The 133,175-nt window shown below is 40.6% G+C and overlaps 10 protein-coding genes across 19 annotated transcripts; 3 read left to right on the top strand and 7 right to left on the bottom strand.

The window, feature by feature from the left end:
- Nucleotides 1-6,098: 6,098 nt before the first annotated feature.
- Nucleotides 6,099-11,424, top strand: LOC113577390 (interleukin-5 receptor subunit alpha-like). Its single transcript, XM_027010013.2, has 11 exons — nucleotides 6,099-6,194; nucleotides 6,763-6,824; nucleotides 6,937-6,986; nucleotides 7,077-7,143; nucleotides 7,332-7,449; nucleotides 7,613-7,785; nucleotides 8,014-8,147; nucleotides 8,243-8,381; nucleotides 8,472-8,583; nucleotides 9,873-9,954; nucleotides 10,091-11,424. Exons 2-11 carry the CDS (start codon nucleotides 6,770-6,772, stop codon nucleotides 10,151-10,153), a joined length of 993 nt encoding a protein of 330 aa, XP_026865814.2. The 5' UTR covers nucleotides 6,099-6,194; nucleotides 6,763-6,769; the 3' UTR covers nucleotides 10,154-11,424.
- A 7,343-nt stretch (nucleotides 11,425-18,767) lies between these two features.
- LOC113578522 (SH2 domain-containing protein 1A-like) lies at nucleotides 18,768-22,941 on the bottom strand. 2 transcript variants are annotated; one of them, XM_027011820.2, is made up of 4 exons: nucleotides 22,808-22,941; nucleotides 21,927-21,987; nucleotides 20,321-20,465; nucleotides 18,768-19,089 (listed from the first exon to the last, which is right to left on the bottom strand). In XM_027011820.2, exons 1-4 carry the CDS (start codon nucleotides 22,939-22,941, stop codon nucleotides 19,061-19,063), a joined length of 369 nt encoding a protein of 122 aa, XP_026867621.2. In that variant the 3' UTR covers nucleotides 18,768-19,060. The 2 variants fall into 2 exon arrangements, with proteins under 2 accessions (XP_026867621.2, XP_026867622.2); XM_027011821.2 differs by having other exon boundaries at nucleotides 21,927-21,960.
- A 7,433-nt stretch (nucleotides 22,942-30,374) lies between these two features.
- On the bottom strand, nucleotides 30,375-41,526 carry si:ch211-91p5.3. Of its 5 annotated transcripts, none has more exons than XM_035534866.1 (21): nucleotides 41,212-41,526; nucleotides 40,893-41,021; nucleotides 40,638-40,763; nucleotides 40,232-40,384; nucleotides 39,885-40,046; nucleotides 39,361-39,526; nucleotides 38,980-39,087; nucleotides 38,622-38,837; nucleotides 38,187-38,327; nucleotides 37,936-38,076; nucleotides 37,459-37,692; nucleotides 37,113-37,295; nucleotides 36,575-36,715; nucleotides 36,325-36,465; nucleotides 35,853-36,083; nucleotides 35,627-35,707; nucleotides 34,988-35,200; nucleotides 34,699-34,833; nucleotides 32,860-33,165; nucleotides 32,487-32,627; nucleotides 30,375-32,395 (listed from the first exon to the last, which is right to left on the bottom strand). In XM_035534866.1, the coding sequence occupies exons 1-21, from the start codon at nucleotides 41,407-41,409 to the stop codon at nucleotides 32,304-32,306; spliced, it is 3,438 nt and encodes a 1,145-aa protein (XP_035390759.1). In that variant the 5' UTR covers nucleotides 41,410-41,526; the 3' UTR covers nucleotides 30,375-32,303. The 5 variants fall into 5 exon arrangements, with proteins under 5 accessions (XP_035390759.1, XP_035390760.1, XP_026867614.2 ...); XM_035534867.1 differs by having other exon boundaries at nucleotides 36,325-36,462; XM_027011813.2 differs by having other exon boundaries at nucleotides 37,936-38,073.
- A 4,255-nt stretch (nucleotides 41,527-45,781) lies between these two features.
- LOC113578510 (uncharacterized protein CXorf38 homolog) lies at nucleotides 45,782-49,592 on the bottom strand. The gene is made up of 6 exons (XM_027011803.2): nucleotides 49,248-49,592; nucleotides 48,973-49,107; nucleotides 47,580-47,702; nucleotides 47,187-47,336; nucleotides 46,594-46,758; nucleotides 45,782-46,063 (listed from the first exon to the last, which is right to left on the bottom strand). Exons 1-6 carry the CDS (start codon nucleotides 49,455-49,457, stop codon nucleotides 45,923-45,925), a joined length of 924 nt encoding a protein of 307 aa, XP_026867604.2. The 5' UTR covers nucleotides 49,458-49,592; the 3' UTR covers nucleotides 45,782-45,922.
- A 468-nt stretch (nucleotides 49,593-50,060) lies between these two features.
- Nucleotides 50,061-53,778, bottom strand: pcdh8 (protocadherin 8). Its single transcript, XM_027011818.2, has 4 exons — nucleotides 51,412-53,778; nucleotides 51,230-51,309; nucleotides 50,886-51,019; nucleotides 50,061-50,614 (listed from the first exon to the last, which is right to left on the bottom strand). Exons 1-4 carry the CDS (start codon nucleotides 53,776-53,778, stop codon nucleotides 50,265-50,267), a joined length of 2,931 nt encoding a protein of 976 aa, XP_026867619.2. The 3' UTR covers nucleotides 50,061-50,264.
- A 28,879-nt stretch (nucleotides 53,779-82,657) lies between these two features.
- On the top strand, nucleotides 82,658-86,634 carry LOC113578493 (protocadherin-8). Its single transcript, XM_027011770.2, has 3 exons — nucleotides 82,658-85,279; nucleotides 85,403-85,610; nucleotides 85,733-86,634. The coding sequence occupies exons 1-3, from the start codon at nucleotides 82,832-82,834 to the stop codon at nucleotides 86,074-86,076; spliced, it is 3,000 nt and encodes a 999-aa protein (XP_026867571.2). The 5' UTR covers nucleotides 82,658-82,831; the 3' UTR covers nucleotides 86,077-86,634.
- A 653-nt stretch (nucleotides 86,635-87,287) lies between these two features.
- Nucleotides 87,288-94,514, top strand: cnmd (chondromodulin). Its single transcript, XM_027011802.2, has 8 exons — nucleotides 87,288-87,366; nucleotides 87,701-87,809; nucleotides 88,087-88,227; nucleotides 89,039-89,179; nucleotides 89,438-89,551; nucleotides 90,792-90,945; nucleotides 91,934-92,028; nucleotides 93,722-94,514. Exons 2-8 carry the CDS (start codon nucleotides 87,738-87,740, stop codon nucleotides 93,941-93,943), a joined length of 939 nt encoding a protein of 312 aa, XP_026867603.2. The 5' UTR covers nucleotides 87,288-87,366; nucleotides 87,701-87,737; the 3' UTR covers nucleotides 93,944-94,514.
- A 739-nt stretch (nucleotides 94,515-95,253) lies between these two features.
- Nucleotides 95,254-110,688, bottom strand: sugt1 (SGT1 homolog, MIS12 kinetochore complex assembly cochaperone). The gene is made up of 13 exons (XM_027011786.2): nucleotides 110,553-110,688; nucleotides 110,413-110,461; nucleotides 109,333-109,423; nucleotides 108,948-109,017; nucleotides 108,473-108,543; nucleotides 107,991-108,044; nucleotides 104,977-105,005; nucleotides 104,426-104,448; nucleotides 104,126-104,222; nucleotides 102,681-102,788; nucleotides 96,798-96,894; nucleotides 96,474-96,646; nucleotides 95,254-95,943 (listed from the first exon to the last, which is right to left on the bottom strand). Exons 1-13 carry the CDS (start codon nucleotides 110,564-110,566, stop codon nucleotides 95,842-95,844), a joined length of 978 nt encoding a protein of 325 aa, XP_026867587.2. The 5' UTR covers nucleotides 110,567-110,688; the 3' UTR covers nucleotides 95,254-95,841.
- Nucleotides 110,689-111,375: 687 nt separating this feature from the next.
- LOC113578508 (ETS-related transcription factor Elf-1-like) lies at nucleotides 111,376-121,582 on the bottom strand. Of its 5 annotated transcripts, XM_027011799.2 has the most exons (9): nucleotides 121,463-121,582; nucleotides 121,270-121,358; nucleotides 116,804-117,117; nucleotides 116,314-116,473; nucleotides 115,020-115,130; nucleotides 114,682-114,810; nucleotides 114,501-114,575; nucleotides 114,191-114,383; nucleotides 111,376-114,053 (listed from the first exon to the last, which is right to left on the bottom strand). In XM_027011799.2, exons 3-9 carry the CDS (start codon nucleotides 116,921-116,923, stop codon nucleotides 112,973-112,975), a joined length of 1,869 nt encoding a protein of 622 aa, XP_026867600.2. In that variant the 5' UTR covers nucleotides 116,924-117,117; nucleotides 121,270-121,358; nucleotides 121,463-121,582; the 3' UTR covers nucleotides 111,376-112,972. The 5 variants fall into 5 exon arrangements, with proteins under 5 accessions (XP_026867600.2, XP_026867598.2, XP_026867599.2 ...); XM_027011797.2 differs by lacking the exon at nucleotides 121,270-121,358; XM_027011798.2 differs by lacking the exons at nucleotides 121,270-121,358; nucleotides 121,463-121,582 and adding an exon at nucleotides 117,280-117,439.
- A 4,310-nt stretch (nucleotides 121,583-125,892) lies between these two features.
- On the bottom strand, nucleotides 125,893-131,219 carry ednrba (endothelin receptor Ba). Its single transcript, XM_027011827.2, has 7 exons — nucleotides 130,422-131,219; nucleotides 129,882-129,994; nucleotides 129,384-129,588; nucleotides 128,781-128,930; nucleotides 128,295-128,428; nucleotides 127,910-128,018; nucleotides 125,893-127,584 (listed from the first exon to the last, which is right to left on the bottom strand). Exons 1-7 carry the CDS (start codon nucleotides 130,824-130,826, stop codon nucleotides 127,465-127,467), a joined length of 1,236 nt encoding a protein of 411 aa, XP_026867628.1. The 5' UTR covers nucleotides 130,827-131,219; the 3' UTR covers nucleotides 125,893-127,464.
- Nucleotides 131,220-133,175: the final 1,956 nt, after the last annotated feature.

The following is a 133,175-nucleotide window of genomic DNA, read 5'->3' as shown; positions in this document are numbered from 1 at the left end:
GGTTAAACACAATGACAAACAGGCTACTCTGGTGCAAAAATTCTCAGGGGACATAAAAGAAATAAGATAGATATGAGACAATAACGAACTTCAGGCTTGCACGTCACAGCAGCTACCTAGTTGCTAATATGAGTGTGAGAAAGACAGCAGCGATTCTACAGTCTGTTGGGGCCCTTCGGGAATTCAGGTCTCACACATTGCCACTGCTGTAGTTTCAAGTTTGCCAGCCCTTGGTGGCCACCCAGTGGCTGGGCCCCAAGCAGTTGTCTGCCTTGCCTTAAATTACATTTATAATAGTTTTTAATGTTTTTAAACTATATGTAAATATGACATTTTCTATTTCGGTTTGTCAAATCTCACTTAGTAGTAAATTATATATCTCTAAATAATAGTTTAAGCAACTGAAAAAATCCCAGAGACAACGCCCACGAGACACATTTTCATCTCAGTTTCATTTTGAGTTTGTTCTGCACATAATTTCCAGTAATAATCTGTCCCATTATGCAATAAAACGCTACCTTTAATCAAACTATATAAATACAGTGTAACCAATAGCGGATGAAACTCACGAGTCTGAATTATTCACGCACTGCATGTATTGCCATACGTTTCTTCTCCTTCCACTCCCTTCTGAAATATACTGTCAGCGCTAATTACCTGTGTCTGTAAGAGGTGAATTCTGGTGGATAACAAAATGATTGCATCTCACTGAAAAATCTACTTGGATGTCAGAATGTTTATTACTTACCCTTGTTTTTGTGTGGTCCACTTCCAAATAGAAACCTATTTCAAATATATTCGTATGCAATGTTTAGGAAAAAGCACTACTGTATACCTTGAAGAATACATTGTATAAAATTGTGTTCTGGGGCCCCCTCCTGACTCCCACAATAGGTGAGTGTGGTCCATGTGCGTGAGCAGGGGAGTCGTACGGAAGCACGCAGGGTAACCGGGACTGGTATAACGATTTCCAGTCCTCGGAGTTGGACTCCGTGGACTCCTACTATCCCACAGAGACCTGCCCTAATCCTGGCCTTGCTCCATGGATCCAAAAGGAGGGATGAACCCGCTGGACAATTTTGGGGGGGCTCTGTGTATGGTCCGTTTATGGATACCGGTCGGACTATGAGAACTGGCACTCGGGGGTGGACTCCACTAGATCCTACAACCCCTGCCTGGAAGATTATTTGGACTACGTTGATTAGGGAGAGAAAGGGGAGTGTAGCGACGTCAGTCTGTGGTCAGACATGGGGTCCAATCGTGAGGGGGACACTCTAATGGAGGTGGAAGAGGACCCTCATCGGGATCTTCCCTCTTACAGCGACGCTATAGGCTCCCAGAAGGATGAGCAAGCAAGCTAGCCCGGGTGGCTAGCAGGGAGGCATTGTCGTCAGAGGAGGAAACTCCTCTGCCTAAGGCAAAGGGCCCCAGAGCACATGTGCCTATGCCTAAGCCTCGTGGAGGCAAAAAAGCACCAGTGCCTGCACCTGAACTGGGCAACACAGCTGGTGTGCTTCCCCGTCGTGCACACCGAAGACCAGGACAGCTGCCGCTACCCAAGCCGGCGAAGGACATCCCCCCAGACAGGTCGGCTGGCTGGGGTTCCTTTCCCCTTCTCCGGGCTGTGCCTGTCCCCGTCACCATGCCTGTCCCTATTACACTGAATGTGCCGATCACTTTGTCCCCCTTTCTGTCTGCCCATCCCCGTTAGTGCGTCCCTGTGTCTGTCATCGTCCTGGTCCCTGTCCTGCTTGCGCTGGCTCGTGGCGGGTTATCCGGTCCTTGTTTGGCGTTGCCGCAACCCAATAGGGAGTCACGCCTTTTGGGGGGGCTCTATCATGGTACAGACTCCCCGCCCCCAAACATCTCCGTGTGTGTGTGTGTGTGTGTGTGTGTGTGTGTGTGTGTGTGTGTGTGTGCGTGTATTTTTCTGTATTGCCACACCCCCTTGTGTCGTTCATCTGATCCTTGTTGTGTGTAATTGTCATGCGTGTATATAAGTCTTGTGTTTTATCGTTGAGATTGTCGGTGTTTGAAATTATAGCCTGTGTGCCACATCTGGTTGTTAAGTATGTCAATAAATGTCTGTTTCAACGTGCCTCGTTCCCGCATCCTGCACAAGCCTCCTAACGTCACAGTTCCTTCTTGAAGATATTTAATTTATATGAACTGACATGGAGTCCATCAAAATGTCTATGGAGTTCCAGATTCAGATTAATTTATCTTTATTCACTCTTGTTTGTGGTGCCACATTGGCAGGTACTTTTGAAGTTTTAAAATAATCTAATTACTTTGGGCCAAATTAAAACTACTTTTTTACTCTTGCAGATTTTTCACTTGTCTGGCACAATGTGAATAAGGCTGTGTGGAATTTCTACTTGTTATTAATTTACTTGCATGCAGTATTGTCCAATGTGCTACTGTTGTTCAACGTGCCAGCGTTGATCAATTTGCACACTCTTGCTCAAAATAGCACTATTGTTCAATGTGCCAGTGTTGATGAAAGAGGAAAACAGTGCTAGAATTTATCAATGTTTGCACATTGGACTAAAATGATAAAAATGAAATTTCAGTGGAATATTATAATTTCTTTCTTTTAATCTCATATTTTATATTGATTGTAGAATGAGAAACACTACCAATTTGTAATTTGTTATTACATCTTCATAATTTCGTTATTGAAATCTTGAAATCGTTATTGAAATCTTGTTTTCCATTTAGTAATTTGAAAATGATTAAGGACCGCCATCTAGAGGTGAACTATCATAACTGCAGTATCATTTAAACTGGATTGTAACGTTTGCGCAAGAAAACCGCAAATGAGAATCCAGTTTCAGCCTTGTCAATATTTGAACACTTAGGGGCAGCAGCGAGGTTGTGGAGCTTTCTAGGTACACCATTTTATGTATTCAGGCTTTATATTATGTACTGTTAACACTAGCTTTTTACATTTCAAGTACAAACATTTGCTTTATAAGTCAAAAGAATATATCGCACAGATGCTCTGTCAAACAAGTTATTTGTTAAAGCAGCTATAAATGGCCCCCACTTTTTTAAATGCTCCCCAAAACATTTCTTTGCTGTCTGCTATTTTCCATTAAGATTCCTTAACAGGACACTGCTTCAGTGACAGTGACAGTTCAACGGAACTACAAGGGAAGCAAATACCATACGCTCAAAGAGGGAAAAAAGATCAAGTATTAAAACTATTATTTAATATTAATAATTCTTAAAGTATTAAAAAGTAACAGCTGCTTTTGGAAAGTTTCCTCATGTGAGTTTTAATTGTTATTGTAGTTTTTGTTACTTAGCGCTAGTTGATAAGTGCAAGAAAATGCTATTCTCAAATGAATAGTTATTGGTTATGTAGTTCTGCCATTTGCTGTGTCCAATAAGGGTAGCCTACATACAGATGAAAAGGTTTGATTGTATCTATCCTGGATAAATAAAATAGTGAACATAATAAAACAATAATAGAAATTTTAAAAAAGAAAAGACGAAAATCTGAATCAAACAAAGTTAATCAGGCTTACAGTACTCTACACAGCTCATCAGGTTAATAGTACTGTACATGGTTCATCAGGATTACATTACTCTACACAGCTCATCAGGTTAGTAGTACTGTACATGGTTCATCAGGGTTACATTACTCTACACAGCTCATCAGGGTTAAGAGATGCAATTCAGTGAAAGACTGTTGCTGTTTTTACTGTGTCATAAACAGTTCAAAAACAGTGTGTCCACACCTGTCATTATAAGAACAGAATGTTATATGATCCTGACTGATCTTAGTACAGATTATTTTAATTTTTATCTACTTAATTCCAATTATTTAAAAAATGATTATAAACAGTGTCACTTTTTCCAGTTTACAAAAGGATGTCATCTTTTTATGGCAGCAGTGATTAGTTAATGTGAGATGTACAGAAGTCTAAACAAAAGCATCAATTATTGACTGCACAGTCGTCTGACATTTGAATCTGAAGAAAGTTAGAGAAATGCAATGAAACATGTTCATACACTGACCTACAACATTTACTATACAAAGAGTTAATTACATCATTTGAGATATGACCTAAGCACAAATAATGATATTAAAATAATGATAAAATAATTGGTAATATATTTGTGGCTGGTGATTAGCAGTGGTCTTGACTGAGAAGCATTTAAGTTCATGTCTCCAGGATAAAGGCTTATGGGCTTCCTGTTTGCATTTAAGTTCGTGTCTCCAGGATAAACGTAAGAATGCTGTTCATAGACTTCAGTTCAGCATTCAACACCATTGTTCCTCAGCATCTGATTGGAAAGTTGAGCTTACTGGGCTTGAACACCTCCCTCTGCAAATGGATCCTGGATTTCTTGACTGGTAGACCTCAGTTTGTCTGGATTGGGAGCAGCACTTCCAACACCACTACACTGAGTACTGGTGCTCCCCAGGGCAGCATACTCAGCCCTGTGCTGTTCACACTGCTGACTCATGACTGTGCAGCGAAGCACAGTTCGAATCACATCATCAAGTTCGCTGATGACACGACCGTGGTGGGTCTCATCAACAAAGACAACGAGGAGGTGCAAGAACTGGTTAGCTGGTGTAAGGTCAACAACCTGTATCTGAATGTTGACAAGACAAAAGAAATGGTTGTTGACTTCAGGAGAGCAAGGCGAGATCACTCCCCGCTTGCCATCAACAGCTCCTCAGTGGAGATCGTCAAGAACATCAAGTTCCTTTGGTGTTCACATAGCGGAGAACCTCACCTGGACCCTGAACACCAGTTCCATCACCAAGAGAGCCCAGCACCGTTCTTACTTCCTTCGGAAGCTGAGGGAAGCCCATCTCCCATCACCCATCCTCACTACCTTCTACAGAGGTACTGTAGAGAGCATCCTGAGCAGCTGCATCATTACCTGGTTTGGAAACTGCACCGCTTTTGACCGCAAGACCCTCCAAAGAATAGTGAGAACAGCTGAGAAGATCATTGGGGTCTCTCTTCCCTCCATCACGAACATCTACATAACACGCTGCATTCGGAAAGCCACCAACATTGTGAAAGACCCCACATACCCCTCACATGAACTGTTCACCATTTTGCCATCTGGAAGAAGGTACCGCAGCATCCAGTCCCGCACCTCCAGACTGTGCAACAGCTTCTTCCCAGAAGCCATTAGACTCCTGAACCCTGGCTAACTCCAATTCCAATTCAGATTCCAAAATAGGCACTTCTATACATGCTTATAGACAGTCTCACACACACAAACACACACACACACACACACACACACACACACACACACACACACACACACACACACACACACATACATACGTACATACATCCATACATATATATCTATACACACACTCACACATTGTTTTGCATTGGACTAGTGCTGAAGTCAAACCTCACACAAATAAACTATGCACTCCTGTTGCAGTCTTGCACATTATCCTACTTGCTGCTAGAGTACTGTACTAAACCAGCACTGTACTCTGAACTGTTCTGGCTGCTACCGGTGACTGCTATGTTCAGGGTAGCATGTCACTGATTGCTATGCACAACTCACTTTACATATGCCCAGTACTGTGTACTGTACTAAATTGCACTGTCTACTCATTTTGTATTTTGTATTTGTCCTGTCCTATATTTATTATTGTTTATTTAATGACTTTTTGCACTATATTGGACTGTTTGCACTTGTGTAGCATGTTGTCTGTTGCACTGTTGTTTTTATGTTGCACCATGGTCCTGGAGGAACATTGTCTCGTTTTTGTTGTGTACTTGTATATAGCTGAAATGACAATAAAACCTCTTGAACTTGAACTTGAACTTAAAGGATTATGGGCTTCCTGTTCGCATTTAAGTTCGCGTATCCAGGATAAAGTTCATGTCTCCAGGATAAAAGATAATGGGCTTCTTGCTCGCTTGCTGCTCGTGTTTATTCAGACTATGAGAGTTATTACATGGTGTGCCCACATATACACTGTGATGGTAACTAATGCATTTTCTATTCTATCTTCTGTTTTGAGTAGTGGAGAGCTCACTGGAAACTCCTCCCCGTCATAACTTCCTGTTTTACGCTTTCCAGTAAACGCCGATACATATTTCCCTTTTGTGCAATTAACTTGTGTTTTGTTGTATTCTAAGGCTAGAACTCGTTATATCGCTACGTTGGTGGTCGTAGGGTGTCCCTGAGAGGTAAATGCACTTTTATATACTCTTTTAAATGTCTGCAAAGTTTAGCCATCAAGGTCACTGAATCTCTAGAAGTAGGCATTCTTCTAGAAAATGGACAGCAGTATTGTGAACTTATGAAGCCTCAAATGAGTGGGGAAACAGCTAAATTAGATCACATGTCCCATTGTCTTGTATAATTACTATACCCACACATATATATATATATATATATATAATAAATAATAATTATATATATATATATATATATATATATATATATATATATATATATATATATATATATATAAAATTATTATTTATTTTATTTTTTTCCCCACCGTTTTAATGGTACTCATTCTGGTCTCACATATGGACTTCAGATGCATTTCTGGAGGTTCTTTTAGTAGGTTTACCCCACTAATCTAGTGTTTGGGATAAAAAAATACACATGGTCATATACATGGCAATGTACTGAGTCTTGACATACAAAGCCATAGGTCATGAGCTGTTAAGTGTTCTCTTGTTTCAGCTGTTAAAATCTCCCCCCCCCCCCCCCCCCCACTCCTTCATTGTAAATTCTCACTGCCAGTTACACCATGAAACTGTTTAGGGTGCTTTTATCCCTTTTCCTGGTTCTGGCAGATTATACAGGTTAGTAAACTTTCTCACATCATTTATTGACAAATGGTTCTTTAATTTGTTTGTTGTAAATGACTGGCAGGAATTCACATTATAACTAACATTTTCATTAATTATTTTTTAGACAATGTCTCTGCCGACAAAGATTGTTACTTTGATCATTCAAACTATGAGGTACTACACTGCAATATTCAGATATGCAGTTGCATGTAATTGATTTGTAGTATAAACTGAATTGATTCTAATGTGGATTTCCTCTCCTAGGGTAATTTGATATGTGACGACCAGGAGATTAATTTTAATTCCGAGGACCAAGCCTGTGGATATTTAGGTCTATTAAACAAACCTCTATTTCTACATTGAATCTAGTAATCACTACATCTAGAAGCAATTTAATATTCACAAAATGACAATGTATGCATTTAGCTTTCAACTAACTACTTAGTTTCCATCCATATCTTTGTACAGCAGTATTTTTATTTCCAGTATAACCTTAAAATATGTCTTGTCATTTCTCAGGTCTTCAGAATTTTTCTGTGGATGATATCTCTTGCATGATCTATAAGTCTGAGCACATCAATTGCTCCTGGAGCACACAAACACTTCCTAAGACTGCACAATACTCAGCTTCTTTTCGGCAAGTCTTCGAAATTATGACTTATATGAAATTATATCAAATTATGATTTATTATGAGTGTCATCATTGGATTCCATTATGTTAATTCCTTGGTGAGACATAAGAGCTGTGCGATAGCTCTTTACGCCCATGTGTAACTTGTTTTCTTGTGTTCTTGAATCAGCTTCGAATGCAAAGACGTGGACCATCCTTTACACTGCCTCCAAGATACTGCAAAAGAGAGCATTGAATGCCAAAGCAATTTTTCAATTCATTCAGACATGCTTGTTTTAGTCAACATTTCCATGCCTGGTCATTGGTTTGCCCTTGAAAAAGCATTCTATATAGAATATATTGGTAAGAAATCCTAATAGATGTTTCTGTATCAAAACAAAAATTCCCAAACTTCGGCTATATATTACTTATGTAGCCTTTGTACTCATTCCATAACTTAATGTCTTGGAGGAGAACACAAAAGTAGGTGGTGACATTTGCACAAAAGAATTGTTAACGAAGCTAATGAAGTAACATAAATTATCTGTTTTTAATATTTCAAATTGTGTTGTTACATTTTTTTCCCCCCAGAAAAGCTGGATCCCCCAGAAATAACAACAGCCTTAAACCAGCCAGGATACCTAGAAATAAATTGGTCAATGCCAAAAAATATCAAAAATCTTAATGATTGGTGTTTTACATATGAAATTAAGATCAATAATGAGGTAAGATGTCTTAACATGTGTTGCGACTTTTGATATACCTTTTACTGCCACAGCATGCAGAGACTATTAGCATTTTGTTTGTATTCCTTCTGAAGACTGTACAGTTGACTCACAGGTTGGCATATAATAAAACAAAGATTGACCCGACAAAGTGCTACAGAATTCAAATGAGAACAAAAGTGGGGGATGACTGTGCTGAAGCCAAGTACTGGAGTGAATGGAGTGCAGTTGTTGGTGAGTCATATCATAGCACAAGTTTTAGCATTTTGAGGTTGGCTTTAACTGTGAGTGTATTGATGTATGTTTCTATGCTGTTTGAATTAGAGGTTGGCCCATCTGAGAACCCTCACCAGCTGAACATAGTCATGATCGCTTCCATTGTGTTTGTGCTTCCCATGGTTCTTTTGGCTTTACTGCTGGTGTGCAAGTTCCAAAGGTAACGTGTCTTACTTTGTCTTCTTTCTTATAACTTCTGGGTTTTTGTTTGGTAAAAATATTCTGAGTAGCATAGTAACATTTATGGAACTTATGATTTTCAAATTGGCATCGTTTAAAGGGGGTAAAAAGGAATCATTCACTGGCAAGCATGTGGGCTTAGGTACGAACTGTTGAGTTTGGCCAGAATGTGATCTCCACTCCATCTGTGAATCAATTTGAAATGAAAAAATAGCTCCAAGATTAGCTTTTTTTGAGATTATCTTTTTGGCTCACTTTTTTGGATTAAGATTGACTGACTTCCAGGATTTGCGGACTGCCTTAATTCCGCCTTTATTCCAGTAAAAATAGTGAAAGCAAAGCAGTGAAGTAAATTTGCTGTATAAATTACCCTGACACTTTAAGAATGCCCCAAACCTCTTATGCTTGTCAATTGTAACAGTGAGCAGTAAGGAAGCGGAAGTGTAGAAGAGAGAGCTTTATTAGGGGCAAATCCATATTGAGTCAGTATGACAGTCCAGGGTCATTGAGCCAATATGTAGAGTACTAGGATACATGATAAACAAACAAATGCACATGAAGGCAAACAGGGGAAGCAGGTTAACAGACTAGAAAATGACACACGGACGTAAGGAAAAACCAACGGTTAAGGTAACACAGGCTAACAAACATGCAGACCAGGAGGCACGGAGTACAAACTTACAGGCATACAGATATGGGCCTTCAAAAACATCCAAACATGCACCCATACATTCAATGAACAAACAAGACAGGGTCTAAATACATTAACTAATGAACACTAAACAAGGCACAGGTTCAAATAATGACCGGTGAAATCAAAAACAAGGACTGGAACGGAATGGAGAAACATGTCATGGAAACCATGGAAGCAAGGAGGGACCAACCGTGACATCAATTTAGACAATGTACTGATATTAAGCAAAGGGTGTGATTGTGCAATTGGCTGTGCATTAACACATTTATGCTTTGTCACTTTCTACATTTTCTGGCCTGCATTTTGCTACTAACCCTGCACTACACATTGTAGTTTTCTGCTCTCATCACACTGCGCACTCAGCACACTTATTAGCATTAGTTTGGACAGGGTTTCTTAGACCAGGGAATACAGTAATGAGCAGTGCAGAGGCAGTCTGTGACCTCACCTGGGAAAGACTGTGGTTAACTGACACCTTCTCAAATGTTGAAAAAGATCACATTCACTAGTATGACTGACACATTTGGTCCAATGTGCCAGTCATATTTTGAGACACATTCTCTTTGCTTCTCCAGGCTGTCAGAGAAGTTATTTCCTTCTGTACCAACCCCATCTGGAAATGTTAAAATGCTTCTTGAGAGAGATGATTTCAGTCATGTAAGACAAATTTTTTTGATTCACTTGTCTTTTTATGAATTGGGTTCTTAAAGTAGTTGTTTAAGTTGCTTATTTATGTTCATTGTATATTTGTTATTTATTCAGTTTTCTTACATATTTATATTTTACTTACTAGGTTATGCCACCAAAACATGTTGAGTGGATGTCTGAAGGGGAAATAATTCAAGTGACAAGCTAGAGGTGCATTTAAACACAAATGTCTTTAAGGACAGCATGGTTATCTAAGGTTTGCCCTCAGTGGACAAGCTGGTTATACAGAGGTAGCTAAAGATAACAATAATAGCTTTCCATGTCTCATTGGCCACAGGCCTACGAATGTTGCAATGAAAATTAAGCAAAACAGCTTACAGGCTTGGGTGTGAGGAGGGCTGGACTATGTGGTGCAAGAACATGTATGTACCAGCAGGGAGGGATTGTCAGTCTGTCTTAATTCACTTTCATGTTTGAATGCAACAGGCTATACTGTTCATCACACTGAAAGAACAAAGAATGCAGCATGTATAATGTGGTATATGATTATCATTTATATCAATATTAAAAAGGTCAGGTTACACTGAGTTTCAGAATATCTGCAGTTTCCCTAATTACAACACACTTAAATACTTATAGTTGAAAACATCTTAAATTGCCATGTTTTCATTGCTCATTTAAGCTATTTAGTAGTTTGCTCCAGCTTCTTGTGATGGTTAAAACTTGGTTAGCAATTTAGTGCAAAATTGTAGATTAAATGTCAAAGTAAATAATAAATAGTTTAACTATGTATGCATATGTAACTTGGATTGTTTGCTGTACTTATTTTAGATAAGTATCTGTCATAATTACCAATTAAATAAAAATGATTACTAATTGTACATTATATATAAATATAACACTATTATTGATGCTTTAAAGGCTTTTATGTGCATGAGTGAATTTCAGTTGGCTATCTTTGTGCATGTGAGAAAGAAAGCAGACATCCTTTCCTTTAAGGCAGTAGAGCATTTCACCTGGGTACTTTCCATTCTGGTTGGGTGTCCTGGGACTTGCCTAATTCTAGCTTTGTGTACACCCAGTCCATGTTGCCCATGATCACAACACAAACTGAAATATTTTTGTCTTTTAACTCTGAAATAGACTTTTGAATGGATTGAATCAAGCAAATCACAAGTTTTATTTTGTATTTTTTGACTATTCTTATTTTACTTCGAGTACTACTATTACAGATCCAACTATGCACAGCAGAAGGTGTTTAGTATGACTGCGGATAAACGTGTGTGTAATCTGTATAGCACATGTTGGATTTGGCCACTGTCAGGGGCTTTCCAGGGAGCTCTTCTTTGGTGGGTCTACTATCATCTCAAATTGCTCTCCCGGACATAAAGTAGCTTTTACATGGCTGTAGTTCCTGTATGTATATTTCAGTTATTACCAGAGAGAAGCTGGAAAACTTAATTTGGGCACAGGTAACTTTAGTAAAAAATATACTAATAATATAACAATTATCACAGTGCATCAGGCCCCCAGGCTGTGGGACATGCCCACTGCCACACACACTGCACCTTCCCCATTCACAGTCCTGATTACCTGAATCTGTCTCCTGTTTGCCTCGCTGTTGTGTTCCTCGCTGTTGTGTTCACAAAATATGTCTGGAGTGTTACTGCTACTCTGCTGCATCCTAAAATACATCGAAATCTTCAGTGAGCGCTGTTTTCATTTCTGTTTTTGGCTAGCTTTTATTGTTTCATTTTGCAATGGAGAATAAAGACACTCCAATCTTGCACTTGCTCAGCTCAGGACTACATTGCACTGCGTTAGGGACCTGACACACATTATCTCAAATATATGCTACTTTTGCTCACTGTGGAGTTCTTCTAGAGCCCCTTTAACGTGTAACATAGCATCTCTCCTCTGGGGCACTACTCACATTCCCTCAAGCTCCTACATCTGTTGTTCAAAGGACCCAAGGTGTTCACTCACAGCCTTTCAGTAGGTGCTACCCTCATGGGGTACTGGGCCACAGGAGCCTTCTGGTGGTCCTTGTCCAGCAGTTAATATCCAGCAGGCATATGGTGCCTCCATATGGGCATTGTTGTAGAGTTTTATTCACTTTTCCAGTTTAGGTTCAGGACAAGTGAAAAACACAGCCCAACAAGTATTTACAAAATCAAGAAACTTTATTAGAAAGCATCCATTCTCTCCAAAAAAGAGCAGTTCAGTCCTGAGAGGAAAAGCCAACATTCCATTGTTTGTGTTAATCCTAAATATCCAAAATATTTTGCAGAGGTGAAACCTTCACACTATGACTGATTGTCTGCTTGAATTCTCTTGTGATCAGCTTTTCCTCATTGGCTGTCAAGTTCAAGTTCAAGTTCAAGTTCGGTTTATTCGTCACATACAGTCATACACAGTATAACTCGCAGTGAAATGGTGGAGAGTGCTCTGTCCAAACTGAGGAAGAGAAACAGGGGTGCATAGAGAAAAATATATATATGCAGATAAATATATATATTCTATGTATATATGTATATGTACTTCCTCAGTTTGGACAGAGCACTCTCCACCATTTCACTGCGAGTTATACTGTGTATGACTATGTATGTGACGAATAAACCGAACTTGAACTTGAACTTGAACTTGAACTATTCTATGTATGTACAAAATATATTAACAATGTATGTACAATATATGTATATTATGAATATATACACAATGTACAATGTATATGGTTGAGTATATATGTACACAATCTACAGAATGTACAGTGCAGGTGTAATATGGTTGGGTATATATGTACACAATCTACAGAATGTACAGATCCATTTTGTATAATAACATATCTACAGTTGTTGTGTAACAAGGTAATTGAGTATAAATCTATATATACAGATGTACAGATATACAGTCATGTTACATGGTGGTGGTGGTCCCCACAGTTTATCAGTTTCCCTGATTCAGGGCCCGAATGGCCTGTGGGAAGAAGCTCCTCTTCAGCCTGTCTGTCTTGGTCTTCAGGGAGCGGAAGCGCCTCCCTGACCTCAACAGAGAGAAGAGTCTATTGTTGGGATGGGTGGGGTCCTTCACAATGTTCCTGGCCTTGGTCTGGCACCGCTTGTAGTAGATGGTCTGCAGGTCAGGAAGTTCCGTGTGAGTGATACGCTCTGCTGAACGCACTACCCTTTGGAGTGCTTGTCTGTCCTGCTTGGTGCTATTCCCAAACCAGACTGTGATGTTCCCCATGAGGATGCTCTCGATAGTGCAGGTGTAGAAGTTCCACAGTACTTTGGAGGGCAGTCTGAAGTCTCTTAGGCGTCTGAGGTGGTAAAGACGCTGACGAGCCTTCTTTGCCAGGGAGTTGGTATGGCGGGACCAGGACAGGTCCTGCGAGATGTGAACTCCAAGGTACCTGAAACTATCTACTCTCTCCACCGTGGTTCCACTGATCCTCACAGGTTGGTAGTGCCGCTCCTGCTTCTTGCTGCAATCCACGATCAGCTCCTTTGTCTTACTGACGTTTAGGAGGAGATTATTTTCCTGGCACCAGTTTTCCAGGTGTTTAATCTCCTCCAGGTAGGCCCTCTCGTCGTTGTCCGAGATCAGACCCACGACAACGGTGTCGTCAGCAAACTTGACAATGATGTTAGAGCTGGAAGTGGCTATGCAGTCATAGGTGTACAGTGAGTAGAGCAGGGGGCTTAGGACACAACCCTGAGGAGCTCCAGTGCTGAGGGTGAGGGTGGATGAGGCGCAGTTGTCCACCCGTACTGATTGTGGTCTGTCTGTTAGGAAGTTGGAGATCCAGTCGCACAGGGATGTATGCAGTCCTAGATCCCCCAACTTAGTAGTGAGTAGGGAGGGGATGATAGTGTTAAATGCTGAACTATAGTCGACAAATAGCATTTTAACATAATTTCCCCTCCCTTCGTCCAGGTGAGTCAGTGTAGTGTGGAGCAGATGTGCAATTGCATCGTCAGTGGAGCGGTTGTGGCGGTATGCAAACTGCAGTGGGTCCATGGAGGCTGGCAGTGAAGATGTGATGAAGTCTCTGACTAGGTTTTCAAAGCACTTCATCACGACTGATGTGACGGCGACAGGGCGGTAGTCATTGAGGTCGGAGGGTCGAGGTTTCTTCGGGACGGGGACGATGGTGGACCGCTTGAAGCTGGACGGGAAGATACCGAGCGTCAGGGAGAGATTGAAGATGTCGGTGAATACCGGGGCTAGCTGATCTGCGCAGGCTTTGAGGACCCTCCCGCAGATACCGTCTGGTCCCATCGCCTTCCTGGTATTCACCCTTTTAAACACTCTCCTCACGTCGCTCTGCGTGATGATGAGAGGGCGCTGTTCTATGGTGGGCCCCGCGCATGTGCCATTGGCTGCGCCGATAGTACCATTAGCACTAGCGCCGTTAGCATTGGCGCTGTTAGCATTTGCGCTGCTAGCATTAGCGCTGCTAGATGGAACTGCAGACTGTCAGATGGTTGATGTAGCTACAGTAGATATGACTTGAGTATCGGGTCAGACTGACTTCAGTAATGTCCTCAATTATCAGCATTAATGCATGATACGTACTTAGAAATGTACTGTGAGCTTGGCATGAGCTGGATCTATTCATAAGTTTTATTACCTCTTTCTTGTGTTTTGCAGTACGTTTATTGCTCCGTGATAGCCATCGACACATCTTAGCACACTCCCAGTGCCCAAGGCCGCATACAAGTATAAAAAATTATAATCTGATTATTCCACATTATTCTTTTTGTTCAATTTATCAACTATAATAATTTAACCTCAGTACTACCCTGGAAATATTGGGGCAGAGAAAAATCATGGAAAGTACACAAGTAAAGCATGCATTCACCCTTAAGTTCAGCTGGTGTAAACCAATAACAACATATTTTTTTCGATTGTTGTCATTAGCGAAATACTAGTTATTTCCAAGAAGATGTAAAGGTTGCACGGTGTGAGCTGCAGAGGAGAACTGGCGATACTATGGAATCATCAGAATAATCCATCTCTGGATAATAACTGGACATGAAGCATGTGCCATTTGGCTGTATTTTCATATTTCCTTTTTTGTTTGAATGGAAATGGTAACAAATTACTTTCTCAAATTTCAAGTATTTTGATGAATGATAATATTTGTTGTAATATATATTTTATTGAAGGCAACTAATTTATTTGATTTCCATTAACATATATTTCATTAATCATATATATCATATATGTTTTGGCACTGTTTTAGTATCTTATTATCCTGATGTTTTATGAATTTACACTGCAAAAAAAGACTACACATTATGGCCTCATGAGCCAGAATATGGAACAAAACCTTTTTAGACCAAAACAGTACCATCTACATGACATGTCTATATAAGCACTGGACAGCTTGAGTAAACATACCAGAAGATGACCACAGTGCCCCAGAACAGATCTTGAATTAGGGAACAAATGTGACCACACAATGACAACATAGAAATGTGTATGTAGCTACATGGTAAACTGAACTTTCAGTTCACCACTATAAAGGAACAATCTATTTTTTGGAAGGTACACTGTTACGAAGACTGAAAACTTATTGCCTGTTTCTACTCAGACTGAAAAAAGGTTAGAACATGCACTCTGAAGAGAGCCAACTGTGGAGCAAACCGTATCATATCAGATTATATCATCTAATTTTGTCATCTCACATTGCAAGTTTGCTCAACCTATCAACTTACCCTGCTGTGTACTCAGCTGTGATTGCAACACATTAAGAGAAGTTTGGATGCCTCATGAGACATTGAACTGTGTATGAATGCTTTGCTATATATATTCTCTTAATGTGTCATACTCGCAGCTACACAGCAGGGTAGGTTGATTATATATTGCTCCTAGTTATTGGGTCCAGGTGTTTCTGCCACTAGCTAGCAATCTCCACAAACAGTAACAATAGAACCCATCGTAATGAAGGGCTCAGTGACTTTAAACATGGCACTGTCATAGGATGCCACCCTTACATTAAAGGTTTGTGAAATTTCTGCCTTACTAGATCTCAGTCAACTGCAAGTGTTATTATCGTGAGATAGAAGTGTCTAGAAGCAACAGCTGTTCAGGCCTGAAACAATAGACCACACAAAGTCACAGTACTGATGTATGCAGCATGTAAAAATCGCATACAATGTGATTGCATACAATGACATTTTAGACAATTATATATTCCCAGTGTTGTTGCCCTTTCATGTTGTAGCATAACTGTGTCCCTGTGCACAAAGCGAGGTTCATTAAAACATGCTTGATTATGTGACGGGGGCAGCACAGAGGAAGCGAGAAGCAAGGTCGAGCCAAAGTGCTCTTTATTCTCCATTTAAACAATCAGTTTGAAACCAAAACCAACAAATGGGAATACACGTTTCAGTTCCCCGAATAGCGGTGAACAGAGTGGAATCCCGTAGTCCCATAGACCACTAATGTGCAGCGCTATCTCTCGGGACCTGTGGGTTTAAATAAAGAAGGTAAACAAGGAACAGGTGGAGATAATTAAAAGGTAGGTGATTTGGGAGCAGGGCAGGTATGTGATCCCTAGCAGGAGTGACCGTGTCCCTCCCGTGGGATGACCAGCCAACCGTGACAGAACCCCCAGCAGAGTCTGGATAACAGAGTCCCTTGCAGTCTTCAAATGCAGACTGAAGACCCATCTATTTGTAGAATATTTAAATGACCACTGACCCTATACTGACTAACTGAAACTACTTATTGTAGGGTATTGTTTATTACACTGATGTTGACTGCTCCTTTGTTGCACTTATTGTTGTCCAAGATAGAGCTTATGTATTTTGCACTTCTAGGCATTTCAGAATTGATCCCTGTATTTCAATAGTATTCTAGTTCATTGGTATATAGGACTCTAATGTACTAGGATGTATTCTATGAATAAATGGCAAAGCACTTTTGTAAGTATTACAGTGGTGAAGGTACTTCACTAGTAATCAGAAGGTTGCCAATTCAAAACCCACCACAGCCAGGTTGCCACTGTTGGGCCCCTGAGGAAGACCCTTAACCCTCAGTTGTTCAAGTTGTGTTCAGTCATAATTGTAAGTTGCTTTGGATAAAAGCATCAGCTAAATGCTGTAAATGCATAAGAATGTCCGCCAAATGCTGTAAATATATAGCATTTAATAATGCAATATAGGATATACTGGTAAACACACACAGTGGATAACAGTTAATGGTACTTACTTGCTCTGTTAAAAGTCAGACTTGTCAGTAATCAGGGATAAAACTCAGTGAACTATGCTCCACTTGCTTAGCCTGACATTTGTGTTTGAGGTAGTGAGGGAGTTAAGGTTTTTGTCTTACTTTTGTTTTCACCCAGGTTAGCACAAAGTCCAATACGAGAAGTGTTGACAATCCTTAACTTTGATCTTAAATTATCTGGCTGTGACGGTGGCAGAGGGAGGGAGCGAGAGGTGAGGCAAAGTTAAAGAGTCTTTATTTTCCATGATTTGAGCAATGGTACAAAATAAGCGGGCTGCAAGGCAAAAATAAACACCCGTGACAGTTTCAGGTTTCAGGGTTCAGGAAATGTCACCGGGTGAGCCAGCTGCGAATTTCTTCTTGTGAATGATTTTACATGTTTTATGTCAGTGAATCACCATAGACTAGAAACATTGAATTCACCATTGACTAGAAACCTCATTTCACCAGTCTCTCAGTGGTATGCCTCTTTGACTACTTGGAAAACCACATTCACTCCCCCACATCTAGACAGGGTCATAATAACTATAATCAGGTTTTGAGGCCACTGGAAGGGCTCTGAATATGTGGTCAAGGAAAAACACAAGCAAAAATAAAAAAGAAAGACACACCATTGCAACAAACAAAATTGTAGGATAGTCCAAGAAAAGTAATGCATACAATTTCAAGAGAAAAAAAAACTTTTAAAAGTTGCCTTTGCCACTTATGGTTCTGTACAGATGACAAAGGACCTACTTCCATTCTAGGAAGTGATAATGGGAAGCCATCCTTAGAGCATTACAAAAAAGTACTTTCCACTTTGTCTCTCCACTCACTGCCTAGATTTGCTTCCTGACTTAATGGAGTCAAAGTTTCAAAATATTCTATACATATGAAGACTGATATCAAAACTATGTATTTTATGTATTTCCTTTGTGACAAAATATCAGTGATATGGAATGTTGGTAGTATGGAAGAGCTAAAGAATGAAAAATTCCTCAACAAACAGGAGGGGAAGTAAAAGCTTTTTAAAGTATATATAAGCCAAGCTCACAAGAGCACGGAGCTATGTCATTTCTGGTGACTTATGGTCAGTGAAATTCACTGAGTGATTCAGTGATTCACAGAGATAGTACATAGTGAGCCACTGGGGAGTTTAGAAAGTAACTTTATACTGATAGTACATAATCTAAATATTTTTATCTTAGAAACCAGTGAATGACAGAAACAGAAAATTGTGATTTCTTGTCAGTCATTCAAGGAAAGGTTAGGAGTTCTTATTTGTAGTGTGGACAACTTTTAGAGGTCCAGATGACAAGCCCAGTACTCTGATAGCTTGTAGGTCTAACTGTAATCACAAACCTGCTGCTTGGTTGCTCCATTGAACTCAGTTACTTCATTTTAATCATCTGGTGTGTGTGTGTGTGTGTGTGTGTGTGTGTGTGTGTGTGTGTGTGTGTGTGTGTGTGTGTGTGTGTGTGTGTACATTTGTTTTATATTTGATAAGATTTAGGTACAGAAGCAACAAGAAGAGCTACAATGATTAATATTTGAATGTGAAACACTTAATTATTTGCTATGACTTCTCAATGCTTTAAAAAATCATTTACATTCCTATATATACATCTTTAAACACACTTTGTTTTGAATTGCAATAAAAAATGCATATATGCTGCTGAATTAAAATGTTTATACAAATTATAAATTGGTCAAAAAGATTTCATGGCAGCTTTAAATATTTCTACTGCCACTTTGTGGAATTATTCTTAGAAGCATGACTCCTGGAGATATATGAAAAAAATGTATAGCCTCTATCTCTCTCTGTGTATCTCTCTCTTCCTCTCTGTTCCTCTCTCTTCCTTTGTCTCTTCCTCTCTCCGTGGGTCATGTCAGATCATCACATTTCCATGTAAGATAGTTTTGCCACTGAAAGAACACATAACATTAAGACAGCCATAATTTAGAACTGAAACATGGTAATGACAGGACTGCGCACTTGGTTTGACAGGTTTTGTCTTTATTTGGACTTAATGTGTAAGACAGACAATTTCTAAATGACTAAGGAAAGTGAGGGGGCTTCCCTAGCCTAGCAATGCAAATTATTACAAAATAGGTTGATCAACATGTTTTGATCAACAATCATGCATATGCAGAATATAAGAATTTTTTTTTTTTAAGTCAGAGGGTGCAGTGTTGGGTGGGTGTAGTGTGAAATACATGTGTCATTGATGTTCCATTAGCAGGACAGTAAAAGGTCCTGTTGTTATTGCTCAATGTAATCTCCATTGGTGATTAACAGTTAATTACAACAAACAAATACATTTTGATATAATCCCAAAAGAAAGAAAAAAACTATTGATTCAACACATAGAGAATAGGTGCCCAGGGGTAGTTGGTGAATTTCTTTAATAAACATAGAGCCTCTGTGATAAAGATATGTATAATTAATTGTTTTCCAGACTGAAAAATTTGACATGGTACTTTACTGTTACACAACTGCAAGTCATTTAAGGATAAATAAAATTCTGCCTAATTGTGCATGGATACTACAATACCTTAGGGTTAAGTTAATTTTGGTTAAGTAACCAAAATTGCTCTTAACTGTGTTGCTTAAGTGTTTGATAAAACTAAATAAGAAAAGCTTTGGTAAGAAATTTTCTAATGTCTGTCTGGAGCATATGATGCCTATTTTTAGAGTGTAATAGTTGGGGATTTGAACCAACATTATGTGGTCATGTATACCAAACGTTTTTGACAGAATGCAACAACTACCCACCCTGGCTTTCATTATGTGCTTTGTGAGCTAATTGGTTTAAAGTGTTAAAATGTGTTAAAATGATTGTCCATAGTAATTAACCATACAATAAAATTGTGGAAGATATAGATTAGGTTGAAAAACACTGGAATATTTCTTTAAGGATCACACTTTTGTTGATTTAGTGCATAGAAACCCTCAGATGAACCACAATCTGGTCTATTGTAGCTAGTTGATTTCTGGTGTAGTACTGAAGTGTAGATCATTGAGGGGTCCACAAGAACTACTGAACTGAACAATTTAAAAATATTATTGGACCCTTTTTGATGAAACGACTACCCCCGCCCCCCCGCCCCCCCCCCCCCCCCCACACACACACACACACAAATGCACACATCTCACCTGGGTTTGATCTGTCCTCCACACAGAGGTTTGCTTTCTCCAGGGGATACAGAAGAGGAACCATGTGGTCAGGTGTGTGTTTTCTGTAGCACTCAATGAGCTCATCCAGTGATGGGAACCACTGGGGTTTCGCTCTGTTGATGGTCTTTAATGGTCAAAATGAATGATAAGAATGTTTACTCTTTTATGTTGCACACACAATATTAATTGTAAAAGGTTTTAAACCAGATTGTTCAGGGAATTATCATGGTGATGGAAGTTGTGTCTTTGAATTAAACAGTCTCACACATCATGAGACAATTGTAAAGGTTTCCTGGAATGAGCTGACTTTTTGTTGATAACCTTTAAAATCTAATTTGTTTGTGTAAAAAATGCTGCTTTTGAACCTCCTAAGCAGAATCTCTGTCCAAATCTGGGCAGTACACACTACAGAAGGATGTAAAGTGATTAGTTACACACTTCTGAAATAAGACAACAAGAAAGATGCATTAAATTCGCTGACATATTAGTAGATAGTCTGCCACTGTGAACAGTGAACAGTTATTCTAAATGCTTTTGTGAATTTCTATATGTTCCTGATCTATTGTGATGATTATGGCCTTGACTGATAAAAGACAAATATTTTTGGTCTGAGATCTTGGTGCTCAGTTTCCCCATTAGTGTGGACACATATCCTCTTTTAATCTATGCACTCACACAGAATGCTCAGTGCAGTCCTGGTATAGTGGAGACCTGGCAGATCGACCATACTGTGACAAACCACAGACTCAATAATGTAGCATTTATAGCTGCAAACTGTGACCACAAATGTGCCTTGCTCCTTGTCTCTATTGTCTGCATTGCTGCATTGCACGATATATTGTAACAGTGAATCTCTAGCAATGAAAATACTCAAAGCAGCCTGAAAACAATGTATGCTCATTATTGCAATTGTTGGATATATTGTGGGGCTGTGTTGTAGAGTTCTTGGCTAAAATTGTAAAGCTGATTAGGTTATGTATTATAGGAGTGGGGTTACAAAAGGTGCTTTGCGTTATTTCAGTTGCCCTTAATGACCACTAAGTGTATTTAAACAAGAAAATGTGATGTGCATTCCAAAAACAATTATAAAGCTTTTATTTATTTGTCTTTTTTAGGATGTTCTTGTTAAAACTGTTTAAAGTTTGAACATTTAAAATAAATGTTTAATATATAACTGAAGTAATTGAAAATAAATAAACAGAGGGCCTTTATCAGCGGTGCAAGCAAAGTGCTTCTGAATTAGTAGTAGGAAGAGCCTGTTTATATATGGAAAAGTAGATGTTTACATCCTAACATTCACGGGGTGTGTATCTCAATATCCTTTTCAAAGTCTAGGTTCTGTATAATTCAAAATATAGGTGACTAGGCCAAATACTGTAAAGTTTATATACAGCATATGCACTATACAGAGACAGGCTTCAGTCAATTTTTAATGTGAATACAAACCATTTTAAATGTTCCAGAATCTGTACACATAACCACTCTCTACACATAATCAGAATCAGGTAAACAGATAATCAAACTGTATACAATAAATATACTGCATTTGGACATTAGACCACAGTAGAAATCAGAGTCTGCTCACCTCAACAGCCCAGCCTAGAGATGTGTGCTCAATTCTGTAGGTGTGCACAAATGGTGTTTTCCTTAGATAAAAAGATATGTGACTAAAAGTTTTATAAAGTTGTCATAGATCTGATGTGATTTTCAAAAGTTGCATCAAAGGTTGGATGTTCAAATTAGGTGCCACTTTATTCATACCACCACTGTTACTGTGTAACTATACCATTAATTATAATGTAATGTCCTGAGTAAAACAACACATACTGTGTACACACTGATACTCTGTTTCCACTGTGTAACGTACAGAGTATCAATGCATTGTTAAAGACCGTGAGAATATTACACCGTGATTAATGATATATGTTCACTGTGGCAGTTTAATTTGAACCATTACCAAGCATATCCATTCAGATGTTTCAGGGCATTTCAGAAAGTAAATCAATGTGTAGAGAGTTTGAGACTTTTCTGCCACAGTAGCTTATTTTACGCTTTAAACAGATAAAGAGAAAGTCTATTGATTTTTTTGTAAATGTACTATTGCTTCAAGCTAGTATTTACAGTGAAAAGATTCCTAACAGTTAAACAAGACAAATTAACTCACTGAACAATACATTTAGTGCATTTTGAATGCCCAAATAAAGAACATTTGATATGCGATAATAGTTTTCACATCCTTGATTATTAATGATAATAATAATAATAATAATAATAATAATAATAATAATAATAATAATAATAAGATGATGATGATGATGATGATGATGACGACAAAGAGGAAGAGATGGAATTATGACGTCTAAATTTTTCATAAATTGTCAGTGGGGCGACTTTGTTTTTTAAAGGAAGACGGTGAAAAGTTATCTATAGGCAGTTAAAATAAAAGCATGCTTAAATCGTTCTTACCTGACGCAAAGGCAAAAAGCCCCGCGCACGCTTTGGCTGTCCCTTAAAAGGAAGCTCCCATCTTTTCCATGTTTTTCCAGTAGTCTCTCTGCACCCTCTTTGTCAATGTGCCCATAGTACACACAACTGAGCATTTTACCAAGATGAGTGTTTGATGAAAAGCTGTGTGACTGATGTGAAAGGCTTTTTCACGCACGCTAATAAAAGAGGCGTGGCAAAGAATGTCAAGATATTCGCATGTTTTACTTCGCAAGAAAATGCATGTTACATATATGACCCACAAAATTATATAATAGCCTATACATAAAATAAGTTATGGAGTAGACCACGCCGGCAGGGAGTTATCGAGACGAATCAAGTGAGTGAATGGAGTGCTTATTGTAAAAATAACAAAGCACTGCGGTGAACAAAAAAAAAAAAATCAAAGGAAAAAGATTATAGCTCTGGAATTAGTTCTCAAGGCGTAAAAAAGTGCTGTACAGATGAACTATAAACCTTGATATAAGAGTTAGCAGAGTCTGAATACACATATAAATTATAAACATGAGAAGTGCAGCCTTGGAAGTTGTTCAACAGTAATGGTACTAATCATGTGAATTGGAGCAGGGCAGATGTGATGTGCGTGTGGGTATGTGAGTGTGGGTGTGACAGCGTGTGTGTCTCTTGAGCAGGGTGCCTGTCACACCGTGACTGTATCCCCTGAAGATCCCGCCGACCTCCAAGAGCAGGGACTGCCTGGTCGACGAGAGGCTGGTTTGGTTGGCTGCGAATGATGGAAGGAGTGCAGGTCGGGATCCAGGATTTGGGAGACAGGCACACAGCTTCTCTCTTCCAGGCTGTACTCCTCCCATTCCATGAGGTACTGCAGCTTTTTCTGCAAGTCCAACAGGGCAATCATATTATATGCTGGACCCCCCTCAAGCTCCAGCAGTGGCAGCAGCCCTCCTAGGGGCCCCATGACCACAGGCATCAAGTTAGAGATGTGGAAGGCCTACGATGCACGCCTGATCTCCGGCATGCCCACCCTGTACATCTTGTTTATTCAGCGAGGATGGTGTACAGACCTGCATATTTGGCCACCAGCTTCCCAGTGGGTCCCATCCAGCCATCTTTGGTCACTACCCATGCCCAAACTGGGAGAAGAACACAGACCACCAAGCCTGCCTGGAATTTGGCATCTTAGTGGTTTGGAGGTAGTGTGAAGTGGTGCTATGCTCCCTCAAGCCAGTGCCTCCACTCCTCAAAGGCCATCTTCATTGGCAGTAAATTCCAGTCACAGAACCATAATTCTAAGAGGTGACCTCCATTGAAGGGAGTGGCATTTCTCTTCCAAGAGGAGGTTGTAGGTGATTGTGAGGTGGATGACATCATTCAGGGAAGCCATCTCCTGTTTTCAGGCAAGTGCTACCTGCAGTTCCTCTCTTAAACCCTCATTGAAGGTATACATGATTGATGGTTTATTCCACCATAATGGCAGCTAGTGTCTGGAACTCCAAGGTGCAGACTGCATCTACAAACATTTGTGAAAGAATGGGTCACTCTCAGGAGCTCAGTGAATTCCAGTGTGGTACTGTGACAGGATGCCACCTGTTCAACAAGTCCAGTCATGAAATTTCCTCGCCACTAAATATTCCACAGTCAACTGTCAGTGGTATTATAACAAAGTGGAAGTGATTGGGAATGACAGCAACTCAGCCACAAAGTGGTATGCCACGTAAAATGACAGAGCGGGGTCAGCAGATGCTGAGGCGCATAGTGTGCAAAGGTCTGCAACTGGCCTTCAGATTAGCTCAAGAACAGTGCGTAGAGAGCTTCATAGAATGGGTTTCCATGGCCGAGATGCTGCATCCAAGCCTCACATCACCATCGCAATGCAAAGCGTCAGATGCAGTGGTGTAAAGCATGCCAGCACTGGACTCTAGAGCAGTGGAGACGTGTTCTCTGGAGTGACGGATCACGCTTCTCTGTTTGGCAGTCCGATGGATAGGTCTGGGTTTGGCAGTTGCCAGGAGAACAGTACTTGTCTGACTGCATTGTGCCAAGTATAAAGCTTGGTGGAGGGGGGATTATGGTGTGGGGTTGATCTGCAGGAGTTGGGCCTGACTCCTTAGTTGCAGTGAACTGTTAATGACAATTTCATTCTCCCAACTTTGTGGGAACAGTTTGGGGATGGCCCCTTTCTGTTTCAACATGAGTGCGAACCAGTGCACAAAGCAAGGTCCATAAAGACATGGATGAGCGAGTTTGGTGTGGAACAACTTGACTGGCCTGCATAGCGTCCTGACCTCAACCCGTGCTTCTGGAATGAATGGTCAAAAATTCACATAAACACACTCCTAAACCTTGTAGAAAGCCTCCCCAGAAGAGTTGAAACTGTTATAGCTGCAAAGGGTGGGCAAACATATTAATGCGTGTGAAGACAGACGAGTGAATACTTTTGGCAATATAGTGTACACACAAGTAACAAATGATAGGACAAAGGATGCACATATGGTGTCTTTACTGCCTGAGACATAATACCACAAAAGGCACTGAAACACCCCCTCCCCTTCCTTGAAAACCCACATTTGCAAACAAATCAAACAGAAACCTCTCACATGAGGCTTTGCTGAGTTTTTTTTTTTTTTTCTTGAGAGACGCAGGAAACAGAGATAATGACCAAAGTTCATGAGCTCATGGAACATTGACCAAAGGTTGTAGGCCCTTTACCTTTCTTCAACACAAATCATTAATCTATACCTCACGCACCATAAACAGTATGTTAGTTTTTCTCAGTTGCTTTGGGCTAATTCTCAAATGTAAATATTTTCAAAGCAACATGCAAAATCTCCATACCACTGTATGGAAACTCATTCTTTTAAACAAATTTCAAATGTTTTCGCTATCAAATGTTTATCTATACAAATGAGTGAGTATAATTGTCTACCAGTTAGCACACCTATCAGAGGGCATATAGCTCAAGAACATATAGTTCAAGAAAGTACTGTGTCATCTAAGGGACATCAAAACCCCACTGCTGGGCCCCCTGCAATTTGCCCACTGTGCCAACAGGTTGGTGGACAATGTGGTGAACATGGGTCTTCACTTAATCCTTTATCTTCAATTTATGCAAGAATTCTGTTCTTAGATTTAATCTCAGCATTTAACACTATCATCCTGGCATGACTACACAGTAAATTATCAAGCTCAGAGTGCTGGCCTCAACCTGCTTGTGGATCACCAACTTTCTCACTGGTAGAACGTACCTGGTGATATTGGGAAAGTTCAAATCAAGAACCCAGACCGTCAGTACTGGTGCCACACAAGGCTGTGTACTCTCCCCACTTATTTTCTCACTGTAATGACAAATGACTGCACCTCTATGGATCCCTCAGTCAACATCCTGAAATTTGCAGATGATAGCACATCGGTCTCATATGTGACGGTGATTAATCGCCTTACAGACAGGTGGTGGACCAGGTTATCTTGAGGAGCATCCAAAATAACCTGGAGCTGAACACAGTGAAAACATCAGAGATAAGAGTGGACTTCAGGAGAAGTCCTCCAACCCTGTCAACACTGACCATTCTTGACAGAACTGTGTTGGCAGTGGAGTATTTCAAGTTCCTGGGTACTACAATCACCAAGGACCTGAAGTGGGACAGTAACATCACCTCCATCATCAAGAGAGCCCAGCAGAGGATGTACTTCCTGCATCAGCTGAGGAAGTTCACCCTGCCCTAGGAGCTGATGGCCCTGTTCTACACTGTCATCATAGAATCATCACCACATCCATACAGTGTGAGGCAGGTCAGCCACCAAGCATGACATGAGCCAAATGAGCCAAAGCAATTGAGAAAAACTGTAAAGATTATTATGGTATAGAAACATGGTGACAGGACTTCATATGAATATGCATTCAAACCTTTTATCTAATTAATGGAGCCTCAAGCATTAGCTAGATCAGCACATATGGTACATCCATATTGTACATCTTACTTATGGGTCTGTTCACTTATGCTGCCAGCTCTTTGCTCTCCTCACATTTTACAGTGTGAATACAAATGCTGTTTCCTGTGATAGTTCAAGGTTGTTGTTTTTTTTTTTCTTTTTTGGTCTTATTTTCAGGATGTGGTAAAAACTGAACTTTCATTCCAGCTGCATATATGTCTCAGGCAAACATCACTGTATCCTCAACACCAAATCCTTACTCTGAGTTTGCCACTAATGATAGTCCTAATAAATCAATATGGAAACATAGAATACCATGGACTGGAATTATACTTGTGAATATATGATTTTTTTCAGGCATTCACTAGCCTTCCAAAGACCACCCAATACAGAAATGGAACACTGCATTTGTATTTCAAAACCTAAATAGGCTATGTTGTAATATATTTACAATATGACAGCTTTTTGTGTAGGGCACAAGGATAACACACTTGTAAGTAAGAATTCCCCTATTTCATTTTAATTCTTTCATTCATCATTCAATATAAATAATTTCACCTTATCACAACATTACAAATGCAGAGTAATTAAATATAAAATAAAGGAATCATTTTAAAATTGTGTGAGAATAACAAAGAATGTGGCAGATGACACAGGTCCATAATTTTTAAAAATGTGGCATTCATAACATCAACCGTGAAAGGATGCTTATGCATCATGGCCAAGGCATGTTCTCACAGAGCTATTACATGTATTGCATCTTCCAGTGCTATGGAAAAAAGCTTTATTTATTACATTCAGGATTATGTAAAAAGGCTTTGCAGTGTTTTTGTTAAATGATGGGTTGTACAAAGAATAGGACACATAAATATCTTACAATCATTTAGTTACTGGGGTTATTTACTGCTCTGGTGGTTAGTGAATGCAGAAACAAGGTAAGAGCTTCTATTAAAGTGCTCAGCAAATGTAGCTCCACACCTAAAATGATCCATCTTCATGTTTAGACAATAATTAAGAAATTACAGACAGTTAGAATCAGGACTGGTACTGCAAAAAAAAAAAAGTAAACTTGATTTTTTAAACTCCTGGACAATTCATGATTATCATTTATTTTTTTAGTCCTTACATGATAATTAATTTAAAATGATAATTCAAATGAAGATTTTTTTTTAGTAGAATGGAGTTTGAAAGTGAAAAAAACTATTTTGTATATCCTTAACAGACTCAAAATTGTGCAAATACAACAAAATTGTGCAAATATAAAGCAAATATAAAACTTTTTAAAACTTAGTTTTAGCTATATCCATTCAGGAATGCCTTAGTCCGTTTTTCCTGATGTAAAATGGAACTACATCACATGGGAACTTATGTCTGTTATGCTCTTGGAACTTTTTTGAGTTGTTTCTTCATGCTATGGTGTTTTTCAGGTTATCCACACGAGGTCGCAAAAAGAACCAGTTAGCTGTCAAGATGACATCGTCACAACGGATGACCACAACAATGTTGTGTATATATTTTGTATGTTTTGTTCCCGTATATAACAAGAAAACAAACGTCACTGAAAAGCCCATACAGAGCGCATCTCCATGTTTCTATGTTACGCCCTTTTTTTGCTCCTAGATTTTGAGTTCTTGAAAGGTGTAGATTTTGAGTTCTACACCTTTACACCTAGAGTTATAACAATGTCAAATAGAACAGCACCAGACAATGAATTGGCTAACAACTTTTTTAGTAGACGTTTGGGCATTAGATGGTAGCTTGTATTTGTTTTTGTATCGTTTGTCTCCCTTGTGTCGTTTTATATACGCCTGCTCTCATTTTTACCTGCATTTCTTTTCACCATAACGCCTTCCTGTCCTTAACACCTGTCTTCCTGTCTTGAGTTGTCAGATGTAAGCATCTCCATGTTTTACTTTGTTTTACTATGTTTTCTGGCTATGTTTCTTTGTCTAACAGTTATCTTACTATGGACTGTATTAAGATTAATGGGAACAGATTTGCTATAATTAATGTCATTCATCACCACATGTACGTCCTGCCTCAGTTCACTTCATGTTACAATGTCACTAAAGTGACACCTTTTTTTTTCTACGTACTCTTTTCTCTGATAATTGCTACCTGTTTTCATCATTATGTGTTCAATAATCTTGACTATCACATTCTGAAAAGTAAGTTAAAAGATTGATTAAAATGAAATGAATCATGAAAATCACCCACCTATAGCTTAGAAAAGGACACAAGTGTGTTTTGTGTCCATGCACAGGGAGAAGCAAACCTTTCTGGATCACTGCTGGGCAGTTTTAGGAGTTGGTTGCATATGAATATTCCCCAGTATCCAAAACTTCAAACAGAACAGTGAGAATTAAAGCAAGTCCACTGACCACACTGTTTCACTGATCACCGTTTCACTGACTAGAGGGCTTTGCAGTGTCAATCTTGGACAAAACTCCATAATCCTATGTGGTGAGCTGAAGAGGACAGTGCACAAATGAGTGTCAAGGATAAGTTTTGTTTTGGGGGAATGACCTCAGACCATTTTAAGTGTTCTCCTACTTCATCAAATACTATTACAGAAGACTGCACAAAATGCTAAATACAGGGTTGCCAGTAATTATGCCACATGTGTTTAAGCTCAGGAATCATTATCGTTATTACAAGCAGGGGTCAAGAAAACAGACAGGTGCATCAACGGTATTTCTAGACTTAAAAAAACAAACAAACAAAAAACAGGATTCAGGGAGAAAAATAAACAGAAACAGAGCTATGAAATAGGGAAAAGGCTCAGAATTGCACAAGAGGCTAGACTAAACCTGTTGAGTCTTTTAATGAGATGCAGGCGTCTGTCAAGATATCTTTGATATTTACTAATGGTGCTAATATCTTTGTGCACATTGGATTTACAATATACCACCATATCAAAGATTTGCCCCCTTTAATACCTGCAACATGAAATTATGTACCCAGAAAGGGGGGAATAAAGATTGAGCTTCAGCAAGACAGAGCTAGTAGGAAGGACACTCACAAGCCACATTTAGTCGCATTCATGGATGTGATAACTTACTTCAGCAATAGCTTTTACTACATTAGAGCATTACAAGTCTGTTTAAAACCTGTTAATACAAAGAAATAAAACACACATTGATAGGATATTAATAGAATAAATCAGTAGTAAATATAAAAGGCTAACATAATAATTCATATTAAAATGTTAAACCCAGAGCAAAATGTTGATAGACAAAGATCAAAGATTTAAAATACTCCATAATATGCATGAGAATCACTAAATAAGCTCATAAAGCAGGGGGGAAAGGTACTTTTTGAGGCAAGTTTTAAAAACTTTAATAGTTTCAGGTGATTTACATTAAAAGAAAGAAGGTTCCACAACCTAGGAGCAGCAGTAGAGAAAGCATGATCACCCTTATATTTGAAGAAAAAGGCCCCAAGCTATTAGCATTAAGAAATGTTTGCTCAGGCGGCCTGAATAAATTTACCTCAGTTTTACTATCATTCAAATGAAGAACATTACTTTCTATTCATAATTTGACATCTTTAATACAATCAAAGAGAGATTTTATGGGCTGATCATGTAACGTCGGCCCGAGTGCTGCAGGGCATGGAACAGGATGCACAGACTCCCTCAATTTAGTGAGATGTTTAATGAGAGAAGATTGATGAAACTTGTGGCACTCATACATAACGACGAACAGTGTTGACAGGAACTAGGACATATAACGCCAACAATGGCTACACATATACAATAACAGTAATAGAAACAGAACACTGACCAACGAAGAGGCACACACAGGTGGAGATTTAAATAGACAAACACTTAACATCATCCCCCGTACAGGTGTGTGCCCTCACAGAGCTTGTGGCTACAAACAATGGTGAAACCCCTTGCATGCGGCAGACTGTGCCACGTGACTCGTGGGGGGGATGCATTCCCTCCCAAGGGGCACAGCTCCTGAAGCGTCCAAATCTGGGACAGCGAATCCCAGGCTGCCGTACACACACACAGACACAGTACGACCATGCCTGGTGCCCACCCAGCACAGGGCAGGCCAGGTGCCGCTAACAAGGGAGACCTCTCAGTAGGAGGAAGAAAGGCAGCTTCCCTGCCTCTCTCAGGATAGTCCGGTATACTCCACGTGACATGTGAGGGGGAAGCATTCCCTGACGATGACCGCTCCGCAGGGGCGTGGCTCCTGACACCTCCCATTCTGGGACAGCAAACCCCAGGCCGCTGTGCACACGCAGACACTGCACGGCACTGCCCGGTGCCCACCAAACACATGGCGGGCTAGGAGCCACCAACTGGGGAGACCTCCTTACACGAGGGAGAAAGGCAGAGTGCGAGGGAGAAAGGGAGGTACACTCCCCGTGATGTGGTGCTCCAAAAACACACACGGTGCGAACACACATAAACAATAGCACTAATCCACACAAACATAAGGCACTGTGCTGCAGTGCCTGCTAATCCCACAGGAGCTGTAGACATGTCCTTGGCCTCAACAGACACACAAGGGTGCACATCCACCTGTTCTGGCCATGCTCCTCCCCCAAATGGTCCTCCTTTTTCCAGCCACTCTAGAAGTGCCCCAGAGGCAGTTTGCCTCTGAGGCTTTGGGTGGACTCCTCCAGTCTTGCTGCTGAGTCCACAGAAGGAAAGGAACTCAGGCTTCAGCACTGCCTGCCGGAGATCCCGCTAGCTCCACCAAACCGCCCTCTTTACGGTCCTTATGGAGCACATCAGTACTCCTCAGCCCATTTACATTTGATGCTTTTATCCAAAGTGACTTACAATCATGTACAACAATTGTGGGTTAAGGGTCTTGCTCAGGGGCCCAACAGTGGCAACCTGGCAGTGCTGGGGCTTGAACCAGCAACCTTCTGATTACAAGTCAAGTACCTTAACCCCCCGAATCCTTCATTGAGGGGGCTGGCGTACTGTGGTGGTTGGTCATTCTGTAATGTCGGAACAGGATGCAAAGACTCCCTCAATTTAGTGAGACATTTAATTGTAATGAGACAAAACATCAATGACACTTGTGGCACTCACACATAACGATGAACAGTGTTGACAGGAACAATGACATCTAATGCTAACAATGGCTACACATATACAATATCAGAAACAGAAACAGCAACAATGACCAATGAAGAGGCACACACAGGCAGGGGTTTAAAGAGACAGACCAACACTTAACATCAACATTAGCTCTGTGTTTGCTGTTAGTTATTTAGTTATTTATTAGTTCTAATTAATTATTTATACGAATGATGCAAAACTACTTTTTGCATAAAGACGCACTCCTTAGCAATTTTTAAAATAAACTTTGTATTTTTCTGAGCCAAACCAATCTGCGTATAATTAAAGTGCTGCTGAAAACAATACCTTTTAAAACACATACAATTTTAAAAATCAAATTGAATCTTTATATACCTTGGTTAAAATCCAAAGACCCTGAAAATCCCATAATCCCATAATCAGAGTATTACATTTATATGGAAAGCCTCTTGGAAGTACAATCAGGCCTATTCAGTAGTTTTCAAATGATTTGGCAGGCTAATATGTATCCTGCTCAGTCAGATACCTAAACCTCTTGCTGAGCTCCTGGATCAGCTTTTCAATCGCTGCCTCCAAGTTGTCTTCCCAGTCTAACGAAAAAAACAAAACAAAAACATAATGGCACTTACTGTGGGAGAAAGAAAGAAAGAGAAAACATACATGTAAATGTATTTTTGTCACCTGCATGAGAGCATGAGAGTGAGACAGAAAACATAGCCTTGGATCCCTGGGCCTCCTCTGTGTCCTCAAATACAGGTGGCTGCAGACCTCTCTTCATGAACCACTCATCTAAGCAGCTTCTGAAAGATGGACCATTTGATTCTGCAGAGTGTCAAAAGATGGACTGACGTATTACTGACTGAAAATCTGTATGGCCAGTTTACCCATGTTTTATTTCTTGTAAGCTACAAATCTGCTCTGAATGTGCAAGGTGCAACTACACAGTGAGCACCACTTTCACATTCAGCTCAGTTACTAACTTCTAGTCCCCACTTGTCTTGTCAGCTGTAAGCCACTGTATGTGTTCATAACTGGGTTTCAACCACATTCTGACCTGTTTTCTCGCCCAGTAGGCTGAGCATGCATCGACTCAGGTGACTGCGATTTGCCTTCTTGTTTGCCTGCCTCGTACTCTTCATGGTGTAGTCTTTGAACAGCAGCTTGGCTGAGCTCATATATCGGTGCCATTTGAGAGAGTACGTGAGCTTCTTTTGGTTTTTTCTTGTCAGAATGGTGTTAATCTGAGCCTCCATTTCCTCAGCATTACCGGAGCTAGGCAAAGTCTTGTAGCCAAAAATCAAGGGCAGGGCATGCAGAGCTTTCTGTAGGCCATCATGTTTCGCATCTGTCTCTGTGGAACCTGTGGAGAAGATGTAACGTGTGTCTGTAATATGTGTCCCTCAGAAAACTGGGGATATAATACATATAAGGTAAAGGTTGCCAATCCAGTCCTTGAGCAGAACCCAGCCAGTCAGAACTATTGTGTTCCAGCTCCCAACAGACTTTGGTCAAGCAATCAGGAGCACCACAGTGACTGATTATCTTATTCAGGAGTATAGGGAGCTGGAACAGAACAAAAACCTGGATTGGCTGAGGAAGGACTGGACTGGCTTCCCCAAGGACTGGATTGGAAACCACTGGTTTAAGGCATGAAAGGCAGTGGCATAGGTGGCACTTGCATGGCACAAACTGCTAGATATACCCAAGTCTGGGGGTAGCCCCCATGTAGTGGGTAGCTGCCCAAAGTTTGATCCACATCTTTCTTTCTTAAGACTGATTTTGAGTAGCATTCTAAGAAATGCCTCAGTCCTCTCTGGGAACTTCGTGTCATTATTGTAAGAACTTTGTGTCATTATTCTATGTGGCCCAGAAGCAATTTTTAGAACAGTTCGATACCCATCCAGACAAACAGAGTTCTTTACATTTCAAACCAAGAACTGATTGTCCCAGAAGATAGCTGATACCAACTGCTGCCAAAGAAGAACATCAATATCATTTTTATAGCTGGGGTTGTGATTGGTCCATTTCCAGTGAACTCTAAGACACATGATGGCACACTTCATGTTATCTGCTGAGTCACTAGTAGGCATTAGCTGTGATCTACAGAATAATCTTTTGTCCAATTTTACCTCATAGTTACTTTCATATTCAATTGCTCTGAAGGCAAAAATAAACATACTGAAAAAGCTAGATTGAAGGTTTGACCAAGCTCCTGTTCCATAGACAAACATGTTATTTTTAATTCTACTTTAGTTTTGCGGAGCAAATCTATTTTGATAATTGTTTTATTATGCCATGTTTGCTGTTCTTCATCTGTTACCTAATATGGGATTTGGTACTATATTGGGACCACAATGGAAATAAGTTTTTGGACTTTTTGTGTTATCCATGACTGTTTCTGTTTTTTATTATAGGCACCACAATGTGGATATTGTATGCATAAAATATGAAATGGTCAGGTCAGGTCAGGTCAGGTCAGGTCAGGTCAGGTCAAGTCAAGTCAAACATCTGTTAAGGATGCCTGTGCATGGATGTTGCTATAGCTCTTAATGTTTTGGGTTTTTTCTTAGGTGCTGTGGCAAGTGCTGAGAGGTCTTTCTCGAAACTAACCACCCCCCACCCCCTTGCCCTATCCCACCCCTTGAAAGAAAGAAAAAGAAATAGGATCTATAATTATTGTTAAAGAAATAGAGGCCTGTAGTCCATGTAATAATATTCAACTCACTGCATTGAATCACATATACTGGTGTGTTCTTAAAGTAGCTCCCCCTAAACGCCACCATATATCCCCCTCACCTGTGCAGGTGACCTCCTCCCATTTTCCACAATGGCACTTAGTATAGGTATCTATACATTCATTGTGCATATGGCATAGCACAGAAAAATGGCTAACCTTGTCCCTCATAGATGACATTGTATGAGATGTTGTTAAGGGAACAATAGAAAGGCTCTATGTTGCCCTCAATGACTTCCTTGGGAAGGGGGAATGACTTCTGGGAAAAATCTTGTTTCACCAGCATGGTTGCATCTTGGGAGAGAGAGAGTAAATAAGTAAATAAATGAACACAGACAGGTAATAACTCCACTTTCTAACAACAGCAGGTATTGTAGACACTTGTAAACCTTTTGAATATAATTGTACACCACTAGTTAGTTATAACATTGTTGTGACATCACAGTACCTGTGTTTGACTGGCAAATACCCAATGCACAGCCAAGTGAATAATATGCTTTACGAATGGCATCCCTCCTGGAGGTACAGGGATCTTTGTTCTTAAAGGTTAGGTTGTCCAAGATGACTTCCACAGTAATGCCAAATTTTTGTTCATTGCTGACACTCTCTAATGTTACAGATGGAGGTTTCAGATTAAACAGTGCCAGAAGTGTGTGGATCTCTGTAAAATGTGCACACACACACACACACACACACACACACACATACACACACACACACACAAAGAGGCAAGATGTACAAACTACTTTTTAGACTAGCACTTTTGTGTAGGATGTGGACTGGGAGCTTGGTTTGAGCCAACATGTTGACAAACATTGTTTTAGGCCCTTCTTTTAGTAATGTGTTTAAAGGTCATACTGATAAACACAGGACACAGGTTTACTACTTATGAACTTGTGCAAACAGATATATATATATATATATATATATATATATATATATATATATAGATATATATATAGCGAGAGAGAGAGAGAGAGAGAGAGAGAGAGAGAGAGAGAGAGATCACCTACTCTTTGATCATGGTACACTTTACTGTTACTATAGTGGCACATTCCTTTCACATGCAGAGCCTACACTTCTGTACCTTCACATTCCAGCTTGGCCACTTTGCATGGTATGGGGCGAGTCTGGTTGCCCTTAGTGTCTGTCTGGTTGCCCTTAGTGTCTGCCACATTTTTTTAAATGGGAGAAGAAGAAAGAAAATCTTGCATACTTAACATGACAGTTATATGTTTTACTTATTGTTCTTCACAAGGTGTTTGGAATAAATGTCACAAACCTCTATAATATATAAATGAAGTTAAACTTACAGTATGAATTATCTCCACTAGTGTTAGAACCCTCCCCTTCTTCAATGTCCACTTTCTTTCTCTCAGTACTGTACATGGGTTGTTTTAGACCATGGGCATCTAGACATTCCTTCAGAAACCCTTTGTAGTTTCCATCAACAGAATCAAAACTACAGTTAAGGATCCCTGATAGCTGCTGTAGGGCAACCATAGCCACCTGCTGTTCTGCTTGTTTCTTCTTTATGGAACCATCTAAAGAGTTTCATAAACCAAGTAAGGTGTAACAGACAGAGAACAAAGACATGAAGAGATACTTGGATTTAAAAACTCAAAAATGTGACTGGCACTGAATTAAGGGTGGTGGTGTCTGTTGTATAGGATTGTTGTTAACGAGATCACTGTTAAACAATACTTTAAAAGAATATCTAAATCTTACAGGCAAAGTTAAGGAAATTAATATATTTGTTTTATAAAATAAACAGAATCTAAATACCTTTGTCATGAAAGGTAAACGGTCCACAGAGAAGGAGTTTGCAGAAGTTCTTATCATCTTGCTGATCAAAATGTTCTGATGGTGGAGGGTAATGGCAGCTATCAAATTGGGCCAAGACCATTGTCTTAAAACTATTACCTGCTGCACAAGAAAGGGCAATGGATATAATCATGATTAACCAAAACAAATTACTGACCAAACCAATGATCAGATCTGTATAAGAACTAGTCATAAATCAGTTGATGCCTACCTCCTCCATGGGCATTTAGGCGAAACAGACAGGCTAGTTTTTTGTATGCTGATTCAATTGCATGTTCCTGTTGTGCACATCCATCAGAAACAACTTCTTGGTTTTTGAGGACCACAGTTGCACTGGCATAAAAGAGGGCATCTGAAATGGGAAACTCAAAATCAGCTCAAAAGTTGCAAAGTAAACTGAAAAAAAAAGCCATCAAAACAATGTCTAACTCCCTTGACTGCGTGGTAAGACAGACAACGGTTAAAATGTTTATGTTTAGTTGACACTAAGAAAGAACTGCTAGTTTGTAAACTCCACCAAGCCAAAGTTAGTCTAATTTAGCTCAATGCATATTTGTTACTTATTTAAACCAAGGTGACAATGACATTTTAAAAATTAGATTTTTTTTTTTTGTAAGATAGTTCACTATCAAACTTAACTTAAAGCTAGAAAAAAAAACCAAAAAAACATTTTACTTCAGGACGATGTAACACTTTACTGTTACTATAGTGGCACGTTCCTTTCACATGCAGCGCCTACAATTGTGTACCTGCACAGTCCAACTTGGCCACTTGGCATGGTATGGGGGGAGTCTGGGTGCCCTGAATGCCTATCAGATGGACATCATTGTGGTCTGGATGTGTTGTAGGTAGAGGCTGGACCACTGCAGCATTATCCTCTGGCTGAAGACTAGCATCCTTGCTAAACACTCTCGGCGTCCTGGTACAGTATGCTGAGCAGGTTCAATACAAATATAAATTTTTTAAAAAGGGGCAAGAAGAAAGAAAACCCTGCATACTTAACATAAGAGTTGTATGTTTTATTCATTGCTCTTCACAAGGTGTTTGGAATAAATGTCACAAACCTCTATAATATAAAAATGAAGTCAAACATACAGTGAGAATTATCTCCACTAGTGTTAGGACACTCCCCATCTTCAATGTCCACTTCTTTTCTCTCGGTACTGTACTTGGGTTGTTTTAGACCATGGGCATCTAGACATTCCTTCAGAAACCCTTTGTAGTTTCCACCATCAACAGAATCAAAACTACAGTTAAGGATCCCTGATAGCTGCTGTAGGGCAACCATAGCCACCTGCTGTTCTGTTTGTTTCTTCTTTATGGAACCATCTAAAGAGTTTCATAAACCAAGTAAGATGCATCAGACAGAGAACAAAGACATGAAGAGATACTTGGATTTAAAAACTCAAAAATGTGACTGGCACTGAATTAAGGGTGGTGGTGTCAGTTGTATGGGAATGTTGTTAACATGAGATCACTGTTAAACAATACTTTAAAAGAATATCTAAATCTTACAGGCAAAGTTAAGGAAATTCATATATTTGTTTTATAAAGTAGACAGAATCTAAATACCTTTGTCATGAAAGGTAAACGGTCCACAGAGAAGGAGTTTGCAGAAGTTCTTATCGTCTTGCTGATCTAAATGTTCTGATGGTGGAGGGTAATGGCAGCTATCAAAATGGGCCAAGACCATTGTCTTAAAACTATTACCTGCTGCACAAGAAAGGGCAACGGATATAATCATGATTAACCGAAACCAAATTACTGACCAAACCAATGACTAGATCTGTATAAACACTAATCATAAATCGGTTGATGCCTACCACCTCCATGGGCATTTAAGTGAAACAGACAGGCTAGTTTTTTGTATGCTGATTCAATTGCATGTTCCTGTTGTGCACATCCATCAGAAACAACTTCTTGGTTTTTGAGGACCACGGTTGCACTGGCATAAAAGAGGGCATCTGAAATGGGAAACTCCAAATCAGCTCAAAAGTTGCAAAGTAAGCTGAAAAAAAGCCATCAAAACACTGTCTAACTCCCTTGACTGCGTGGTAAAACTTACAATGGTTGAAATGTTCATGTTTAGTTGACACTAAGACAAGACTGCTAGTCTACAAACTCCACCAAGCCAAAGTTAGCCTTACTTAGCTCAATGCATATTTGTTACTATATTTAAACCAAGGTGACAATGACAGCATAAAATTAGACTGTAAGATCAAACGTAACTGCGTTAAAGCTAGGAAAAAACATTTTACTTGAGGCTGATGTAACAGGATTCACTGATGGAGTGGTTGAAGATGTTGATGGCTTGTCTATGCATCCAGGGTGGGAAAACTGTTCAGTACTATAGTAGCAGAATTTTAGGTTCTGCAGGGCCTTCTTAGCCACCTCCTGGTGAGCACTCTTTTTGCTATTACACACATAAGAACCTGTAAAGATGTGCCCATTGACCTCCACCTGACCTCTATAACCTAAATAAACAACAAATGGAATCTAATAAAAACACATTCAACACTTTAAAAAGTTTTAAAATATTTTCTTTAGTAACTACAATATATATTTGTAGAACTCATAACTATATATTAAATACAACAGAAATAATAGACTAGTTACCATTGGCTTCAAGGACCTCTGTAAAAACAGGATCTGACCACTTGCATTTCTTAGCCTCTTCTATCAGATGATTCTTGAACTTAAGGGGATCACCAATGAACACAGGGTCTGTGGATCATAATCAGCTCAAAAGCCAAGCCTGTTCCCACATGGTTATTATTATTTTTTATTATTACCTTTTTTAAAGATACAATAAGAAGTAATCTTCTAAATGAATTTCTGAATTGTTTTTGCATTCACTACTGTACTTTCACCATTAACAGTATAAATGGTCAAGCCACTGACTTTTGCTTAGAATGGGTTTACAGAGAAATTAAAAACTCTGTAAATAAAACTGGTATATCCTCTAGGATTAATGTAATAACGCCTTCTTTTACCCACCTTGTGTCTCCTCCAGTTTGTCCACCCTATTCTTGAGATTATCAATCTGGTGATCGTGCTTGTTCACCTTTTCTTGGATCTCATCCAGCTGGTTAACATAAGGACCCAAGTTCTCCAGGAGGTCTTTGTTCTGCTCCAAAAAGCCTTTCATACCCTGCAGTTCTTTCTAAAGACAATATGCAAATTGATTTTTAGATTTTCAGAACACAGTGTTTAATCATTTTTCCAGATTTGAGTAAGATAAATGTGCATTTTTTTGTCATTAACCTGGCATTTTTGTACAAAGTAATTTTACGTTAGTAACCTAAGAAGGGGCCTCCCAGTAAGGAGTCCTGTGAAATTGGGAAGATTATCAATGTTCCCATTGTGTTTTGTTGTTAACTAATAATTAACTACATGTATCTTATTTGAATATGTTTTTGCCATCAATATTTTATTGTGATACATTTGTTCAATATTTATTTGTAATTTGTAAATAAATAAATTTTAATGTATTTTGCCCTTCTCTGGGCACTGTATCCTACTTTAAGGTCTGCATGTTGTTCTTCCTCATAGTGCTGGGCCAGAAACTCAATCTTCTCCTTCAGGGCCTGGTGTTCTCTATTTATCAGCTTCACATTTTCGTCCTTGCTGTTCTCTGCATTGGGAGAACTTTGACCACAATACTTCTCCAAATTTTCCTTAAACTAAAATAGACCAAAGGTAAATACCTAACCCATTTCTCTTACAAATATTATGAAATACATTCATCTTAAACAGAGCATGAACACCTATAATGCCATGTATAAATGCATGCAATGCAGTCATATCTTTCACAGATTCCAGATCTTTAAAAATGCATATTGATTGTGTATCTTTCATGGTTATATACCTGCTGTATCTCCTCTGATATATCTTTCAGTCCTAGTGCATGAGGCTCAAGGAACTTTGCCAGTTGCACAACATTTGCTATATAATCCTCCATGTCCTTTTTGCTCAGCCTGAGATCAGGGGAATGCATCACGTTGTTCCTGACATTAATTACCTTTAACAATCAGAAAAAAGAACAAAACTACACATGCGAACATAATCAATCAGAATACATACCAGCAACATTTGGAGACAATACCTACAATGCATTTGACTTCATTAACAAAAGCAATGCACAAGTACATAACTGGAAAATGCAAGTACAGGAAACATAAGTTCATAAGTCTTACCAATTACACGAGAATTCAGTGTGTATGTATGTATATATGTATGTATGTATCTATCTATTTACTTATTTATTTATTCACCTTGTTCAGGAAGTCGCTTTTAACAAAGGTTTTGAAATGTTTGCATTGACTCATGAAGTTCAGAATTGCAGAAATGTCGAACTGGTCAAAACTGCGATGTTCCTTTGGTGTACGCGGCATATAAACCTAACGTCACATTTAAAGAAATAATTAGCTACACCAGTTCCACTCCAACGAGTGACCAACAAGCACCTTTGTCAATGACATAAAAAATGACGCAATGATAATAAACGATGCTGGCTACCCTGCACTTACCTTAGCCACTTCCCATTTCTCTGTAGCCCACAGATATGGCTGGCAGTTTTCCCAGTGTATGCCATACTTCGTATGACGGTTTTCTAATATCTTGACTTTCCACTGCTCACACCTGTCACAAAGGGGTGACTGTGGACAAAAGGGTTTATGCCAGAGTCACGTTTATCACATTTGTAAGACGACTGTTACATTTCTGTGTGCTTACGCTAATATTAAGCTATAGTAGCTAACCCTAGCTAACGCTAACTACCTGGTAAGTTAGTAGAACTCTAGACAAACATTATTTAGTGAAATACTCATTTTATCTCGCATAGTTTACCTTTTTTTCTTGTGGCGAATATTTCTTGCAATCCTTTACACAAACCTCCCTTTGTAGACTTTCCCGAAGAGATTTGTGATAAGTTTCGGTTTCGTTTTCCACAAAATCACGAATGTGTCTTCTCAGTATGTAAAGACTCTCGGCAGTTTTCAGCCAATTTTTGTAGCTTTCGTCGGTGAAGCGCTTGTATGACTCCATCCTCTTAGCTAATGAGATTGCACAAGGTACATCTAGTATGACATTTCATAATTTTGTGGTAATCTAGTGTGTTGTGCCCAGACCATTAACAGAGTGAACGCCTTCCAACAAACTGTACGCCTGACGTCCCAGGTTGCCAAATACTCCAACGATTCACCGCGGACAAGCTATCAGCGCTATAGCGATTCACGGTCGTCATCCGCGCTTTAAATTCTACTGCGACTATATGTGCTATTTTATGGTATTTCGCTGCTCACCGCAATCTAACGCTCCTTAAGCAAAGAGAAAGAGACTTGCGTATATTTTGAAGAGCTTTGATGAAGACGCACACGTTTACTACATTTAAAAGTACAAAATACAGTTTACTTATTAGATTAAACATAATTGGTAATATATTTAAACATCTTAATAAGCATTGTTCAAAATGGCTTTTCTATATAATGTTTCTCAGAAGTTTAGAGCTTGACTGTTTAGTATAGAGATTGTGGTGAGCAGCGAAATACCGTAAAATCGCACATTTGAATTTGACTTGACCGTGAATCGCTAAAGCGCGGATAGCTTGACCGATGATTCCACGAACGAGTACATAAAAGGATTTAAACTACTAAAAAAGATTTATACTAATAAATAAAACGCTGGGCTTTTAGCATAATTACAGAGGATAGTAGAGTAACATTAAGCAAAAATATAGTTACTTCAACAACGACTCGCTTTGTAGCTTATCCAAAAACAAGTTAGTTAGCTGCTGTTCTTCTTTGTACATGTTATCAAAAAATTAAAAGTACAACTGATCATAATGATATTACGCACCACAAGAGCCAAATTACTCCAGTCATTCAAAAAGTCCAAGCAAGATCTTCGTCAGAGCCCATCTTATTTGACAAGCGTGAATTTGCTGATTATAAGAAAATTACCCAGCAAAATAGGGTTGCCATTTCAGTAAATGTTTAAAATAACATTTATAAAATGCAATTTCCTATTATTTCCTATATTTAATAGAAAAAATATATCTTAACCAATCTAAATGAATCTAAAAAGTATCTATGCCCCAAAGTCTAAAAAGTACTTTAATTTACATGCAGAGTAGGCATCTGATAACATTCCTATGATGCACATCATCCCCCTATTTTCTAAAGACCTCACTTCTGAGACCAAGGCTGAGTCCCAGTAATAATAATAATAATAATAATAATAATAATAATAATAATAATAATAATAATAGTCCCAATAATAATCATCCCTGACTATATTATGGGGTAAACTCTTTTAGGAAAAATTCTCATGATGCTGTCTCTGTGTTGTAGGTAAAGGAATTGAAAAGTAAGGTAAAGAATGCAAATGAATGACAGGTCCTAACTATTTAACTTGTCTTTTAAAAAGTGCTCTTCAGTGCTCCCATGAGATTTGCCAATCATCTCTTTATTGGGGCCTGTCAACTTCCTCAAGATAGCAGAGAAGGTTTAAATTTTAAAACATTGCTCTTGAAAGTGGGTTAAAGAATACATCTTACCCCTCCAAGTTATTTTGCACAAAAAAGATCACAGCAAACAGGGACCAGAACAAGTTGAGTTTCATAGGTTTGTTAAGTTGCCACTCCCCTTACATCTGGTGGTGCTGCATGTTGTCAGTGTCATCAACATGCATGGTCAAAGAGCCACACAGGCATGCTGAGAGCTGAACACAACTTGGAAAAATACATCTGAGAGTGTTACATGGGGAACTCCACTGGTCCTCCTCTGCTCTCATGCAACTGCACACCCTGCTTTAGAAGATGAAATTGAAAAGGAAAGCAGCCAATAAAATGGTGTGAGAACACTCCTGAGGCTGACATGAGATAACACCTCTGAGGTTTGATGTACAGTTCTAATGTTCCTGTCTTCCATCTTCCCACAGTCTCAGTTATTAATATTTCAGGTTTACACAGAAATTGCTTTGCAGATAGATGATTTTAAAGGAGGAATTTTAAATGTCTTTTCTTATTAAATTCTTGAAATTTCAGATTCCAAACTTTTTTAGGTCAAGTCTACCCAGTTCATAAGAGAGGATATATTGAAAGCATTTCCCCTGCTAACACCTCCAAAATTAAAGAAAATATTCTGCAGAAAAGCATCCGGACTCTGCAGTTTACAGCTAACACTGTTTTACAGTATTTATATATGATGTTTCATTCCTTTGCCTGTTCCACAGTTCCTCAGTTTTCTGCAGCATGGGAACCCCCTTTAGAGACAAGGCAAAAGTAGGGGAAGGTGACAATATAGGTGAAATGTCAGCGCACTCGTGCAAGTAAATAACCAATGTTGTTACCAAAGATATGCAATAACCATTAACAAGGTTACAAATTATGACATTGAGAAATAAAATATATGTTTTTGTCTTCTAGAGTTTTGTACAAAGTTTTGGCCCCCACCTCAATATTCAGACCAAACCCCACAACATGGCCAAAAAAGATGTAGGCTAACGTCTGAGGACAAACGTGACTATCATAGCCACAAATACCAAAGTTTAGGTGTCTGGGAAGTTAATATGTATGCACTGACTGAAACCATAACTTTTGAATTTATTCTAAAGTTTATTTGTGTTGGTCTTCATTATTCATTTAATAACTTATATACAGCCTATTCACAGAAATTGCCTATATAAAAATATAGACAAACACATTCTCAAACAAAAACTGCTACTACTGTGGTAGCTTAATATTTTTTGCTTCTTGATAACAAAATTGTTTCAGGAATTATTTAAACGCTGAAGCAGAATAAAATGTTAAAATAATATAGGTGTATAGGAACATTTCCTCTGTCTTATGCAGACTGCTTAAATGGGGCCATGTTTTTTATGTATGATGTAAGGTTCTAAAACCTAAAATATCTTAACATCACAACTGTGTCAACAGCCATGCAGAAAAGGTTAAATATGAGACACTCTAGGAAACTCCTTTCATGGACCAGCAATTTCATGGATGACTAACATTTATAAATTAATAATTAAATAACAAAATAAGACAATAGACTAAACAAGCCTATAACAGCAGCTACTGATTCTTCCACCACATGTTCACACAATTGGTTGGAGTTATGATTAATAATCTACATTTAAATCTGAAAAAGTCTATAAACCCTGTACATTTTTCATGGCCTAAATATCAACACAAAAGGTATGGAACATAGCCTAGCCGAGGGACAGATAAATACTTCATACAGAAGTCAAAGTGTTTAAGTAGCATTTTATCAGCAAAGCAGGTCATGCATGAGTTGCTTACTTTATGGTTTGAGGCTTTTATGTGTCGCCAGTAAATTCTCACAGCAGATTACTATGATACTTGTATATATATAGCAACTGTCATTCCCCCCAAAGCTTTCCACCAAGAGTATTCTTCTGCTGTGTGGGCTGAAGCCAATCCTGCTCTGTGTTGTCACTTCATACTGTGGGGTGGAATCTGTGACTGGATCTCTCCAAACTACAAGTACTTATGCACTAGCACCACTGAAATAGCCTGCTCTCTCTCCAACAACAAGGACCTGCTTATAGTTTTGTCCCACTTTGTTCATGATGAAGTCTTTCCTGCACCTGTTGCGAATATTTTGATTTGCCTATTCATTCATAAGGTCTTCATAAACATATTCAAATTTTCTTGTTGCCTTGTCTTTAACTAGAATTCCTCGCCTCAATGATTGTTCCTCAAAGTAAAATTGACTGTACTAATTACTGGATAAATTGCACTTGGGATCTGTTTCAAGGCTGGGAAGTATTTTCAACTGAGTAAAGGTGAAGCACCTTGTCAAGACCAGGTGCTCTACACCTGTGAATAACCTTTATATTTCAGGTGAACTGCATCAAAGGGGTCAAACTAGGTTTAGCACAGGCCATGTACATTACTGAGTTGATGCAGGTTTTATTAAACTTTAGGTCAGGAAGTGCTCTGTGCTTGTTATTCTGGAGATTTACCTGGTGAACTCCTCTGAGCCTCCACTGCACTGAAATACTTTGTCCACGTGAACATCACTGTGCAAAGGTCCCGGAGACAGGAAGCAGACAAGAAAATAATTTGATGCACTCTGAGAAAATTAAGAATGCTTGAAAATTATTGTGAATTATTGTACCAAGATAGAGAGATCTGAAAACTACCCTTTAAGCTGTACTACTTCCACTGATCCAAAGTTTGTTCTGACTCACCACTGTGTTTGGGCCAAGCTGTCTTTATAAAGGAGAAGAAATACAATATGGGTTTTTGCTTGCGTTAAACCCACTGGAGTATGTTCTTCGCAATTTAACTTGAATTTTAACAGTTTCAAATATTAGAGATTGAGAGAAGTTTCTACGATCTTAAAGCAGTACTGAATAAGATTAAAACAAAGCTACCCATAAAAGAAGCTCGTGGATGAACCATGCATAATGTTTATTTTAACAGTTTAAAATGTAAACAAAACTGAAGTTTCCAATGTTCATGTGTTTCATATTTCTACTGTCTTGAAAAAAAGACAATGGTCTGTTCTTCCTTGTTCTTTGTGTAGTACAGTCACTGTTGCCCACTGTTGCTGTTTAAGCTCTGCAGTTGATCTTCTAAAACCTGAATGCTATGAAGCTCATTCCCGAACTGTTCTTCAAGGTCCTTATTGCCACTCAGAAATCTGTGGAGCATCTGCAATTTCTGCAAATCCTAGAAGCAAGAACATTTAGCTTACAACATTTATCTTAAAAAAAGTATAGCAATGTATTAAAGAACAAGGTAGATGTTTATAAATGTAGACTTAAATCTATTTGATATTCTAATGCTGTGTTGAACTACAGGAAATGCTCAAGTATGTTTTTTTTTATTTCACATTTCTGAAAATTATTAGGTTTTATAGAGATTGTTACATGAAGGGAGAAAGTATTCAGAACACTAACAGTAGTTAATGGGGTATCTTTAAATGTGCATTCATATGATATGTTGTAACTGAAACTGGAATCCCCCCACCACAACAAACTATTTAAGCTTCAAGTATCAGGCATATATATAAATGTGAAGTCACATCTGTGTGCCTGTATAAATTATTTGACTTTTCCTAATTTCATTTTCATAATGGTAACGCAGAAATGCTTCAATAAGGTCAACACACTCCATATGGTCACTTCATTTACTGATGAATATTTGATACTGTTCAGAAATAGCTACTCCTAATGTAGGCTGCTCTATGTAAATCTTACCGCATATATCGGCGCCCCCTCATGTTCATCGGTGTTTAAAAGGTCTTTCAAACTTTCCCGGAGTAGCTCTGTCTCCCACAGGCTGATGGATTCAATCCCCACCCTGTTGGCTCCATCCACACTGTCCACCCCAGGGACATGCACTGACAGATCCACTGACAGCATCTGATTAGCATGTTTAAAATTTGCAGTTCACACCACAGAGCAGATTTACCACTTTGTGTGTCTCATGGAACATCAGATTACCATTGATACTTATACTAAAAGTTCTAAAACACTGATTGTGGATAACTGTTTTATAATTTGTGATTTATCTGATTAAATTGTGATTAATGAGAAAGTATGAAAAACATATCATAGCGGGCAGTGGTACATCAGAGGTTAAGGTACTTGGCTAATAATCAGAAGGTTGTCAATTCAAACCCCACCACTGTCATGTTGCCACTGTTGGGCCCCTGAGCAAGGCCTCTGACCCCTGTTTTCTTAATAAAGTTAAGTCACTTAACTAAAAGTGTCAGCTAAATTCTCTAAATGTAAATATTATAGGTCTGAGTTTACCATGGTTAAAATCCTCTAATGCTGCTTTTTTATACCTCCTGGATCTGTTGGGCTGCTATGGCCACTTCAGGTACATGGCGTAACTGCAGTAACAGCTGCTCCAGACTCTTCTGAAAGTGTGCCATCCACTGATCGGAGACCCGCATTTCACACGAGTGCATCAGCTCATTCCTGTAGCGGATCACCTGCAGAGCACAGATGGACGAGATATCTGCATTGACAGGATAAAGAGAACATTTTCACATGGTGCTGGAGCCCAGCAAACTAACTTTGATCTGGCCTAGCTATCTGCAAACCAACTGCGCTCACTCTTGTTTTCATGACTGCATGGCTTTGGATACAGTTTGTGCCTTTTTTCCCCAACTGCTATCTGCGATTTACTTATTTAGAATAGTTTTGAGTGAAAATGTGGTTTAGCAGCTGCTCACCTCAGTAACGAGACAGTGGTTGATGAAGCTGAAGTGGTCGCAGAGGTGGAGGAGGTTGAGGAGAGCAGCGGCATCACAGTGCTCTGCTCTGGTGACGCCCGTCTGCCCTCGGGGCATAAAAGCCTACACAACATAATCACACTCTTGAAACACATTCAGCTACAGAGCCTCAACTGCTTAAGAGGAGCTCAAGCAGATAAGCAAAGCCCCCCAAGCCAACACACGAGGGAGATGTAGTTCGTGCTCAACACTGCCAGACTGGGCAATTTCCTGACCAATGGCCTATTTTCATTAAATTGGTGGGGTGGGGTGGGGTGGGGTGGACTTAGGCAGGCTCATAAAATGTACCCTTCTGTTGCCAGTGCTGGGTGATATTTTGAAGGGTAAAGTTGTGCTGACAGGGCAGTCTACCATGTCTGCCTGTTTTCTCAGATACACCAATTTAACAAAATCAATGACTGCAATATTTGCTTATAGGTATATAAATCTTCTGCAACAAATTATGTCAGATAAATTTATTTGACATGTATTATATATAAAAGAACAGCTTTTACTTAATGCTTTAAAGCACTGAACATAAGTATTATAATTATTATTATTATTATTATTATTATTAATAATAATAATAATAATAATAATAATAATAATAATAATAATGTTTATTATTGCATCATAATTCACGATCTGATGCCTCTGCACACTTATTCATAAACATTTTTGAAACACAACACCCTTACCCTTGGGAAGCTCCCCCAGTGTCTAGTATGTATCAGCTTAACCCAGGAACTGTATAGTGTAGTCAATAACCATTTTATTGGAAACACTTTACATTACAAACACCTTGCATGCATACAACTAGACCGTTTTTGCCATGCACAATTTTTGTTAGCCAGCACTTCATCAGAGGTCAGGTTTTTACTACAAGGCCGCTGTTGGCTAGATATTTTTGTATGGTAGACTACCCACAACCTAGCAGTGACAATACCAGTTAAAAACTCTAACAACACTGATACCAAATCACCCACTACCATGATACTCTTGTGCTGAGAATGGTCCATCACCCAAACAATATCCTGTCAGCAGTGGTCCTGTGGCCAGAAACCATCTGGTAATTAATGGGGTAGAGATGGTTCACAGATTGTTTTTGGTAACAGATGGGATACAGTCTGTAATTGCACACCCATAAACTGCACCTAAGAGAGGTGTACTTAATAAAGTAGCCTTTGAGGATATTTGTAAAGTAGGTGTTTCTAATAAAACAGGTGGTGGATTGTAAGCTACCTTTAAGTTTATGTGTAGGGTGTTTCTAATAAAACAGGTGGTGGCGTGTAAGCTACCTTTAAGTTTATGTGTAAGGTGTTTCTAATAAAACGGGTGGTGGGACATAACCTACCTTTGCCAGTTCCCAGGGTTCAGTGGGCCATAGCCAGGGTCTGCAGTTTCCCCAGTTAATAACACTATATGGCTTTGTGTGGTGCTTCACTATTTCCCTCTTCCACTCACTACAAAGGGCACAAACCGACTGGAACTGGAGGACAAGGTAAAGTGTCAGGAGTAGATCATTACACATGTATAGTTTCCTAGGTACAGAAAAGAAAATACATTTATATATTTAGGTTGTTGCCTACAGATGCTCTGAAATACGTGAATTATTTATAGAGAAAGTACCTGGTTATTCTTTGGTCTACAATTGCTTTGACACGTTGTCCCTCTTAGCAAGATCGTGTTGCTATTGATCACAACGTTGTGAAAGTCTCGCATTTCATTGTCCACAAATCCACACAAACCGTCTTTAACTTTCATAAGGCAATAGCCTGCTTTTAACCAGTTTTTGTACCCAACTTCATTAAGACGCGCAAACAGCTCCTCGTGAACCATGTCCGTGATCTAAAACCTTTCAGTGAAACCAAGCGAATTAGCGTACTTCTAACAAGAACACATCTCGGTAATGCCAGAAGGAAATAAGGAAACACTCCTATCGATGGCTGATAGGACCAGTACAGTATACTTTTTGTTTATACAGCAACCCTTCCGTAAAAAATAAGATGCCTTAGAAATGGATTGTGGGTATTGTAGGAACAATGCGGAATTGATAACACTTTCACGCATTTCATTCTGACGTTGGGTGGCGCTGTAGCTCAAGTTGTGCTTTCGAGGAGTCTTGAAAGGAAATACTCTACGGCTAGTGGTTAATTAAATCTGTAAAGTAAATTGCAAGGCAAAACTGTAACAAAAATACAGCTACATAATAGGCTGCCTAAATACACATAGTGTATATATAAATATATAAATCTCCACTTTACAACAGAAATATTTAATTTGTTTCATTTATTCAAAATTAAACCAGAAACATTCACAATATGCAATAAATATAATATACTTTATTTACATATATTTACAGTACCAGATATTTAAATAAAGACTGCAGCATGCCAGGCCGGAAGAGAAGATTCTGGGCTAAGCTTTTACAAATAACTACCCTATGTTACAAACAGAACAAAGCAGAAAGCAGACAAATATCACACAATCAGAATGCTCTCAGTAACAAACAATCGATGAAAAAGCATTACATTCACTCCTGAATGAAAGTTTTCTGGCTTTAAATACTGGTTGAAATGATTGGTTAAATGTAACATTCACATTTGAGCACTGAAAGACAATCATATATATAATCACAGTCTGTCTTCAAAATGACACTACAGGTGTGGTGGCCATGTCTGAGGTTGGCTCCTTGGTAGCTGGGCCTTGTCTGTCCATCTGAGCATGTGCAGGCTGGTTGTAATAAAGCTGTGAAGGCAGCATTCCCATTCTGTGACATCTGGATTCCTGTGTTTGCTCAGAAGCTCGTGGGAGAACTGTATTATAACCATAGTCCCTCCAAGAAGGTCCTTGGACATGAGAAGACAGGCGCTGGCTGCAGACTGGCATCTGATATGCTAAAGTGTATCCACTTTTACCCACGTGAGTGCTGGAAGCGTGTGTTGGGATCTCTCTTGCTGAGCAAGTTCCACTCATTGGTCCAGTGTGGAATGAACCTGAAATTAAACTAAAAGATTAGTTTTCAACAAAAGAGATCTGTAAAATAATTTTCTTAGGCTAACACATATTTCAAAACATAATAACTTTTCAAATGAATTCTGAAAAATTCTCATATTTAAACATATTCATAAAGCCCATATACTTTCTTTTTTGCAATTTATCTTAGGATGGAGGTGAAAAGCATTAGAAAATCATATTACATTTCTATCAGAGAATACACTATAAAAATATGAAGTTTATAAATTGCAAATGCCCTAGAAAACTTACTTCTAGCATGTCGGTGATTAAGGGTGGTCATCTTTTGACCTGCTTCTCCACCAGTGTCAGAGTCACTGTCATTGAAGTCACTGTCTCCTTTCCCGCTGTCCTTCACACTCATCTGATCAGTGGTCTTGAAGACACTGTTAACGGAATAGACAAGTCAGAAAAGGGGCACAGGCATCCAGTAACAGCCATGCCAAAGGAGGAACACAAACAGTCAGCCATAGTTTGCATCTAGAGCAAACCTTAGTTAGCCAGGCAATATGTTTACATGAAATCAAAGCCTTGCATTTGGCAGTTAACACTAAACAGGTTCATTAAAGACCATGAGAAAACTGAATAAAACATACCTTGTTTGAAGTGCATATCTGTCTCCTTGCCAAATGGCCAGAGGTTCAAAATGAGTCTTATTGAAGAGAGGTTGAAACACCTAGAGACAAAAGGATCAACAGTAAGCCCTCACATCTTTTCCTGTAATTATCAGAATAAATTAAGCTTGGTCATAGACTATATTCACTTGTGTGCTATTTACCTTATTGTCAGAGTCCTTGCTCTGTTCCTCTTCATAAGACGAGTCACCCCTTGAGGATGAAATTTGCTCTGTGACAGTGGTACTGCCTCCAGAAAAGCTGTTCGTGTCTGATGAGTCAATACTGTGTGATGGTAGCAGAGTCTTTTTGAAGTGTCCCGCAGAGCCACCCTCCATTTTGCTGATGGACACGTCTCTGTGGATGGTCCTGCGTGAGAGGGCCACTGCAGCAATTGCAACCAGCAACATTACGCACATGGTGCCCAGAAGTACAATGACAATGAGGGAAACGTCTACATCATGGTCGTCCTTTTCATCACTTGACTCAAGAACTACCATTACTTGCTTCTCCAAAGGTTCTGTATCTGAAACCACAAAACGGATTGTGGCGGTGCAAGAGAAAGGCGTCCGACCAAGGTCGCTAACTCTGACTTTGATTTCAATCACATCATCGTACCTGAACATTAGGCGGTGCTTCAGCACAATCTCACCAGATTTTTTGTTAATGGAAAACAGTATTTCTTTGTCCTCCAGAATGGTGTAAGAGAGCTCGGCATTCACCCCATCGTCCATGTCATGGGCCTCAACCCTCAAGGCAATGTAACCAGCTGGAGCATTGTACGGTATAGGCACATCTGTGGAGCCGTTGATGAGAACAGGATAAGTGATAAAAGGCACATTATCATTCTCATCCACAATCCTGACCTTCACCAGAGCAGTACTTGACAATGAAGGAGAACCCCCATCAGTGGCTAGGATGGCAACTTCAATCTGCTTTACATGCTCATGGTCAAGTGAGCTCACTGTGTAAAGAGTCCCTGAAACTGAGTCCACTGAAAGAAAAGAACTCACGAGGACTCCTTCAACTTCGTTTTCCAGAAGTTTATACGTCACTTTGCCGTTTGCAGCCTCGTCAGGATCACGAGCTACTAAAGAAGCAATGTAGGATCCCGGGGCTTTGTTTTCCATCACTGAAATTTCATAGACGGGTTGGCTGAACAATGGGGGGTTGTCGTTCTCATCACCAACTCTTATCGTGTATTGAGTAAACGTTTTAAATGGTGGCGAGCCAAGGTCTTCCGCTATTACAGTTAAGTTATATTCAGGAATCTTTTCTCGGTCCAAAGCAGATGTGGTGACAATCATAAAATTGTCGCCGTACGCCTGCTGAAGTTTAAAGTGCTCGTGTCCGTGCAAACTTACGTGCACATATCCGTTAGCACCCGAGTCTTTGTCTGTGACGCTGATGAGAGCAACGAAGCTCTCCACCGCTGCCACTTCTGTGATGTAGGCCATGCCTTCATTCATCAACGTCATTGGTTTGATCGTGATGTCTGGGGCATTGTCGTTCACATCTACAATTTCAATGATAACTGCGCAAGTTGATGGAATGGAATTCTCACCTAAATCATACGCCTGTATGTTCAGCTCGTATGATTTTCTTACTTCAAAGTCTACCATAGATTTCACGGTCACTGCACCGCTTAAAGGATCAATGTCAAAATTGTTTTTCATGTCGTTGAGAACACCCTCCACAAAATCATAGTGTACGTCACCATTCTGGCCATGGTCGGGGTCGAACGCTTGAACCCTGAGCAAGAGAAAACCAATAGGTGCGTCTTCATTGAGTTCAACTTTAAGACTTTTGTGCTCAAACTGAGGACTGTTATCATTTGAGTCCAAAACCTTAACATGAACTGTCACCGATCCAGACTTTGGAGGACTCCCACCATCACTTGCAGTAACCTGAAGTGTGTACGAATCCTCAATCTCTCTGTCCAGCTCTTTCACTAGCACAAGTTGAGCAAATTTCATGTCATCTTCGGCGGTTCGCACCTCTATATCAAAATAACTATTATGAAACAGCTGATAACTTTGGATGTAGTTGTTTCCAACATCCAGGTCGTTGGCCACCTCTAACGGAAAATGCGTGCCCACAGCCATGCTCTCTAAAATCTCGAGTTGTATTTCGTTATGAGGAAACATCGGAGAATGGTCATTAATGTCTCTCACGTGAATCTCGACATGGATTAGGTGAAACTTTTCCTTGGAGAAAACCACCACGTCAGACGTGATCAGGCATTGTGTGGAACGCTGACATAGCTTCTCTCGGTCAATGCGCTGTCCCACCGTAAGGAGCCCGTCGCACTTTCGCATCTGAATCAGTGATGAATTTCCTTCTTGCATGAAGCGGAAACTTGTGTTCGGGTCTTCGGACGGGTCGATTTTCAGGTCCATTGAAAGATTTCCAATAAACGTTCCTGGCGCATCCTCCTCATAGGTGTAATATTTTGTTGTTATCCCTAACACAACCGTGGTAGCAAAGATCACAACTGAGATCAAACTTACTAGCATTTTTCTAACCTCCATGTCCGTCTGAACTAGTAATCAGTAGATTTCTAAAACTCGTGATAGACCATCTAAAATGGATTCAGTTTGTGCGCATGCAGTATCTTCTTTCCAAATGCTCGTTTGAATTAGCCTGCAGAAGGTCTGTCAATGCGGGATTTAAGCCAGACTTCTATGCAAATAAGGAGTTCCGCTGACCAATGGCCTTGCTCTGATCCGCCAAACGGGACCGCCACAGTGTGTCCAAACTTTTTTCAACTTGGACAAAAGTACATTTATATTTTTACAAATTGGCTCCTTGTGGTGAACCAAAATGGATTTTACGTTTGTTTTAGTAGGCCTCATGTCTCGTTTGTTATATTATACATCAAAACACTGTATTGACGCTTAGTAAATTCAGAGCCAACAGGCTATTACAGTATGACTACAATCATTATCTGCCCGTGGAGCACGGTGTGATCGCCAATTTACATGTTACGTTTAACACTCTCTTATCCAGAGCGACTTACAAAAGTGCTTTGTCATTTACTCATAGAATGTATCCTAGCCAGTACAGTAGGTTAGAGTTCAATATATCAATGAACTAGAATACTGTTGAAATTTACGGGGCTTAATACTGATACATAGAAGTACAAAACACGTATACGCTCTAACTCAGATAACGATAAGTGCAGTAATAAACAATGCGTGTGCTTTCTAGGCACTGATTTACTTTCAGTACCAGACTTGAAACACTATAGACTTTTAGTAGGCTAAATCTCAAGCGTCAGTGCTAAACAGACTGTCACGATCCTAAATCTTATATAAAAACTATATAGACATGGCCCACGTGGTCATTATTTCAAGACGCATGCTGCAGACTTTTAACGATACATAAATGTATTAAATAGAAATGTGTATGTATGTATTGAGGAGACAGAATTGAAGTTTAATCTGTCCTATCCAAACAAACAACAACAACAAACATTTGAGTTGTGCTATATGCGTGCGTAATTAGCCGCACCATTTTTGTAGTGCGTTTTACTCTGATGCAATTTGGTTTGGGTCGACAAACGGATGGGTGACAAATTAAAGTATGTGATTTTGCGGCGACATTTTGGCACTCTGCGAGTCAAGAGGCGTGGCAGGTGTCAGTCTACCATCTGTCACACGCGCGAAGCACAAGGTGTTAAGATGTTGCGCCCAGTTGCTCGTCACACTTTAGACTACTGAACCTCGTCCCACAACAAGATTTCGCAGGCAGGTTACATCGCGAAGGGATGAGGGGGTCTTGGAAACTTACAATCTGCTTTCATAAATGCACCATGCTGAACATAAATGCTGAATTCATAAATATTCACCATTACATTTATAGGTTACCTCAAAATATAACAACTTGCCAGCTTACTCATTTAAATCCTCTCTCTTATGTAGGCCTAATAAACAATAAATAAAAAGCATAGTGACAGTATCTTTTTTTCGACCTCAACATTATCTATCTATCTATCTATCTATCTATCTATCTATCTATCTATCTATCTATCTATCTATCTATCTATCTATCTATCTATCTATCTATCTATTTGGCAGTGAAAACTTGGTGTATAACATTTCTTAACCTTAATGCAACAACATCCCAACTTCTGGAACTCAGATTGCATTTCTGTATCAACCCTTTTAACATGTATAATGCCATGTTTTTCTTTTTTCTTTGCTTATTTGCGTGACGTGTAGTATCGAACACAACATATATTCGTTACAAAATATTTAATCAAATGCATATTTATTTTCATGTCAACCCAATGATTATTCTATTAGAACACAATGAAACAATAGGAGCCTAAAACACAACAACTCTGCATTTGCAGCAGCTGTAGCTATACTCTATAAAAACTAGTCATCACAAAGCTTTAAAAAATACCTCAGGCATGACTAAACCAAAATATTATAACAAAATTATCATGACAGTATCACATTCAACAACCTCCCTAACACTTGAGTATTATTATCACAATGCCTTTGGGAAACTATATTCAGTATATTTATAGTGAGGTCAGGCAAAGCCCTGTGCTACACTTAAAGGTGTAAACCTGGATGAGGACAACATGAAGTGAAGTATGTTTGAAATCATAATCAAAATTATGTTATAATAAATGTTTACATAATTTAGCTTTCATTAATATCAGTGTAGCTCAGTGGTTAAGGTACATGACGTTTAATTGGAAGCTTGCTGGTTCAAGCCCCAGTGCTGCCACTGTTGGGCGCCTGAGCAAGGCCCTCAACCCTCAATTGCAAAAGTTGTACTCAGTCATAATTGTAAATCATTTTTGATAAAAGCATCAGCTAAATGCCATAAATGTAAATCAGTGTCAGGATTTGTTACAGTAGTTTTATTGGACTATATGTTATATATAGAATTCAAATTACATTTTAAACGTTACAATTAATGTTGGCTACTCCAAAGCTAACAGGAGCTAACTGAAACAGCTGTGTCTAATTGCCAATCTAACAGAACATCCTGAATGTAAACCATTTAGAATGAATGATGTTGTCGTCACTGCAAACACTCATTCATCCTGAGTCGTGTCCTTCAATACAAACTCACACTGCATTGTCCTACTAGGGCCCCAGGTTAAGTGGACCATACACTTTTGACATTCCTCTACTTGTCGAGTCTTGAAAGCCCTATTGTTTCAGTTCGTCTCGTCCCCACTGGATGCCGTAATGGGCAATTGGTTCTAAATTGTTCAGGGAACTACTTCGGCGGAGCTGCCTGCAACCTGTTACTCGCTCAGCATATGGTATCCAACTGGAACATAAAAATCCTCTTCTCTTTTTGTTGGCTCAAGCATGGTGTCTTTCTTAAACTGAAATGCTCAGCACACATAATGCAATAGCGAATACCTTTGTTTGCTTTTGCCGAGAGAGAGAGAGAGAGAGAGAGAGAGAGAGACATGTTTGTTATTATGTTACTCCTGAGGCAAAGCTTAGGGTTGTTGTACTACATTTAAAGTTATCCACCCCCCCAAGTCAGTGATTTTCTTGGACAATTTAAATCGCACTGTCCACTTTCTCGGGTTTGCTACGCCGAATTCAACCATCATATGGTAATACTAATAGACCTTCTATTTACTCTACTCCAATTCTGATGAAAAAGACCAGGCATTAACAAACACTTTTTTTTTACTAAAGTTAATTCAGTACAGCTGGTGTTGATGTTGATCCTTAATGCCAAATAATTAAGGCAATGGGGGTGCACACTAAGCTACTCATGTGGCTTTGAGGATAAGCCTGTTGATAAGTAGCCTAGGCTAAAAGCTTTACGTGTCAATTCCCTTCGCCGTTCGACTGAAAATGCAAAATCTTTACAATTACAGCAACGGAAAATAAATTTATTTGAAAATAAAAGCCGTTTTAATAGTTACATTTTCTGTCTCGTGGAGAAACAGCCCGGACCTAGTGTCCTGTGGACGTTTCAAGTGACCTCAAACTGCCTCTAGTTTGACACGTCGGCAGGGCGCTAAAGCCAGATCACAGCTGCGATTATTGCCTTGTGTGGTGGCTGTAAGAGCATTAGCACCAGTCAGGCAGGATGTTAGGTGCGAGCGCGTTCAAACGTGTTATTCAAAGGAATGGAGGCTGTGAAAAGCAGCCTGCAAAAAGGAAACTTGACACACAGTTTGTGAAACGTGAAAAGTGGTTCTTGACAAAACATCGAGATGAAATATTACGAATACAAAAGAGGCTTTAAAATGTGCTTTTAAATGTTCTATATTGGTTCAGTTAATTTAGTGCAAGCATAATGCCTTCTGTTGGGATGAGGTTTTACTTCAGTGTGGGCAGACACCTACATACATCTATAAGCTATGGACTGTAAGCAAACCAACCTGCTCCCTATAGCTGGCTAACTTCATGATTTTATTTGGATTTCACTGTCAAATCTAATATCAAAGTACAATATAAATAAACAGTATCAACTATCCAGGGTACACATCAATGAGAAGTGGGCCCTCCTGACATTTTATCTATTTCAAATGTTGTTAATACCTTTATGACTTGTTATAGGTTTGAACATATTTTAACTAATGTTCAAAATGAAAACTATCGCCAGTCTAAAACTTAAAATGTACATGACTGATGAAAAATATACCTTTCGTTCCAGCCAGTGAATACGCAGATATTTACAAAGGACCCAAAACTGGAAGAAATGGAATACCCTTTAAACATTTTGAAATGACAGAATTCTCTGAAGCTCTTTGAGTATTTGAAGCTTTATCTTACCCCATCTAAAGTGTGACATATTCAAAGTACATTGCTTCCCACAGTGCACAGTACACTTAATGCAAAACATTGCATTCATTTCTAATGCACTTTTTTTTTCTGTTTTAAAGGGCATCATTTCCTCAGAACGTTTAGCCATGCAGGCTGCCTTAAACCCCCTCAGCCTTCATCCTTCCTACACAGCCTCCCAGAAGCATTTTACTCCTGAACTAGTGGCAGCTCTTTAAGCAGATGTATATGTGTCATCTAATGGGTGGCATGAGGAGGGCTGCAGTTTGGAAGAGGTGACGCATAATTTTGGGCCCATTTGGGCTGACCTGAAAAGCCGGATTAGTTTTAGCAGAGGGCTAAAGTGACAAATGGGAGGTGTGAGAGCAAGCGCGCTGAGCAGATGGGTGGATGACATATCAGGGCCACTCCAGCCAGGAGTCCCAGCGACTTAACACCTTCAGCACCTAACGTGTGTGGACGAAAGGGGTGGCAAGAGAGGGAAGCAGCAGCATGACACAGACAGGCTGCAGAGGAAGAGGATTGGGCATATAGGCATACAGACCGCAGGCAGAAAAAGAGAAACACTGTTACTGTGACCATCTTTGTTGAGATTAATAAGATTAGGCAGCCAACTTGTGAGGCACCTCTGCCTGTCTGAACTGACACTGCCTCTAACACATTTCATGGATGACCAGGAATGGATTTGTTTCTGGGCCTTTCCTTTTCTTTGCCCATTGTGTTGGGCGTGGCCCTACAGTATCATTGCAGTTCACTCACCGTAATGTCTTTTGTGTTTTTTTCATGATTATAAGAGCTTCACATTTGCAGTGTAGTCTGCTTAATGTTATACAGTGTGGTATAATGCTGGAAGATTGAGCCTCTACATTTTGAGATTACGGGTGGTTTTACTGGCCACAGTTCTACTGATGGTTTTTATGGCAGCAGAACTCACAGTTGTTCACCTTTCCAACCTAACTGCCAGCCCCTAAGCAGGCCATTGTCATTTCAGATCCTAGTTTTTCCATGCCAAGTTTCTGTGCTGTTATTTCATTTTGACTTCTCTCATCATCTAAAATCAATCCATGTATTTAAAACCTTCACTTTTCATTTCTGCATATCAAATTCACAAACAGAAATGAAGGGCAAGACACTGGTTATGTCAGTCAGTGGTAGGCTCAGAATTTTTATTTTAAGAGGTTTGCAGACATACCTAACTTTGACACTTTATTTTATTAAGTCAGTTTGTTCCAGTAAATTTGACCACTTAAAATCAGACTGAAGACACATAGTACATAATGTCTTTTCACCTTTAAACCAACTTGTTTGAGTATACAATAAAATTCTCTGTTCCAGTATTTCTGCTATGCACTGTATGTTAAGATGTTAATGCTCATAGGTTCAGAAATTGTATCCAGTGCAAACATCATTTTCTAGTGTGTAGAATCTAACCAAAAAAGACATTTATGCAACAAAGGGTGATTACTTAAATTAACACAGGAGGCAATTTATAACTATCAACATTTCTAACATTTACATTGAAAAACACTAATTAATATTTTAGAATGCATATGGCAAAACAGATTAATCTGTAATGGACTCCCCATAGATATAATAAGAGTTAAAATAGACATCCGTGTGTGTGTGTGTGTGTGTGTGTGTGTGTGTGTGTGTGTGTGTGTGTGTGTGTGTGTGTGTGAATTTGGGAGCAGCTCTGCTCAAAATTCTAACTTAACAAAGAATTGAGAGGGACACCACAATCACTTCAGTGTGGAATCACAGCAAGCCTGTTTTTGAAAGTGAGGAAAGCTCAAAAGAGACATTAGCATGCAGAAATGAAACAATCCCATCCCTCCCTCCCTCCCTCTCTCTCTCTCTCTCTCTCTCTCTCTCACACACACACACACACACACACACACACACACACACACACACACACCTCATTTCTTAAGCCAAAACCCCAAATCCTTCCTCTCTTGAGGCTGCACAAACAGTGTATGATGACCTTGCTTTTTCTGTTATTCAAACTATAGTGGTCAAAATAATTTACATTTCTGTTGAAACACACAGGCCACAAACTTGGAAAACAGCATAATGTAAAAGGTTCATATAAGTATTTGTTCAAAAGGGTAACTTATATATGCGAAAATAGGATGGAATCCAGTACAACAATTATCAAAGCAGGCAATGGCAATTAAGGTATTCAATACAAATACGTTTGTGAAAGTTCCAACATTCTAATGTTCCAGTGTTCTTTGAGTGGAAGGGCAGTAACAGTCATTAAGTCAAAAGACAGCGACCTCTTCAGGATTGGATGGGTGGTACACAATCCTTACATTTCACTTACATAAAAAGTACGGACAAACATAATTGTTGGCGCAAATGCAGCATGTTTTAAAAAAGAAAACAAAACGAGTAACAGATAAAGGAATAGGCTTTATTATTAAAAACGTATGCCAAGGGAGACTTAGTCAATGTAATAGATAACTCAACAGTCTAAATTAAGTAAGAATTTATATCAGAAATCTTTCGACTGCGTGAAAACACCATGACACCTCTTCTTCCCTTCAAGTTGCCGTGGAACGGGGGGTGGGGAGGTAAGCAGTAGAGAGTGCCCTTTCCAAGGCCTGTCTTGGCCGTATGAATATGCAAATAGCTTCTTCACACGGCGTATGCGCTCGGAATCAGAGCAGCTCTTCAACTGTTGTGTTGACCCAATTGCACAGCGCATATCGCCTTTCATCACCTGAAGCAAAAGGTGATGAAAGCCCAGCACGACATGCAACGGTGTGTGCATTTTTTTCCCCCAGCCTCGCAATTTACCTTAACACAACACGTCCATTTATTTTGCGACGAGGCAGAAGCGTTTCGTACCTAAGCCTACTCGTGTCAGTATATGATAGTCGCACGTCTGAACAACTCGGGCGCGCGGACGCGCACGAGGTCGGGAACGATTGCATTGTTAAAGGCAATTCCAGTTCTCAAGGTGATAGAGTGAAGGGAGGGTAAGCAAGATAGACGACCTACAGACCCACACACTTAGTCCACAGTGAATAAACATGAAATCTTTAATTATGATGTCGCCATAGTACTCATATGTAATTTAAGGAATTGTATTATTGACCGATTTCTGTTAGCGCTGAAATAGATTTGTATAACACCGTGCATTAAATAAATGACGCCACATGCATCCATTAGATGGCAGAAGCGAGCAAGCTATGGCCAGTGTGAAAGACAAAAGGTTGTCTCAGCTTCAATTCTCGGATTTTTTGTTTTTATGCAGCGGGGTCTTTGTGTATACATAAATCGACTGATACACGTTAAAAAGGGTAGTTGCAACGTTTCACAAATGTTTAAGCCCTATATGATATATTTATGTATTTATATGTTTATATATCAAGTTTAGGATGGGCACAATGACACAAGAATCATTGTGACAGCATTAAAATGATCATATCCAGAGTAGATCAGGCATGGGAGCTTGTGGTATAATAGTTCATCTTGTATTCTCACAGTATGGTCAGTGAGCAGTTCTTTCTATTTTCTAGGACAGCGCAGACAGAGGTGCTGTGTGTAGCATCCATGGGGAGTAACTTGAGGTCAGAAGCCCTTTTCTAAGTGGTCTAAAAAGGACACACCACAGTTTTCCAGTATTAGACCATCATAACTTGTGTCCAGTGTGGGTCCACTAGCAATCCTCCACCTCCATCATGTTCTGGTACCTCTGGTGGGACACCATTCAAACCAACTCCACAGTACTGCTGTTGGTAGAGGCTGCTGCATAGCTTATATGTGCCTGGTGACAGTCTATTATGATCATCATTTGCATGATGTGATTTTAATTGCCACATCTCTAGCACCTAGGGGTCAGTATACGAGAGAGCCTCTCGGGGAAACCAAAATGTTTTCTGTTGTTAATAATAAGCCATATGGCAAAATAAGGACATGTGCTCTTTGTTTCCCTCATCTCTGTCCTTGTGCAGTCTCTTATCCTTACACCATTCCTTACACCATTCTTACTCCTGTCCATGTGCAGTCTCTTATCCTTACACCATTCCGGCCCCTTTGTTTGCTTATCCGGTTCGCCTTCATTTGTGGTGCGGAGACTCCCAGGTGGCGCCCATCCTGTCACGATTATGGATGACCCTTGCTGTAGCCTCTCTCTCGAGGGCAGTCATGGGTAGCAGTGCTTGGATTTCACGACGGGTTGTGGGACAAGGAAGGGTCACTTAGTCGTTAACCCACGCATGGGGGGGGGGGGGGTGTCCTCATCGAAGAAGGTGAGTGTGGCCTTTTTTGCCATTCAGGGGTGGGGGGGGGGGGGGGTGTATCCTCACAGCTGGTGAGAATACACATTGATGGGTGTGACATGGCATGATGAACATAACACCGCATGATGCTTGTCCAACAGCAGAGCTGCAAGTAAACCACCACTTTACCTTATTGGTAATGATGGACTCAGGATGTGTCACGTGGCAAATCTGCTCTGATGCTTTTCACACCTGTACAGAGACACTGGGAGAAAAAAAGGAAAAAAATCCATCCATCAGAGAGCAATAGCCAAACCTGCCCAAATGACTGGAGGTGTTAGAGATGGACCAGAAATGTCAGAGAGAGAGAGAGAGAGAGAGAGAGAGAGAGAGAGAGAGAGAGAGAGAGAGAGAGAGAGAGAGAGAGAGCCTGCGGGTGGTTTCTAATGCCTAGAACAGGCTTCTTTAAGTGGTGAAAGTGGTAACATGGACTGACTGACAGGCTTCATTCTTAATGTCACTGGGCATGTGCAGATGTAGGTATGGAGGTGATGCTTTCTTCAAGCCGTAGCTTTTCATTTAGGATGAGAAAAGGCAGACAGGGCAGACTGGGATTACTAGTTCTGGTAGACACACTGCATCCATTCCTCATATGAAAAACAGTCATGTTTTGTAGACCAAAACACCTCTTTTGATGGTATAGAACCATACAAAACCAATCTCCTCTCAGATGTAAAGTATCAGGGTATAGTATGATACCCTTGTAATAACGCACTGTACCTAGCTGCTATTGAAATTGGCCCATACACTATAGCACTCCTTAATTTTGAGATCCTATTAAAGCTCTACAATGATCTACAGAAACAACATATATTTCCTTAATATATACATATACTGGCTATGTACAGTCAAGTAATTATTCCACTGAATCCAGATTTGGACAACAATACAACAGTAATATGTTTGAGCTAAAATGGTGATGATGGATAAAAATACTGGAATGACAACTGTAGAAAGCAGACTTGGCTACCTAATTCAAGATAATGTGTTGATCAGCTTTAATATTTCTGAAACCTCAGCTGTCCTCCAGATCTTTTGGTATCATAATTATAATTTTTGATAGAAAAAAATCTACAATTCTACTGCACTGATTTTTTAAAAATTAAATCAATTCAACCTTAATGAAATCACCTTATAAAACCTGATATGAAATAATAAAGGTCAGTAATGTATAATCTTCAAATGAGATTAAAAAAAAAAGCCTTGGTAAAAAAACAAAAAAACAACATAGGAATTAATAAGGATTAGCTAGGGTAATAATTACATTGGAAAATTACTGTTGTTCCGACACAAAAAAGGTTCAGGAGATGGTCATGGGTTGTCCTGCACTAAATGGGGTCAGACACAAACATCTGAAGCTTAGTGGAAAGCCTTCGCCATACACATGTTCCAATCCATTATTAGGCAAAGTAAAAGATTGTTTATTGTGGTTAAAGCAGCTGGATTATGGTTAGTTCAATGAGCTTTAGACCCACTGACTCTCTCCACTCTTGTTTCTCTCATTTCCCCTGAATTAAGCAAACTGATGGCAATGCTAAATGAATTTTGCACATGGACATAAATGCAACTTTGAAATGAATTTGAGGACTCATAGGCTCAAGTGTACACTCACCAGAAACACTACTTTTGTGCTGGAAGGATCTATTGCCCATCTCATGGCATGCACAATTTTGGCTATCTATCCTCCAGCCCTTCAGTGATCGGTTTTTGACAACAGAACCACTGTTGGCTGGCTATTTGTGGGTGGTAGACCACTATCAACCCAGAAATGACACTGACATGTGTAAAGATTCCAGCATCACAGCTGTGTCTGGTAAACCCTGCTCAAGGCCCACACCAATTCCACTGTTACGGCACTGTTACATCTGCGTTGAGAACAGAATGCCATCCAAATAATATCCACTCAGCAGTGTTTTTTTGCAGCAGGCAAAATGTACATGCCAACAGGGATACAGTCAGTGCAAAATACACCTCTAAGGTGTACCTAATGCAGTGGCCAAAAAGTGTAAGTGTGATGTAAATGTTTCTAATAAAGTGGCATGTATATTTAATGACATCTTCCTATAAATGACTGTGATGGAATGACTTCAGGACTGCAGGACTGCAGCTAGCTCCACAGCAGGTCTCGTGTATTTAACCCACTATCATGGAAAACACACATCTCTCCAATTCCTCTGTGATCTTGAGGTAAGTCTCTGAAGTAAAGCCGAATAGAGTGACTGGTTAAAGCGATCGCCACTGAGGGTTAGGCTTTGGATCAGGTTGGACGCCCTCAGGCTCTGTTAAGCTGGAGATCAGAAGCTTTGTCCTTGGATCCTTTTTCTTTCCAGTGGCCGAGATTGGGAGTTTTTTTTTTTTTCCGTCTAATTTCTAGAGTTTGGCAGAGGAGTGTTGGGTGGATTGGATATTGGCTACAACCATTCTGAACATGGCTCTTTGCTGTCTTGAATACAGATATGGCAATGAAGGACCCCCCAGACTGACATGCTGAATAGCCTTTATGCAAATAGCTTATAGAATACATCAACCCCTCTTTCAACCATCATTGTGGGTCTCAATATAACAATATAACAATGTGGCAAATTGGACTAGATTCCAGCCATAGGGGTGTTGAATATGACAGACTTGTCATTATGCGGCTTTTAAGGTGTGTGAGGCAGAGAGGTGTTCTCACGGGGCTAGACATGATGTCGTGCTGGTGTGTGGGGGTGTGTGTGTATATGGTGTCTGTGTAAAAGTGTGTGAGTGTGTATGTGTGCGAGTGTGTGTGTGAGGAGCGTGGGCAAGAGAGGGAATGGGAGATTAGTGTAGAGGCGCACTGGCTTGGAAAAGCTTTGTGGCTTCCGTCCACCCCCGCCCCTTATCCTGTCCTTTTGTGTGTGTGTGTGTGTGTGTGTGTGTGTGTGTGTGTGTGTGTGTGTATGTGTATGTTCCACATGAGCCTCTCACACCGCATGGGGCAATTTCAGAGCATGAGTGCAACAGAAAAACCTCTTCATTTTAAACGTTGAGGCACTCAATCTACACTAGCGATTATCCCAGTAACGTAATTAGGTCTTGGTCACGTTGAGAAGGGCGTCCATTCTCTGAAAGAGAGGGCACTCGAGGGGGAATATCTTAAACCCATTCTGAAAATGAATCGCTTTTCACAACACCCTTAGCTGAAGTTTGATCAAATGTCCTTCTTTTTGAAAGCTGGAGAGATTTTTCCCCTACTCTTTCTTTTGAACATCTCCGCTCCGAGAGGCCGTCTTCAAGGGGAAAATCATTAATTAAATGCCTCACCGATGAGAAACTCGCACTCAACTTCGCTACTAAAACTCATTTTGTTGCTGCACCTGAGTGGGTGGCAGAATACAGTGAACTTTGTCCTGTTCTCGCATAGGACCTCGCCTACACCGGAGATATATTCTCTAAATCTCGAGTTGCAGCTGGTGAAATTCATGGTTTTATTCATGAGATGCTGTATACATCGGCAGAGAGAGAATAAACAAGTTTTTAGGCAAGGCCTTCATCGGGACAGCAACTAGACCATCCTGTATATTATTATTTGCATTATTATCTGTTTGTGGATGCAATGTGATTACCAAATTGAGAGATTGTAAAACTACTATGAACCTTATTAAAATCCAAAGGGAGCACAAAAAAGGTCTGAGACATCATTTTGCAATCTTTCAACCAAATGAATTCTACGTGAGTACTGCAGTGGTTATTGAATAACAGTTGTTAAGGAAAGAGCCTGACAGTGTAGGGCTTTCCCACCATGAGGTGTCTAATCTTTAGGTTCAGTTGACATAGCAAATCTAATTTTGATGCAGGGGGCGAAGGGGAGAAAAGAGCAGGGAGAGGGGTTGGAGCAGGGCAGAAGGCAGCGTGGACTCAGCAGAGCTACAGTGGAGTCACTGCACACTGGGGAAGCCGGAGGATCTCTTGCCTTCTGGTCTCACAGGGACACAGGCTGTCATCACATTATACAGCGCGAGGTGGAGGGGTGCGTCTGGGGTGCAGCCTGTATTTTTTGTATGAGCTGTGTGTGTGTGTGTGTGTGTGTGTCTGCATGCATGTGTGCTTGAGAAAGAGAAAAAGATGAAGAGAGAAAGAAAGAGAAAAGGAGCAGATAGACTGACAGGCTGTGTAGTGTGTAGGCAATTAGTTTGTGTTATCTTGCTTGTGTAAGGGTGTGTGGGTGTGTCACATGGGTCTGTGTCTCTGTGCACAATAGTTTGTAGATGTAGGTGTGTGTGTGTGTGTGTGTGTGTGTGTGTGTGTGTGTGTGTGTGTGTGTGTGTCTGTGTGTGTGTGTGTGTGTGTCTGTGACACGTGTGTGAGTGTATTTGTCTCGCTCACACATGCTGGTTGCAAGTGAAAAGTGGAGGCAGGCTTGTTTTTTTTTTATCAGTGGGAGGCTGATGTCGCCCCAAGGTCCTCCTTGGGACTAATTAGTGCATGTGACTTCAGCAGAATAAATAAGGTGAAAAAAACGCAGACACAGGCTCGCGTGCTAATGACTCATAAATACACGAATGCATGTCATTCTGTCCGAGCGAAAGATGGCCTTGTTTTATGCAAAGCACGCGCATTCATTAATGCTTACATTAAAAGGGGCTGAGCAAAGGCTGGATTGCTGATATTGACCTGGAAAATACAGAGCTGGAGACTAAAATAGCGTTGAGAAAAATGTTGAGAAGTTACATATCCCACAATTCAGTAGCGGGTTTATCACCTGTAGAAGCGAAGATTATCAATTTACAATTTAGGCTTATTCCCTCTTAGGAAAATAAAAACAGATGATAAGATATTGGTCTACTGTATTTAAAAATCAACCACATTTCTGTAAAGGCCTATAAATATATTTGACTGTTATGTCTGTCTTAATTGAATATATTTGTGGTTTTGGCAATATGCAGGCTGAGTCTGTCACTGTCCTGTATTTTTAAACACACGGATAATATGTAGTTTGTAGTTGTAGTTTCTCTTCCAGTGTAGTTTGTGAACATGTCTGGTGACTGGATGGAACCAGTCATTAAAATAGGCTAATGGAGTGGTTTTTGCCTGAACATTGTACCTGACCTACCTCATGAATACTGTGAGAATAATCGGAAGAGATGAATCAGGTGTAGGTTTACTGGATTATTAAAATAAAACAATAAAAAATAAGTGATTAAATTAACAAATGGACAGAGCACAGTGTCCCGTAAAACTATGATTGGGAACCACTAATTTAATGGGAAGTGAAAAGGATGAACAGAGTGTTAATTAAAAAGTAATGATCTCATTAAATTTAAGCAACTGTCAACGGTTTCACGGACTTCATAAACACAACATGAGATTGAAGTTTGGTACGGTTCACAGGAGGCAAAATATGTGTTGCCTCTGACTGTGGTCCAACATCATTAAAAGTCTATCCTACATACAGCCATCACTCTCACATTTCAGACCATATGCTTACATTGGAACTCTAATAATAGAGTCCCGAATAAAGATGATCAGCTCGAATTTTCCTTTCGGTTTCTTGTCTGCTTCCAGCATCGGGGCAACCCAGCTCCCTGCGCTCTCTCATATCTATCATCTATAATATGAAACTGCTCAGTGCAGCATGTCATGCGGGCTGAAACACCACCCTCCACTCCTGAGCAAGGACTAGCAGGTCCAGCCAGCTCCGTTCCAAGGCCGCGGTTAGCACGGCTGCTGTCTGAAGCCTAGCACGAGACTGCAGTTTAGGTTTGAATATTTAAAGCTGCCTTCTGCCATGCAGGGTACCTGAGGCAGCCTCCTGTGAAGACCACACACACGGACGCCATGGCGGGCTGTCAGAATTCACACCGCCTGCGTCAAGGACATACTGAGTGCGTGTGAGGGAGGAAGAGTGCGTGTGTGAGAGGTAGAGAGAGACGGAAGGAAAGTGAGGGTGAGTGAGTGAGTGAGTGAGAGAGAGAGAAAGAGAGAGAGAGAGAGAGAAAGCATGCATGAGTCTCTGACAGCCCTTGTCTCTGTGTAGGTGAGCGTGAGATCCTATGTGTGTGTGTGGGGGGGGGGGGGGGGGTGTCAGTAAATGTGTGTGACAGTATATGTGTCCAATCCTATATGTTGGAGTCAGTGTGTGTCTCTGTGTGTTTGTCTGTGTCAGTATTTGTGAGAAAGAAGGAGAGAGAGAGAGAGAGAGAGAGAGAGAGAGGCAGAGGGGGAGAGAGAAGGAGCAAGATATCAGAAAAAAAATCTGTCCATCCACTAAATTCACTCAGCTGAGCTCTCCAATCCATTCAATTCTTTAGCATTTTAATATTTATCCATGAATATGAAATCAGAAACCATGAGCTAGTTACAGCATTGCTTACTATTTCTCTCTCCATTGAAATCCAATGGTTATGTTCCACAAATAAAGCCTTCTTCTCGGCACCATTGATATTGACAGATAAGGTCTCACAATGTGACACTTGAGTTTGGTCCATTTTCAAAACTTGGAAAGCCTTTGGCCTGGTTAAGTTGGTGCTAGACACAGAAAACATGAACATGACACTGTCGGCTGTCTTGTGATGTGACACTGTCAGCTGTTGTAGCTAGAAGACTAAATGCCCAGAAGCACAGCACTGATGGAGAGAAGGGCACTTTTTGGATATTTGGAGATTGGGAAGGTGAAAGAACAGATGGTTGGAAGAGGTCAATACTTCTAAGAAAATCTTGAGCAAAAAAAAAAAAACAGCAGTATAGGTGGTGGAAACAAACAACACTGTGGGAACTTGAGCGTTAGATGCCAGCAGCGTGATGAACAAGTACAGTCATCTCTGTACACACTAATGAAGCAAATGTAATGGAATGAGCTCCCTCTGACTCCCAGAGCTCAGCTGTGCTGAGGAGTCAAAACATCATGAGTAGTAAAAATAAACTGAGCTGAAAAAAGAGCGTAGTGGCTCCAGAACTGTGGAGCATTAAGACCATGCTAAGCTTCATCCTAATAAGCTTACTGTTTGCTTGGGTGCACAGACAGACAGACAGACAGACAGACAGACACACACACACACACACACACACACACACACACACACACACACACACACACACACACACACACACACACACACACACACACACACACACACACACTCCACTAGCTAACTGGAACTGTTTCTTGAGAATGCTCAAACACAATGGATCAAAAGACATAATTTGTTTGTAAAAGGTCATAATGAAATGAGATGAAGAGTGCACGTCTCTGACAGAAGCACCCAGTTCTGAATACTGGTGCAGCCATTATCGCGGTCGCTGGGCTCTGCATATTTAAATCCTTTTTTGTCAAGTGTGAGGGCATGGTGGAACAGATCACCTCACTTCGGAACTAAAACTATTGATTTATCATCAGTTCGGCAGTCCATATAACACATTACACTGGAACAAACTGAAAATCAGCAAAGGAAGATGAATGCAGCTTAAAGGGATACTTAGGTCAAAGATGCTAATGTGACAGCAATGAATGAAATCTTGCGGGCATCAGCCCGTATTTACATATTAAATAGATACTTGCAGCTTTAGTTAGCTATTAGCAACTTTAGCAAGGCTATCAAAAACCCTCTAAGGTTCTGAAGCTGAAATTAGTTAACAAACACATACACAGAAAGCAACATATTTCTCAGATGGTGAACCATTCACAAGACACACAGCTATTCCAGCTATTTTAACCTATTTCCAGTTCTAATGGAACATTGGTAACTAACAACCCCTCAAAGGTGGAAATAAATTTCGTTGTGTTGTGTGCGACTCCCTCTTCCCCTCTTCTTCCTCTGTTTAACACAAGTGCACCAAAAAGATTAAGGACTCGGTGCACTGAATTCTCTCCAAAATATCTCAGGAGGCCCTTTTGTAAAGGCAGAAAAAAGAAAAAAAAAGGGGGGGGGGGAAGAGGCATGCAGTAAGATCTAAAGCCTTCCCTCCTCCCAGACGCAGAGCCTGGAGGACTTAACACACCAGGGGTGTCCTTTAGATTATCCTTCACTGAGTAGATTCTGGAAAAATCCAAAAAATATTTTCTCCCACCACACCTAGTCTGATGACCTTGCATGTTTTGGAAGCATGGAACTCCAATATTGAATTGTGGGAAGAAGAGCAAAAACCTTCTATACAAGGTGTAGAAGTGATCATTTGACACTGATCTGAGAACAGATCATCGCTTGTCTGAATGAGTTTAAGGCTAGCATAACCCTAACCCTGAGTAAGAGAAGAGGTCCCAGAAAAGAGACCTGCTTCTGTCTGGAGTATAGCACAGGGGCTCAGAACAAATGTACACTTCCACACCATAATTAATGACACCAGGAAGCCAAAGCTCCAAACACAGCATTTTCTCACCCTCCCTTTGTGTGTTTCCACAGTGGCCAAAGCAAGGGATTCTCCACCAGCACAAAAAAAGAGAAACAGATTATTTGTAAGTGTCTCCTAAATGCACCTTGTGGGCACTTGGTTTCAGCACATAGCCCCTTGGCCCTGACTCAACAAGTTTTGTCAATTAATGTCCATGAAGATTTACTGCACTGTACGGAGCTTTTCATGAATAGCAATTGAGCAAGGGGGAACAGTTGTGGGGTCCAGACTGTTTGCCTGTTTGGGTCTAGAGGGATTGTGGTGGGAGCAGAAGAAGGAGCTTTCGAGCGACATATGGCCCGGGTGAGGGTCAGACAGATAAAATGTTGCCAGGCAGGGACAATGGTTAACCACACCGTGAATGAAATTCTAACACATCTAAGATGAGTTGTTGATAGATGTCAGGAAGGCAGGCCCATTTCTCTTGTGTGTGTGCAAGGATGCAGAGTGGGCGGGTGAGTGTATGTATGCGTGTGTGTGTGTGTGTGTGTGTGTGTGTGTATGTGTGTGAGTGAGGGGGGGGGGGGGTTGTTTTTGAAATGGCCAGACACTCCCCTTTCCCTTCCATCTCGTTGCTGTCTTTGTGTGGGAGCAGAATGTGGGGTTTGTCTCGGTCTACCCCGCAATCTGTGCCTCCCAACTCGGCCAGCTTTCTAATGATTTTCCAATGATTATTTAGAGCTGTTTGTGTGTGCATGGCCCTGCATTTATTTCACGTCCATTCAGGGCTGCCTTTCAGGGAATGTGGTCTCTTTCACCAACCCAGACCTTTTCTCTTTGTGCTCCCTATTGCAATAGATGCCGTCCCTCTCTTCAGCCCTACTGCCTTAACTCTCCTTTATGCATTATAAAGCGTGATGGTTTGGTATATATGTGTGTGTATGCATTTGTGTGTGTGTGTGTGTGTGTGTGTGTGTGTGTGTGTGTGTGTGTATGTATGCGTGTGTCAGTGTAACTTCTTATGTCATTGTTATACTGAGAGGCATTCACTTTATATTCATAGTATAGCATACATGAGGACAGAATAACATGAGTGTGAGATTGCTTATCTCAAATATACCAATCCTGACATAGCAAGGTAAAGTGTATTCATTTTCTTCCAAAACCTATTGCACAACCTTTTTGTCCAGCTAGCATTTCATATATTACCCAGATTAAGTGAATTGAAACAGTTTTGAATCTGGAATCAGCCATGGAACATCAGTCTGGGGGAGCAGGGGTAACAATGCTGACCACAAAGAAACCCAACTGTTTATATTTACAAATGAGTTTACGTATTTACACTCTGTCATTTACCCTTATTGGCCAAATGCCCTTGGTATCCTCTTTATGTCCCAGCATTACCAGACAAAAGCAGTCTTTCTCTAAAGTACCATAAAGAACAGTTGTCACATGTTATGCTGATGGTAGGAGTATCCTTGTCCTTTTACTATGTTTCACAAGGTTTGGCTTGGATGACACATTTCATTGCGTATTTCTATCTCAAGCAAAATGAATATCATGCTGTAGTAAGTTTCCCATGATGGTTCTTCTAACATCGGGCCGCTGTATAAAGGCTCCTATTTGAACATGTCAGAATCATTTATATAGACTCACATTTGAACATGTCAGAGTCATTTTGCGCCAGGTGGCTCTAATTCCTGACTGTTGTGCACGGGAATGATTTCAGACACTGTGCTGTCACCTTAACCATGAGATTTCAGCTTAAATTCACTATGGCAAAAGGGAAAGAGAAGCCCTTTCAATCATTATTGCCTTGTCTCATTCTGCTTTTTATGACCGAAGGTTTTATGTGAATTGTCATGCATTTACTGTCAGACTGCAAGGTTTAGAGGGGTTGTAGTGTTATGGGGTTTTATTTCTTTATTTCTTTATTTATTTTTGGTCCAGCTATTGTGTGAGAGCTGGAGGATGTCAGAGGTATGTTTCCCCTGTATCCATAAAATGCTCAGATTGGTTTTGTTTATCTCCCTCTGTTCATATCCCCTAAAGTCATATATCTATTATCAGTTAAGAATGACTTCCATTTGTCTGTTGTTTTGCACACCTGGAAAATGGTAATCAAAAGAATACAAATGACTCCCTGGCATTCAGAGCTTATGGTTACAGAAACAATACCATCTACATTTAAACTTCTCAGCATATTGAAAGCTACTTTGTCATAATACAAGTAAATTCATAATTTATAGTTCAGAGTCCTCTGTCCAAGAGATAAGCAGAGAAACATGACTTTGAACAAAGCACCATATTCTGTTGAAATATTCAACATTGTAGATGTTGAGGGGGTTTCTAAGAGAATTTCTAACCCAGAGCTTTTGTTTGTAAAGAATTGCCTCCAGATGTTCAAAGGGCTTTGAGGACGGATGGACGGACGGACGGACAGGCGGACGGACCGACCAACCGAGAGACAAACAGACAGACAGACAGACAGACAGACAGACAGACAGACAGATAGAAAATGGGAAAAAAAGACTTGGGGATGGAGAGGTACCCTGAGCACAGCAAACTGAAATTACTAATCAGAATCTCAGAACCTGTGAGTTAACCCCCACGCCCACCCCCACTAGACAAAGTAAAGGACTTTCCCTCCTGTGCATCCAGTGCCTCCTTTATCATCCTCAGTCGAGCAGATCACCATTGTGAAGCCAGTGGTGTCTTTTCTTTGCCTAAAAAAGCCTATTCATAGCCAAGTAGTGAGGAGAAGCTCTGAAGCTAGAGATTCCTTTCTCCCTGGAAGTGTGTTGCTGCTAGCGCATCCCCCACCACTCAGACTGGCCTCCATAAATCTCCTGTCTCCTTCAAGTCTGCCCCAACGACCCACATCATGCGTCCTGACAACTGCTGAAAGCAGACGAGGCCAAATGGATTTTTATGTTTTTGTCCTTTGCACGAAAAGGTGACTTAAGCCAACCGGCTACAAGTGTAGTAGTATGCAACTAAATTGACAGTGTAGTCAACGGAAATCAAAAAGGCTAACAGAGAGAGACTGATACTGATAGAGTAAAACCATTGTATGGCTCTTTCAGCAGAGATGTCAAGCGATGCTTTTAGTCAAATTATTTGGAATCATCCAAGCATAGATGCTTCTAGAATCAGTTTAAATCATCAACTAGTAGTTCACTGCATTTGTGGTGTGTGAACATGGACAGAGGAGTTCCGCTGGAATCCCGAAAGTGACAAACAAAATCCAAAGACAGGGAAGCACCCAAGTCACCTAAGAAGTCCCAGCCATGCACATAGGCCTAGCGACAATCCCAGCACGCTCTCCAGTCTCTTCAGACTCTCGCTGACACAGCCCGTCAGGGGAGGAATATTAAACATAAGCACTCTGCATGCTGTTAAGCATTCAGGCCGTGACGCAAGGTCCCCAGAAAGAGGCGGGATTAGCGTCTCCTCGAGGGCCTTCACCAGCAATGTCCCAGTCCTCTCAAATATTGATGCTAATGGGAAGCAGTGGAGGGATTTATGTCAGCGGGAATGTACGCCGCCTGTCAGGTCCGCCAAGCTGAACAGGACAGGAGGAATGACAGTTGGGAATCGCGGAGAGCTTTTCCGTGTCGGCCAGGTTGACACCACTGCCAGGCGACCTCGTTTTGGCCCAGACCATCATGTGTTATCCCTCTCTGGGGAGGCTGGAATGTCACACAGAGCAAGGTGTCGGGCCATGCTTCACGACTCGAAATGGGCTAGAGGCCACTAGCCAAGGCTTGTGGCTCAAGCGAAGATGTGGCCCTGAGTCAGCTGACATGATGCAGCTTTCACAAGCATGGCACAAGTGCAGTTGGGCTGCTAGATATTATTGTGCATATCTGATTCCATTTTAACTGCTCATTTTTATATGAAGTAGGGAATCCGTTATGTAGATAAAGCTCATGAGCATGGCGCAAGACCCCCGACACACGCATGGCGAAAATAAGTTCAAGCTTTATAAACTGTGTTTACTGGGATATGAAGGGTAAAACCTAACTGAAGATCAACACTCATACACTGAAGCTTTGATGGCAGGAAGTTCAGGGTACAAGCAAATTAACACATAGCTCCAGATCTCAGCCACCCGTTTTAGCTGTGAAGCTTTCCTTGGTCCGGCTAGGTCCTACTGCGTTTGAGCTTTCAGCTCAGAAGGATGCAGGCAAGACATGGCAGCCCATTGGAAGTTCCTTTAAGTAATCAAATGGAATAAGGTGGCACACAGACGCGTGGAGATTAGCCGTGCAGTGAAGGTACAAATCCCTGGGTGGTCAATTTTGATGAAAATACCAGAAAATCACAGTTATTGCCAGGAGCAGAAAAGTGCTTGTTAGTGCTGCTTGCCTGAAGTCATCTCTCTCTCTCTCTCTCTCTCTCTCTCTCTCTCTCTCTCTCTCTCTCTCTCTCTCTCTCTCTCTCTCTCTCTCTCTCTCTCTCTCTCTCTAACCCCTGCCTTCCGTGTGAATGTGAGGTGAGGGTGTAGCTACAATTAACATTCTGGTTTGCTTAGACAGAAACCATTTTACAAACATTTACAAACTGTTTCAAACCTGTCCAAATGCTGCTCGCTCCCAATGAAAAATATACCAGTCTGCAAATGAAATGTCACACCTCTTCATCCACCCAGAGAGAGAGAGAGAGAGAGAGAGAGAGAGAGAGAGAGAGAGAGACAGACAGACAGACAGACAGACAGACAGACAGACAGACAGACAGACTGGGAATTGCCTGCAAAGCATGGGAGTAAAGAAATTGCATTCTTGTATTTGACTGTACTGCAAAGCTTGAGGGCATTTGATTTAATTATGTATTTCATGTATTTTTTTACTTAAAGAGTATGCAATAACTTCTTTAAGGTAAAGACACTAGCTTCTCTCTCCCTCTCCCTTCCTCCTCTACTCTATCAGCTTTGCCTAATTACAATCTTGACAGGTATTCAGAAAATCATTTTAGGCTGATTTATATTCTTCTGAACATAACATAGGGCATGCTTTGCGTTCAAGTGAAATTAATGCCATTGCTCATGGTAATAATAAAAGGAAATTAAATTAATTAATGAAAAGGGTAATAATTGTTTATTAAAAGGCTAAATGGCTCCTATAAAGGTTTGGTAGAGAATTTGCAAAATGCTTCCTAATGATTTTGATAAACATTCACAAAAATATAACACTGCTCTGGATCTATATGTGCGTAAATCGAATATTATTTGGGTGGTGTCCATTCTCCACACACCAACAACACTGACATGAGTGGGAGGCGCTGAGCTGGTATGAGTTTAGCAGGCACAGCAGTGGTGTCGGAGCTTTTGCATTTATCAGGTCACTGTCAGTACATTCAAAACCACCAGACTCCCCTGGATTACAAATGACACTTTCAAATTTTGTACTGTCATGTAAGTATTTTAAGATTGACAAAGTTAAAGAGATATTGCTTTTATGTAAGAAAATATTCTGTGGCAAAAATGACAGTAAAAAAAATGCTGTTTGCACAAGTGTTTATCCCCTGTGCTGAATAAATTCCAGGTTTGCCCTAACAAGGACACAACTGGCTTACAAATGGTCTATATTTATGACTCATTGGAAAAGTTAACCTTTCTGTATATAAGACCCCCTTGACTCAAGGAGCCACTTTAAGCAGACTGTGTAAAATCAAGACTATGAAAATGAAGACCACTGAGCTTTCTAAGGAAACTAGAAATAAAGTAGATACACACAATACAGTGAAAGGCATACAACTGGACAGTAATGGAGATGTGACAAGAAAGAAGCCATACCTACACTTTGTTAGTAATTGGGGACATTGCCATTTAATTATTTAACTTGAAACAAACAGCATGGTGATTTGGTTGTTAGTATGTTTGCCTTGGGTGATGTTTCCATGTACTCTCTGTGTCTGTGTGGGTTTTCTCCAGGGTCTCCAGTTACCTTCCACAATCCAAAAACATTGAGGTTAGGTAAAACAAATTGTCCCATTGAGTGTTGTCTGTATGCCGGCATGCCTAGTGATGTATGGTTTTCTGTCCTGGGTGTTATCCTGCTTCTGTGTTCCTGATACAGTCCCAAAAAAGTGTGCTTTCTGGTTGAGAGTATGTGTGTGTAATTGGCTTTTGTTTCTCACCAGTGTGTTGACTAAATGTAAAAGCTGTGTGTTGATTTTAAAGTGTACTTGGGTTCATAGAAATGCACTACAAGTGTGTGTGTGTATATGTTTGTATATGAACCCATATATATATATATATATATATATATATATATATATATATATATATATATATATATATATATATATATATATATATATATATATATATATATATATATATATATGGGTTCAGCTACAGCCTTTTCATTGTTCTGTGCAACATAAGAATCAAATGTTCGTTATACTTTTGAGCCCATTTAATAATCTAGTGATTCTTTTTAGGAGCACACCCAATAACAAAATCGCTCACATCTTTCAGGCCTGCGGTTCATCTTGTGGAAGAATGCAGACAATTATCACATGCTTAAACCCTGCGGGGTTTTAAATGGGGAGGGGGTGTTTAGCCTACTTGTGACATCTGCTGTAGTGACACACAGGCAATTTTAGCCATCACTGTATCATTTCTAATAGACAGGCAATTTCGAGAGGCAAAACAACAGAAAGTATGTGCCGGACCAAATACTCGCAGACTACAATAGGAGTGCTCTTGATGCTGACATGACAAATAATGAGCTACTGTATATCTCTGAGTGCAATCATTTGTTAAATAGGGGTCAGGTCTGAGTGTGTGATAATATCTACTGTCCAAAGCTCTTACTAAATAAAGTAGATTTAATTAAAAATATTTTTATTTACCATACTGATGTACATTATCAAATGACCACCCATTTAAAGCACATTATAGACGATAAACGTAATGGTCTGATTGATAGCCACATGTCTTTGGAGGACTTGTTAGTCCACACACTTATGTTAAAAAAATTCTTTGATGATTTGAATTCAGACGTTAAGTCGATGGGCATTGTTAAAAATGAGATACCCTGGGGCTCAGTAGTTACATAGCTGAAGGCTTTGTCCATGGGTCTTTAGTTTAGAATGAAACATGCTGCGTTTACCTATTGAACAGAGTTCAGCGCAGAAAACACCCGCACCATTCTGTTATATTGTTTTGTACGCGGGAAAGTAGACAGATGATAAACAGGTTCCTCAAAGGCCTCAAGGCATACCTCATTAGCGAGTCCAGCTTTCACCTGGCGCCCAAAAAATGCGCATTCTTGTGCCGCTTGGTAACCAGAATGTGTTCGTACTATCGGCTGTGCGCATATCTTCTAAAAGCGATAAAATACAGTTTAGCTACACGTTACACAAAAATGGCAGACTGAGGCTAGCCAAGAAAGATTCTACTTGATTTCCACACGCAGCCTAAAACAGGTCGACTGAAACTATTTTGCTAACCGATGGTTATCGCATTATTTTATCGTTATAACACGATCATTTACATGATACGTTATCGTACCAGTTTCTATCGTAATATTATTGGAATTAGACTTGCTCAGTGAGAACTATGTCTTTCATTTATATGTGAGGAAATAGAATTATATTTAAACTCATTTGGACTCACACCCATTTACAATTCAAGAAAGGTTTAAATAAATTTGCTTACAGTTTAACTAAAAATTCGCTGAGCTGACTCAACGTAGGCATATTCATTTGGATAATGTGGATAATGTGTCTTTTCATAAAGTCAATGGAGTGCTCTTCTCCTAACTATGCTATCATAGTATCAATAAATATCCACACAAGGCCTTTCGTCTTCTCTACAATCGAAGGCATAATTCATGCAGTAATGACCAACTGGACACAGCGAGAGGTGGCAATAAACCGCGCGTCATTGTTCCCGTTATTGACAATTGCTTTACGGTATATTAGTGATTTTATGCTTCATCTCAAGAGAAGGACTCCCCACTGGAACATTTGAGCAGGGTCGGCTGACAGAGTTGCCCCAAGATCTTGGTCCATCTGCGAAAAAAAATACCTTCCAACGTTGGGCGGGATTTGCATAATTCTCTTCAGTCCAATAATAGTCATATGTCATTTGATCCATAAAAGCATGCACGAATAAGAACGAATAAAATCAAATATTTATACTTCGTAATATCGGATGTTGCTTCGTAAGCGCTTACACTACCACCTACTTCAAATTACTATAAAATAAGCATTGATTATGTCGCAGACAGGACACCAATTTGACCGACACGTTCGAGCAAGGTCATCTGCCCTCTTCCTAAATAGTTTTGGTCCAGCATTAGTCTAATTTATCAGTGCCTTTACAAGATGTAGATTAGTTGGATTAAGTGTGTCAGATTTTATTAAACTGTTCAGTAAAATATCCAGGGTGCTAAGGAATCTGATGGCAACAAAACATACTGCGAAGTTATTCAACAAGATATTCACGCGTGACTGTGTGGTAGAGGCGCATTCTTGTCTTACCACTATTTAAAAACTTGGCGCGTGAGATAGGGAGAGTAAAGGTGAGAGTGTGAAATAGTAGAAAGCAATTTTGTATCTCCATTATTAACTTTTTTTTACATATAGCCTTATTGCACCGTGCAAAAGAGACTTGCTGTCACCGGGTTGTGGGACATACGGAAAAATGCTCAAGGGAGTTTCGAGTTCCAAAGCATATATGATGATCCAAGCTAATAAAGAGAAGCTCAAGTGCCGTGTGTAAAATGAGACTTTTCATCTCATATAATACAAAAGACTTTTACGACGCCCTTTAATTTCGACCCCCACGTTTCTTTACTAGTTTCAGTTGGCCTACTTGTTTTCGGCCTAACATAAGCTTGATTTATGAAGGAAAGCAATGGTTGCTCGTTCATTCTAAGCTTGCCGCTATTCATGTAAAGAGGCTGCAGTTTGTGAATCGAAGTTTTGTCTCGCGTGACCCTCGGCGGCTCCAAGCCACACACTATGCAGCGAGGGCGACGAGGCGAAAAGCGGACAAAAGGAACGCTGAGATTCAAAGGGTGTATGCAAAGTAAAAAGAAGACGTGACGACACGTCCTCCCTAAATCGTCATTGGAAAATCATTAGAAATCTGGCGGGGAGGACCGCACAGATTGCCGCACATCGCAAACAAAAACGGCGGTCCTTTGAATAATGCCGCAAATGAACTGGAAGAAAGAAGGGAGTGGTTTTACGACAGCTTTCTTAAGTTAAAGTGCGCCAGTAAAGTTTCTTACTCTGTCGCATGCGTAAAGTTATATTCATGAGTTGTTAACCATTTTGACTCTAATGGGAGGAATTTATTTAAAGTGTTTTCCACTGGAATGCCAGCTGGCTCTGAAATGTTTTACGAGTAAACCAAAGTTGATTTTGCATAAATCATAACGAGAATCTTTTCTTTCTCCCACAAACTTTAGAGGTCCCACAGGTTTATGATGTCTTCACTGTTGGCTCATTGACATTCAGGGCGTAGCTCTGAAATAGATATTTCATAAACATCACAGCAAGAAACTCGTAACAATTATAAAACCATAGCGAAACAGATCAAAACTTTCTCTTATGAATTCTCGGAAGTTATGAGGGAAAAGCAACTAATTCAAGCACACTTTTTAATTACTTTGAGACGTTTAGGCTTGGTCAAGAACTTATGACAGGTTGAACTAAATGCGAAACTATGAAAAAGACAAGATCTTTTCAGCTTACTTTCAAAATGTGCCAAACTGTCTAAAAAGAAAACCGTTTCTTTGTTGTAATGGCGGATGGGAGTGTTAGCTACTAGAGGATATTAGTCCTTCTTTTAAGTCCGTATCAGAGAAAGTCGGACTAATTACTTGTAAATTGTGTTAAGAAGCAATTAGTGGTTGGAGTGATGGCACGCGAGTTAAGCAGAGGTTACGGAGCTGCGACAGACTCAACTGTGTGTTTGTGTGTGTGTCTGTGTGTGTGTGTGTGTGTGTGTGTGTGTGTGTGTGTGTGTGTGTGTGTGTGTCTGTGTGTGTGTGTGTGTGTGTGTGTGTGTGTGTGTGTGTGTGTGTGTGTGTGTGTGTGTGTGTGTGTGTGAGAGAGAGAGAGAGAGAGAGAGAGAGAGAGAGAGAGAGAGAGAGAGAGAGAGAGAGACCCTCGCACCCGTTATCCGTATGCACACGCACACACACATACACACCCCTGATTCTGGGTGACTCGCACACAACCATGCACACATTAGCTCCATTCTCAGTGCTAGTGCGGGTGACAGAGGCCAAATCTCCTCGTTATCATACCAAAAGAGTTAAGCCTCTTGACAAAAACGACTCATACGACCAACTTCATACAACAACGGCCAGGCGTTCATGAGAACAAATGCAGCCACAAAGGAATGGCCACTATGCCTTTTCCGTGCCTTAAGAAAATGCAAATACAGCTCGTGAAGATGGGATTTTCGTGGGTCTGTCTAATTCCACTATTGTTAAACTCGCGTGCAGACGGCTTGAATGACACACGAATCACGTGAGAGAATGGGGGTATTTTTTATATTCTGAAATTTAAAATAGAACTGCAGTTGTCGAAAGGATGTGGCACGCACTGTGCAGAAGTTTGTAAGACCAGCAGTCTATTAGCTGCAGTGTCTTATTGAAAGACATTGTTTGACGTCACACTATGTTTAGAGAACATGGATTCTAGTTAGATGAGAGTAAGTTGATTTGAAAGAAGAAACAGATTATAACACAGGCAATTCAGATAGGTATTTTTCTTTTGTAACTGATTAATTAAGCGATTCACCTACATCGTAGTCTACGTGATATAACATTACTGACGTAACTAGGTCTAATAAAAAGATGTGCGGGCACTGAAAGTCTAACATTTTGCGTGTCTGGCGCAGTGGAGGCAGATGGGTTTCTTTCGCTTTGTGCACATCGATGCTTACTTGGTCCTTCTGTTGAACGGCAAGTGTTGCCCCACGGAGAGGTGTCGGGAGGGTGAAGTAGAGTGAAAGGAGAGAAAATCTCTTAAATAGCCGTGACGGCCTCGGTCGCTCCCTAAACGTATTTGAATACGATTCCTAAGTCCCAGCCGATTCATTGGCCATCTTCGTTTAGCCAAAAGAGTTATAACCGTGATTGTGGCTGGGATAGGCGACACAAAGGATGCATGTGGCGCTGCCTCATTATGTTCAACTTAGTCGCAGCCCTCTGTGAGAACTGCTGGAGGTTCTCCTCCCTCTCGGCTGCCACGCCGGAATAACACAGACGCTGATGTCTCCAATGGGATACCCCACTACGCTATTATATCCACAGTACTAACGAGGGCTTCATAAGCCTTTGATATAATCTGACTATAGAAATCCGTCTAAATCTCCCGCCGCTTGAAATAAATCCTATTTGAAACGGGTTTTCTTCACCTGGTACAGCAGGCGAGCCCACAGGAGGGTGAAGTCGCTGAGGTAGTGACATGCATGTTAAACGAGCAAAAGTATAGAGATTTGTGTAGCAAATTGCGGTTCAGTTCACACGACATCTCGTGAGCTAAAGAGTCTAAGGGAAATAATCTTTCTGTAGGAGATCTTGTGGACGATAAATAATGAATGAATAGCTGTCATAACTGGAATTACAGAACGTTTGCACAAAACTAGAGAAACGGAGAGTTGAAATCGAGTCCAAAAAATTGATATCCACACACGTGAATCAGAGGCGCACCACAACTGTTTACTGAAAAAATGCACTTAAAATCGATATGATATTTTCATCACTTATGGTAGGACTCCATTTTCGGATTATGAATATGTGCTGGTTCTTCAAAAAGCACCCTTGCTTGGAATAAATCGTCTTTGTTCGACCGAAAGGGATATAGCCTATGAGAAAGAGAAGAAAGTATAGTAAATCACGCAATGCACTTTCGTGCCAAGTTATTTGCTCTTTATGGAATTTCTATATAGGCTTAGATGTCTTTTAAAAGTCCCATTTTTCTATTCAAAGCAGGGATTGGTCACACTTGATCTCATTTGCATGAGGCTGTCTATAAACCGCCCCACCACTGCAGTTTTCTCGAGTTGCGTTGAAAGCTTGCGGACGCAGGCACAGCAGTGCACAGAAGTGCACAGAAGAGAGACTTTTTTCTCATAGAGTTCAGAGAACCTGATGTGACGACTAGACAACGGACAGTATACTTTGACAGGTGCTTTGGTTTTTTTGTTTTGTTTAGTGTATTTCACTCAAGTAGGGTGGCACAGATTAGTTATGATGGGAGGGCACCCAGGCAATCTAATTTTGTATCACCGATGGATGTTCGTTTTCACCTTTCTGTCCCTGCATCTCTGGCCAGTTCTTGCCGCGGGAAGGACCATTAAATATCAAACATACGAAGAGGATGCTCCAGCTACCGTAATCGGAAACCTGGCCAAGGACATGTCCTTAAATCCTTCTTTGAGCTCTAAGACCAATTTCAGAATGATGAAACAGTTCAATGCTTCTTTTGTTAGACTGAGAGAAAGCGACGGGCAGCTCACCATCGGGGAGAGAATTGACAGGGAGAAAATTTGCAAGCATATTGCTCAGTGTCTCATTGCATTTGATGTTGTGAGTTTCTCCAAAGAACAATTCAAACTGATACACGTTGAAGTGGAGGTGAAGGACATCAACGACAATTCCCCCGAGTTTCCAAGAATGGAATCTATACTGGAAATTTCTGAAAACACAGCGCTGGGTACCAGAATACCGCTGGATGTGGCTGTGGATGAAGATGTGAGCACGAACTATATTCAAAGCTACCAAATCTCAGTCAACAGCCACTTTACCATTGATGTGTTGAACAGAGCGGATGGGGTTAAATATGCGGAGCTAGTGCTAATGAAGGAACTGGACAGGGAGACACAGGCGTCCTACGTTCTCGAACTCGTCGCAACCGACGGAGGAAACCCGCCCAGGTCCGGCAGCACGAAGATTAATGTCAAGGTGAAAGATTACAATGACAACAGCCCTGTTTTCGACCGGAACAATTTCTCTGTTGAAATACCAGAGGACGCACCGGTGGGATTTCTGCTACTGGACTTAAACGCGGTTGATCCGGACGAGGGTTTGAATGGGGAAGTTGTATATGGGTTCGGTAATCAAGTGTCGTCCGAGATCCGCCAACTTTTCAAAGTGGACCGTAAATCCGGTCGGCTGACGCTGGAGAGTCAGATTGATTTTGAAAGCAAAACAACGTACGAATTTGATGTCCAAGCGTCAGACTTAGGTCCTAATCCAAGTCCACCTACAATATGTAAAATTGTTGTTCAAGTACAGGACGTTAACGACAATGCGCCAAAAATCACAGTTACCCCAATGACCTCCATAACCGCGGGAATCGCGCACATCACAGAGGCGGCTGCTAAGGACAGTTTTGTAGCGCTGATCAGCACCGCGGACAAGGACTCTGGCGCGAATGGGCAGGTCCACTGTACCTTGTATGGACACGATCATTTTAAACTCCAACAAGCTTATGAAGACAGCTATATGATTGTAACAACAGCTCCCCTCGACAGAGAAAAAATTCCAGAGTATAACCTGACCGTGGTAGCTGAAGACCTTGGATCTCCCCCGTTCAGAACAATTAAACAGTATACCATTAGGCTGAGCGATGAAAACGACAACGCCCCGGTATTTAGTAAACCTATTTATGAAGTTTCAGTAGTGGAAAATAACGCACCAGGTGCTTATATCACCACAGTGGTGGCCAGAGACCAAGACCTAGGTCAAAACAGCAAAGTCAGCTATAAACTCTCAGACACCTATGTTATGGGCTCGCCGGCATCAACATTTGTATCACTAGACCCCGCCACTGGTTCGATCTATGCGCTTCGGAGTTTCAATTACGAAGTTCTGAAACAGCTTGAACTGCGAATTCAAGCAAGCGACGGGGGGTCACCGCAACTCCACGGTAGCGCAGCGATCAATATAAAGATAGCTGATCAGAATGACAACGCTCCCTCTATCACACAACCCGTGCTCAACAATGGAACTGCAGACATTCTCCTGCCAAAAGATGCTGCCTCGGGTTATGTTATAACCCAGATCAACGCGCGGGATGCTGACGAGGGCGTCAATGCAGAAATGTCCTACAAAATTACTACCGGAGAAGCCTCCGTGTTCTCCATCAACAGAGCGACCGGTGAGATCTATCTGACCCGCGAGCTAAACTACGAAGTCGACGAAAGCTTGAAAGTCACAGTAACCGTGAGTGACAACGGGAGACCGTCGCTAACTTCAACAGCCACAATCCGCTTCACCATCATCGCAGGAGCTCCCCCAAGTGACCGCAACATATTCCGACACAGCAACGACGACGAGCCCCACGAATGGGACCTATCCATTGTCATAATTGTCGTTTTGGCGGGGAGCTGCACACTATTGCTTTTAGCCATTATTGTAATAGCAACAACCTGCAACAAACGTAAGGTGAACAAGCGTCGCGACAGCTTTCATCCAGAAAAGGAAGATGGTGTAAATCTGGACGTGGGAAAGAACAACAGCGACCCACTGCTACCAATTCAAAACGACGGGGTGTTCGACGCCCATCCGTACTCTAACAAGCCTAGTTTCACTGGATCTGTACAGGCAGGCAGTGACATATGCGGCAGTTCAGAGGACGGCACTGAAGTATGTGTATATGAATCAGAAAACCAAAGCCGCGGAACACAACTGGAGGTAAGTTACAATGACCCGTATGCTTTTGTGCGACTTTGAAACGCATATGATATCCTATCAGCGATCTATAGGGTTGATAATTTTATATCGTGACTAATGTGTTCTGTATTTTAATTCTCATAGGGATACTCGACCCTGCCTGGCTACGGCAAAGAGGTTGTGAGACCCATTACAATATGGAAAGGCAACTCATACACTACCATTTCGGCACGAGATCCTCAATTCAGTGGCAAAGATAGCGGCAAAGGAGACAGCGACTTCAATGACAGTGATTCAGACATAAGTGGTGATGGGCTGAAAAAAGACGGACAACAAACCAACGCTCAAAACAGTAAGACACGCTGCTTAGCGGTTAGGCAGTTAGGCAAAGGCAGCGATTGCTTACCGTGACTAAAACGGTTGGAACGCGCTAACAAACCTATTTTTTTTGTTTGTTTGTTTATGCTTTTTCAGGTCTGTGGGCATGTACGAGCGAGTGCAAGATCCTTGGCCATTCTGACCGCTGCTGGAGTCCAACTGCCACCAGGGCAAACAGCAACTCTGCACATGGACAGCACCTGTCCTCTTTTGCTAAGACTGGCTCACTTCCAAGGGACACTCTTAGAAGGGAAAATTATTACCAAGCCCACATCCCAAAAACAATGGGTCTGCAGAGCGTCTACGAGAAAGTACTTCACAGAGAATATGACTATGTGTTAGTCCCCCCACCTCAGCCGATGAGGGTACGAGAAATAAACGATGTCACAATTCCAGTGTATTCGCCTAAAACAACGAGTTCTCCCACGAACGAAGTATGAGGGCCAACCAGAGAGCTCCAGAAAATAAGACTGCAAACTTTAATACCACTCGTTACGGCAGCTGTTGCGTCCCAACAGTGCACAAAAATCATTATTTGTGTATTTAAAAATCTCTTTCAGTCAGTGTTAGTCTTACACTTTTAAGCAATCAGATGATCTTGTTGGATATTATATGTATATTATGCAAGTGTTTTGTAAATACAGAGTATATTTTTATATTGTTATTCATAAGTAAAACAAAGGATATTTGAGATTATATACTTTATTTTAAAGCATGTCCATTATTTAAAATGACCCTACACCTTTCAGGTCACAAACCATATCAAGCTGATAAATGTGTAAACATTTAGCCGGAATGCAAGATGTAACATTTTTGATCGATTTCTTTCATCATGCTATACAAAGAATAAACACTGAAAATCTTTTTTTTTTTTTGCGTGAAGATCACTGCTAATTTTTAAAGTCATATTCTAGGACAGAGGATGGCGCTGTTTGCAAGATTTGAGGCTAAGTAAATGTCAATGTATGCAGGAGCTGAAATAAACAACCTAAAACAGACTTGATCTATTTTCACTAGTGTTCTGTAACTTTCAGCTCAAGGCTTAGCTATATTTGTGGTTTGGAACGTCAGGAGCGAAATTTCTGCTTCTGCTTTGCCATATTTCTCTCAAATACTTGCACGGAATATGTTCTTTATTTCCCATAGAACTACCCCACACACTTAAAAACAACCAACCAACAACAACAACAACAACAACAACAACAACAACAACAACAACAAAACCCCTGCATCCATTTGTATCATATAATTACGCGCACCTGCACCCTGCTCTGCCTACGTGGTGCGGTAACACCTCACCCACGCTCTGAACAAGCAACTCAAACCAATGGTTACTCAATTTTTTTGGCGTCATCTGCCTTTTCTGTCTCGGTGTCTCGCGGCACCAGAAAGACTAACATAGACTTAAGAGACACGAATGTTGCACGGCAAGGCAATAAAGGCATTTCAGAGCTTCGGGTGACCTTGGACGTCTGTCTGTGCAAACTCGAAAGCCATATTTGCCATTCCACTTCCTAATGCACTGGCTATTTTCTATACAGCTACTTAAACATTATGCATGACACGAATCTCTCGCACAGACGTGATTATCAGAGCCAATAGAGGGGGCTGTAAATAGAGCTGCTTTTATTCGGCTAACGCGTGAACGCGTGCAATATTTGCGCGCATAATAGATGCACTCGGTTCAAAGAAAATCTTGTTCCACTCTTGCAGTGCAATATGTCGTGAAGGTAATGCGTGCGCGACCATACGAATCATACATTTTACCACTGTAAAACTCTCTTAATTGATATGCAGTCGCGTAACACGCAAAAGCGTACAGGCTACGTACTGGTTGATATCCTGAATATCCTAAGGTCACTGCTTACGAATGCAACTTTCTGGAGCAACCTTTTCACTCAGAATTACAAATCCAGTTTTCCGAAATCAGTTTTCCAGTCTTCCAAAATTGTCCCATGTTCCCACCGGTAATATTACACCCTCGCGCATAGGTTGTTCCCTCACGTCACGGTGCTTCCCCAGACCCATACACAACTTTTTTTCACCTTCCCTGTCCTAAAAAAGAACAAGTGGATCGTGAGACCGAAGTCAATCTTCAGCCATGGATGTGACTTCTGAGAAAATACCTATTGCCATGGCGGGACCAGAGGACTTGCAACAGCTCATGCCCCCAGTAAGTAATATCTAAATAATTTTTCGTCATTCTGTAATCTAATTATATAGCAAATTCAAATACAAATGAGCACAAAAGCTTGTCTTTTTGGAAGCCTATAAGCTCTAAGCAATAATATAGAATAGGTTCCCGTCAAGGACTTCATGTATCATAGGTGACACTTCATAGTTCGGTCACAAACAATTGCTCCTTGGTTAATACACAATTTAACACATATTTATGAATCATGCGTGACAGCTGCTATTTTAATTTTTTTCAACAACACACATTTGGACAGGCATACACGGCTGTGACCGTAAAGCCCTCGAGCTCTGGACGTTTATTGAAGATTGGTGTGGCGGCACTGACGGTTGGAGCTGCGTTACTTCTATTCGGAGCAATCGGCGCTTTCTACTTTTGGAATGTCAATGATAAGCATGTAAGCTATACATTGTTTTCTTATAACCTACTCTTTCCCACTGTCTGTGTTCATTTTTTTTAACTTCCAAAGTGCATAAACAAATCCAACAAGTAAACACAAGTCTATAATTTGTGTGGAATTGATAAACGTAGACATCTGTCCACTGCTTCAATGGTCTACCTGAAGCCCAAGGGGCGAAAGGTGTGGAGCAAGGAGTGTATAATTTTGCGCGTTGTACCGTGCGCCATCTGTAAAATATTCAGTCTTCTCTCAACATTTTTCATTTTTAACACAAATTAAAAGACATTGATGAAAAACATAAGTATTAACTTAGTTTATTTATCTATATTTAGGTTATTATGTATGTAACTTCTAAATAATTTGATAGTGTGGATTTTATCTTCACATAGTGTTTAACTACAAAAACGGAAAACATGTTTGCTGCACAGAAGAGATGAGTTATTTTTAGAAAGTTTTCAAATAATATGGTTTGTGTGAAAGGGCTTCTTTTTTTCAAAACAATATAGCATAACACAAATTCCATGTATTCATTTTTCTAGTCTTCACACATGTACTCTTTACCTTGTTCCTTACTGTCATAAAGTTTAAAGTCTCAATCAAAAAATGATCACAGAGCACCAGAGTCACCACAGTGTTTGATCCTCAGTTACCAGCAGAAAAGTAGGTAAAATGAAGTTTTCATTATAGCTGGGCCATCTGACACTACTAAAGACCGTCCCATGTGTATTTGGTTTTTCCCCGAGTCTACAGCGCTGATAAGCTGCATGACACTGATGACACTGCATTATGTGCCTCATGACCCCTACAGGTGTACAATGTCCACTACAGCATGAGCATCAATGGCAAAGTAGAGGAGGGCTCCATGGAGATTGACTCGCTGAACAACTTGGAGAGATTTAGAACAGGAAGCGGCAATGATGAGGCCATTGAGGTCCACGATTTTCAGATAGTAAGCCTTTCAGTCACAGTTTCACCTTTTTTCACACCACTATATATGCTAAATCCAAATCTAAGATGAAATAAATGCACTGGATGTAGTTAGTTTTGCACTCCTATGAATACAAGGAGCTATCCACTTCAAACTCTGTCGGCTGCCTTAAATAAAAACAGATATGAATTCTGGTAATAAATAGGATATTTGGTCAGCTGCATTAAGTTTTTTTTTTTTTAAAGCTGCAATGTATTGAGTAGTACCTGTCACACACAGGGAATTACTGGCATCCGCTTTGCTGGAGCAGGGAAATGCTACATCAAGACCCAGGCCAAAGGTCACCTTCCGAATGTGGACTCTCTAAATAAGGAGTCGCTGACGTTTGACTTGGTAAGTTGAGCTGTCACATTTCACACAGCTGTGCAGGTTTTGCCATCTGTACCTCTTAGCAGATTGGCATACCTCACAAAAATGCCTGCGTTTCAAAGAAGAATCAGTTGGAATGAAACTCAAAAAGAGCCAGTTAGAGGTCTCTTTTTCAGAAGGCCTGCTCCCACCACCTCCAGACTCCCATAGTTGGGGTCAGATCTGTGATTGAGCCCTTTTGTTTCACAAACAGATGAATAGGCTCTGGCCAGGTGCTTTGAAATGGGAATCATATGACTTGAGCGCTTACACATGGAAGATTGAAAAGACTTCTTAAAAAAAAAAAAAGACTACACGTGTAACAGGTTTGGAGTTTTTATCATCTTCTTTTTTCTTCTCCTTCTTCTGGGTGAAAAAAGACAAGAGGACAAATTGAAATGATTGAATGTGCACACGGGTGTAGCTTTTGGCACAGCCTACCGGAGGACTCATAGTTAGTGATTGTGCCGGAGGCTCCTCCATCCGGTTTGGAGCGCAGGCAAGTCCGCAGCTCAGGAGACCCCTACAAAAGGAGCTCATGGCTCTTTTTTTGGGAGTGCTGCCAAGACCAATCTCCAAATTAGACTGCTGATGCCCCCTCACCCAACAGCTGCAGCATTCATTTTGCACCGCACGTTTAAAGATGACTATTTCATAACGGCCGTGTCTGTGAAGTTGCTCATCACAGAGCAAATTTCTCTCAAGCGCGGATCCATTTTTAAACGATTTAATGCAAATGGCTACTTGAATATTCATGCAGGGTGTGTGTGTGCCTGTGTTTGTTACAATGTCAATGCATGCTGGGCTGCACAGATAAGGTGGTCCTGTCAACAGCAGTGCCTTGCAGCATTTTAAAGCGTTGTATATGCGTGGGGGGCTGTGACTACAAAATGGATGAGAGAAGCTCATTGAGAGCAACTAACACTGTTTGTGTAGTGGCACTTAGAACATCCATTTTAGACTTGTGAGACCACAGGGGAAAAACATTACAACTAGTACAGAGATCAATCTAAACACCCTTTTACAAATCACTACTTATTGGGTGAAGAGTAAAATCAGAGCATGACAAGCCTTTCTTAGATATGTGTTGGTCTCAGATAAAAAAAAAATAATAATTTGTTGATCCTCTTATGTAAGACATCTCTTTGTGGAAGAATAAAAGGGGAGACACCTTAGCCAACAGAGAAATGCGCAATTAATCAAATGTATATTTGGACTCTCTCAGGAGGATGAGATCATGCCTGCCAAGTTCGAGGAGGAGTCTCTTATCTGGGTCACGGCTGATCAGCCGCTCAAGGACAACAGCTTCCTCAGCACTAAAATCCTGGACCTGTGTGGAGACCTGCCCATCTTTTGGCTCCGCCCCACCTACCCCAACGGTAGGAGGGCCCTGCAGTGCTAGCCCTGCTGCTTTCCCCTTTGTCTTCACCTTTCCTTCCTTTTTTTTGGGGGGGGGGGGGGGGTATGAACAGATTTGATTTCAGCCATAAGGAGTGGGCTGTCGAGAACTGCATGACTAGAAGACCATGGACACATCAATACAGGGGGTACTCATTGTACACTTGCCCCATAGTTACCCTCTTAAAGACCCTCAGACAGACACTCGCCTGACCACATTACTATAAATGTTTAATACAGTTTAGTCACGAGCTCCTAATACAGATTAGACATTGGTGCTGTTTCGTTGGTCTGCATCTTGTGTAATTGAGCTGAGGCCATTAGACATGTAAGGGATAATTGCTCAAAAACAGCCCAGCTGAAACTCCTCTGAATAAAACTAAAAAGTGTGCACATGCTACAAGGCCGCAAGGAAATGGATGTACAGTGTGCATCCAAATAACTCTCCCACATATGAACAGAAAGAAAAGAGTAAGCATTGTCCAGTCTATAAGTCCAGTCTATAATAGATGACAACCAAGATTATGTGTTTAAAAAGAAATGTTTATTCATGATAGACATACTTAGCAATCCTAGGTTTTCAGATGTGAAGCATCTCATGGAACTGGTTCAGTCTAGTTCAGTCCCTTAAGTTGCAGTGTCATTATATCCCCTTGTTTTTTTTTTTTTTTGTTGTTTTTTTGTTTGTTTTTTTAAGGTAATGACGTGTGTTATAACTATGGGGCATTCTTCTTCATACTGGTAGGAGGTAAAATATTATAGTACTCCTCGAGCCAAAATGGCACTGACAAACAGAAATAAGGCCTGCCAACCAGTAGCCAGGCCCACGTGTGCTGTCAGCTTGCCCCAAATGCCACATTTTAGAGGGAGAAACATCCAACAGTAAGCACTGATCAGTGGGCGTAGTCGGAATACGTTTGGTGCATGTGAGGACTCTTCTGCATAAACCCTGTCACCTGCGCACCACAGGCGGGCAGAAGAAGAGATCAGTGCCGCGGGCCAGACGACAGGCTGAGGAGGGTGAGGAAGAGGAGCCGCTGTTCAACCCGGAGAATCCATACCACGTGAGTGTGGCAGTCAGTGCTCTGAGTCAGAGCTGTTGCCCAAGGCAACACCTACCTAGTTTATCTGCGTCATGTGAGGCTCTTTGTACAGACAGAGAAGGAGAAAGAAATGCAGAGGCATGGGAGCAAGGTGAGAGAGAAACGTAAAAATGAATTAACTTCCATAAGTCACATGGGATTTAAATAAACACCACGGCATGATTGGCAGTTGTAACGTTGCAGTGGCTGTACTGCCTGAAGCCATACTTAACATGGCAGTGATGCAGCACGATTTCAATAAAACTTGAATATCCATTTGGAATAACTGTCCATCCCAATCACAATCACACTGTCCCCCAAGGCCTGATTGCAGAGTGGCAATATATCAGGGCTGTCAATTCAGAGCCCAGCATCTGTGGTGAGCTCTCCAGTCGATATTTGTCTACATCAACTGTACACCATCAAACATTATTTTTGGCAGGTATTCTGTGTTCTTCCTCTCTCTGTTCTTTAAGGAGATGCAGGGGAAAACAGGGCTTCAGAGAGCTTTGATCTGCAGGATCAGTATGCTCAGGAGCCACTTAAAGATGGATGTGCTGTGTTTCAGTCTCCCTTCAACCTTAGTTGAGGGTCCCCCCTCCCTTTTCCAATGCTGCTTGCCAAGCATATAGAGACCTCTGGATTTGAGGATTAGGTTTGGGAAACATTACACCACTTTTATAGTGTATCTATACATATAATTATTATTTAATGCAGATCACCAATGTGTAAATGCAATGCTCCCCCTCTTGTTCATATGCTGTATACACTCATACCCCATATTGTAGTATAAATCTTTTTGGTTATTAAGCATGTTAGTCTGTAACCATGGTGTTGTAATGTATATTGTATTCCAGGTTTGAATGAATACATTAACACCCATTAGACATTTGCACTGATGCAAAACCATTTTGCGTTTAGTGTTAGCGTGCCCCAGAGCATGCATGTCACTCTATGTAAACAGACAGCCGTATAGTCAAAGAACGGGGCAGCTGCACGTGCGGCAGCAGATGCTGAGGTCATTGGAGGGGGCCGTGCTAGTCACCCATCGTCTGTTCTCACAAGGTTCCTTTCAAATGAGACCGCACCCCTCTATTGAAACTCTCCTCTATTGTGTTAGCATAGGCCACTCTAGTCCCTCCAACCCAGTCTCCCCCTGAAAACCCTCTGTTCAGGCCACCATCTCCTAATCTAATCCACGCTCCCCCCATTTTCTAAATGTAAAAAAAACAAAAAAAAAACAAAACAAACAAACAAAAAAAAAAACTAAAAGGAAAACTGGGGCACATTCATATTTACTTCAGTACAACTGAAAAACAAGGCACAGAATATCTTAAATTGGGCAATTGCAGAAATTTGCTAAAAATCCAAATATCAGGAAAACTAGATTTAGCATCTGAATAGTGCATGGTGCACACTAAGTGTTAAAGTATTATGTATACATTTGTTGTTCTTTGTGTCCATTAAGTCAGAGGTTTACAGCAGTCCTGGAGCCCCACTGTCTTGTACAGTTTCAAGTCTTCACTCCTCTAGCACTGCATAAGATATTTTAGAGCATGTAAAAGAGAACTGTACAGGCCAATGGGTTCCCAGGAGTTGGAGTTGAAAACCCCTATACTAAGATGCTCAATTCTCTTTCACTTTTCCTCCCCCCCCTGCTTCGACTTGCCGCCAGCGTACGGAGGGTGAGGAGGGCACTATGACCTTTGACCCCATGCTGGACCACACCGGCGTGTGCTGTGCAGAGTGTCGCCGGAGCTACACCCAGTGCCAGCGCATCTGCGAGCCCCTAGGTGGCTACCACCCATGGCCATACCATTACCAAGGCTGCAGGGTGGCCTGTCGTGTGATCATGCCCTGCTCCTGGTGGGTGGCTCGCATCATGGGCCTGGTCTAAAGCTCCTCACCATCAAGATACCTACAAAGAAGGGTTGGATCCAGCATGGATGGCCTACTCTCAGTAAATGGCTTGTGCCAGAAATGACATTGCTATGAAGATCACCATTACGCAGTTTGCTAAACGATGGCTGTATGAGTTTATTGTATCCAATTGCATCAGCATCAGGGGACAGATAAGAATGACAAGAAAGCACAAGTTCATGTGCAGTACACTGTGTACAAGTTCATTTAACAACTTCTTTGAAAATATGTATTTTGTTTTCAGCTTTACAGAAAGGTTTGCTCAGTATCAAAAATATATGAACATTGTATAATTAAAGATTTTCAAAAGACAGCTTTTTTTTTTTCATTAACTGAATAGAATAGCAAATGTATAAAAAGGTGCACAACAAAAAAAAATGTTTTTTTCTTTTGATGTAAATACGTGTAATAATTTGCTAGCCTTAAGAGGACTCAACAGCTGAATGAATGCCAGCGTGAGATATTTAAAATAGGTTTCCCAGTTTGAAATCATGCCATTTCTTTGAATATTGCTTTTCATGCAATATAAAAAATTTTTTTTTTCCTCTTTTGATGAGTCTTTTTTTTTTTTTTATAGTAGTACTGCTGCTTTTAAAATGCATTTTTCAACAGAAAGCCAAGGTTTGGCTTTGTTTTGTTTTATAGTGATTGTTTTCAGCAGTGAAAGGAAAAAAAAAAAGTAAGAATAAGGAACATCACTAGAGGTTAATAAACAAGGCTCAAGTCTTTTACTGCTTTCATGGTGCAAGTTTACCCATAATGCAAATGGCTGAGCTCCTTTTGATGTCTGCTGGAGGAGCTTTAAGCGAGGGAGAAAATGACTGTTGAGTTTAAACTGGAGCCATAAAGCTTCCCTGTTTGATCAGCTTCGGAGATGAAATGTGTTGTGAATTTATCACTTAACCCATTATCAAAGAGTTTTTACCCCCCCCCCCCCCCCTCAAGCTGTTCATCTCTGTAGAGTGATATGAAATGTTTACAGTACATAACTATAGTGTGAGTGCATCTCTTGGTCTTTTAACAGCTTGATGCTGACACCATCCCTTCTCTAAAGGGCACTGAAGAGTCAAGTAAATAATAGTGTGCTCACTTGCACAACTTAAGTTGGGAGGAAAAAATAAAAATAAATCAATAAAACAGACAAATGAAGCCAGCTGCTCCAAGAGCCAAATACTGCATGAATCTTCAGGAAGCTTTCCATTACATGTTCACGAAAGTACTTCACTTTTGTGCTGGAAGAGGTTATCGGCTTATCAAACCATCACAAAAGATGGAAGACAGCAGAGATGCAGTTTCAAGACCAAGAAAAATTTATTTACAATGTGTGTAATCATATTCAAGAAAGCATGATCCCTTGAATACATCATACAAATTATTAAAATGTATCTTGAGGCACAGGTGCTTGACAAGTGAGAATGTATTCAAGCTCTCAAATCACTGAACAGAAGACTGAACACAGTTAAAAGATTTTTTTAAAGATCTTAAATACATCTGTTATGTACGAGATGCTCAAAATGCAGCCAGTCTCTCGCCACAGATTAAACATGCCAAGAAAAAGTGTTCACAGGAGCAGGTGTGGTATTTCTAAAACACTTAGGGACAGGTTCTCAGACCCAGATGAAACTGAGTACTAGACTAACCTTCAGTACCAGTGGTGATTCTCCATTCATTTTCTCATTAACATAGGTTACTCTGACACTCAAATTGCATCCATGTAAAATATTTAAGTGGTTTGTATTAGTTTAAACTAGTGCTGTTGGGTCTGAGAGACTGGCCAATTGTGAGTGACACAGGGTGGACAATATGGAGGGAAGGACAGGGCCTGTGTGGTGGTGACGAAAGTGTGTTGCACCAGTTGAATAATCTGGGAATCCTTCAATATGGCTTCCATTCCATATCATCAGGGGGATTCACGTCTATTTTCCGTTTGCCAACATCTGTCCAGTTGGTACTGAGGACAGTGCCTCCTGATTCCGTCTGTGCAGAGATTGAGTTGTGATGTGATAAAAAAATAAATAAATAAAAATCAGCAACCTACAGTTGACGTTAGAAAGGAAGTCCCTGCTTTGAGCATTCAAGGGAAGGTTTTGAAGCTAAAACTCAAGATTAGCATGCCACAATTGTCATGTGTAATGAGACAGCACTTCAAGTTCCACAAAATACTCTTTGAACAAAAGCATGAGCATTTTCCATAAATAAAGCAAAAAAGTGTGATGGAACTGGACTACCATGCAAATTAAATTTTACTTCCCCAAGGGAAGGCGAACAAAACCTCCCAAGAGATCAAAAATATGCTCATTACTTTTAATTCAATGTTCATTAAATCTTATTAATTTGGTCTGAAGGGTGAATGTAGTAAAATGCTGGGACAGAGCTTGCAAGTGCGTCATTAAAACATTCCTGTAAACCTGCTATGGACCACATATTCAGGCATTAAGAATGCTACAGCACATAAGTACCCAAGGCTACCTGCTAAAAGGCTTTCTGCAATCGAGTTGACTACTTACAAAAGACTTGTTCATGGCTCGCTTGACCTCGTCAGAGCCATCGGAGTAGATCTGCTGGAAGAGTTTGTTCAGTGCTGCATCTCCCTCCAGCTTCTCATTTTTCTCCTCCTCCTTAATATCACCCACCAGCTTGTCCCAATTGCGAGTGTAGTGGGAGGAGGACGGGTACTGGTCTGAAACAAGAAGGACCGAGACAGACAAAAATCAGGAGAGCAAGGGTGGGGCACATCAGCCTTAGAAAGAAGAGCTGGCATAAATCACATGTGGGAAATTGCCAGCCCTGGTTTTGTTTGCGAAGAACAAATATGTGCTTTTGATACTGACTCTGAGAGTGAGAGAAGTGCTTCACATCAGGAAGGATACCTTCCCCTTCCAGCTTCTCCCACCGGATGGCTTCTGTCTTCTTCATCTTAATCTCAACCTGAGGGGAGGTTGGGGGTGGGGGCAGAAAGAGACAATGAGCAATCTGACACAGACTATTTCTAAACAGTAGCAGGGTACATGAGCATGGAAACGCCCCATTTTCACTAAGCCCACAAAGGCGGGATGTGGAACTGTGGGATGGTTTGGATGGCAGCACAATTTAAGGTTGTCTTTCAGAGTTCCCCCAATAGCGAATGTTTCACGAAGGTTAGGTGGAGCCATAACGCTGATGTCTGGAAGAGAGCCATGGGGAGTGAGGTCATATAGGGTTCGGGCCAGAGGATGAGGGTGGTTGTTTGGTCTCATAAAATGGTTATGGTGAAAGGAAAATCTCAGTTAAATCTCTTAGTAAAAGCCCTTACATATACTCATCTCTTTCCAAGCAATTCAGCAGTCAATTCTGCCTGATCAAGACAGACACTTACAGTAGCCTGGTACAATGGCATAATCATCAAGCACTTATCCTTTAGGACAGAACAGAAATATAAATGGGACTAAATTGAAGTCAGTGCCACTGGCACAGCTGAAGCATCAAAGGGCCTTAAATATTGATTTCAGAGGATGCAAGAGTACCATAAATTAAACCCGTCTGCATAATCACAGTCGGCGAGGACAAAAATGTGTGAAAGGACAGAGCAGGAAATTGAGACATGAACGCAATATGATGGAATGACAGCTCCTGGGAGAAAGAGTGCACTTGAAGGAGGCACTGCCGGCTCCCTACAGTGCGAACATTTTTACACCTCTCCTGCTTTTTCCTTAGTTTTGAGTGATTACCATCATGTGGTGGCTGATAACTTGTGGGGTCCAGCACTGTCCCCACCCTCTCTTGCTTCCTCTCTTGGCTATAAAACATGAATTTTCATCCCACATCTATTTGGTGTAAGGTGGGTGTGACAGGCATGGTGCAAAGGTTGAGGCTCCTGACAGGCACTGGGCTGCCTGACAGTGTCATTAGGTCCCTGAGGGGTGGCAGGAAAAACCTGCCATGCCACCTTAAAAAAACAAAAAACAAAAAAAAAACAAAACAAAAAAAAACCCACCCCTCCCTGCCTGTCACTGTCACTGTCACAGACTTTAGACGAGCCGGTGGCTATCCCCTGGCATATCACGCTTCTGCGCCTGAGCTTCTTAAGCTCACAATGATGCAAAAAAGGGAAGGGGGGAGGTGTATTTAACAACACATGCTACAATGATGACCAGAACAGCACAGTGGCTGTGAATTATGAGGAATGCAGACAGACAGACAGACAGAGACAGACAGACAGACAGACAGACACAGACAGACAGACAGACAACTAAATAAAGCTGCAGAAGGTGATGGGCATGGAAATTAAAAAGAGATGCTTATTTGTTTGCATAGGAAACGACTCGCCAGGGCTGCAGCATTTCAGATCATGGCCCCTATTCCACTATATTCCCATCTATCCCATGCAATAAGGCAGCTAGTAATTGGTTCCTGCATTCCAGACATCCCGACAGGCATGGAAAGCAAGGTCAGGCAGCCCTCACCCTGTGGGGGGTGAGAGCAGGGTACAAGAGCTTTTCTGAGGGGTTAAGTAGGTCACAGAGGTCAAGCTCGTCAAGTCTTCTGCAAAGATAACAGTTAACTTAAAGGCTTCGAGAAGGAAGAGGGAACAATAAAGTGGGTTGATTTGTTTATCCTGATCTCGATGAATGCCTCCAAGTAACCTCCTGAAACACACGTGTGAGAAATCGCAGAAAGTCACACAAAAATGTATGCTGGCATTAACAAGATTAAGCGCAAAGTTCCAGACTTTGACATTCTAATTCACTTCTTACTTCAGACTCTTGCTTTTCCAAGAGAAAAAAAACCCTATTATTTGCCTACTCAGGCTTCCATGTTGACATTTCATTTGAGGCCATGTTGGAGTGAGAGGGAAAACCCTACTCAAGATGCTTGCAAGTAGAGGGGGTTGGGGGATTACTTTGGCTGGTACCCCTACATTTATCCATCCATAAATTGTTGGCATCATTCATTGTTTACTACGCACAAACCCTAGATGAGCTCCAAAGTCTGCTACTTGTAGCCAGTGTGCTCTCTATATTCACAGTCTCTGGCATTCCCATGTACCAAGTATGTGGTATACACCTTCAAAGGTGTAATACATTAGTCACCAGAAGGTCTGATGACTGGTTGCTTGGCTGGGTTATTTGGCCCTGGTGTGCATTATACTGTGGCTTTTTTTTATATTGAAGAATAAGAAGAACCACAGGGTACATGGGTTGACGTAGTCCTGCACAAGATACCACTAACCTTTAATAGCATCTTTCATTAAAACAGCTTTGTTCTATATTACAATGTTTGGTGTAGAATAAAAACAAATTATTCATCCTATTCTAACCATCCATTTTACAAATGTGCTCCATTATCAGAAATAGTCAGGAAACCAAATTCATAACTGGTTTTTAAAAAGCAGCTGAAAAACAAAAAGGCAGCGGTTATAGTCGACAAATGGCTACAAACATAATGCACTCAGGTGAAAGCATGAAGTGGATGAGGATGCAGGATGTGTGTGAGCAGGCCAGGTCTGATGCTGGCAGGTTGGTGCTGAGCACTCGGGCCATGCTAGTGCCTTTTCCAAGTCCAGGTGCTCCAGAGGAGCCCAGTGGACCCCGGAACAATTGGAGCTTTGTGAGGGCTTCAGACCAGCAACGAGGAGCGCTACGTATGCGCTCGCAAACGAGTGAGAGAGTGTGTGAGTGAGTAGTCTGTGTGTTGGGGGTGAGGGGAGGGTGTCAACCGACTGCCAGGAGTCTCCCAAAGAAGCAGATCTGTCCCTCCCTCCCTGCTCTCTGCCTTGTGTTTAAATAGAGCTCTTGTTACAGTGCCCCTACACAGACAGGCCGTGGTATGCACGTCTTTCCACTGTTGCCATGGTGCAAGGTCCAGGGTGCAAAGGAAATCACTGCTTTGGTGAAGCTGACTGGACAAGTCTGGTGGGGTCAGATTTAACAGGCCCACGAGAGCCCTCCCACTGACTCACCACATGCAGGAACCTGGAACATGTTTGCTCTACCACAGCGCAATCATATGTTTTTCCCCACACTGGCCCCAGAACCAAGACTAGCAGTCATAGGCAACACAGTGAACAGGGGAAAAAACTCCACTGGTAAAAGAGCTCAGTATGATTAAAAGACACACTGTTCACTGAAGACTGAGCAAAAAAAAAGAGGGGGGGGGGGGGTCGAGGCAGTTTGATTTTGGTAAAAGCTGTTGATGCCACTGACCCATGCGAAAGCTCAGGGGGAGGAGGGAGTGCTGGCCAATGAAGGTGGGAGAAGGGAGAGATGAAAGTGCTGCTCATGATCTTTTAGGAGCAGAACATAACAAGGCTCTTGGATACAAGAGAGCTGACAAATGCCATGCTTACTGGCAATTGTTTAATTTCCCTTAGATTAGGAGACAAAAGTGCAGTGATTAACAGACATGAGAAATGTAGTTGCATAAGACTGGCACTGGAATTATACGTCAATCATTTTAAAATTTGCACAATACCAAAATGATTTAGAACTTGTATTATAAAACATTCTGCACCTTATGCCCTCTGGGCTAAACATTCTGATGCCTATTTACTAATTTATGTTCCGTCACTAGGGGGTATATGTTAAGCCTGTTGCCAAGTGAGAACGTACAGAGAGATGTAAATCTGCTTGCTTGAAGGCATGACTAAAAACAACAAATACACAAAACAGCAAGAAATCAAACCTTCAATTAGAGACATGGCAAGCACAAATGCTGTGGATAAAGATGTAAATCAATAATATGGCACTACTCATCTTAGACATGTAATCCAAATCAATAGAACATTATTTAGCTTAGATATGATCTTAATCAATAATATGGCGCTATTTAGCTAAAATACATGATCCAAACCAATAATATGGCATTGTTTAGCTTAGAGGTGATAGTGATATCTATTGATGTGACAATGCATATTTACGAAGTGCTTGAAAGCAGTGCAAATGAAGTTTAACACCTCCTGTTTAGCCAAAGATTTGTCAATTAGCCCAACCTCTTCAAGAAATGTTAAAGAACATGGCTAGGACAAGCAAGTCCCAGATGTTATGATAAGATGACATGCTCAAGTAAAACGTTTTGAGCCAGGAGAATGAGCTAAACCTAGTTAATGTAATGTGATATGAAGCCAAAGTTTGGGAAGAAAAAAAAGTCTATTGCAATCATTTTACTACATTGTGATTACGATATGCCTTTCAAGGTTCAAGTTTGGTTTGTTTGTCACATACTTAGTCATACACAGTATAACTTGCAATGAAATGGTTTATGCCTTGCTACATATCAAAACACTTGTGAACTCGATTTGACAGGGTTAAGAACTAGTCTGTATTAGATATTTATTGTATCAAGTAAATACCATGCCACTCTTTTGTAATGTTTGAGAATGGTCAGGATGTTTACAGCCATTAAAAAGTCTACTGTTAGAAGGTTGAGTTAAGTATTGTAACCTTCTGTGAGATCAGCATCACAAAGGCTGTGAAAATATATTATTCCACAAGCAATACATTGGAGAGCCCCAGTTTCTTCCCTGTGCATAAATTTAGAACTTAATCATTATTGTAATGCACATTAGAGTTTAATGTAATAAGTAAACAAACTTTCATTCTTTAAATGATTGCTAGGTCAGATTCACACAAGATCAACAGGCTTTTCATGGCATCCCAGAAATGCACTAAAAAACATTTTTCTTCTAAATAATAATTTTATCATCAAAATAACGATAGCTCAAGAGTACTGAGATCAAAACTTGTCCTTTGATAAACCGTTTAAGCAGACTTGATGCATTTTATTAGGTGAAGACTTGACTGGTATTAAAGAAATATCTCCATAGTATCGTATAATCCAAATATAGTTGAACTCTAATTTGCAAACCAGATGCATCAGTGTGGAAAAGTGAATAACACAGATAAGACTTGTAAAACAGCCAACATAAAAAACTCCTAAAACTCTGGATGCCTCTGCCTCTCCTAATACATCAGATGCCAAGGTACAAATCACATCCTTGGTCCTAGTGATATTGCTATATTGATGGGTAGGTCCACTTGCTTGCATGTTCCTTCCCAACTAAGCAAAGAGCCCTGACTGTAATGGCATGCACCAAATGTTACCTGCAACCCCCTTACATACTGATCACAGGTCTACTCACCAATTCTACACCCGCAACCCTTTTATGGCAATTGCCCTTTACTCAGCTGGTTACTCTGCTAACAAACCGAGGGATGAAGTCATGCAAAACCTCCGCGGTTGCACAGATGCCCAAGCAGGTTTGCGTGCCACTTATTTATTTATGTTAAAGTGTGAAATCTGCAACTGCCCATAATTGACATTTAGCTAATGACATGATGTGCATAGCTTATGGCAAATAGCACATTTGTTCAGTTCATTAAAGTAAAAAGCCTGACATTCACATGTGTGAGTGAGCTTGCGAGAACTATGATGCCCTCTCATTACCAGCATGTGAACTCTTTCTGAGACGACCAACCCAAATACAAGGCAATTAAGTTAACTCGTTAACAGCAGCCAGACTATAATGGTCTGTAAGAGTCTGCTGGTATCCACTCAAGTTCTCACTCCTTTGCTGCTATCTCGCACTTGCCTTTGCCAGGCAGCTGCTGAAAATGCATCCAACCGAGCTGGAATACAGTACATTTAGACCCAGGTTGACAAAGTAGTACTGTGAATATGCTTAATTTTTAATTAATCAATTGTTTTTAGAGGAAGAGCTGTACTTATTTAAAACTGACCTTAGTGGACAGGACCCTGTAAGTGCTGTGTTCAGGAACCACAGAGTGTAGAAGGTGGATATATAGGCAGTAATCCTGTCCAGAAGGAAGCTTTACCACTGCCTTCAGCTGTGGAGAAAGAAAAAAACAAAAAACCCCAAAAATCATATGTTTTTTCCTTCCAGAGAGTGTAGAGCTATTTTATATACTACTTTAGAGGCAAATAAGGTGCGCCAGTGATTTATAGATCAGCATGCTTATAGAAGCCAGACAGAAGCCTTTATATAAACATTCAATTAACACCCTGCCAATTACCCATGGCCAATATTGACAAATTCTTGTCATCTTCACACGTCTAATAGTCCTAGCCTTGCAGAGGCAGCTATGGCTACAGATTAAAGTACTGCAAATATTCGTGGCAAGGCTCAAACCCCCATTCTAAGGACAAAAGCCGGGTGGGTTTGGTGCTCAATGCCTGGAATCACGTCTGGCATTGGGAGGAGAGGACAGAAGGAAGCGCTGGCGTCAGGGCACTCAAACCCCTCCTGCAGCACTGCTTTGAGGGCCCCCCCCCCCCAACTGTGAGCCTCGTCTCCGCGTCCCTCTCTCCATTACACAGAGCTGGAGTGTGTCACAGAGGAAGGCGCAGTACAGGCGGGCCGCTGCCGGGGAGCCGGCAAGGCCCCCTCATTATGGCCGCATGGGCTGCCGGGAGATCCCGGTGGGAGTCAGGAAAACAGCCCCCGGGCAGATTCCCCTGGTAGAGCCGCATCCATATTTTCTCTCATCTCCATCTCATTTGCAACCAAATTATGACACAAAACTCACATTTTCCATAATTAATTTATAGAAACCACATCAAACAACAGGGCAGTACTTTGATTTCCTTTGCTTTTTTTTGTTGTATTACAGCAAGAGGGATGAGACAGATGTTGGAAAAGAAGCTAAGCTGGGATTTTCATAAATGTTGAGCTTTTTATTCTCTCCTCCTCTTTGTTAATATGAAGACTGTGAGCATGTACATGTAATTGCACATGGTGGCACTGGGCACTGGCTGTTACCATGCATGGAATGCCTGTCCAGGCCTCTGCAGTCACAGATTTGGAACAGAATGCCCCAACCCAGCCAGGGCTTGATTAAACATGCTTAAAGTTCTGGGGAAATCACTTGCTTCCATCTAGACATCACACTGAAGGAAGAGCTAAGGAAATGTTCTTTCAGTTGTTACAAATAAAGATACCACATTCAAAAGCAACTGAACATGACACGAATCGATGAATCTCTCAATACTTCTACATTGTACAGCCTAACTAATCAATGTCAATTTGTAACACCATTTGCTGACACTAAGATTTAGGATGGAAAAAGTGGGGATTTAAAACAAAAACAAACAAACAAAAAAATGCTCCCAGATATAGTTCCCAAAACAAAGACAAACAAACAAACAAACAAAAAATCAGAGATACCTGCTTCTCTTCAATGGTGACGCTAACATCCTCCTTCTTGGCATTTTTTACCATTATGGTGACAGTGACTTCAGATTCTGTCTGGTACCAGTCATGTCTGAAGGGACAAAGGAAAACAACATGAGCTCCACAAAGCTAACCACTACAGATTTAGCATCACAGTGGGTTATTCCAAACAGCCAGTTTTTCCAAGCATACTCATAGAATATTCATTTGACATTTGGATCTAATGTGCTCCTTGGCATTACAGAGCATTATGTGGTATCACAATACATGAGCCAGTAATTCTATCGCACTTACTTGACATGTGGGGCTGCAGTTTGCTAATGAAGTTAAGGTACATTTCAGTGTTTGTGAATTCCAGGGGGGCAGGGGAGGGGAGAGACAAACACAGCACAAATCAGTAAAACCCACCAAAAATAATTTTTCATCTTGCATCTAATTTTCCACAGAGCTGGTTGAAAGATAACGTGAGCAACAGTGCCCCCAAATGGGCAAAAAGAAATAATCATTATTTCTTTGAACAGGAGCACTGGGAGCGTCCTTTGAGTGCTCCGGCACCCCTGAGGGCTGATGCTACACTGTTTGCTATTGATTCAGAAAATCAAACTTGGGAGAAACAGGGCAGGGAACATAGATTGGGGGAATAACAGAAATAATAAACTGATTTAATAATTCTGTGAGGATTTTCATATAACGATCACAGACAATAGGCAGGAGTTGACAGGATGACATCGTGAACAAAATCCTACTTGAATAGGGTGCAATTCTGATTGTTGCACGCACGTGCGCTAGCACTGGATATTTCACTCTCATGTAATTCAAATGGAAGATGTAGAAAGCCAACATACCAATTTTGAGGATCCATTTTGGTTCTGTGCTGTTATATTGAATCAAAAAGAACACAGGTGATAATTAGGTTAGTGAATGAAAGTTAAATGCAAAACTCACAATTCTTATAAATAATATTTGTTTGTCTTGCAACAAATTAATGCACATTTGTTTAGATGGCCCAATGAAGTCAATGCAAATTTGACTTTGCTATTAAATAATAACCAACCATCGACCCATGTCATGTGCATGATAATGGAACAGCTGCAGGAAGGCATGCAGAAACCATACTTCCTGATCTAAACTACCACCCATCTTTCTGAAAGAGCTAAAAAAAAAAACCACCTTCAAATTGCAACTCGGTTTAACACTGTACAGTTGCTTTAATACGTTTGAATCTGTTTATGGCAAGTCTTAACAGCCTTTCGAACTGTTCTTGCCATACCTTTACGCCCACCCTTTCAGAGTCTGAGAGCTGTTTGCCATTCAGAGCGCATTCCTCACCAGCATAAATATGAGCCTAAGAGGTCTTTTTCCCCCAGTATTAAGCTGTTATGTCTCATAAATTATTAAATATTTTCATAAACAGTACGAGACAGAGCTCGCGAGCATCCGAGAGTGCATTAACGGTGCCTAAAATGAGGTCGCATTTCAAAAGAATGGGGTACGAAGGGGAGCAAAAAAATTTTAAAAAAAATAAAATAAATAAAAAATGGAGGAGAAAAATCCCTGTGGATATCCGGCTTAGATCTATATAAAAGAGTCAGAGGCTGCTGGGGGGAGGGGAAAAACAGAGGAAATAAAACAGCCAAAGAGGAGACAGATGGTAAATGTCACTTATGACATGAAAGGGATGTGTAACCCTCTACAATATCCCATACACTCAAGGGGGGGAGGGCACAATCAACCTCAGACACTCCATGTCACGAATGCTTACCGCCAATGATGTAGTGCTTGATAATATGACAATCATTAGCCGAACGGTCTTAATGGGAGCCCCTAATGAGAAATCTGCACTAATTCGACCTCGGAATGCGAGCAACGGGCACTTTGTATGGGAAGTGCCAGCAGATTTTAGCAGTCTCTTTTAGCACGCTGCTTGATTCTTAAAGCATCTCGAAAGAGGCGAACGGCAACAGCGTTTTCCAAAATAACGCCTGCGCCGCTCCCAGCATAGCACGCACAGCCCCGTGCTAACAACCGATAATGGCTTCTAGATAAAACCATCAAGCGTCTGCTGGTGGCAGGTTCAACAGTGTTGCTGCACATCACTGCATTAGCAGTTGTTTGTTGCCCTGAGGCATTCAACTGAGTATGCCGTGTCTAAGAATAGCCAGACTCAGAGACTGTGCGAACTGAAATGCATTTAATCAATGCAGCGGTCATTGAATATATGTGTACATTGAATACACGTGTACACAATGTCTATTGGGCAAAATTAAATGTTTTGAGAAGACAGCAACACTTTATTGTTTAATTAGACTCACTCGGAAAATCTACATCCCACTGAGAGAACACCCCAGATTCTGAATTTATCATCAGAAACATGCAGCTTGATCAAACTACAAAGTGATCTGTGATGGTGTGGGAATATATCAACAGCTGCATTTCAAGATGACAAAGTACTTTTGTAAAATCACTCTGGATAACAGTGTCTGCTAAATGCTGAAAATGTAAATGTAAATTTGTACATAAGGACTACAAGATACACCCCCTACCCCCATATCACCAGCAGGAATAAATAACTGGCATGTTGTGCATCACTGAAAGTCTCAGTGAAAAGCACTACGATTTTGCCTGTGAAAACTTGCTCAAGTAGTTAGACATTTTTCTGTAAAGCTACATGTGTCTACATACATGCTAGTTATTTAAAAATCCTTATATGTCAAGCTTCAAGTTCGCTAATTTATTGATGTTCAAAAGTAGGACATGAACACAGAACAGTGTCTGAAAGAAATGGATAATGCTAAGTAATAAACTATAAATTAAAAACATTTTAATTTGTACTCTACCTAATACTCTGCTGTTAAATTGCTTCACTTCTCATACTTCTCAAAAAAACTGAACAGGAGTTAGGATTAGACTGATCAACTGCACTCCCCTCCGCCCCCCCAAAGACCAGCAACAAACCCCTTTAGAGTGCAGTCATAAGAGAAGTCTCAGTTTTACCATACCATTCAGTGAAGCAAGGTTTTTAAAAATATATTCAGTTTAACAAAAAGATATTGCAGACTAGTAGTTAATATTGAATTAAACACAAATGTATACAAGACAATTCCAGTGAGAGAACTCTGCTTGCACAACTGATCCACATGCCTTCTGAACAAAATGTCCTGTTTTTGAAAACCTTGTGTACTACTTGTACACTGCAGTTTTTACTCTCCAAATGAGCAGTTGAATAATAACTGTGGCACTGCGGCCTGCAGCCACTCTAGATATGCTACATGGAAATGTATTAATAGTCACTAAAATAGCACAAAAGCATCAACTGTTATAACCCATTCCTCTTTAACCCTAACTGCATGGTGCCTATTGTATCTCTTGTTGATTACATCCATTGGATGTAATCAGCTTTACGTTAAGAGTACTGTTGGACCTTCATAATTTAGCATCTGTTGGTTCCAAGACTTTTTAATGTTACCATGGACATTGCATTAATGACATATGTTTACATTGTCATTTGTTTCCTTAAATTGGGAGACTTAAGAGAAAATACAATCTATAATCTCAGAACTTTAGAACCTTATGAAATTAGACCATGACTGAAACTGACTTCTCCAGTTTATTACTATGAGAAAGGCACTCCTTTTGCCCAAGGAATGACAACTACACAATAAATTTGACTACTCTTAGTTTTTCCAAACCAGCCACTGTAGATTTATCAACTATGTCCAATGTCCAAGCTTCATTATATGTAAAGATGATTAAAACCTCTGCTATACAACATAAAAAATAACCATAATTTAAAAACTAAAGTCTAAAAAATAGTGTCAGGAAAGATATTTTAGCCTGTTTTTCTGATGATTAAACTTACTTGCCATCTTCTCTTCACAAATCTTGATCCACATATCAAAGGATTCATTGGAACCTGTAAGAAACAAATTACATCAAAACTGCAAAATAACAGAATTGAGAAAAGCTTTTGAAGCAATTCGGAGAGTTATTTTCAAATGTATGTCTATACACTGGTGGTAAAAATAATAAATAAATAAAAAATGTATAGTACTTTTCCAAACCTTGCATTATGCTAAATGGGAAAATCTAGGTAATACATTAAGGTGATTAATGTCATTACTGCATAACACGGCAACATAATATAAATATATGTAAAATAAGTAAATATACACGTTTTTAGAAATGCATCCATTTTAGCATAACAGGGACAAAAGACACCAACAATTCAACTTGGCCTTAATTTTATAAGTTGTTTTGCCTCCGGTAGTAAACATGGGTGAAGTCTGTGTGCAATGTTCCTTTATGTTCCGATGTTCCTTTTGTTCCCAACTGATAACTCACCATCGAGCTCCTGTCCAATTGTAAAAGATTTGTGTGCCGCAGCAATGTCATTGAGATAATATTCTGCAATTCTGGGAAGAGAACAAAAGTGTACATATAATGGAAAAATATACAATGAACATTGTATGTACAATGTCACTGATGCAAAATACACTCTTGCAGTGTGGTTACAAGAGCCTGCATGAAGCATCTTTTTCTGTGAACTACATTCCATCTTGAAGCAAAAGCTTGAAGAACTCTCATAAGACCTGAATTTAGACAACATAGGTTACTACTTTACTAAAAGTTGCAGGCTACTGCAGCTCATGCTATCATTCAGTTGGCTAAACTGTGCGATTATCTGCAAAATGCAAATCATTGCTACACAACAATGATTGGTCAATGAACAATCAAAATTAAGTATTAAATGACATCCTGGAATAAACTGGCATAGTTTAGGTGGTCTGAAGTTGTACTAGGCAAATTTGGCACTCACCCTGTTCTCAAGAAGGCACTGACCATACCAGGCTGAAGCTGCTGTGCTTTCATAGCATCATTAATTGCCCCTAATAATTACAAAAACATTGGTTAGGCTATTACCTGATACCTAGTGATTTGTTAATGACGATGAAGAATACAGAATAATATAGGCCATACAACAGAAGCAATTAAAGAGAGAGACATGCATATCCAAAACACAAGATGATGCGTTTCGTATAATAACAGCACTAATAAAAGAGCACGTCAAGTTTCAGAATGCAACTGAATGGAACTTTTGCATTCTTTGACTTTTAAGTGTGAAAGCTCTAAGGCAACTAAAACTGCCATGGTGCCATTGTCATGGAATCACCGTTTAAAAAAGAGAAAACATAAGTTCTTACTGTTGTAGTCTTTGAGCAGTATGTGTGCGTAAGCCCGCTGACAGAGCCACTCTGCATTGTCCGATACCTCGCCTAAAGCCACATTGAGCTCCTATTAATACAAAGCGCGGGAACTTGTTATTGGCAAAGTAAATATTAAAGTAAAGCTATAATAAAAACTGCATTAATATTTAAATTCACTTATCTTACTGAAAAGACACAAAAACTAACCTAGCTTACCATCTAGCCACAGGTGTAACAGCTAGTGAATGATGGTAACTTAGCACTAAGGCTAGCTAAACTGGCCAAAAAGTCTAAGTACAGTGAGTATTAGGTCTACGTTAATTGAAACGGTCGCTTTACCTTACTCAAATAACTGACTTGTAAATAAAATACAAAACCCTTCGTGGTGTCTGTGAAAGATAATTCAAGTTTATAGCTAGCGTTAGCGGTTAACTCTCTAGTTAGCTAGCTACTTAGCTTATTGGCTTTGTCCAAGTTTACTTAGCTAGCTAGGTTAGGTTAACTACATTAATACACTAAACATAATCTAGACAGGATAAATACAATAAACTGGAAAACAATTAGCGTTATTTACTTACCTCTAGTTAATTAGCTAGCTAGCTTAGGTTACCTTCCTAGCTAACGCGAGCTACCTACAACCAATAACTACAATATACCTAGGTTAGCTATCGTACAATTTTGTTCAAGATACACAGTTCTTGTTTAAACGTAGATAATTAGCCAGCTAATTAACATTAGATAAAATGACCAGATTACCTGCTATCTTACTTAACCTAATTGAACCAGTTTGTTAACCTAACCTACCAAACTTATGTCAGTTATCTAGCCAGCTAGCTAGCTAATTAAATTTGGATAAAGATATGCTTGCTTGCTAGCGCATGGTACTTTGTAGCAATCTAAAGACAGAAGACATTTGCTTGTCGGTCGGTTTATCCTGTAAAATATTAGATCGGTAGCTTAGGTTAGTTAGTCAGCTAGTTTGCTATGTTAACATAAGTTCAGGGAACAAGCCAGCTAGCTATGCTTGGTAGCTAGGTTACCACACCTAGTTTACGTTAGTAGCTAACGTTAACTTACCTCCAAAGCTCGTTTTGGGTCTTCGGCTATGAAATTGTCAGTAAAACTCCTGCAATCAGAATGTTTAATTAGCAGATAACTGGAGAGCATTTTGACATAAATACACAGAAGGTTCTTAAAGTGTAGAACTAGTTGGCTACCTATTGCTTGCCATGAGTCCGCTACCAGGTTTCTCGTGGTTGACGTCTAGAAAGTTCTGGTCCTGAATCCTGAAAGATGATGCGTTTGACTACCGTAAGAGGGTGAGCCTACAACCTCCATGTAAACATGAGGACCTGTCACACTGAACATTTCCGGTATATGCGAATTATGGGAAAACACCCGACAAAATACATGCATGTCTTAAAAAACGTGGCTATTTATAAACATTGGTATATAATAACGCAATAAAACAAGGATACCGATTGCTCTGAAATGTATACAAATTGTTCATGCACCGACATTTCCAGTGCATATTGCACAGGTTGGTTTATTTAAAGTTTCTGATAATATCTTCATATTTTAGTTCTTAAATAACCAAGATAAAATAAAATGTGATTTTAGTTAAACAATCTAGTTTTTTCTCAGGTGTCACGTCCCAGTGAAAAACTGTCTCTTGAAAGTCTCTTGTAATTGATGAAGATTAATATTTTATTTCATAAATACATGCTGTATAAATTTGTCTACATGACAACTGTTTTGGGTCTATAAAATGGATAGGAAAATCAAATACAGTGATATAAAAAAGCTACTCAATAATTTCAGCAAAAGTTCAACATCAGCAATAGTTTCAGATAAAAAAAATGCATAATCATTTCATCAAATATTAATGAAAAATAAGACAGCTATTTTCAAGGATATAGTAATTGAAGGCTTTTAAAATTATGGCTTAGTTATTCATAAGCATTGTTCATACTCTTTCAATGAACGTATTATGAGAAGCAGAGATGTGAGCCAGAAAAAACAACAACATGAACACAGAAGTCACATTAAACCCCAATTCAATTGTCAGAACTATAGCATGTAACACAAAATAAAAACAGCCTGACTTGGTATCACAATTAATGTAGAAACAGGAATGTCTATTCGGTCAGAGGTTCATTTAATAGCTTGCTGTCTAAAACTGTAATCAACAAATGCACTTCACTTGAGTATTTTTTAAATATACAGCTCATTTAAGAAGGTAAATGTAGAATTAAAATGGATTGCACAGTCAGTATGAAAACTAAACATTCCAAGTAGTCAGATTTCTAAATGAAACAAATTATACTGACATTACACAGAATGCTAATTATCTTGTGCCTAAAATTTGAAACTGTTGTGAAGATCAGCCATGTAGGATAATTTTATGCAAATTGAGACAAAGGCTATAGTAAACAATGCTGAAATATGCACAGCAAAAATTTTGGGTAAAAAGGCAAAAATAGATTTGTCCCTCACATCCATTGTTTCTGAATTTTTCCAGTATAAATGACAAAACCTTATTTGCAAATTATAACACAGGCCACATTTATGAAAATCATATCAGACTGCATCCTGCTTCTAACTAAATATGTGTTACAGTAAGACAGTCACTGAGCAGGTCCTATAATCCATCTTAGAAGAAGCTACAGTTTATTGTTAGCTGCTTCTAAGAACACATTATATAGTACATACTAGACAGAGTAACATGAAATGACTGCCAGAACTTTGTACGACCTGAATATTTGGTGCCTTTTGGTCAGGTATATTTATAAAAAAACAAAACAAAACAAACAAAAACACCTAAACATAAGGGATAAATGCAACACAATCAGTAGAGCATTACCAAATTTAAACCATGAAATTTCCTAGTAACAAAATTTATTTGGTCATCAAAAATACAGCATCCCTTGTTAATATGCATAGATATGTCATATATTTGGTCCAGGTAAGACTAGGAGCTCTGTAATTAATGGGTGTATGTAACAATATGCGAACGTGATTGTAATCATGATATAATCACAATATGATTGTGTCCCCTTAAGCAGTTTACCAAGATGGCGTACGTGACATTCAGTATCACTAATATAGAATAAAGGAAGATAATAAAGACCAGTAAATGTTATGTTTTAGTAATGAGGTTGGTAGCAAAACACACGTCTTAACATACAACCTTTCTGTGCATCTGAGGTCTCAAAGTCCTTCCTATCTCTCCTGTGGATCATATACAGTAGCTGCAGTTAGCTTTTAAGGGCTAAACAGGAATATTATAATCCATCTATGATGAATCACTCTAGAGAGATTGGCCTTCCATTTCATGGCGACATTACTGACATTATCAATTGTGTCAGAGTACAACCCTGAGGCATAACATTGCAGTATGATGCATTAGGGCACTTATGTGAGGGAGGATTCAAGTTTAGAAAAAAAGCTGAATAAGAATCCTATGCCTACCTAAAAGAAGCCATAGCATAGCAAGGCAAACTGGTGCAAACAAATGGCAAGAAAAGGAAAAGGAGTGCCTGTAAATTCCAGTGCATGTGCAAGTCCCAAGGGAATGTGGGGTGTAAGGCTTTACGGTGTTGGACAAAGGATGATTAATTCCAGATCTAGCCTGAGTTTAGCCTGAAGACTCATTGCTGGAAGTGTAACCAACCCAAGAGTCATTAATGATGACAACACTTAGGGGCTCCATCTTCATTTCAGAGGTGCCCTTCATAGCCACATCTGCACTCTGGTGCACATGTTGGGAGCCATTGAGACCTCTACAGAGCACCATGGTGTCAGGTAGTTCTTTGGGCTCTGCTTGACCCGAGATCTGTTTCGATTCAGTCGCAGTGACCACAGAATGGATAACGGTTCCAGAAGGCTGCGACACCAGCTGGTGCTTTCCCTCAACAAACGTCACTACCGAAGTGTTGTCTCCGCCAGTCGACCCTGAGGTAGCCACCTCACAGTGGGTGGGTCCTTCTTGGCAAGATTGTGGCAGGGATTCATCTAATGCAACATTCTGCACAACAAGGGTCACCTCCTGTGAGTCAGGAATGGTCTGCATGATGAACTGAGGAGAGGTCATTACTGACCCATCCATCCCTTGATCGTCGGATGCTAACGGCACTAACTGCAGTGTGACAATCTGGGTGGCCTGGACATCCGTCTCTCCTTCCCCAGCCTGGCCCTCCAGCGGCTCCTGTTGGCCCTCCATGGTGTCCTGTTTCTCACGGAGACTCTCCAGCAGCTGGGCAGTGCGGAAGACTGACCCGTGTTGGCCTGGCTGGATGGACTGGACATTCTGGAGAGTCCTGAGCATCTCGGCAGAAACGATGGGGAGGTGCTGCTGCTGAATGAGGCCCAAGGGCCGAGTGGCCCTGGTGGTGCCCATCACCTCGCTGGAATGTACTGCTACACTGCGCTGGTTACCGTTTACTGCCCGACGACCTTTGCTGCTCGGAGCTTTGGTTGAGGCAAAGAGTTTTGACTGTGACGAAGGCATGTGGTTTAAGGATATCAGCTCTTTAACAGATCGGTCACTAGAGGGGTCTTCGTCGTCCTCCTCATTTTGAAAGCTGCAGTCATTACCATTACAGCCATCATCATCATCATTATCATCTATGTATACGATGTTCTTTGGCATTGTTGCAAACTGATACACCAGTCTCTGACCTTCAACTTTATTCAGGATACCACGCTGATAGTAGTATCTATTAAAAAGGACATAAAAGGCCAATTTTAAATAAAAACCTCACTGATGATTGTAACTAACAATTAAAGATGCAATTTCATAATTTAGTGACTTTTCATTCAAGCAATGTGTAATGTACTACAATAAAAAACTTACCGGAGAGCTCTTCCCATGGTTTCATAGTTCATGTCTGGTTTGTTTTTGTGTTTTCCCCACAACTGAGACACAGCCTTGGAGTCCACAAGCTTGAATATGCCCTTTTCCCGATTGGTCCACTTGATATACCTGGGACAGGCATTCCTGTCCTGCAGCAAAGCAATCAAGAACTCCCAAAGGTACAAAGTACTTCCTGCAGGTCATTAAAACACAACATCTTCATAAGGAATGACCAATACTATTACGTGGTTGATGATGGAAAAAAAATCTGAAATATCCTCACACAGGATTGCATTTAATTTTATCTTACCTTTGCTGTCCTTGCTCTTTTTAACAGTGATGTCAGGCATTGGGGAATGTGCTCTTGGTCGTTTGGGTTTTCTACCTGAAAGTCATGAAGCACCACTATACCTTAAAATCATAACTACCAATGTAAATACAGCACTCATCCTGTCTCAAAAAATATTTGTATGTTGATTGTTGCAGATCACCTCTTTTAGCTTTTGGTTTGTTATCTGGTATTACTTCTTTTGGAAGATGGCCCCACTGTTGGTGTCCAATAATACCATCCATCATAACTGGGGTGCCCTCTCCAAGAGGAGAAGTAAACAATATATGGGCTACGTGGTAGGGGAAAAAACACAAAAACTTTAAGGACTAACACAAGTGAAAGTTTAAAAGCATAAGGGCAGTGTACAATACTGTCAATTAAATATATATTAGCACTTCAAGTCATGCAAGGTGTCCTTAAAGACAAGAAATTGCATCATTTCGGAATGAAGGAGAACTTTAAGGAAACACCATCTCCAACAGAAAAGCATCCACTTACAAAGATGTTTTTCATCTTGGGACAAAGGACCTGATGAGTCTATATTGAGCAAGGCTTCAGCCGCCTCTGCCGTTTCCATGGTATCTTCATTACCACTGTGATATCCTTCCACTGGGTGTTAAACAAAGAGCAACGGCTGTTAGTTTGAACTGGACAGAAATAACGTAAAAAATCACCTGGCATGACTGAGTCCACAAGGGCATTCCAATACAGCGAGACGTGTTACCACTCTTGAAAACATGTAGGATTCCCAGATATATGTAAAATATTGTCCCTACCCTCCGCCCTTTTCGTGCATCGTGTAACCATAAACGAGTTTAACTTTGCTTTCGTCAAACCGTTAAAACGTACATCGTTAAGAGCTTAGCTACTAGCTACCAGTCTGTGCTTAATGAAAACTCAAGATAAACGTTCACTAGCTAGCTACCCAAGCTAGCATGTCAGCTATGAAGCCAATAGTTCTTGGCATATTCTGCCAGTTATACAACAAAACGCGGCACCTATTAGCTCAACTCCACAAAAATCCATCATTTCAGCTGTAACCTGCAACTTCTTTTGAGGCTAACCTCATAGCAAAGACTTGATTTTTTGCATTTGTCATAATTACATTGTAATTAATTAGCTAACGCTAGCTAGCTAGCTAGCTAGCTAGAAATCATGCACAAACATACCCTTTAGCTAACGTTAGCCAGCTACCGTGAAGGTGTTTTATACAAGCAAAACCTACTTCCGAGAACTCGATACTGATAATATATGTAGATGATCCTATGTTTGGATGGAAGCCTGAACTGTACTTTAAACCAGGTTAAATGTTTACATTCTGACACCTCTGACTCCACTGCACTTCCAACCAAACTTCCCTTCCTGCAACGACGTCAATATTATGCTGTAGGCTGCTTCCTGGACTGCGGTCCACGTGACAACGTGGCCTGGGGTGGTCTCTGACAGTAAAATAATCACACTGCTGGTCCATTTGGTATGTCCTGGTATATGTGATTACATGTTACACTTCAAATGAAGCATGCAGTTAACGCGAAAACGTTAATTACAGTGGAATGTGTAAATAACGGACATTTTAGAGACAACTGCAGACACGCTAGTAACCTATACATTGCCCAAAAGAGCATAGCTTAAAAACTTAATGCGAATTATACATGTCAGCGCATGACCTAGTTCTGGCGTTCCCACCCATTCACGCTGCCCCTGAGACTGGGACTTCACTGTCAGCGAGGCTGGTTCAAAAACCGGAAACACACGGACTTCAGTGGAAAGGTGAGCAAGAATTGTGCTTCACCTGTCAGCTGTGGCATGTCCTCGACACTCTCTTGCTCCAGACTTGTTCCTAGGTGACCACCTGAGAGTGACTGCTCACAAGTCAGCCCTGAGTAGTTGAGGAGGTGGGCGTGTGGCATTTGCTCCACAATTACCGCTGGAAAAGCTGATGGATCTGCCAGCTGCACATAGCACAAGGGTGGGGGTGGGTAACTGTAATATCGTGGCTGAAGTGTCAGACTGTTCTCGATATAGCATTGCGTGAAAATCACTTTTTTTTTCTTTCTTTTTCCTCTTGGCAGCAGCATTAGCTTATTCCATAAAAGGAGTGGGCTGAGTGAATCAAGGTTACAGTAAACCACCATACAAATAATTAATAGAGATGGGCTTTCAGCATTTGCACCCCATCTCCTTTTATTTGTATGATTGTCAAACCAACTTTAAGTAACTTACTTTTCAAGTTCCCAAATACATTGGAAAACCTAAAAGAAAATGCTGTTAACACTGCTTACCTGCAAACTGTCATCATCATGCTTGCTTGCATCCTCCCAGATGTTCTCAGTCTGCTGAACTGCAGTGGCCATGCTGAACACGTGTGTGAGCTCTATGGTGTCATCACAGCGGGCCTTCATATGCAAGAGACCAGTTAGCTACCGTTCCAAAGAAGGCCTAGTTCAACTCGCAGCCCTTTCCAAGGCCTGGGAATGTGCTGTCTGCCTGAGGAGCCATGCTAAAATAACCACCACAAAAACACCCAAGAGTCTTCTCTACAGTGCTGGCTGTCTGAAGCAGTATCCAGCTGTGTCACATGTGCGGAGCTGTGTGCCTGAAAAAGAGGAACACTGCAGGTTAGCACGGCTGCTACGGATCGCCTCGGCACGACGTCCAACGCTCATGCCAGGCCCTGTTATGTAAGTCAGTCAGGAGAGATGGCACATTTCTTTTGGTAAATGCAAACAGTCCTGTTCCATCATTGGTTTCTACGTACTCTCTCTAACCGTCAGGCAAAGACATCTAGTGGACGTTCCATCCAAGGTCGATAGAATATCTGTTCACATTCGCTTCCCGTACCCTTTCCAACCCGCCACCACGCTATATCACGTATATTGGCTGTTCTTCCGTTGTGCTCTGTAAACACCGTTTTCTCGCTCCCTCCATGTCTGCTCAGGCTGCCCTCCCTTATCTCTCTTTGTAGACACACCATGCATGAAACAGGAAGGAAGTGTGTCGTTGACGTCAGGGCAGACAAGAGTGGGCTGAAACAGCAGCTGCAGGCAGGACGGTGGAAAGGCTGAGAGGCTGATTGGCAGCACTAACAAAGGAAACTTAACCAAACTGGAGGCCCAATGACAGGCGGCTGAACAGAGCTTATGACAGACATCACTGGAGTAATTTGAATGGAATTGCATTTACAACTAGATGAATGTGTCATGTGTTTCTTTCTTTTTTTTCTTTGCTTTTTTGATGTTTATCTCACCAACCTTTGATGCTTTAAGGGTAAGTTGTTCATTTGGGGCCTGTGGACAAGGGCCTCAGGCAGTTTGTGTTTGCTACAAGTCCATGGGTTCAGAACAGCAGTGAATGGACATGTCAACATTTCTGTGTGGCTCACTCAGCAGTAGTAATAATAAATGACGTCCATTATATCAGGTATGTAAAATGCCAAAACAAAATAAGTCTGTGTATTCTTATATATCCATTATATAAAACGCGAAAACAAAATTATAGTATCACCACAGGAGCTGCATAGATAGCATTCCAAATGTATTTTATTTTAACAGCATATTAAATATGGTAAACACTGTTCAGTTGAACCTGCTCAACTACATACAGTGTCTTTTGAATATAAGTTATGATATCCACTGTCTTTCAAAGGGTCATCAAAGGAAACAAACATGTTCATTTTGGGGCCATGCCTCAAAGTTCAGAAATAACAAAGGCAATGTAGAAGCTCTCAGGAGTAAAGCAGAGTAATGTCAGTAAGTAAACATCAGCATTACCTGCAGTAGAGTCAGCCGCTTCAGCAAGGCTTTTTGATGACCAGTGCCTTTTGTACCGCCGCCTAGGAGATCACCATACTGACTTTTCTCTCTTGCTTACTGTTTGTATGTTTGCAAATGTCTGGATACTCCAGTGAATCAGTAAATGTTTTGGGTTATACCAGAAAAGCCTGTTTCTGCCTACTGCAGTAATGCTGTTGTCCTATGAAAATCTCTCTCTCTCTCTCTCTCTCTCTCTCTCTCTCTCTCTCTCTCTCTCTCTCTCACACACACACACACACACACACCCATAAACCCATTCCCCCTCCTCCCTTACCTCACCACTCCCTCCTTTGGTGTCATGTTACAGGACGTAAGCATGGTGACGGCACCTTGACAACTGGACTAGTGCGAGGCACACCTGGACAACTAGAGGCACCTTAGGCTTTGAGGCATTTAAACTCCCTAGGGTTACATTTCTGTCCTTCAGCAGACAGCACACCTGCTTGTGTTTGGTGTGGAAGGTTAACTGCATTGTGAATATGTATTCCTTTGCTTGAGTTTGAAAGGTGTGTGATCTCTGTGGTGCCTCACGGAGAGAACATGATTTCCCTGTGCCAGGAAATGAAACAAACAGCAGTGCTGTCTCGATGGCCAGTTTCGTGTGGTAACTGCTGGTGCAAGTTATTTTGTTGTTGTAACCACTGCGTTTGTCTCCTAAACAGTAGCCTTTCAGCAGGGCATTTAATTTCTTCTCTAGTTTTGTCTAATTACCTGTGCTTCGAACAAATTTAGAGCTTTTAGCTCTTTACGGTCTAAAGGCATAATAGAAAATGTGAGTGAAAAAACAAAAATGGAAAAAAAACTTTTATGTGCCATATCAAAAACAAGGCGAATCAAAAGTAAAGAAAGCTCCAAGCTTATTCACGTTCCATGACTCCTTTTTAGGACTGCACAATACTGCACATACTCATTTTACTCACAATACTCATTTTAGACATGCCACCTAACTCTGTAGAGTCCGTTTGACCACTTTAAAAAAAGAAAGGGGTTTTTCTTGCATAGGAACTCAGCTCTAACATCATGTCATTGTGTAAAATCCCTACTCCGCTTAGAGGGTAACAGTTTATTTGAACCATTCTAATTTTCCATTAATAGCATTAGAAAAAAGTGCTGTACCTTAATACACCTTAAAAATATCTGCCAAGTTACCTGAAATAGCAATATTTCTTTTGTATGTTCAAAAAGGATGCCTCTGAACTGTTGGTGTGGAGTAGCCAATTCTGTTTGCTCTAACCAGAATACTGGGGGATGTATTGTGACTACTCTGACATGCCTGATATCAGGTAATCGATTCAAAAAGACCTCAAAGCAACAGACGTAAACCATGCAGCACATCTGGCACATATTGTCTTAAAAATCTACTTAAAAATCACTTTGCTGATGAACACGAACATCATAGGTCTGATTTGTCTGTTTTGTCTCATTCCTTCATGTCACATATCTTTGTAGTTCTATCTCACACAAAGAGCCTCCAACCCGCACGCACTTCACTCACACACACACACAAATGCACACATACAGTCTAGGGCTGCCTGACAGTGGTCATTGGGGGAAGGGAACGGAACAGACACATGGCAGGCGGTTTTCAGGGTCGAGGTGCAGCAGAAGCTCACTGGGCCCTGCATCGGCGCTCAGAGACGCGTCCAGGCAGCCGCAGAACCCTTCCCATGACCCATTGCTCTCATGTTAACAATTAACCATCCCATTGTTCTGCACCACAGGAGAACTCAGCCAGCACATTATAGCGGTCATAGTTGAGACGCATCACGTGACTGGAAAAGACGCCATTTGTAGTCACAGCTAGCCCTCCTGGCCTACGACATGAAAATAGCATTTAGGAAACTTAAGCACACATTGGCCACAGCATGTAAGACTTTATGAAGCAGCGCATGATTAAAAGGCACCACAGAGACTTTGGCCCTCCAAAGGATGATGTCTCCCTTATGCAAATCCCAGAAACAGAATTTATAGAAGCTGCCACTGACATTTTGTTGAGAAGTCATAAGACAGTCAAACTCCCTGCAAGAAGCAGACTTTTGCTTCTCACCACGTGTGTTGTTATGCCCCCCGAACACTACCCATGTTCCCCTCCAGCACTGTTCATGATTAAGTCTAACAGACAGGCCAACAGCACTGTAAACCGCTTATCTGCACACTAGTTTATGCTGTCTCTGACATCCTTGTTATCAACCTTGGCCTATTTATTTATTTATTTTATTTTAAGATGGTGTTGGGGTGGGTGCATGTTTTCACTATGTTGCAATGCTCTAAGTCAATTTCTGTGCCCCTTCTAGGTGTCTGATATTGCCTGGTGTCTTCAGATATACATATCAAACATGCACGCCGTGTACACCGTTAAAGGTTGTGTACACTCAGGTGTGGGCACATACTGCCACAGTCGTTCATGCTCTCTCTGTCAGTTTCCATTACACCCCACGTGATCTGGCCATACAAGAACTGTGTGGTTACTCTCAGTTGCTTTCCATTAAGAGAGAATTGTTATGCCAACAAAGTTTTTTTTTTTCTGTGGTATGGGTTTACGATCTCATCTAATGTAAATGCCTCTTTACCTCTAGAGCTTGTAAGAATTCAAATAATCTGCAGGCAAATTATGGTATAAATCCCAAGATCATTAACAAACAGCTATAGACGCACTTGTAATGTGCTAATTTCTACACTGCTAGGAATACAATACCATGTCACTCACTAACAATTAAACATGATTATAAGTAATCATCCCAAATGAATAAACATGATAGGGGAAGCCTACCATTATAAGCCATCAAACCTGTAAGCCTCAATCTTTTGCATATTGAAAGGCTCTTAACAGCATGCCTGACACTTTAATCATGGGTTTGTTTGCACTTTGCTCTGATCACTCCTGTCATAACACAAAGAGGACCACAGCCGTTCAGCCATGGAAACGAGGAACTCACTGGAAACTGACAACCCAACATGTTTCCTGTCAACCGCCAATTTCGTGCTACTTTCACTTTCTCCTCTGCCTGGTCTTCTCCGCCTGGCCCTGTCATGAGACACCATTGTGTAGCTGCGCATTCACATTCCAGCAAGACGTTTTTGTTCCTGTCTTCGTGCCTGGTTACCTTAAGGTGCAAGGTGCTTACATACCTTAAAGCTTGTGGCCACAGATCTTGTCTCCCATCCCCCCGGTTGGTGGTGTTCTGTTGGGACGAGTATTGGTTGTTTGTGTTGTAAGGTGAGTTCCTCCTTCTGTTCCTCTCCAGGCTGGGTGAGTGGCTGGGCGGGCACTGTCGTGGAGGCCACACCTACTTCTACTTTTAGACTGCCACTGAAACAGTCAGGACAGAACCACAGCACCGATGGCAACCATGCACACAGCCCTCACCGCAGGGAAACAGAGATAACTGCACAGCTTGTTAACAGGCAGAGGCGTGCAAAGAGCATATTCAAATAGTTTGGTAACATGCCCGGGGGCACCAGAGAACGTGCTTGCTAATCGCCTCTCTGCTGACACCCAATGGCTGTTTCAGAGCTTTAGTTGGATTATATATGTCAAAGAGAGTCACACACACATCAGACAGTTGCTATATGCACATACAATATATGGCACTGTTTAATTTCCCATCTTCTGTGTAGGAAAGCTAAGCAGCTTTTGGTTAACTCTGCAGTGACAACATTGGAAAGGGGACCTGATCTTCAGGCTGTCTCCTGCAAGGGCAACCTGTTCATTGCCCAGTAGGGGTCACTGTTAGATCTGCTCCCAAGCTAACACTGCAGATGTGAGGCATGAAGTGCGGTGTGATGGAAGAGTGTCTCACTGTAACGCTTCCTTGCATTCTGAGCCAACCTCTCCCAGCGGTTGTTGCCCCTGGCCTTCCATGTGTTCCTCTCAGTGAAGCCCAGCCCAGCGGCCTGTGGGGCCTGATATGCAGGGTACAAACGTTGTTCCTCTCTCCTGGACCGTGTGAACGCTCTCCCTCTCTCCAGGGGGGTGTAAACTCTCTCCCTCTTTCCAGGGGGGTGCAAACTCTCTCCCTCTCTCCTGGAGGCTGTGTACTCTACCTCTCTCCTGGAGGGTGTGAACTCTACCTCTCTCCTGGCCTCACCTAACAGCTACATTCAGCAGCCCTCCTACCCCTTTCTTTGCCAAAATAAAAATGGGTGCCAATCTTCCTCACCACCAGATGTTCTATATGCTTTGGATCGGACAGTCATGTTCTTCTGAGCCTTGAGCACTATCTGAATTGCAACAATATAAAAAAAAACCCCTCATTTTGTTTGCTTCAAGTTAATTAAAGCCATTCAAAGTGCATTTGTGATGTTTATAATCTTTATTTTATTCTTGTTTTACCATGGTCCTTGGTGGTAGGGGAGGGTAAATCAGTGACCGCAGGTCACGTTTGAAGCATATGGTGAGATACATAAATAAAGCCAATAAATAAACAAGCTAGTCAAGACTTATTGGTTTTCTTTTTCTTAAATCAGTCTCCAAATAATGAGTTGAATCTGGCCGAATCTGTCATCACATGCTGTTTTTTTTCTGGCAGAAAGGAGGGTAGGAGATCAAAAGAGCCGTTTTAGTGGAGAACTCATATTATTTAGGCCAAAAAATGCATTTGTTCAATTTTATGTATGAGGGTGCTCAAAAAAGAACTGGCCCATTTTTATCATTTACATTTCATTACTAGACCACAATTCTCATGGCCAATTTATATATAATTCAGAGCAGACAGCTGTTCACAGCCCACTGTCATTTGTGCTTATGTGCATGATCTTGTTATTGATGATTGTTAAAGAGTTTACCTGCCTTCACCCCTGGTCAAATAAAGGGCGGTGCGTACTAATCTAACTTTGCAATTAGTTTTGCGCATAAGATGAACATTGCATTTACTAAAGAAGTAGGTAACTGCTGTTTTTATTCAGTGTAATTGTTAGGCTTAGGAATGCCACCTCAGCACCTTCTAATGTTTATTTGGGTTCCACAAAATATTCAGTTCATTAACCAAAAAAAAGCCTAAGCAAATAAGCCATGATGCTTCAATGTCCTGAAGGCATTGTCTTTTAAGACACTTGATATAAGCCAGTTTTTCCTGCAGAAATTCTCATTTTTTCCATCCTCAGGGAGCAAGGGAATAGATGCTTTTTCCCTTTTTCAACCACAGTAGGCATTAAAGGTACTTTAATGAACTGAAATGAAATTGATATCAAAGCACTTCCCTTCTCCCCAAGCCCTTCACAGTCAGTAGAAATTATTATTTTTTAATGCAATGTGAACTGAATTTGAATGAAAGTACAAGGAGCACTGCCCTGAAATAAATAGCAATAATAAACTGATCTATTCTTTCGGGCTGTGCTTTAAACATTTTAGTCGCTGATTTTGAAACAGAATTATAAGATGACTGAGCATCCGCAGCCTATCCACATGTTTATCTATTTGACAAAAAGGTGACGCCTGGAAGTGGAATGCCATCTCTTGTCTCTCCACCCTCCAATTAGCAAGTGGAGATAGGGTATGCATACAAACCCTTCATACCTTCCCTTGGCTCTCTTCTGGCTTCCCAGGTCTGATTTTCCGATTATTTCAACATATCCCGTCCAATGTATTTGAACTGCTACGTCCAAAGTATGTGCATGCCTATTTTTACTTTCCTGTCTAAATGTTAGTAAACGTTGAGGCAGATATAACTTAGTTAACTTGCTCTTGCTGACTGTCTAAATTGCATTAGATGGGTGAGATAACCTATGTGAGGAGAATGTATAACACATTCCAGCACTGATTCTTTTTTTTTTTGGTACATCACATTATGGTGGCCATGTGCTGATTGTATAAGGCTATGAAGAATTATAGAAAGGCTTGTCAAACAGCATTACAACTACATAAGAGGAATTTGTGTTGACAGGCACAGGCCTCTGAGGGGCATCTGGTAATGACGTTACATGTTCGGTCCTTTGGAGTCAGTTGCTGCATAATCAGCTGTGGTACATCATCAGTCAGTGACACAAGCAGTTTGAAAATCACAGAGTACAGAATAATATTTAGGCCTAGGCCACAGTGTTCAACAGCTTGAGCTGGTGGGGTGGTGGAGAACGCTTTGTGGTAACACATGAAGCGGATTTGTCTTAAATGGAGGAGAACTGTGGGAAATTTGGAGGTCGCAGATAACAGCTATCCAAACCCATGAAATTTGGATGCTCTCCCAAATATCTGTACCGACTATTTTTGTGGGGTGTTCTTTGCCGAGAGGCTTAAACAGAGGATACAACAGAGGATTTTCATCCAAGAAACTGCTTTGAAGCTGAAAGGCTTCATGCAGTTTGCATTTTTGACATTTCTGAGTGGCATTTGAGAAAAAAAGAATCCTAAAGAGAACGTTTTTAAATTAAAATTTTTTTTTTAAAGAGCATTAGGACACAATGCCGTTTCATAATGGAACACAGAAATAAACCACATATATACAGTAACAGCCTTTATGATTGTACAACACTGTGATCCTTAGTATAAATGTGAAAACAAGCTTTCTTGACCCAACAAGAATAATAATTTTGTTCAAATCTTTTAGAAATCAGAGGGATAACTAGCAAGCATTCTGCAAAAGCACTTTGATGAACCCTCAACCTTCCCCATTTGTCACTTGCTGTTTCCATGGCTGAGGGCACCCAGAACTTAATCTGATTGGTCGCTTAAGGTTTTGGGCTGACCTGATTCGCCAGGGACTGACAGGTTATGTCAGGTCGAGAGCAAGCTGCTCCAGCGGTCAGTGGTGCCGTTGTTGCTGATTTCACAGCCCTCGAGGGAGGGTGTGCAGGGGCAAGGCTCACACCCCGGCAGACACAGAGGGGACCTTTCATGGTATTAATGCAGCGTGCATGATGATCACTTAGAGGAAGGGAGGGACTGCAGAGAATCATTAGAGAAAGAAGTGTACACACAGTCTCTTATAGCCTCCGGTTAATCATGTGACTTTGGCATAAGATGGGGCACTGATACAGACAATAGTGTGATAAAGGTTGATTAGCTTGCTTTAGTACAGCAGCAGTATAAAATCGCAAAATCAGTCATGGCTTGCAGTCGACAAGTCTTCTGTGTGTATTCCGGTCATAACCCAGTTCTGCACTATTCAGTTTGAGTTATCTTTATTAGCCATAAACAAGGGGGAGGTTGAAAGCTTCAGTTCAAAGCTCATAAATCAAAAGCAAAAGCGACTCCAATATGCTCTCTGAAGCAGCTTTATAGAGTCACATAGCTAACCCACCAAAATATATTACCCACACTGCAGTCCATGCAAGTAATATGGTAATATGGGCTAGATGAGTTCGGGACTAGCTCTTGGTGATTTGCCAACTCTAAACCAATTATTGCTGATTTTTGTTGTTCTCAATTTCTTTCCAAAAGGTACATAAGATATATGATTAACATTGTTTTCTGAGACTGATTGGTCAAGGTGATGATTGATTACATCCTCAAGTTATTCCACAGTCATGCTAAGATAAATAGTTAAAGCACAGAATATGAATTGTTCCTATTGTGTTCCATATTACAAAAAATAACAAAATATACAAAACAAATATACAAAACATTCTAGTTACAAAACAGCTTGTTTATATATCATAGATATGTTATATGTACAATACCTTCACCACATAAGTACTGAAATACTCCAATATAGTTGAAATACAAATAATATATGACATAAAACATAACAAATCATATGACCAAGCTAACACAAAGAGTGTTTTCTAAAGCCTCAATGTATGCATGTATACAAATGAAGCAGTTTAGTTCAACTGGCTAATGTAATAAACAAAATAGCATACCATAGGAATTGTATGTCTTAATAGCAGTAAGTACATATGTATAGCCAAACCAGATACATATACAGATTTCTCTGAAAAGATTAGTGGGAAAATGTATAAAATATAACAACAGGATGCAGTCAAACAGCCTATTCTGAAATTCAGAGTCATAGAAGGCAACAGATAGACATAACCAGTCTACCGGCACCTTCCAGATGGAAAAAAGGGTCCAGCACACTTAACACACACTAAGACAAATTTCTACATGTTTCTTATAGTACATGTTAGTGACTTATAATGCTAAGTTCTAAAAAGGTTAAAAACTTGGCAACACATTCAGAGTACTGTAACATAATGTAACATAATAAAACATAAATCACATAAGCACTAAAAGAATGTAAGGCTTATTATGCCCTGGAGAATGATACCAATGTACATGGTACCATATACAAATGTGTGCATACTGCAGACATTCCCATGATTGACTGCCATGAGTGAAAGGTTTATATTACTTGAAATGGAGGTTTGCTTTGCAAGAAATCCACACTCTAGGAAATCCTGATCTCTTCCCATTTATTTTATAGTGGTAACTCCAGCCCCTTCAGCAAATTCCATTCTCATTTTCTGGGATATTCAGTAACTGTAAATAGTTTTATGTAGTTAGAAAGGAGCTAAATGATTAAGGCCACTGACTTAAACCCCTGCAACATACTCTTGAATCATCTTTGGATAAGTGACTTCAGAACAAACCAGGCTTTGTTGAGTTCTCCCCAAAGCAGACACTTCTCCAGTTCTTTTAAGGGAGGATGTAAAACATTTAACATAAATGAATCATTACATTTGGGTTTTTGAGCTTTATATGGACTACAAAGCATAATGCACACAAAAGCATTCAGTTATGACTTTCACCACAATACAATAAGGGCTTTCACTCCCCCAGTTGGAAAAAAAAAAAAAAACAGGTGGAAAAGAATTCACCTAGTGAGCCAAAAGTAAGTACAAGTCCAAATTTGTCCATATAATTTGACAGGGAAATGAAATTTGTGACATTTGCTCCAATGTTAAAAAGGTTCATTCAGCTGACAATGCCAGAAGGAACTCTGAAGGATCAACGATTTGGTCTGCAATTTGGAGCAATCATCTCCATGTGTTGTCATATTCCTGTCAGGAGCAGACTAGCCAGCCTCTTCCTGTGGCTCAACAGAAAGAAAGGCACTGGCCCTAGTGTCAGTGCACAACTCACTGTATCAACACTGCATGTTCTCTGACTTGACTGACGCTGAAAGAGCTACATGTTTTAAACCCCGAATATTGGAACCCAGGCTGAGCGCGCCAAGCTGCTCCCAGGCCAGTACTCACGTGGATGTGTACTTGTTCGTGAGACGGCTGCTGCTCTGATCCTTCAGCTTCATGCAGGACTGCTTCTCGTCTGTAGCCAACACTTTGGGGGGCAGGCACCAGCAGCACAGGCAAGACTAGACAGGGAAGACGGAGAGCAGGAGAGCAGAAAGATCGACAAATTAGATCAGACTTCGGAGGGTACAATACCATAGTGCAATGTGCATAGCTCACTTTGTTGAGACAAACTGAACAGAGCTGACTGAATTTAAATGAAGCTTTAGTTTTATATAAAAGGCTGAATTCACATTGATGCTAAATGGATTTTGCTTGAATCAGATGCCAGTCATGGTTTTATTTATGATGATAATTCAGTTAGGACCCAGAAGTGGGTCTTGTGACTTGGACCACTTACTATATTTAAGACAAATATAACTTGTGATATTCCACCCATCTTCTTACCTGGAAGCAGCTCTTGAAGCGCTTGCTGACCATATATAAAGCTATTGGGTTGATGCACGAGTTCGCTGATGCCATATTGATGCCAATATAGTCAAGGACCAGGAAGAAGCTGGTGGTAAACAACACAGCAAAGTATACACGTGTTTATATTCACCTCACACATACTCCTTTGCAGTGTGTAGGGTGGTCTCTCTGCTTCCACGTAGGTCTCCTTTTCTCTCTCTCCCCCTCTCCCTATAGGGCTCTCTCTCTCTCTTTCACTCTTTCTCAGATGTGCACATGCATACTACACTCTCTTTCTGAAACCCTTCAAATTAATGAACTTCAAAAGCTCCCTGAGCTGATGGTGTTCTGACAGAAAACAAACCATACCAGCACATCTCACCTCAGGAGCTCACAGCGGTTGGGGTCTTCCTCATTATAAATCTTCAGCTTGAGGATGCGGCTCAGGTGCAGAGGCAGCCAGCACAGGGCAAACACTAGCACCAGGCAGAATACAGTCTTAGCCACCTCACGCCGCTGTGGAAGAAAACAGCACATGCCCCGTGGGCTCATAGTGTGAGGGGGCTCTGACCAAACTCAAGTTGGAGACCAGATATACAACATATACTTGTCTTTTGCTCATGTCTGGTAGTATATTAACTTGATTCGAATCAAGTTTCAGTTGACAGTTGCCTAAACCATGATATGATCATGTGCACATTCTGTTTGCAGTTGCCTAACAGAGAGCGTGGAAAACACATTGCTCCATTTTAATTGGATGCAGGCAAGAAGCACTTCCCCGACTTTGGATATATTGTTCCCTAAAACTCAGCACTGACACAATTTCTGCTTTATTGACTTATGCTGCTTCAAGGCTGGGCATGCTGACCTGTTTCAAGTGGTCACTCAGAGCAATCTTCACCCCATTGTTTTTTCTCAGCATTTCGCACGTCATGAGGGAGTAGAAAATGGTGGTGCAGGCCAGTGGCATGCAAAAGTAAAAGCAGAACAGCCACCAGTACTTTGCTGACTTATAAAACTGATGAAATACAAACACAACACATTACGGGGGTATTATTACATTATTACATTGACAACATAATTACATTATGGTGAAACACATTAACAGCATAATTTAAAGAGTTATTGATTCGTGGAGGCAACTGACAAGCAAGTACATTTAAGCAGGTAATTCTAATATGACCATCCACTTGAATTTGACCTTATATAACCACTGAGAGAACTGCTGGGATTATGGCCCAGCCATGAACCATTTTCACTCAAGTGTGCAAAATGGACTCACATATTTCCCTGCTAATATTTAAAGTAACCCCCTGACATCTCATTCAACCCACTGGTCAACATCTGACCTCTGATCAACATCAAACCCCTGATCAACATCTAAATTCCCAATGTCCATACGCTGTGTCTTCTGCAATGTTAATACAGGTGACATGAAGCCTCACGGGACGTTCATTGCGCATTCATTCACCTGCATGAAAGGGCTCTTTTGCATGGGGTGCAGCAGACAGATCCTCAGGTGGTCGCCTTTATAGTCCATGGTGATCATGTCAAAAGCAATGGCCTCAGGCACTGCCAGTACAATGGACAGCACCCAGATGAGGCTGATCTCAATGGCCGTACACTTGGACACACCGATCCCTTTGATCCGGCTCCAAGATGCCACAGCCCGGTACCTTGGGAAAGGAGATGGGAGCACTGGCAGGCATGAGCATCTCCTCTTAGTTTTCATTGTCTGAAGGTTTCAGATGGAGAGGGATTGCCAGCTAATGCTAGACACGGACATATTTGGTATATTCCTAACCAACTGTTTAGCCAACAAGCAATCAGTGATTACAATCCATGAATCCTAAAATACAGGCTCAGTGTTATATAGCAAGACTGAGATATCCAATGTTTTTGCATTATAAACAATATAAATTGCTCACAGCAGAAATAAACATTGAATAGTAAGTTGAATATGCTATACCTGTCTATGCTTAATGCGCATAAGCTCAACACTGTGATACCAACTGATGTCTTCTGAATGAAAGGTACCAGTTTACACAGTCCAGCCCCAAAGGGCCAATCTTCAGCCAGAAGCTGAAAGAGACAATTAGTGCTGCATGAACCTGAAGATAAAACAATTCTGATTTGTAAAAGTAATTTTAAGATGATGTAAACTAACATACAAATCGATCTGACTACATATGCAGTACTGTGCCTAGACTAAGGTCTCAGAAAGAACATTCCATTTTGTGAAACACAAATTGAAAACATGTGCATTGTTGCTCTGAAATGAGTAGAAAGCTTCTGAAATGCCCTTAAGCTGTTGAAGTTTTTAACAGGGGCAAAATATTTGATATGCACAGGTGAATAAGGAGAAGGTAGGTATATTTTTTATTTATATTTTATAATGAATCAATGTAATTAATTAATCAATCAATTTAATTTAATTGATATTATATTTTTAGAAGTATATATGCAAAATAAACAGCTTTTATACTTCATATTAAGTGATGTTACTTACCTTGTACGTACTGATAGGAATATCTATTACAATATGCAACAGGTCTCCCAGCGCGAGACTTGCAATGAGGATGTTAGGCCCGTTCCGCATGCACTTGTTTTTGTAAATGATCCGGAGCAGGGTTGAATTTCCAATAATTCCGATCACAAACACGAAGCACGAAACTACTGTGTTGATGTACTTAAAGGTATCTCTGATTTCTGTGGGCCCTGTACACATTGGCGGGAGGACTCTTGACCGTCGGGCTACGGATATGTTATATGTCGTAAAGATGTTCTTGCCGGGACCGGGCTTGACGGTGTGAGACTCCATTCGCTGACTGGAATCTTTGATTTGAGCGCAGGCAAAGATAAAGTGTCCCACTAAGCACGCAAAGAAATAACTTAAGACTTTGGCTGTTGTCATTTTTTTTTCTTTAAATAGTTGCTGATTGTTATAATAACGTAAATCTCAATGTCTTTCTTAAAATAGCCTAGAGGAAAACTTATTGAACTATTGCTCTCTACCGTTTAGTAAAAGTTGTTGCTTGTTCCCTGTGTGTAACTAAATAAAATTATGTAAACGTGTACCTCCTCCGAGATTAGAGAAAACGTATGATCCGGTGAGACTAAATTAATCCCTTGTCGCTCACAGACAGGTAAATTGTTCCTCTGAAAGTTGGTCACACTTCCAGTCGACTTCATAGGAAAATTAGGTTTGACAGATTAACGCATTCCGTATCTCTAGGCGTCGGAAGCGTTCAGTGGAGATAAGCCTGACCGCTGTAAATAACGACAGCATAATGTTAAACTGTTTTAGTTCTTGCTCTGTTCCGTCAAGAAGACAGAACTGCTTGTTATCAACCCCGCCTACCGAATAGGACAGATATTCGAGGTAGGCTACACCCCACATGACTGACCGCAGAGTGGCTGCCGAAGGGAGGAGATGAGGAGCAAAGAAAATCTTGATAGACCTCTTATAATTAAAAAGTTAATATGAGTTCTGCCGTGTTTTGCTGATCTCATTTGGACAATGAATCTGTGATGCCAACCATTTTATCCCTGCACCATATTTATGTCAAATGAAATGTGCAAAATAGCGAACTGCGCCCCAATAAAATTTAATATTTACTGCTCAACATTAAAAATGGTCAGACTGTAACACATATGTTGGGAAGAACATCACCATTTGGAACTAATGAAATGCATATACAGTTATATTTAAGCTCCACAGTTGCACTGACATGTCTAAATTAGTTTTAAATACACAGATGACTAAATCAAATCACTTTACCCTACAACTGCAAGATTTTTTTCTTTCCTAAGAATTTCCCAAGACAATATTACAAAATGGTATATTAATGATCCTCATGATATTATATCTCCTGATATGCATCTTAAGATGCCTCTACTCATAAGAAAAAGCACATGGTCAGTATCAAGTACAAAGTGCTTTACAGTAATATTTAGTAGAAATAAAATTAGTAGAAAATTATTAGAATAATTAAATAGAATAAATTGTGATAAAATAATGAAAGAATAAAATAAAATACATTAATTACATCTTAATTAATAGTTCATCTGAACTACTGTTCCTAGCTCATCAAGAAATCTCAGGTCACTAAGAAAGCTTAGGGCCATAATAACTAAAATCTGCTTCACTCCTTAGCTACGTAGATCTGAGAGGTCTTGCAGGAAAATACCTAATAATCGATTCACTTAGGTACAATGAGCCCAGACAATAAAAGCATTTGAAGATCAAAAATTCCTTATGTAGGGTTACAGCCGAAACACATGCTTCTCATTTCTCATGGGAAAAATAGAATTTTTGAGCTGTCTTATCCATCTGTGCCTTTAGCACCACAAGTATCACTTCCACCTGCTGCTGAATTTTTGGAGTATTTAGATGAGCTTCCAGTAATCTGGCATCCTTTCCAAAAAATCTGCCATAACCACAGCCTCTACCACCTGACTCTTCAGATCTCAGTGGTTGATGTGAAAGAGGTCTGTAAGAAAGATGTTTTCCTGGTGTCCCACATCGAAAGGACCCATACAAAGAATTCATGGATATATGCAGCATATTCTGGGCTCCGTGTCCAGTTCATGCTCCCATCACTGGTGGTGATGCTTTACTGTGTCAGCACAGTCCACTGCTATACTGATGTCTGCCAATGGGAAGACCTATAGAAGCCCCTGGTGAATGCCTTCCTGTTTGGGGCCCTTCTGTCTGTGATGATATATAGAAGAGAATCACCTTGTTTTGTTTGATCGATAGTGTCTTTATTCAGCTCAGAACCCAGAAGTAGCAAAACTGAAAGAAGAGCAGTCTCTCACAGGTTTGAGGAGACTTGAAAGACTCAATGGGAAGCACTAGAGAGCTGTACACGTAGGCTTAGGCTGGTGTACCCGTGGGCTTGGAGAGTTGTACCTGTGGGCTTGGAGAGGCTTGAAATAGTGTTGCTGACAATTAACAAAAGACTCAAGGAACATGATAATGTGTGATGATAATACAAAATCAAGTGATTCGAAGCGGGGGAATGGATGTGAACTAGCTTGGTGTGTGTGTATGTGTGTGCATGCATGCGTGTGTGTGCATGTGGGGTGGGGGGTGGGGGGGGGGCATGTCCTTCTTGCTTGCCCAAACTGTGACACAGATAATTTAACCAAGACCTCATGTGCCATGTTACATATGCCATGTTATGCTAGTGTGTGCAGTGGTGTAGTATGTGAAATTTGTAGCCCTACATGCTTTTGTACTGCAACTGGTTGATGATAA

Source organism: Electrophorus electricus, chromosome 16, assembly GCF_013358815.1.
Source record: "Electrophorus electricus isolate fEleEle1 chromosome 16, fEleEle1.pri, whole genome shotgun sequence".
Classification (NCBI taxonomy): Eukaryota; Metazoa; Chordata; class Actinopteri; order Gymnotiformes; family Gymnotidae; genus Electrophorus; species Electrophorus electricus.
The sequence above is the reverse complement of the archived record's forward strand: the minus strand, read 5'-3'. Positions and strand labels throughout refer to the sequence as shown.

Excerpts from the sequence above, each read along its gene's own strand:
- LOC113578493 (XM_027011770.2), top strand. The coding sequence starts at position 82,832 with ATGATGGGAGGGCACCCAGGCAATCTAATTTTGTATCACCGATGGATG. Across the intron at positions 85,280-85,402 it reads GCCGCGGAACACAACTGGAG|GGATACTCGACCCTGCCTGG; the intron begins GTAAGTTACAAT and ends TAATTCTCATAG. Across the intron at positions 85,611-85,732 it reads ACAAACCAACGCTCAAAACA|GTCTGTGGGCATGTACGAGC; the intron begins GTAAGACACGCT and ends ATGCTTTTTCAG.
- LOC113578510 (XM_027011803.2), bottom strand. The coding sequence starts at position 49,457 with ATGGTTCACGAGGAGCTGTTTGCGCGTCTTAATGAAGTTGGGTACAAA. Across the intron at positions 47,703-48,972 it reads AACCCTGGGAACTGGCAAAG|GCTTTTATGCCCCGAGGGCA; the intron begins GTAGGTTATGTC and ends TATGTTGTGTAG. Across the intron at positions 46,759-47,186 it reads CAGCCCAACAGATCCAGGAG|ATGCTGTCAGTGGATCTGTC; the intron begins GTATAAAAAAGC and ends CATGCTAATCAG.
- si:ch211-91p5.3 (XM_035534866.1), bottom strand. The coding sequence starts at position 41,409 with ATGGAGTCATACAAGCGCTTCACCGACGAAAGCTACAAAAATTGGCTG. Across the intron at positions 40,047-40,231 it reads TATCAGAGGAGATACAGCAG|TTTAAGGAAAATTTGGAGAA; the intron begins GTATATAACCAT and ends GGTCTATTTTAG. Across the intron at positions 32,396-32,486 it reads ACTCTCATGCTCTCATGCAG|ACTGGGAAGACAACTTGGAG; the intron begins GTGACAAAAATA and ends TTTTTTCGTTAG.
- LOC113578508 (XM_027011799.2), bottom strand. The coding sequence starts at position 116,923 with ATGAAGGCCCGCTGTGATGACACCATAGAGCTCACACACGTGTTCAGC. Across the intron at positions 116,474-116,803 it reads ATGATGATGACAGTTTGCAG|CTGGCAGATCCATCAGCTTT; the intron begins GTAAGCAGTGTT and ends TGCTATGTGCAG. Across the intron at positions 115,131-116,313 it reads GGACATGCCACAGCTGACAG|TGGAAGGATATCACAGTGGT; the intron begins GTGAAGCACAAT and ends TTTAACACCCAG.
- ednrba (XM_027011827.2), bottom strand. The coding sequence starts at position 130,826 with ATGACAACAGCCAAAGTCTTAAGTTATTTCTTTGCGTGCTTAGTGGGA. Across the intron at positions 129,589-129,881 it reads TGCGCATTAAGCATAGACAG|GTACCGGGCTGTGGCATCTT; the intron begins GTATAGCATATT and ends TCCTTTCCCAAG. Across the intron at positions 127,585-127,909 it reads GCTTCAAGAGCTGCTTCCAG|TCTTGCCTGTGCTGCTGGTG; the intron begins GTAAGAAGATGG and ends TTCCCTGTCTAG.
- pcdh8 (XM_027011818.2), bottom strand. The coding sequence starts at position 53,778 with ATGGAGGTTAGAAAAATGCTAGTAAGTTTGATCTCAGTTGTGATCTTT. Across the intron at positions 51,310-51,411 it reads GCAAGGACTCTGACAATAAG|GTGTTTCAACCTCTCTTCAA; the intron begins GTAAATAGCACA and ends TTTTGTCTCTAG. Across the intron at positions 50,615-50,885 it reads TAATCACCGACATGCTAGAA|GTTCATTCCACACTGGACCA; the intron begins GTAAGTTTTCTA and ends GTTTAATTTCAG.
- sugt1 (XM_027011786.2), bottom strand. Across the intron at positions 109,424-110,412 it reads ACCCAAAACGAGCTTTGGAG|GAGCTCAATGTGGCTTTAGG; the intron begins GTAAGTTAACGT and ends TTGTATTAATAG. Across the intron at positions 105,006-107,990 it reads TTGTGAAGAGAAGATGGCAA|CACAGAACCAAAATGGATCC; the intron begins GTAAGTTTAATC and ends TCAATATAACAG.
- LOC113578522 (XM_027011820.2), bottom strand. The coding sequence starts at position 22,941 with ATGCTCAGTTGTGTGTACTATGGGCACATTGACAAAGAGGGTGCAGAG. Across the intron at positions 21,988-22,807 it reads GCTTTTTGCCTTTGCGTCAG|GAAAACACCATTTGTGCACA; the intron begins GTAAGAACGATT and ends TTTTTATCTAAG. Across the intron at positions 19,090-20,320 it reads GGAGGACAGATCAAACCCAG|TGGCAAAACTATCTTACATG; the intron begins GTGAGATGTGTG and ends GTGTTCTTTCAG.
- LOC113577390 (XM_027010013.2), top strand. The coding sequence starts at position 6,770 with ATGAAACTGTTTAGGGTGCTTTTATCCCTTTTCCTGGTTCTGGCAGAT. Across the intron at positions 6,825-6,936 it reads GGTTCTGGCAGATTATACAG|ACAATGTCTCTGCCGACAAA; the intron begins GTTAGTAAACTT and ends ATTATTTTTTAG. Across the intron at positions 9,955-10,090 it reads AGAGAGATGATTTCAGTCAT|GTTATGCCACCAAAACATGT; the intron begins GTAAGACAAATT and ends TTTACTTACTAG.
- cnmd (XM_027011802.2), top strand. The coding sequence starts at position 87,738 with ATGGATGTGACTTCTGAGAAAATACCTATTGCCATGGCGGGACCAGAG. Across the intron at positions 87,810-88,086 it reads TGCAACAGCTCATGCCCCCA|GCATACACGGCTGTGACCGT; the intron begins GTAAGTAATATC and ends ACATTTGGACAG. Across the intron at positions 88,228-89,038 it reads GGAATGTCAATGATAAGCAT|GTGTACAATGTCCACTACAG; the intron begins GTAAGCTATACA and ends TGACCCCTACAG.